Source organism: Hoplias malabaricus, chromosome 15 (genome assembly GCF_029633855.1).
Source record: "Hoplias malabaricus isolate fHopMal1 chromosome 15, fHopMal1.hap1, whole genome shotgun sequence".
NCBI classification, from domain to species: Eukaryota; Metazoa; Chordata; class Actinopteri; order Characiformes; family Erythrinidae; genus Hoplias; species Hoplias malabaricus.
In genome coordinates this window covers 23,927,635-24,051,875 of record NC_089814.1, presented here as the reverse complement: position 1 = coordinate 24,051,875, position 124,241 = coordinate 23,927,635, and the positions used below count along the sequence as shown (strand labels likewise).

At 41.0% G+C, this 124,241-nt stretch overlaps 5 protein-coding genes and 1 long non-coding RNA gene across 8 annotated transcripts in view; 5 read left to right on the top strand and 1 right to left on the bottom strand.

Annotated features, from left to right (window-relative positions):
* st8sia5 (ST8 alpha-N-acetyl-neuraminide alpha-2,8-sialyltransferase 5) overlaps positions 1–14,508 on the top strand; it is a 25,634-nt gene extending 11,126 nt beyond the window's left edge. The window contains exons 3-9 of one of the 2 annotated variants that reach the window (XM_066646067.1): positions 1–69; positions 4,600–4,692; positions 5,021–5,107; positions 5,323–5,467; positions 6,814–6,926; positions 7,037–7,129; positions 7,748–14,508. The exon at positions 1–69 is cut by the window's left edge and continues 24 nt beyond it. In XM_066646067.1, coding sequence (XP_066502164.1) covers positions 1–69; positions 4,600–4,692; positions 5,021–5,107; positions 5,323–5,467; positions 6,814–6,926; positions 7,037–7,129; positions 7,748–8,210 — 1,063 coding nt within the window. In that variant the 3' untranslated portion in view covers positions 8,211–14,508. The remainder of the gene's footprint in view (positions 70–4,599; positions 4,693–5,020; positions 5,108–5,322; positions 5,468–6,813; positions 6,927–7,036; positions 7,130–7,747) is intronic. The other variant, XM_066646068.1, reaches the window with a different exon arrangement.
* A 30,570-nt stretch (positions 14,509–45,078) lies between these two features.
* On the top strand, positions 45,079–81,234 carry LOC136668843 (lipoxygenase homology domain-containing protein 1-like). The gene is made up of 38 exons (XM_066646571.1): positions 45,079–45,241; positions 48,830–48,928; positions 49,067–49,218; positions 50,564–50,687; positions 50,926–51,176; positions 51,287–51,422; positions 53,952–54,112; positions 54,238–54,324; positions 55,093–55,228; positions 55,391–55,545; positions 55,787–55,947; positions 56,788–56,864; positions 57,055–57,251; positions 58,422–58,614; positions 61,079–61,239; positions 66,130–66,306; positions 66,494–66,632; positions 66,767–66,918; positions 67,093–67,226; positions 67,762–67,922; positions 68,028–68,132; positions 68,561–68,689; positions 70,779–70,960; positions 71,184–71,300; positions 71,934–72,096; positions 73,627–73,781; positions 73,875–74,084; positions 74,173–74,296; positions 74,742–74,947; positions 75,261–75,446; positions 75,560–75,687; positions 75,862–75,979; positions 77,049–77,226; positions 77,357–77,542; positions 79,110–79,280; positions 79,481–79,619; positions 80,452–80,607; positions 80,754–81,234. The coding sequence occupies exons 1-38, from the start codon at positions 45,079–45,081 to the stop codon at positions 81,232–81,234; spliced, it is 6,150 nt and encodes a 2,049-aa protein (XP_066502668.1).
* Positions 81,235–85,044: 3,810 nt separating this feature from the next.
* Positions 85,045–90,528, bottom strand: psmd5 (proteasome 26S subunit, non-ATPase 5). Its single transcript, XM_066646274.1, has 10 exons — positions 90,325–90,528; positions 89,631–89,775; positions 89,437–89,550; positions 88,983–89,111; positions 88,490–88,599; positions 88,242–88,384; positions 87,495–87,686; positions 87,138–87,247; positions 86,859–86,999; positions 85,045–85,514 (listed from the first exon to the last, which is right to left on the bottom strand). Exons 1-10 carry the CDS (start codon positions 90,495–90,497, stop codon positions 85,257–85,259), a joined length of 1,515 nt encoding a protein of 504 aa, XP_066502371.1. The 5' UTR covers positions 90,498–90,528; the 3' UTR covers positions 85,045–85,256.
* Positions 90,529–91,591: 1,063 nt separating this feature from the next.
* On the top strand, positions 91,592–96,117 carry LOC136668482 (uncharacterized). 2 transcript variants are annotated; one of them, XR_010795504.1, is made up of 5 exons: positions 91,592–91,741; positions 92,289–92,753; positions 92,844–92,894; positions 95,515–95,668; positions 95,990–96,117. It is a non-coding gene; the product is annotated as an uncharacterized lncRNA (long non-coding RNA). The 2 variants fall into 2 exon arrangements; XR_010795503.1 differs by having other exon boundaries at positions 91,598–92,753.
* Positions 96,118–97,507: 1,390 nt separating this feature from the next.
* Positions 97,508–100,681, top strand: LOC136668481 (zinc finger protein 484-like). Its single transcript, XM_066646019.1, has 2 exons — positions 97,508–97,615; positions 98,669–100,681. The coding sequence occupies exon 2, from the start codon at positions 98,750–98,752 to the stop codon at positions 100,049–100,051; it is 1,302 nt and encodes a 433-aa protein (XP_066502116.1). The 5' UTR covers positions 97,508–97,615; positions 98,669–98,749; the 3' UTR covers positions 100,052–100,681.
* A 1,304-nt stretch (positions 100,682–101,985) lies between these two features.
* On the top strand, positions 101,986–107,165 carry LOC136668480 (zinc finger protein 420-like). Its single transcript, XM_066646017.1, has 2 exons — positions 101,986–102,125; positions 103,422–107,165. Exon 2 carries the CDS (start codon positions 103,663–103,665, stop codon positions 105,016–105,018), a length of 1,356 nt encoding a protein of 451 aa, XP_066502114.1. The 5' UTR covers positions 101,986–102,125; positions 103,422–103,662; the 3' UTR covers positions 105,019–107,165.
* Positions 107,166–124,241: the final 17,076 nt, after the last annotated feature.

Sequence of the window (124,241 nt, the reverse complement as noted above, 5' to 3'; positions counted from 1 at the left end):
CTCAGAGAGCTCCATAGTTATGGTGCCCTGCCTAGCCGATTTTAAGAAGAAAAAAAAAGAAAAGAGAAGGTAGGCCATTGACGATGATGGCATCTCCAATCAGTTTCTCTTTCTTGCCACCCACCCCTTTTCCCCCTCTTCTCCCCATTGGGGAATGATGTCTGTTCCTTTTCCATCCGGTCTGAGAGGGTGCATTCGTTCACTGCCCTCAGAGCTTGGAGCACTCCTGGTCTGCTTGTGCATGTTGTCTGAACCCCTCCCTCCAAACGCCACCACCCACCCTTTGGAAATCAGACTCCATTAGTCACCCCAGCATCACCTTCACCCAAGCCTGGTGATGACACTGCAAGTCCTCGCTCTGTTCTCGTGCTTTCGCTTTGTGTTTCTCTCTGTTCTGTCTCCCATCAGCCCTTGCTGCTCATCTCCAAGCCCCACCCCCTCAACCTTCCTGGCAATGTGCACCTGTGTGAGTGTGTCACGAACACAGCACACTTGTTTGTGAGCGTGTATATGTGTTGTCACCACTCCTGCCTATCTTCAGTCTCCTGTCCTGCATTGTCATGTGGTATTCGACTGGGATCTCACTGTTGCTATGTTTTTGGTATTTTTTTTTTACTTTACTGACATCAAATGCGGGTGACGCCTCTGATCAAGGGTCACGACCATGTATGCTGAATGCTCCTTGTTACCAAGTATGCACCACTCTAGGCTAAAGCACAGTCATATGTTCATGAGCTCACTCCAGTCTTGAGATGTATGAATTTGGTGTTTGTGTTTTTTGCTTCCAGTTTTTTCTGCTTCTATTTCCGTTCTCACCATTTATCGTTATGCATTTCTGATGCCTTCGCTTCTCTCTCATGTTTGCCGTAATGTGTTTGGTTTCATAGTGTCATCTGTTCAGAAACATGCTGGCTCAGATTCACAGGCAATATTCGTTCAAGAGAGATCCACCGACCCACCATAACATTATGACCACCTCCTTGTTTCTTTACTAATTTTCCATTCTCCCAACTCCACTGACCATACGGAAGTATTTTAGGTCCACCTGTTCCTCTACATACTTGTTTACCCCTTTCACCCTGTTCTTCAATGGTCAAGAACTCCAGAGGACCACCACAAAGCAGGTATGATTTTCATGGTGGATCATTCTCAGCTCTGCGTTGATTGATGTGTTGACAATGTTAGTGTGTGTTGTACTGGTAGGAATGGATCAGACACAGCAGGGCTACTGGAGATTTTAAAGCCCTCATTGTCACTGCTGGACTTAGAATAGTCTACCAATAAATAATATCTAGCCAACAGTGTCCTGTGTCCACTGATGAAGGACTTAGAGGACGACCAACATAAGATGTTTGGCAACATGTGAGCTACTGTTCTAGAGGTCTAGAAGTTGGACTAATGAGGTAGGTGTGTCTTCTAGAGCGAACAGTAAGATTAATAGCACAACATACAATAACACACCACTACCACATCAGTGTCACTGCAGCACTGAGAATAATCCAGCACAAATCATACATGCTCTGTGGTGGTCCTGTGGGATTCTTGACAATGGAAGAACAGGGTGAAAGGCGGCAAACAAGTATGCAGAGCAAAATATGGACTTCATTTCGTAATTTTAGAACTACAAAGTGCTCCTGTGTGGTCAATGGAGCTGAGAGAATGGACAATGAATGTAGAAACAAGGAGGTGGTCATAATTGTTAATGTTATGGGAAAACCATCACTCTGCTTGCGGTAACACAGAACACTGATACACCAGGCCACAAGTAACTCTGAAATTCAAAAAGCCTTGTTGAGGGAAACCCAAAATGGGAAGAATTTAGAACTTTTAGAACTCAAGTGTGTAATCTCCAGGGAGTCCCCAATTATGTCTTGAATTTCAGAGTTCCTCGTAGTACAAGGGCTGGATTTGTTGTAGCGCAAACAGACCAGTGGTTCCCCTTTTAACAGTGAGAGATATATGTGCTCCCACAAGGTGCTTAAACACAGCCAAACTGCAACCATACATAGTTATGGTAAGTGCTACCAAACAAGACCATTTCATATCTGCTCATATAAAAATTTGATTTCATAGCTTTTAAGCTGATAACATCTTGGCTCCAGAGCTGTGTAAAAACAGCTGCCATTTTGGCTTTGGACTAATGCGATTAGCAGCCATTTTGGCTATATACTAATGTACAGTGAATGGCCAAAAGCACTACAGCGAAGCAGAGCCAGTGTCCATTAGTGTCCATTTTAAGCTTATTAAACCTGAATCACTTGGTACTTAAAATGTTATATATTTGAAAGCAAGAGAAGACAAAAGAGATTTAGGCCTCAATAAATTATGACGTCCATATGTCCTGACATAACACCACGTTGTGGTTCTCTTAATCACACACTAAATGCTGCTTATATCTACAAGCAGGCCCGTTTCCGGATATTCTGGGACACAAAATGGCATCCTCTTTGGGGGACGCCCACAGATTTCAATCATTCACATGATGAGCCATAACATTATAATGACCTTCTTGTTTCTGTAGTCATTGTCCATTGGATTCACAGCACATTGCTGATAGCTAAATGTCCAAAATGTACCACATTTTTTAGGGGACCATGGTATTTGCATGAGAAACAGGACAATTAAATAGTTGTAGTAATAAAATATAATATTCTTAAACTATAATATAAAAAGTTATTTTAACAAAGTGAACAATGACGTAAACAACACTTGAGAGACCCCCATGTAGGCCTGGGGGCGCTAAGAGACCGCTCCGTCGCTTCCAGCAAGAAACGGCCCTGCCGAAAAACATCCTTGTGGTTTTTTGTTCTGCAGTGGAAGTGGACACATTCCCATAAACAACACACGCATCTCTGTGTCTCTGTGCTTTGTGTCTCTGTCATCATTGATGTAATGGGACCCCTCTGAACCCTGCCTCTCCTGAAATACAATCAAATTCTGAAGCCATTTGAACGTATGTAGTCAGCTGTAGGTGTGTGACAATGTGTGTGTTTCTGTGTGTGTGTGTCTTGCTGAAGGAAGAAGAAGAAGACATCTAGGAACCTAGCGGGCAGTAAGAACGCTAAAATTAGCCGTGTCTCAAAGCTGAGGGTGCAGCCAAGGAAGGTTTTGCCAATGCAGCACTGAAGGCTCCCCCATGATTTAAGCGCATATAACTTCGGCAAACTGAACTTTTGCAAAATGGAGTAAACTGGCTTCTTTTTTTGTTGCTATGTCTGTCTAGTTTTCAGTAGCTGTTAGCATTAGTAATACTATTAGATAGAATACCTTTAATGTTACTGTATACAGGACACAATGAAATTACAACTGCCCACACCAGTGGTATGCTAACCTTTATTCCTAGGGCACTTTGTTACCAAGGTCCTATGATTCCAAAGTTTTTAGTTGTGCGTGTAATATATCATATTTTAATATGTTCAACTAAATAAATGCTAAGAGTTCTTAAGGCTATGATTAGCGTCAATAATATCATACAGGGGGACAGCGTGTTTAAGGCCTGGCTGGGTTAGCCTCAGGGAGATTATTAGTTGGTTAAGATTATTTTTGAGATACTATTCCATGGAGTTATCTTAGAGGACCACATCTGTTCAGTTTCCTGTGACGAACAAGTTATTTTCCCACCACTAGCACATCACTGCTTTCTCCTGCTGAGCAACAGCCTGGCTTCCGTGCCCACGGCAGAGCTGCCCAGAACTCTTCCCCACCATCCTCCAAGTCCAGTTCCTGTGTCTCAGACGTCACAGTAAGAGTGTGAAAATTGGACTTTCTACAGAAGGACACACTTGGCGGAAGAGGAAATCAAGCAAGAACACAAGGGCATAAAAACACAAGAACACATGCTAAGAGCCTCTAGCTCCAATTTGGTCGTGGTCCCTACGCACAAACTGAATGTGTAAAATCTGAATATGCACATTTGTTAATTATATCTATTTTTCATTTTGACAAAACAACAAAGGGCTGAAATATGAGGCAGATTTATTCTCTTAAACCAGAGGTATTCAAACGTTTTCCTCCAGAACCCCCCTTGGCACTTTTTAAAGAACTTGGGGGCTCCTCTCAACTAAAATATGTGTGTCAGTATGCTGACTACTATAGTGTATGTATTAAAATAATAAGTCATCCCATTTGTCTAGAACTTTTATATATAAAAATAATGAATTAAATAAGAAGCAGTACATATATTCTACTCTATTTAGCACAGATTTTATTTCACCACAATCTCTCTCTCTCTCTCTCTCTCTCTCTCTCTCTCTCTCTCTCTCTCTCTCTCTCTCTCTATCTTTCTCTCACCCTCACTCACACTCACTGAATTGGATTGTGGAAAAATATTCAAACATTAAAAAATAAAAACTGTTTTGTAACAGAGTCGTCCCCCCACAGTTTGAAGATCTCTGTCTTAAACATTTAATGAGGATCCTGGGATTTTAGGCCTGAGCTCTGCCAGTGTTTACAAGGCTACTCTTACCTTGACTGCAGCCCTCACTTTGAGACACATCTAATATCTCAGTTACTCTCAAAGAGAAGCAGCCTTTTTTTTTGTGAGTGTGTGTGAGATCAGGGATTAGGTTAGCTGCTGTGTGACTATGTGTATCCTGGCAGGTATCTGGAAAATGCTGATGGACACCTACCATACAATTCCAGCACCTGCAAAGAACTGCGGCAAGAAATCACAGACGTCAAAGTGCTCTCCATGTGAGTCTCTCCCTCCCTCTCTCTCTCTCTCTCTCTCTCTCTCTCTCTCTCTCTCTCTCTCTCTCTCTCTTTCTGTCTCTCTCTCCCTCTGTCTCTCTCTCTGTGCTGAATCTCAGATGTCTGCAGAGTGGGCTCTCCTGAGGGAATCATATTTCTCATGAATGTTTCAACTCAAAGGAGAAAGTCAGTGAAGGACATTTATTCAGGGACAAGCTATTTCTGTTCTCTCTCTCACATCCTTTTGCCTGTCTGTCCTGTACATCTCCATCTCCCCGCTCCTTTCTGTATTTACTGTGATTATGCTCATTCTGCCGGCCATGTGTTTCAGGGTGAAAACTTCAGAGTTGTTTGAGAGATGGAGAAACCTACAGGCCTGTTCATGGGAGCAAAACAAGGAGGAGACAGCCAACTTCAAGTGAGCATGCAAACACACACACACACACACACACACACACACACACTTTAAGCAGGCCTTACAGTGAAATACAAGAACTAAAACAAAAATTGAGCATGTATAAATAAATGAATGAATAAATATAAGGAAATAGAAGAGGCTCAGTAAATCTTCCTCAAATAAAACAACATATTATTGCACCGGTTTAACGCCACACATTTCTCTCTTTCCGACAGGATGTCTCTGTCGCGGTGCTGCAATGCGCCATCCTTCCTGTTTACCACACGGAGAAACACACCTTCTGGCACCAAGCTTCGCTATGAGGTGGACACAAGTGGCATCTTACACATCAGCCCTGAGATATTCAAAATGTTCCCTGAAGTAAGTGTATGTGTACACAAAGCCTACACAACACACATCACATACGTCACACAGACAGTGGATATAAGCTTTTAGACTGTTTCTAGCATTCCTCTCTGTTCCTTCCTTTGTCTCCTGCTTTTGTGTTGTAGCATGTGACGGTATGTGGAACAATATCCTCATCCTTTGTTTGTTTTGACCACAGTCAAACACAGCTGGACAAACCCAGTTTATTTAATTGTGGTCAGAAATGGACGTTTTGAACAACAGCACACATGAATAGGAATATTATGACCATACTGACTGCGTTTATCTTTCCTCTGTTTAAACAAAACTCTGACTGTTCCAAGTCTGCTCTGAATAAACTCTAACAATCACAGTGCACCCAACAGGAGACATGGAGCACATAGAGAGCTCAGACCATATTCTGATTTATTTCACTCTGTTCACTGTGAATGTCGGGACTCCTCCATCATCAGATTTACTCCAGGAGAAAAAGATAACTGTGCTGCTAGCTGTATGGCCACTAGAGGGCCTGCAGGAAGAGACTAAAGCAGTTGTTCCCAAATTTTTCTGCTGTATCCCCCTTTTGTAGATGAGAATATTTTCGTGTCCCCCTTTCACACACCCCCGCCCTGCCCCCCCCCACACACACATGCCTCCCCGTTGTCTGTTACTCCAAAGCTTCACTAGAATTTATTTATACATTCTTAAAAAACACACATAGCTTGTTTGCCTTGCTACGCTCCCCTGCCCCCCACTTTGGGAACCACTGGGCTAAAGAGGGGCTACTGAAACAAGCCGAAGAAATTGCTGTTTTTTCTGAATTCCAGTGAAGCACAAGTTGATAAGTACTTGTTGATAATTGGGTATGACTGAATGACATCGGCAGAGCCTTTGATATTGAAAATTACAACTAAGAGAATGATGTCTCGTTGTGTTGATTCCTCGGTACTCACCCCTAGTGAGTAACATGGCCCCTATCCCCTTGAATGCTCTGCTTAATGTGTTTACCTTTGTTGATGTCTTTTCACTTCAATACATGTAAAGGCAATCACTGTTTTAGGAAGCAGCCTTGCTGTGTCCCTATCTGTTGACTGCCCTGTGTCTATGTTACCATTATGCAAGGTCCTCAAGCCTTGTACATCCCTCCCTCACTGCCACACTGCTATGAGATCACAGGTTTAGCTGCAGCAGCGTCTGTGTGGCCATGCCCAGCTGATCTGGCTTTCTCCACTGCCTAGGAACTGTTTCAGGGGAGCAGCCTCATCCTGGCAATGGTTGCTTAGCAACAGCTGCACACTGGGATCATAGTTTGACAGCATCTATCCCTAAAAATAATACATGTGTCTGATCTCCCCCTGTAGGATATGCCCTACTCAAAATCCCAGTTCAAGAAGTGTGCCGTGATCGGTAATGGAGGGATTATTAAAAACAGCAAATGTGGGAAAGAGATAGACTCGGCCGACTTTGTTTTTCGGTAAGAAGAGTCCCTGAAAATTTAGATTAACGAGTTAGTTCCTTTATTCCTATATGAGTTAGATTCCTTTATTGTCATGTATGCCACATTTTTCTCTCTCTTTCTCTCAGATGTAATATTCCTCCCATCTCTGACAAATATGCAGCTGATGTGGGAACCAAGACTGATGTGGTGACCATCAACCCAAGCATTATCACAGAGAGGTAAACACACACACAAAGATATATACACAGATTGGCCTAAAAAATCACACACTCTAATATTCTACACTCATTGTCCTGTTGTATCAGCTCCACTGATCATACAGGAGCACTTTGTAGTTCTACAATTGCAGACTATACTCCATCTGTTGCTTTGCATACATTCTTATCCCAATTTCACACTGTTCTTCAGTGTTCAGGACACCCACAAAACCTCTACAGAGCACATATTATTTGCGTGGTGGATAATTCTCAGTGCTGCAGTGACACTGGGGTGCCGGTATGAATGGATCAGACACAGCAGTGCTGCTGGAGTTTTTAATCCCCTTACAGTACACCAACCAAAAATATCCAGATGAACTACTGTGTTTGATTTTGCATCCACAAGGTGAAGCAACGTGGTAGGTGTGTCTAATAAAGTGAACAATGAAAATCAGCAGCTCTGCTGTGTCTGATCCACCTATACCAGCATAGCACACACTAACACACCACCAATATGTCAGTGTCACAACAGCACTGAGAATGTTCCACAACCCACTGGCTGGAAACCCACTGAGATATCTTTCTTTTACACTCTTAACGTTTACTTACAGTCTTTCTGTGTGTGTGTTTCTGTTTCAGATTCCAGAAGCTGGAAAAATGGCGCAAGCCATTTTACGATGTGCTTCAGAACTATGAAAACTCCTCTGTGGTCTTGCCAGCATTTTACAACACGCGCAACACAGATGTGTCTTTCCGGGTGAAGTACATGCTAGATGATTTTGAGTCGATGCGAGGCGTTTTCTTCTTCCACCCGCAATACCTGCTAAATGTGCAGAGGTTCTGGGCTGTGCAGGGCGTCCGAGCCAAACGCCTGAGCAGCGGGCTAATGCTGGCCACTGCCGCCATGGAGTTGTGTGAGGAAGTGCATCTCTATGGCTTCTGGGCATTTCCCATGAACCCTGCCGGGATCTTCATCACGCACCATTACTATGACAACGTCAAGCCCCGCCCAGGCTTCCATGCGATGCCGCACGAGATCTTCAATTTCCTACACATGCATTCTCGTGGGATACTACATGTGCACACGGGCGTATGCAGGTGATCCCAGCCCTCATGGTGCTGCTACAGTTGCCATGGAGACCACCTCTGACCCACCTCCCAATTGGTCAGGTTTTGTGTGTGTCCTTAGAGGAACTTCCGGTCATGAGTTCCGTGAGCCAGAAGATTGTGTATTTGTGTGTGTGAATGTGAGCGTGCAAGAATGCTGTATGCTAAAACATCTGCGGTCTTGGTCAAATGACATGTTTTGCTGGTTGCCTTTAACGGACGGTCATTTTGCTGCATAAACACCATCAAAACAAATATAGGCCTAGTCTGTGTTGAGGCCTACGAATTGAGGCAGCTGCCTAGGCATTGCCAATAAGATCAGGGGTTAAAGAGTTGGATCTCCAAGAACGCCACAGCCATCCAGGGTTCTAGATCAAAAAAATCAGATGGCCTCACTGTCTCTGGTGTTTTTCAGAACAAAGTAGCACTAATCAACATAAACATGAAAATATGTTAATTGAAATGACAGGAACGGGCAGTTAATATTCTCCACCAAGTGTGCTGCACAGCATGTGCAGAGACAGAATATTTAGATGTGTAGCTATTCTTCATCTTTTCAAGCTTTGGTTTGGAAGTTTGAATGGAGACCTCCTAGGAACATTTTGGTGGCTGCTGGAAGTGATGTAACTGGGACAACAAGGGGCGCTTTTCAACCAATGAGGAACCAGAATGGTTCCCATTTGTGAATCTGGTTTGGGACAGTTTGGTATGTTTCCACCAACATAAATTGCTGTGCAAACCAGAAAATTCGGTTCCTAGTCTGAGACAAAGAAGAGTTCGTTTCTCATCGCAAACCAGAAACTCAAGAAAGAGCTCGGAGTGTCAAATAAAGTGTTATCACGCAGTGGAGCTGGACGGGTCATTTACAATATGTTAGTAAATAAATAATAGGATATAAAAGAAGAAGATGATCCGTTTGTGTGTTCTGTTCACAAGCTTAGCAGGACAGCTCTGAAATCTGCAACAGTAATACATGTGTAAAATACATCACTATGATCTGATCTCACTGTAAACAAAAAATAAACAGTGACCCTGAACATGACTCTGTCTGTTCATCTCCGGTGCTGGTGCTGTATTTGGCCACAGTGATACTGGAACCAAGCACCCCCACAACAACCCCCACTGATGACGCGTACTTCCCATCTAAACGGGTGGAAATGCAGGGGGGGAAATTTGCTGGAGAGCACCAGGTTCCAAGAATCAGGAACGGAACCAGTTCAAGAACCAAGAGTTCCTTTGGTGGAAAAGAGCCATGTGTGGACCCCAGTTCTTGAGTGCAGTGATGAGGTAACTACTGCATGCATAAATGGTGCCAAGATCCTGACTCTCTGAGGTCATTAAAGACCCTTTGGTATTTCCTGGAACGTCTGAATGTTACCCTGAGTTCTGAAATCATTTCTGTGCTCCTGATCATCCCCATCTTTATATAAACTGTCACTCCCACTCATTTCCTCTCTACCTAATAGCTGATGTGTGGAGAGAGTAGTGGCACGGATCATGTGCTGGTATGTCCAGGTGGATACTGTGCATTTGCAGGTGAAGGCAACTCCCTTATGTCCCAAAGCAAGTAAAGCGCTGTTTGAAGGGGTTGGTGGGTGTCAAAAAGTGATGTAGAAGTGAAGCCAACATTCATTTATTGATATGTAGACAAAGTGCTGACTTACTTTCACTTACACTATTTAACCAAAAAGTATTCACTCACCCATCCAAATAATTGAATACAGGTGCGTCAACTCAATGACAGAATGGGATCAGTAGATTGAGTGCATAGTGCATAGAGGTTGGCAACTTTCTGCAGAGTCAACCGCTGCAGCCCTCCAAACCATGTGGCCCTCAGATTAGTTCGAGAACAGTGCTTAAAGGGCTTCAAAGAATGGGTTTCCTTGGCTGAGCCACTGCATCCAAGCCTTATATCACCAAGTGCAATGCAAACCATCTGATGCAGTGGTCTAAAGCACACTATCACTGGAGTCTAGAGCAGTGGAGACGTGTTCTCTGGAGTGATGAATCACACTTCTCCGTCTGGCAATCTGATGGACTTGTCTGTCTGCGTTGTGCCAAGTGTAAAGTGGGGATTATGGTGTGGAGTTGTTTTTCAGCAGCTCTGCCCCTTACTTCCAGTGAAAGGAATCCCTAATGCTTCAGCGTTTTGGACAATTTCATCCCCCCAACTTTGTGGTAGCAGTTTGGGGATGGCCCCTTCTTGTTCTAACATGACTGCACACCAGTGCACAAAGCAAGATCAGTAAAGACGTGGATGAGCGAGTTGTGGAAAAATTTGACTGGCCCGCAGTCTTTGACTTAAACCTTGTAAAACACCTTTAGGATGAATTTGATGTGAGACAAGAAGCCTGACTCACAGTCCTCACAAATGCGCTTCTGGAAGAATGCTCAAAAATTCTCATAAACAGACTCCTAAAACTTGTGGAAAGCCTTCACAGAAGAGCTTACATCATATTAAATCCTATGGATTAAGAATGGGATGTCACTCAAGTTCTTGGACAGGCGAAGGCATACGAGCGAATACTTTTGGCAATATGGTGTATAAAATCACCAAGGCATGTCATGTGACCAGGGGTATGAGAGCTTGTGTGTTTTGCTGCCTTAAAGGCCAACAATTTATTATTTCTCTGCTGATTTTGATATAGTGCAATTTTGTCAGTGGTGTCGCTACATGGTGCTTGTTTTTTTCTGTGCGAGGTGAGTTCTTTTGTGGCGTTGTTTTTTGTGATACAATAGCTTTACAAGTCACTCCGCGACAGGTCTATCAGGAAACCCTTCTGAGGCCTATGTAAAAATCTTATAGACATTGTATAAGTATTTATCTTTTAGTTATAAAAGACCTATCACTATCATAGATTTGATTATTAATCTGATCCAAACTAGACAAGGTTCTTTCACCTATAGATACAATTATATTTGTGAATAGAAGTGTCACAATTGCTGCTGTATCATTTATTCACAAATGCACTGCTTGCAACAGTTCATGCAGTTCATCCCATGGAGGCAGTGCAAGAACAGATTCTCACTTTATAGTTGTCAGAGTAAATACTTTATAAATATTTATAAGCATTTTATAAATATTGATATGTGCAGTTTATGAAGACTTTATGAAAATTGTCTGTGGCCCTTTCACACTGAAGGACTGTCCATATGTAGAGATTAGTCTCAAAATATGTAAAAAAAATGCGTAAATGTTAATCCATCAATTAAACACTAGTCACAAATATGTTTCACCATCAACAAATAAATATATCACAAACTCAGCATCTCGGCCTGCCGTTTATACAAATACAGTTATATATAATTTACACTACATATACTTGTAAAGTCACAGTCTCCAAATTAAAATGTATAAATTGTTGAATCTGCATTAGTGGATCAAGCCACACGTTTTGTTCCGTATTTTTGAGATTAGACTGTTAAGATTGATGATTTGTTTGAGACAGTGATAAGCTCTGCTGCGCTTCCTTAGCAGATAACCCCATGTCTCCTAAACAGAAAATGCGTTTCTCATTGGTCATTACTTTTATTAAGCCAATCAGCAGCCAGATTTAGCTGTACATCATTTACTTCGGTAGCCAATGGAGTCGCAGTCCCGCCTACAAGGGTTTTTGCGGCGGACCTGCAATAAATCGGTGCTGAAAAACTGGGGAAAACGAGTGCCGCCTAGCGGTAGCTCATTCGCCTGCTGGCCACCTCTGGGGTTGAGGCTGCATATGTTTGTGGATCCAGTGAAATGCGAAAGGAATCAAAATCCAAAAAGTCCGCAAGAGGAAATGAACAAAAAAAAAGGTCACAGAAAATATGCAAGAAACTTGATCCACAAATGCAGATTTAACACTTTATAAATACATTTTAAACTAGAGACTGTGACTTTACAAATATATGCAATGTATATTTCAACAATTGCATTCATTTTCACATAAAATGATATTTATGAAAACCAAAAACACACGTATTTATGAATTTAACTGTGTTTGTACAAATTTCAGACCGTGAGACACAGATTGGGATGTATTTATTTGTGAATGGTGAAACATTTTTGACGTGTGTTTAATTGGTGGATTAACATTGACACATTTGTCAAGTATTTTGAGATTAATCTCCCGGACCAACACAGGCCATTTTAAATTGATACACGCAATGTTTCTCAAGCTTTATACACAAACCAAGGCTTTTCTGTCTGTCTTCTTCTCCGCGGCGCTTGTGTATTACCATAACAGCAGACTCCCGGGACTTCAAGTGATCAGAGGATTAGGAGGTGCTGTTGTCTTAGGCTTTGTTAACAGCGGTTAAAGGACACTCTGAAAAGCAATACAGCACATTGTCAAGCTTCAGCCTAACTCACTACCTGCCTTCCCTTCCACATAAAACACCACGTAAGGTCAGCTCATGAAGACCAGGTCAGCATTTGAACAGCTGGTTCATACTGTGTTTGTGTTTGACTCAATAATATGCATATATTCATATGACTCTCACGCAATTAGGAGCAACATTCTTTTACAAATATATGATGTGGCTTGACTTTTGCACTTTTACTGATTTAATTCAAGATCAGTGAGAGGGGCTTAAAGCTATTCCAGGGTTCTTCAAAAGTTTACAATCAATAACCAAATTGTGGTGTTACAAATAAGCCTATTGTAGTTAGTACATATGTTATTAGCTTTCATAAACATAAACAATGTAAACATGTGTTTTGTCTGTTGGGCTGAGGCACTCATGTAAATATTGGTGCTTTTCTACTGCATGTTGCTGCTCTCCTTGACTCTTCATGGCTCTTCTCGGCTCTACTCGCTTGGTCCCTGTTTTCCCACTATAAAGCCCCCTCACCCTGAAAGCTGATGACATCACAAAACACAGTCTCTAATGGGAACCTACAAAACTACAAAAATGGCAGCAGTAACAGTAATCATTTTCTACTCACTGTATATTCATGTTTTGTAGTTTTTGTTGCTAACGAATCACGGCTCCTTACACAAGTTTAGACAGATCTCTGGATTCATTCGTCAGCCACCAATCCAAAAAGCATCTGAACCTCTTCCAAACACATAGGTGCACTTTAATGTGCTACCACTGTGAGTCGGATAAAGCAATGTGATCACTACTTAAACTTGTTGCAAGATGCTAGTTTGTGTTGGAGGTCTGCATTTTGCCATGTAGACAATCAGCGCTCTGTAATATTTACATGTCACATTTAGTTCCTACTCTGTTCACTTGGAACCAGGCCAAGTAGGAATGAGAAAAGTACAGAGCCAAGCCATGTAGGTAACATGTAGTAGAAAAGTGCCATAAATTTACCATCACATGGGTACTAGTTTTAGTGACAAGCAACAAATCAAACACATTTTCTCTTCTACAAGCAAATGAGTTATGACTTGGAGATGGGACTAAACAAAATGACTGGTTCTAACAGATCCTCAAAGCAATTACAGAGCTACAACGTCCAATGTGAAGCAGCCCTGAACTTGACAACAAGAGACAAACGTGGAGTGCCATCAACAACATTTCACCATCTAGTGTGAATGAAGCACAAAAACAGCTTGAGTGCCAATGCAACCACCTTGAGGAAGATTTTCAACCTGCTAACATGACTGAGTGGGTTACAAGCCAAGTTTATGAAATGTTTTCAAAACAGTCTAAACAAATTAACTGGGCTTTTATACTGAACTTTTGCCACTCACTTTGAGGAGATTTGAATTTCCAGCTGATCCTGAGCTAAAAATAATGAATCACATTGGAAATTTTATTTAGTCAAAGCTTAGACTGGGACATTATTCTTTTGTCTTTCAACTGTGTCTTATGCCACATGGCCTTTTATGAAAAGTCACTCTGAAAGTCATACATCATGGACACTATTGGGAATGTTTATGGAGAAGTAGGACTAGTGAACATACTCTAGAACTGCAGGGTGCACTGTGTGTATTCATGCTCACTCACTTTCAGATAATTATATACACTGTGATGCAGAGGGAACATTTTCAAACACAGGTTCAGTGTCATATATAACTGTAATGGAGAACACTGGATTGGTGGATTTCACTGGTGTTCATCAGACCCCAATTTAATTTTCCTCCTGGTTCACAGATATATCAGATTTACCACTTCTCAGTTAACCATTTACCTTATTTTTTCACAACATATTTAACCAACTCACTACATGAAGAATTTACTCCCCTAAGAGTGTAATTTAGAATTTAATGGGGCAGGATAAAAAGGATTTGAGTTGGTTTGGAGGACATACTGGAACGTCAGCTTAACTGTACATATGTGTAATGCTTGTGTCTTTTTATCAAACCTGTAAATAAAATAATTTTGAATTATTAAAGTTTGCATTCTTTTTGTCTTTCTTTATCCATGTCCACATTCACAGGCCTCCCCTCTGACTTTCAGAGACGATGTGTTCGATCAGATCAGTGTTTTTGCTGGAGGTAGTGACAGAAGCTGGGATTCAGAAACATGGACCCCTGAAGGTTCTACATATCGAACGCCCTGCAAGGCCAATCAAATCTGTAATCCTAAAAACCCTGAATGCTTGGCACTGCAGGTGGGATTACTACCACGCAGCTTGATGGCCTAGGGTTTCTCAGTTGGATAGAGAGCTGCAACTAAGGAAGCATTGTGTAACTGAAGTTCACCGGCGGCAGTTTGAGCCGCGACGCCAGCCGTGTTTTTGCCCCCCCCTTAGCACTCATGACTGCAATGCGGACATTCTTCTGGGAGCAGCCGTGTATCTAAGAAGACAGCTCAGAGATCTTATCCGCAAGCTTCTGAATCTTTTAGCCACCCATCCACTGTTACCAAAACATAGTGCTCTTCGCACTGACAGGCAAGGGTCGCCAGCTGGGCTGTTCTCTGAGCCCCAGATAACTGCTTGGGCCACAGTGTCTGCAGATCTGTGGTTTCTTTCAACATTAACATCAGGGTATAGATGCCAGCTCTGAAAATCAACCCCCTCATTCATTCATTCACTCATTATCTGTAACCGCTTATCCAGTTCAGGGTCAAGATGGGTCCAGAGCCTACCTGGAATCATTGGGCGCAAGCCGGGAATACACCCTTGAGGGGGTGCCAGTCCTTCACAGGGCAACACAGACACACACACACATTCACTCACACACTCCTACACACTCCTACGAACACTTTTGAGTGTAGAATCTAAAGGATGCATATTTCCACATTCCTGTTGCGAACGCACACCTCTGTTTTCTCCGGTTTGAGTTTCTGAATCGCACGTACCAATTCCGAGTCTTCCCGTTTGGCCTATCTCTGGCCCCCACGGGTGTTCACCAGGTGCATGCAGGCAGCTTTGTCGGGAATGAAAATCTTACCTTACCTGGATGATTGATTGATATGTTCTCCCTCGCAGGAGCTGCACCCATTTTTACGCATCTCAGTGGCCATCATGTTCTTGTTCATTCAGACAATGTGACAGTGGTTTAAAATATCAACCACCAGGGCAGCACTTGGTTCCTGTCTGCCCTGCGTCTGACTTGCTGCATTCTCACTTGGGCATTTCGGAGGCTGGCATCACTGCAGGCAGTTCATCTGCCTGGGACTCTCAACCCGGTGGCAGATTCTTTGTCAAGGAAGTGGTTCAACCTGGGACAGTGGCAGCTGCATGCAGAGATGGGGCATCCAATCTGGGACAGCTTTGCTGTGGCTGAAGTGGACATCTTTGCCAGTGTAACAACCACTCAGTGGTTTTCTTGCACAGACCAATGCCCTAGCGCACGATTGGCCGCGCTGCCTTCTTTATGCTTTTCTTCCGATTCCTTTCCTTTTGAATGTTCTCCTCCGGATCTGCCAGTGTGGACACAGAGCTCTGCTAGTATCTCCATGGTGGCCTGGCAGACTGTGGTTTGCTCTCCTTCACTTTCTCCTAATCGGCGATCCTTTCTCACGCAGATTGGGGGGGTCTGATGCGGGGAGATCTTCATGTACACTGAAAGTCTATGTAGCTGCCACCTCTGCCCACCATGTGGAGATAAATGGGTCATCTCTGGGTGCCCATAGACTGATCCAAAGGTGTTTGTCGCATCAGACCTTTCAGGGACTTTCTGTTTGTGCCACCTGTTTGCATTGGTGGCCCGACTTTTCCGGTGTTACTCTGTGGCCAAATCCTGTGATCCTGTCTAAAGTGCTGATGCCCTCTATTGTTAACTAGTCTTTAGATTTGTACACGCTTATGGACAACTCCTCTAATCAACCTTTTGTTCTGTGCCCCTACTCCGTTTGGTTCGCTTGAGTGAGAAGGGAGAGTGGTGAAGTAGCGGTCTGACTGCAGAGCTACCGTTATTGGTCGATAACCTTCTCTGTAGACATTTCATTGGTCAGTCTGCACGTCAGTAGGCCTTGTTTTACGTCAGGCAAAGCTCATGTACCTACCCTCATCCCACCCCCCACCCCCAAGACATGTCCTCTTTTTCACCATCTCAGATCTGGTCTCCCTACCTTATAGTGGCTGGGTCACGTGATTCTGTTGAGAGTTTTACTCTCTTGTAGTCTTGTAGGCATGCCCATGAGAATATCCACAAGGTTAAACTGCCCTCTGGCGGTCATTCAGCATTCAGTTTTAATGCCCTGAATCAAATAACTGACATCATGAGTTGCTATTTTGTTAAGGAGAATTTACATAGAGAAAAGTATTGAATAGTGGCAATGTGTGTACATTTTTGTGTTTAAAGACATTTAAAATGCGTAAGATTCGTTGCTCGTTTTAGTTGTTAGCATTTATGTAGGCGGATCTCTGAGTGTCTTGGCACTAGTTCAAATAAGCATTTTGGCAAAGAGTGGTAATACACGTTTAAGATTTAAATGTTGTCATGTATTGGTTAAGTGTGTATATCAAGCTGAATATGCCTGGAGTAGAGCATTATTAAATTAAATGCTTCTGATTTTTTCTTTTTGATAATTGAAATAATCATTTACAGGCTCCTCGGATCCAAGATGCAGAGCCGAGAACTTCAACTCCCAGTGTGCTGTGCGAGTGACATCAGCCACGCAGGAGTCCAACCAGCGTAGAAGAGGGCGAGACGCGTAAAAGAGAAACCCACACGCACATGAAGGTTAGGTCTACCGGGGTGGTGATTATTTGAACAACAATAATAATAATACAACCATTATTTCTCTCACAAAATCGCAGGAATGAATTCTGCAATAGTTTCACTGAACTTTATTAAATATCCTTATTTATTCTGTAAAAACTGGAACATCTCTGCACGTTCTCCTCTGTTAAGAAATTTAGCATTTCTATAATGCGCACATCTTTACAATACATTTAAAAATACATAAATAAATGGGCAGTGACTGTAGAAAAGGGAAAGGCTCACTGTAGGACCCTCAGTTGCATTCAGATGTGAACAGGAGCTCATAGCACACAACAGAGTTTTACAAATAAACAGAAATAAGCGCTAATGTATTATATTCTGTATAACGTAGTCCCCCCAGTAAACAAGGAACCTCCCTGGACGTTCAAAATAGGTCTAAAAGTAGTCACGGAACGTCAACGGACGTCCAAAATCTATCTTAAAAATGGAGACCAATTGATAACGTCAGTGGACGTCCAAAATGCGTTTCAAACAAATAATTTATTTCACGACCAATTAATAACGTCAATGGACGTCCAAAATACGTCTAAAAGTCGTCTTTTCATTGTCTGTGTTGGGACGTCTTTTCAACTTTCATTTTCAACCTTAATAATACGTTGATTAGACGGCAGTCATTACGTTATTTCAACGTTGAATCAACGGCAAAATGTTTACTGGGCCAGCTGTTGTGTGTTTAAAGGTGCACTATATGAGATTTTACCAGCAGAGTTCGCCCTAGTATCTCAGAGCCAAACATAATCAGTTCTTCAGCGACGCCCTTCCTCTAAGGCACACATTTTTCCTGCCTCAACCACACCTCCCGTCTTAATTTCTCTTTACCGCGAGCAAAAGCTGAAACATCACACTGACTCACTAAATCCAAGCTTATAGCATTCAAAACAAATTCATAATATCAATAACAGCAAACATTATGATGTATATTTCACTCAAGAAAACAGACATGGAACTTTATCACAGTTTAAAAAATCACTTGGTGTTTTTCCATCACCCAAACTGCTTCCAGAGGTCCACAAACACCAACAAAAAGGGTTGCAAACCAACACCAATCCAGGGAGAACAGGAGTAGTTAATGCGCTCAGGACACACAGTGTGCAGTCATTCTCTGTTACTGTGAAATCAGTGTAGCGACAGCGTGAGAGAGCATGGTACAATATGTGAGCCTGGTTCACCAGAGTGACTGAGCTGTCCTTCCTGGTGCATAGGTGATAAAAACAAACATTCTCTTGAGGGCAGGAGGGCAAAAAAGAAAAGAACGGACTCCTACGGGTCCAGAGCACAGGAAAAATTGTGACAGAATGAGTCATGGCAAACCAAGCACCTGTGAATTCAGGCTCTCCCTCTTTGCACTAGTTAGAATCTCACGAGAATTTCCCGCTCCACCTTGTCGATGAACATTGTGTTATAACACTGAGAAAAGTAAATAAAGTGCTGTGTAAATGCCCTGAATAAAAAAGAAACAACACAGTGTAACTGTAACTTTAGAAGTTTAATTTGGTTAATAATGAACAGATGCTTTTTTCAGGCTTGTGGGTTACGCAAAGTGTAACTGCAGCAGCATTTAAGGTGGAATCAATCCTCCCAATGAACCAGATCCCACACAGCAGTAATTTGTTCATTGTCTGTAAGCACTTATCCAGTTCAGGGTCGCGGTGGGTCCGAAGCCTAACCAGAATCATTGGGAGCAAGGCAGGAACACACCCTGGAGGGGGCACCAGTTCTTCACAGGACAACACACTCACAACTATAGACACATTTGAGTCGCCAATCCACCCACCAACGTGTGTTTTTGGACCGTAGGAGGAAACTGGAGCACCCGGAGGAAACCCACGTGGACACGGGGAGAACACACCAAACTCCTCCCAGTCACCCGGATTGGGAATCGAACCCACAACCTCCAAGTCCCTGGAGTCTATTCAAATTATTTATTCACACTGATCCAGATCAGTGTCCAATAGGTTTCAGCAACATCTTCAGCGAGCACAATCTACATCTCTGCTTTCACAGGAAAAAACAGCTTCAGTTTTTATTAAAGAATATTATTTTAATATCTTAAAGTACTTTGACTACATATTCTCTTGTGATGAGGTCAGTGAGTCACCAAGACTGTGGGATGGATATTAATGAATGTATGCTTTTATTATTAATTACCTTGTATCTCTGGTCCTGTTCCTGGTGGAATGGCTGCGAATTTGTCCCTCTATGTACTAGCTGAAGGGCTCTCGGTAAAGTATAAAGAGGGGGGAGAGAGCTTGATCTGGGAAACTTTAAAAAAGAAAAAGTAAAGAAGTAAAAAACTATGTTCATATGTAAATATTCACTGGTGAAGTAGGAGTAAGTGTATTTAATATCTACAGTAGAGGGAGCTGAATACACAGAAAGTTGTAAACCCACAGCTGGAGGAAGAGTCTGGGTAAATGGCTGCCATTAGTTAGTGAAAGTGGATGGGAATGTAATACTGAAACTGGTCTCTTTAGTCCTAAGTCTTTTTGCTTTTCTTTCCTACTGTAAAATAACATTTGGGAATAATCTGACAAAAATATATGACAAGTGCCTTTATTTGGTGGGGGAAAAAAATCACACATTAAGAAATAAATCTTTTGAATGAAATCATGTGTGCCACAATTATTGGCACCCCTTGTACTTTATCCAACCTCCTTTTGCCAACAAGACAGCACTTAATCTTCTCCTATAACTCTTCACAAGATGGGAGAATACAGAAAGAGGGATCTTCGACCATTCCTCTTTACACAACCTCTCTAAATTTTACAGAGTCTTGGGTCTTCTCCTATGCGCTCTCCTCTTCAGCTCACTCTACAGGTTTTCTGTTGGTTGAGGTCTGGGGACTGGGATGTCCATGAGAGGAGATTGATTTTGTGCCTTGTGAACCATTTTTGAGTAGATTTGGCCACATGTTTAGGGTCATTATCTTGCTGAAAGACCCAGTGACGACCCAGATTCTGATTCAAAATGTCCTGATATTTCAAAGAGTTTCTGATCCATGTATCCTTACAAGGTTCCCAGGTCCTTTGGAGAAGAAACAGGCCCAAAGCATCACCGATCCTGCCCAATACTTAACAGTGGGCATGAGGTGTTTATCTGCGTACTCATCCTAGGTGTTACGCCAGAGCCACGTAGAGTGTTTGTTGTCAAAAAGCTCTATCTTTCATGAGCTTTGGAGAACTTTTTACTTCTCTTACCATCCTTCTCACTGTGCGTAGTGGCAAGATACACTTGCATCCTCTTCCAGGCTTTGTCACAGTTCATCACAGTTCCAGATGTTTTGAACTTTTTGATGATTGCTCTGACTGTAGATAAGGGCATCTGCAGGTGAGTGGCTATTTTCTTGTAGCCATTGCCTGATTTATGAAGGTCGACACATATCTGCTTTACTTGAATAGTGTGTTCTCTTGTCTTTCCCATGTTTAAGAGTGAGTAAGAGAAATAGGCCTCTGTGTAACAACATATTTATAGCTCAGGGAAACAGGAAGTGATGAATTACTAATTAAAGGTTCCTAGATACTTTGATCCACTTTGTACACTATAGTAATCAAATCAAATCAAATCAAATTTATTTATATAGCGCTTTTCACAACTGATGTTGTCACAAAGCAGCTTCACAGAATTCCAGTAAGACAAAGATTTGACATGAAATGTAAAAACAAATGTAAAACCCTCAAGTGAGCAAGCCAGGGGCGACAGTGGCAAGGAAAAACTCCCCCAGCTGAGGAAGAAACCTTGGGAGGAACCAAGGCTCACAAGGGGTGACCCATCCTCCTCTGGTCAATCTACTGGTGATAATAGTTAGTAGTCCGTGAGAACTTCAGTGTAGGACAGCTTCAAGGCACTTGGTGGTTGCTGGAGCATGGGCAGCTGGTCTGAAGCGTGGAGGAGGATCTCGACAGTCATCCATCAGTGTCCAGACAGACAGGTGGGCAGTTATTTATTCGGAAAGATGTAAAGGGATGGAATTAGTTTTGAACTGTTTTGTGTTTGTAAAGTAGAAAATATGAAAATTTCCAGAGTGTGGCTAATGACTCCGGCAGATCTGACTAAAACAGCTTAAACTAAAAGGAGAGAACCAGGAGGACACACAGACACAGGAGCATCCTGAAACACTGGCATCCCTCCGCTCCACCGTCAACAAACCTGAGTGATCGTGAGAAGCGGTGGGACGACAGCACCAGCGTCTCAGTTTACTATAATTCCCTGTGTCCATGGACCCCCCGAATCTGCCGCCTTTATCTATGGGGGAGCATTAGCTACCAAAAGATAAACTAAACAAATGAGTTTTTAGCCTAGATTTGAAGATTCCGACTGTGTCTGAGTCCCGAACATTTTCTGGAAGATCATTCCAGAGTTTGGGGGCTTTATAAGAAAAGGCTCTTCCCCCAGCTGAGGCCTTCTGAATTCTGGGAACAATTAAAAATCCAGTATTCTGTGATCTGAGTGAACGTGGAGGCTCATAATAGGAAATTGTATCTTGAAGATATTCAGGAGCAAGCCCATGTAGAGCTTTATATGTTAATAACAAAATTTTGTAGTCAATGCGGAATTTAACAGGCAGCCAATGAAGTGATGATAAAACTGGGCTGATATGTTCAAATTTTCTAGTTTTAGTGAGGACCCTAGCTGCAGCATTTTGAACTAGTTGAAGTTTTCTTAAATTGCTGCTGATGCATCCTGACAGTAGTGCGTTACAGTAGTCAAGCCTTGAAGTAATAAAGGCATGTACTAATGTTTCTGCGTCCTGAAGGGATAAGGCATTTCTAATCTTAGCAATATTGCGAAGATGTAAAAAAGCTGTCCTAGTGATACTACCTATGTGTTGATCAAATGATAAATCCGGGTCAATTATGACACCAAGACTTTTTGCTGCTGAACCAGGTTTAACTGGAAAGTCAGCGAGATTTAAAATTAAATCTGATAATTTATTTCTTGCCACTTTTGGACCCAAAAGCAGGACCTCTGTTTTGTTGCTGTTTAGAAGGAGGAAGTTACACAACATCCAGCCTTTCACGTCTTTTACACAGTCCTCTATTTTCTTTAATCTGTGTTTGTCATCGGGCTTGGCTGAAATATACAATTGTGTGTCGTCTGCGTAACAGTGAAAGTTAATGTCATGGTTTCTTATAACTGTGCCTAGCGGTAACATGTATAATGTAAATAATAATGGTCCTAAAATAGAGCCTTGTGGAATTCCAAATCTTACTTTAGAATAATTTGAATTTAGATTGTTTACTTTTACGAATTGATAACATTCCGTTAAGTAAAATTTGAACCATAATAGGGCTGTCCCTGTGATTCCAACCATGTTTTCTAACCTTTCTATGAGAATATTGTGGTCTATTGTATCGAAGGCTGCGCATAGGTCAAGAAGCACCAACAGGGATACGTGGCCTTGATCAGAGGCAAGAAGAAGATCATTTGTTATCTTGACTAGAGCTGTCTCTGTACTATGATGTTGCCTGAATGCAGATTGGAATTTTTCATATATATGATTCTTATGTAGATATGAACTAAGTTGTTGGGCCACAGCTCTTTCTAAGATCTTGGACAGAAATGGCAAATTAGAAATAGGCCTGTAATTAGACAGTGTACTAGCATCAAGATTTGGTTTCTTGATCATAGGTTTAATAACTGCTAGTTTCAAAGCTTTGGGTACATGGCCCAGACTAAGGGATGAGTTTACTATAGTTAAAAGAGGATCAATAATAGCTAGTAGTACTTCTTTGAGCAACTTTGTGGGAATTGCATCAAGTGTGCAAGTTGTACAGTTTGCAGAGGTGATAATCTTCTCTAGTTCTAATTGTGGGAGTGGGTAAAAGGTTTCGAGTCTTTCTTTTACAGTTACATTATGTTTTATATCATTCACATCGGGTGGCAGCCAGGATGGATTTGATCCTGTGGCTTGAGTTTGTTGTCTAATATTCTCAATTTTATTATTAAAAAAGTCCATAAAATCTTTACTGGTGAGAGTTGCTGGAATTAGTTGTTCAGAACCTGCTTGATTTGTTGTAATTCTAGAAAAAACACTTAACAGTGCTCTCGGATTATTTTTATTATTGGAGATCAGCGAGGCCAGATATGCTGAGCGAGCTTTAGTGAGGGCATTTCTATACTCTATAAGGCTGTCCTTCCAGGCAGAATGGAACACTTAAAGTTGGTTGATCGCCATTTCCGCTCTAGTTTTCGTAATGTTTGTTTTAAAGTACGGGTCTTATCATTATACCATGGTGCGAGCTTTTTCTGTCTTATAATTTTATGTTTAAGTGGTGCTACCTTTTCTAAGGTAGATCGACAGGTATTTTCTAGGTAATCAGTTAGTACATCTAGGTCCATTGGGTCTGATGGAGTTGGAACTGGGGTCGATAGTTCTGGTAGGTTTTCTATAAATTGTAGGGCGGTAGATGGTTTTATTATACGCTTTGTAGAATAGCGAGGGTTCTTACATATATTATGGCTAAAACGTAGCTCATATGAAATTAAGTAATGATCGGAGATTGCTGAGGATTGCGGTAAGATATTAATTTTGTCAATGTTAAGACCTAGTGTCAGAACTAAGTCTAAAGTGTGGCTGCAGTAGTGTGTAGGCCCTGTTACATTTTGAGTAATACCAATAGAGTCTAAGATTGAGGTAAATGCCTTTTTTAGTGGGTCACTTTCCTTCTCAAAATGGATATTGAAATCTCCTACAATTATAACTTTATGATTGCACACCGCTAGGTTTGTAGCAAAATCGCTGAATTCTTTCAGAAATTCTAAGTAAGGCCCTGGTGGTCTGTAAATGTTGCATAATAAAAATGTGTCCTTTTTTGTGACCGGATTTGTAATAATAGTGGAGAGAACCTCAAAAGAAGAGAAGGTGTCACATTGTTTAAGAATAATTTCTAGGGTATTTTGGTAAATTACACATACTCCACCTCCTTTGCCTGATATTCTTGGGCTATGTGCATAATTATAGCCTAAGGGGGTGGCTTCATTTAGTGATTTAGTGCTAAATATTCATTTGGTCTAACCCACGTTTCCGTGAGACAGAAAACATTGAATTTATGATCACTTATAATATCATTTACGATGAGTGCTTTTGAGTTTAGTGATCTTATGTTGAGTAACCCAAATTTTAGTTCTGAGGTGTTGCTGCTAGGTGTTGTGTATGATTTAATATTGATTAGGTTGCTGAAACAGGCTGATTTTGTTTTTCTACTTTTACATTTAGTTCGGGGGAAAGACACAGTCTCAATACAGTTGAACCTGGGTGACGCCTCAAGACAGTTCGCAGACGGTCGGTTTAGCCTGTCTGTCTGCGGCCTGGTCTCGGCTCTGGATTGTCAGCAGCTATCTACACTACTCTGCTGACTAACTAAAAGACTAGGCAAACCTGTTTGACACGCGAATCGGAGGAGCGTGGTGTCCCGGTGGGCTAGCTTTGGCCTCAGCATTAGCATCAGCCTTAGCTTTCCGACTATGACGCCGAGACGTCACCCATTCACCCCGCTGTGAGGGCTCTAACGCCGGAGTCGTGGGGGTGCTAACTCTCCCTAAGGCACCCGGAGTTGCTAACACTGAATCTCGCTGTTTATCCCTTAACAATAATAAGCTCCGGATGCGCACTTCTAACTGGTCCACTTTATCCACTAGAGAGCTAACTAGCTGACACTTAGTACAAACACAACCACTATCTTTATCGCTAGAGGTGGAAAAGGGGGTTAAACTAAACATGCCACACTCTGAGCAGAAAACAGCCAGTAGTAGCCATAGAATTGCAGGTACTTACCGCTTTTAGTTGATTTTAATAACTTACACCAAAAACTCCAGGGTCCGCTAGTAGAAATGACAAATGGTTTAAATACATTTATTTCCAAGAAATTGTTAAGGGTGTGAATAATTGTGGAACAGGTCATTTTATGAGAAATAATTATTTCTTAGTCAGGATTTTTTCTTTTTTTTTTTTCACTTGAGTTGAAGGTTGCTTTTTTCTAATTTTTTTCAGAGTGTGATTATGCTTTTGCAATAGAAAATAAATGTATTTTAAGGCTTTTAACACATTTTAACTAGGGATGCCAATAATTAATGAGGGCGCTGTATGTTGGGTGATCCCCAATGTCAGCAATGTTTAAGCTTCTTTCAGCTTGTTCACTATAATGTCCGACATTGAGGCTTGTATGCTGTTTCAGACACAGTCTTTCTGCTGTTGTACCCTTACTTTTTAGTGCTTCATTCAGGGCGGTCATAATTTTGTATCATTTCTACTGTAATGCTATCATCTAAAAACTTCTTAGTACCCACTATGGATACCTTAGCACCATAGCAACTTATAAATGCAATTAATTTAAATTAATTAAAATAAAATAAAACAATCAACAACAAGTTTACACAGGTTGTCATTTTCCAGTTGATATTAGACATCCTGATGTCCTGTGAAGGACTGGCGCCCCCTCCAGGGTGTATTCCCGCCTTGCGCCCAATGATTCCAGGAAGGCTCTGGACCCACCGCGACCCTGAATTGGATAAGCGGTTACAGATAATGAATGAATGAATGTCCAGAGCTTTGCAGACAGTGTCCTCCAGCTCCAGGTCATTGGCCCTGAGCCCATTAAGGACCTTGTCACTGTGTTTCAATTTCTTCATTTCCAGCATGTGTAATTGTGCTGCATACACTTTCTCCCACTTCTCCACCAGATCTAATCTCTTTCTTCCACCATATTGTCCTCTCCTTCTTCTTCCCTCTTTTTTTGTACTCTCCATCTTTTTTCATTGTCTCTTAAAGAAACAACTTAACCCTTAACCCTTTCCCACAGTGTCCCAAGTGAAGCTGCTTCATTTCCTGTCCACTGTGAGTAGTTGTGTGTGCAGTTTGATGTGTGTTTGATGTGTTATGACCGTGGTCAAATAAACCTGGGCAATCTTAGATATTTATGTTGTTTAGGTCAGAAATTGTTATTCTTTACAACAGAACACACAAACTATATTGAACATATTTACTGCATTTATCATTCTGATTAAACAAAACAGGGGTCAGCTCTGAGTGCTCCAAACTCTGAATAAGGCCTTGTGCTCACAGTGAAACAATCACAGCACCCCCAACAGGATAGAAATCTGTGTGCGTTATTTCTTCAGTGGTTGGAGGCATAGAGCACACAGAGTGTGCTGATTCTGATTTATTTCACTCTGTTCAGATTAAATGTGCACATCCTGGAGTGATACCAGGAAAAAGAGCTAACTGCCAGTTGGCTTCGATGGACACTTCCCTGTAGATGCTCTATTTCCTAGTGTAGTACAGGTTATGTGTCGTAAGAGAGCTTATGTGCGTGTGTATGCTGCTGCGTTTATCAGATGAGCGGGGTATCGGGTGGAGTTAATAAGTCTGATGGACGGATCTGGCATCACCTCAGAGTCTGGAGTGAATTTCATATGATTTTACATATCTCACCTCTCTCACTCCTTTGTAGACCCTTATAGACATATTACTGACACACACATGCACAATAACATCCAATTACTTGTGCAACCTCGGTTCTCTGGTAACATGAGTGAGGCATCTCACACGTGTTGAAAGAGTACAACATGCGTAAATGACCACTCCTAACAACATAGTGGCCAAATTCAAAGAGGGCTGGGAGTATAAGTAATTACAGAGGTTGCTGAGATGCATGGAAAAGAAGGGTTCTTGTGTCTTTCTATTAATCCTCAGCTGGCAGCGTGCCTATGACAATTTATGCATGTGCCATGGGTCCACGTGTGTGTGTGTGTGTGTGTGTGTGTGTGTGTGTGTGTGTGTGTGTGTGTGTGATTATGTCGTTCTCTTGCTTTACATCTATATGTATCCACTTTCTGTCATTCTCCAGTGGACAATTTGCTTAAGTGCAGAGTTGAGAGTGTTATGTAATTGTATTTTCTTCCTATTTATCAGCACCCAACCACCTGGAGAGACAGTGGATCCTCATAATAGTTGCTTTAGCCTTGTAAATAATAACTAAAATAATCATCATATTACTTGATATATATAAAGAGCTTTACATGAAACCAAATATGCTTAAAAAATCAGTAAAACACAGAAAGCACTCCAAGAAAATGTGCTGAGCAGTGGTGGCAAAAACAGGCACCGCTAGTTGGAATGGAAGGCCAATAACAATGGCAAGGCCGAGCAACAAGTCTGAGAGTGGGGTCTGCAGAGGTTGAATGCCTCCCCCAAGCTGACAGTCACAGCAGATACCAACAGCGAGAGCAGAGGTGGTGAAACCAGGCATTTTCAGTCAACATGCATGGCAAAGTAGCCATGGTGGAGCAATGCTATGTCACTCCAAAGCCTGTAATTTGTAAAATTAGGTACTTACTTTTTAGCTGAAAGTGTTTTTCTGTAATATATAACTGAAATTTGAACATCCTCCCACTCTTGTCATTTTATGATTCTGTTGCGTACTATTAAAAATGACAGTTATAAATTTATTTTTAAAAAGGAATTAAGTATATATGCTAAGTATGCTAAGTTGACGATCGTTTACATAAAAATCATCATATTTAAAATCGTCTAAACTAAACCTTACATGTACTTTTGCAATAAATATTACCTTGAAGAAAAGAACATGTACATTCCTCCACTTTTTCCTTAATGGAACTCATAACAAATGCAGTGACAACAATAATAATGCACTGGCTTGCCATTATTAAACTACCTGATTTTAGTTGAATAAAGTGACAGTGGCCATTCTTAATACCTATAATAATAGTAATCATAATGCATTTTTTGTTAATGCACTTTACATTTGAAACAAATTGCAAAGTGCGACAAAGTAAAAACATCACTAATATAAAACATTAAAAATCGACAAATTAATTAAGAATCATAAGCTCTAGTAAATAATAAATGTTTTAAGTTTCTTTTGAAAACTCTCAATCGTCTGTGGTGCCCTGAGATGGTCGGGGAGGGCATTCCATAAGCGAGGCACAATAGAACAGAAAGTCATATCATCCATAGTGTTGAGTTTAGTTCTGGGAAAGAGATGCTACAAAAGTTACAGTTACCATAAAGTGACAAATGAGTGTTAGAATGTTTGGATTTTTAATTACAATTATTATTAAGTTACAAAATATGCTTTAAAACTGTGCATTAATAAATAATTGCAGTATTCATGTTTGCCCACAGTACATTGCACTGCACTTCTCTGCAGCTGTGCTTCTGCATTCATGCTTTATGCTTTTGACCTCTGATTTAAACACATCTAACATTTCAGCTGCAGCATTAGCTCCTGTTTTTGTGTGTGGCGTGTTAATGGTGTGGTGTCTCTGTGTTAAATAGTTTGACCACGTTAATGTAATCACACTAACTTATTTATCCACCTTAATGAAATCTGAGTTAATTATTCATTGGTGTTAGTTAAGCACCTTTAATTATCGCTTCTCTGCTTATCCCTCCCTCACTCTCCTCAGGTATCCTCTTTCTGTCTGTCTGCTCTTCCCTTTACATCTCTCTGTCTCTCTTCTCTCACACCTTGTCTTGCTTTCTCTGTCTGATGAAATATAAACTGGCTTGCAATTTTCTATGGAGTTGTATACTATCCAGAGTTTTTTTTATGCTCTCTTGTATATTTTGTTTACATGTTTATTAATTCTTTGTAGGTGCTGATAATTTTGCAGCTGAACATCGACAGACATGGCCCATGTGTAGGGCCTGAGTAAAGCGATCTGTGCATTATGAATAATAAAGGTCCTGAAGTCCCCCCTACCTCCCCAGCTCCTCCCCATCCCTCTCTCTGTCTCTCTCCTCTCCATTTTCACTTGCTTTCCCCCCTTTGGCATCACGTGATCCTGCTCTCCACCCCAGAAATTATTCATCAGCCGTAGCTGGAGCTGTGCGACCAGCACCAGTAAGCTCCTTTCTGAGGCCCAGCTCCAGCTGCGCCGGGGAGCCCTGTGGTCACCCTACACCTGTGGACACACGAGAAAAAGTGCTCCCCATGAACTCAGCCACGCTCTCGGATGAATAAAAGATGCCGGCAAAAGCGAGAAAAGGCTCGGAAACTGAAGAAAGGGGTAACGAAGTGGTGGAGAGGGAGCCAAAAACGAAAGGAGAGAGCAGGAGCATTGCCAACGGAGAGAAGAGGAGGAAGAAACACAAGAGCGCAGAGAAGAACCAGAGGGAGAATGACGGAGAGAAGCTGCTGCAGCCCACTGAGAGTGAGAAGAGAAAGAAAGGAGGTGTGGAAGAAAGAGTAAAGAAGAAAAAGAAAAAGAAAGAAGAGGTAGAATGGCAAGAGGATGGAGAGGTGAGAGTGGATGAAGGGAACAGGGGGGAGCAGAACAACAATGAGCCGGTCAAGGAGGAAAAGCAAAAAACAGAGAAACCCCCAGCTGCTGAGGAGGGGGAGGAGGTGAAGAAGGAGCGAGAGAAAAAGAAGAAGAAGACTGCATCAGGAGGTGGAGAGGACGGGGGGCAGGAAGAAGACATGGGCTCCAAAGATAAGAAGAAAGATGGGAAGAAGAAGAAGAAGTCGGCAGAGGAGGCTGAGGATGATGAGCTCGTCCAGGAGGAAGAGGCAGAGGAAGAAGAGGACAAGAAGAAGAAGAAAAAGGATAAGAAGAAGAAGAAGGGCTCAGACAGTGATGAGGAGAAGAAAGGAAAGAAAGGGAAAAAGTCCAAAGCCAAACAAGTGGACTATGCCGAGATATACCAGGAAGAGCTTCTGAATTATCACACGGAGGACTCGGATGGGTATGAGGATGAATACTACAATAAAAAAGGTACATAAACTTTCTTTTATTCTCTCTCCCTCCCTCCCTCCCTCTCTCTCTGTCTCTGTTGCTCAGTGACTAAAAGTACAGACACGGTCCCTTCTCAGGAAAGGCCCTTGGTAGAACCAGGGATGATAGAGACTTCATTCATTCATTCATTCATTCATTGTCTGTAATCCAGTTGAGGGTTGCCATGGGTCCAGAGCCTACCAGGATTCACTGGGTGTAAGGTATGAACCAGGGGATGCCAGACCTTTGCAGGGCAACATGCACTCACACCTACAGACACTTTTGCTACCTGCCAACGTGTGTTTTTGGACAGTGGGAGGAAACCAGAGCACCTGGAGGAAACCCAAGAGAACACAGGGAGAACACAATAAACTTGATGGAGACTTGTGCTGTTGTAAAATATTCTGTAGTACAGTACTTCATCCCTCAGCCTTGGATCGAAGGAGTTCAGGCATCTATATCATTGTCATGTTTCCACTTATCACTGTCCTCTCACAACAGTGCATCATACATTACAAACTTAGGTCATACTCACTGTGGGAATCCCTGTTGTCTCAAACAAACTCCTCACCACAGGATTTTAGCAATCCTGACGGATGTGCAAAACTGATGTCCTTTGTTGTTGTTAGTTCCCACACTGTGGGAACCATCTCTAAATGAACGCACCACACATTCAGATTACACACATGAGCAAGGGTCCGGCTGACTGGAGACAGACTGCAACATGAGCATGAAGTACATACGCACATGATGTGTACATCACGTTTCACACCAGAGACTCTGCATCCATGCCACACTCAAGGACACTAAGTCATAAATAATTAACACGTTTAAAATTTACGAGTCACAACTGGAACGGCCTTGAATGGACAGAAAGTAGACGATCTTCCCAGATTGGATTAGAGACACCCCACATGACAGGTTAATCGTGGAATATCACCTTTGGAGACATTTTGTGATTGATAACCTCATAATTGGCTTGATTTAGTGATTATATTGAAGTGCCCGCCAGGCTTAAGGGCAAAGTTGATGATTCTGGAACTGTCCCTCGTGTTTGTTTTCAATCAGAAGCTCTGCATCTTTTAAGGTGGAAGGGTATTTTTGAGGAAGAACCTGAATGTAGCTAGTACGTGGCTGAAATTTAACTTAGTTGTTAGTATTTATTCACTTCTTGAATTACCACAGAACCTCAAAAGTAACTTGAGCTGTATAGTTTTGTAACACTTTCATCTCTTTTCACACTTTTTAACGTTCAGAGATCTCTCCAAAATCCAAAATTTCAAGATGGCAATTCTCTTGCCTTGGGAGTATCCTGTCAGTGAGGCCAGGTTAGTGCACTGAAAATATCACACTCTCCATCTACTTGTAGGCAGAGCATCTGTGGCTGAGACTCCCATTTACCAAACTAGGGCTTTGTTCAGTCTATTCTTCATGGTATATTTTGGAACTCTGAGTTCATCTTCAGCTACACAGCATAGTTTTATTGTTATCTTAGTAACCAATGTTTGGTTGGCAACTACATACTAGAGGCCTGTTCCATTTGGACGACAGTCTCCCTTAAGGATCTCTGATTGGTGGTAGTGCCCATGGCAGGTTATCAGGGTGGCACGGGAGCAGTGGCAGCTGATACCTTGCCAGCAGGGGATTTGAAGCAGACTGCCACCTCTCTATGGTCTGAAACACAATGCCCTAATCGCTCTATTCATGTGGCCTTCTTATATTCATGCATTCTGGGAGGAGTACGGGCCAGGTCAGTCAGCCATAGCATTTCTGGGAGCCTCGATTTCCAGGAGACAATGTCACCTGGAAAAAAAAACACAATTACAGGTATGAAACCAGCCTTGACATTTAGAAAAGATGGTCATGTTTCGGATACAGTTTTTCTTTCACCAATGAGTCAAATAATTGCACAGACATGACAAGTTGAGACCAGATATTACTTTGCTTTGTTAAAATTTTGATGACTGCATCTAAGCCCAAATGGGGACTGCTCTATAATGGTAATCTATGACCAAAATTATGTCCAAACTGTAGCGAACACTGGACAAATGATCCCTAATTTCCCAGCACTATTTTGAATCCAAAATCTAGTTTCCTGGCTTAGACAAACCTCCCAAAGACTAATGCCTTATGTCAGACTGCTCAGAGCACTTTATCCTTTGTTTTATTTTTCAAGTAACATTCCAGCTGAACTGCAAAATGTAACTACTGTCATGTCTATTGTAAACAGATCTTCTCACTTTCTACACTGGTCCCCACAATAGTTTCGCGAAATAAGATTTCCCTTCTTAGAGATTCGGACAAAGCCCTTCAGATGAGGTACTTAGAATATATGAGGAACTTTGTAAAACTGCACAATGTTACTACCACTGGGGATTTGAGTTGGTTTTTTGATGTATTTGTATAATGCATGTGATATTGTAGTGAGAGAACCAAAACTTCAAATTGTACACTAAAGGATTCTTGGACTTCCATCACTGCAATTTCAGATATTAACAGCCAAAAAACCTGAGCCTAGATCATCACTTTTACTCAGTGAAACCTGATACCACGACCCCAGGGGCTGTGAGACAGGGAGAGCAGTAACACGAGGATGGCCCTGTCTTGCTTTCACCTGGTTGACTTGGTTAAGTTACGGCCATATTGCTTACACCTATTCTGCCCTTACAGATTAACATGGAAGGGCTGTAAGGTTCGTCTTAGTGCTGGGTTCTGGATTACATCCAACAGGGCAAGCATTGGTCAGATCAGCAACAACACTGCACAAGTTTCTTGGAATCTGCATATGTTTTTAGTGGTAACCTCATTTTCCAAAAGATTTGTTAAGGGACTTCAGAATATTTCATATAAAAATGTTACATGTTGTAAGTTTTACAAGTTTGAGAAATTGGCATCCTCTCTGGTGGAAATGTGCAATTGCACAGAACATGTGGAAGAACATTGTGTAACGTGTGTTGCGATGCATTCCAGTTCCAATTCCAACATAGGATTTTTCCTATGAATCTGACCTGGTTTGTGTGGAAGGATGGTTCAAAGAGAACAAAATCATATCACTTCATATTCAGTGATATCTCTCTCCTCCATTTCTTAACTTTCAGCAATGTACAGATCAGCATTGTGAACCACACCCAACTAACACTACTCAGGTAACCAGCATATGGAGCTGGACATTTTTTCTAAAGGCTGTGTTTGTGATGTTAATATGTACAGAGGCACACAGTCTAAAAAGCTCCCCCTGAATCCAACCTGATAGCTTTGACAATGAATGTTTATGAATAACTATTTCAGGCTTTACAGAATGACTGCAGAATTACACTGTATTTTAACAGAGATTTGTTTTTCATCTGAACTTATTTACAACACATTTTTCAGTGTAAAAAAATGTAGAGCTGTTTTAATATTTTTTATGATATTTACATATATCAACCAATTAATTAATGATGTTATATGGGAAAAATATAGGAAAAATGTGTTATTAAAAAAAAGTTTATCCAAGTGTTTTATTTGTATATTTCTTTGTATGTTTCAATTTACTGTTTATGTACTAATCTGTGATATGCCAAACAAAATTCTTGAGTGTACTTGGCCTGTACTGACAGTAAACAGATGTCTAATTTGCCTTATATGTAAAGTTTATGCATATTTGGCTTGTAGTTTGGAGCGGAATAGTGGAAGAGAATCTGATGTACACGTTGTTATTGACCAACACAGAAAAAGATAAATATTTTATTGACAGTATCCTTTCAATGTATGAGCAAGATGATTTTATGTCTAAAATATAAATGAACTACTCAAATACCATACCTACTAAAATGTTGAGGATACTACTTTATCATAACTTGCAGCTGTTCTATGTTCATGAAGTGAGCCTCCATCCACTGGTGGCACTGTTTTACTACACTACTATGTTCCAAAAAGTAGCCATGAAAACAGCAGTTTATCAGTGATAGTATTAAACAAACACATAAAGCTGATTTTCTATCTTTCGCAGTTAAATCCTCAGGTTAAGATTAGATTTAGGTTTGAGGTTATGGATATTCATTGTACACAATTTAGGAATACTGACAATGATCTTTTACTAAAATATGTCCATTTTCACCATCATACCTGGTTGAGTTGGAATATAATTCAGAAGTATATAGCGATGTAGAAGCTTAGTAAATAATTTTCTTATCTTTGTCTTTGTCTCTCTCTTAGTATATGAGGTAGTGACAGTAACAGGTGATGTGAAAGGGGCTGGAACAGACGCTAATGTTTTCGTCACCTTATATGGAGAATATGGCGTCACACCCAAAGTTCATCTGGCCAGCAAGTGAGTTCACCCATTTTTCATTATCCCCTGTCCTGAAATATCTGAACACTACACAAACTGCTATATATGAGATAATATTTAATTGGAAAATAACTATATTTTGTCTAAGACTTTGGGTTAAACAGATCTTAAATCTTAGTCAAGATATGGATGGCAACGTAGCTTTTTTTTTGCAGTAGGCCTGATGTGTGATTTGGGCGTTGGCTAATTTAAGATATGATCTCTTCATCTTTTTTTATTTTATATTCACTGTCACTGTCCAATGAAAAACATGTACATATATATAATTTGAACACAGCAGCTGTCCTTCATGTAGTGTAAACATGTGATAATGAATAGATCAAGAGAAATGTGCAAAAGTTTTTTTGGAATAAAATTTTTTTACTTTGACTTTAATTGAAAGTAAATAATGTTTTATCCCTCTCCTATAAAGTTGTTGTATTGGAGATACAACGTTTTGTTGGGCAGGGACAATATGCTGGTTTCTTCTAAACATATATTCAGAAGTTATCTTTAGTTTGACCTAGGATTTACTTTACTGTGCCAAACTCCGCCCATTATTCATTTAAAGCTGGAGAAGGTAATATTATAGAAAGCAGAGAGGGTAAGCTAGTCTTTCAAAATATCTAACTGTCTTAGTTTAGTCTTTCTAAATATCTAACCCCATTCCTTCCTTCCAAGGCTACTCCAATACACATGACCATGCACTGTCTGACTATAGCTGGAGGCGCTGGATGACCGCAGCTTTGTTATATACTTCTGTTCTGACTGCACAGCCCATGCAGGCAGGGTGTGATATGGTGGTTGAAGTGGTGAGGCAGAAGCGCATGCTAAAATTTAAGAATTTCGCAGGGTGTTCATTTAAACATCCATCCATCCATCCATTATCCACCGCTTATCTGGGTCCGGGTCGCGGAGGAAGCAGTCACAGCAAAGAAACCCAGACCTCCCTCTCCCCAGCCACCGCCTCCAGCTCCTCCGGGGGTATACAGAGGCGTTCCCAGGCCAGTCGAGACTCTCTGCAGCGCGTTCTTGGTCTGCCCCGGAGCCTCCTCCCGGTTGGACATGCCCAGAACACCTCACCAGGAAGGTGTGCAGGAGGCATCCAAACCAGATGCCCGAACCACTTCAACTGGCTCCTCTCGACGTGGAGGAGCAGCGTCTTCACTCAGAGTCTCTCCCGGATGACCAAGCTCCTAAACCTATCTCTTAGGCAAATTCCAGACACCCTGCTGATAAAACCCATTTCAGCTGCTTGTACCCGCAATCTCGTTCTTCCGGTCACTACCCAAAGGTCGTGACCATAGGTGAGGATTGGGACCTAGATTGAACGGTAAATTGAGAGCTTTGCTTTTCTGCTCAGCTCACTCATCACCACAACGGACTGGTACAGAGCCCACATTACTGCTGACGCTGCACCGATCCACCTGTCAATCTCCCGCTTCATCTTTCCCTCACTCGTGAACAAGACCCCGAGGTATTTAAACTCCTCCACTTGAGGCAGGATCTCACTTCCAACTTGGAGAGAGCACTCCACCCTTTTCCGACTGAATACCATGGACTCGGACTTGGAGGTGCTGATCCTCATCCCTACCGTTTCACACGCGGCTGCAAACTGGTCCAGCAAGAGGAGACTGGAGGTCTCGGTTCGATGAAGCCAACAAACCACATCATCCGCAAAAAGCAGACATGGAATCCTGAGACCACCAAACCAATCACCTTCTGCCACTTGGCTACACCGAGAAATTCTGTCCATAAAAGTTATGAACAGAACCGGTGACAACGGGTCCAGTCGGACTTACTGCCAGCCATACGAACCAGACTCCTGCTCTGTTTATACAGGGACTGGATAGCTCGTAGCAAAAAGCCCAGTACCGCATACTCCCCGAGCACCCCCCACAGAATAGGAGGCACGGTTGAATGCCTTCTCCAGATCCACAAAACACATGTAGACTGGTTGAGCAAACTCCCACGCACCCTCCAGGATCCTAGCGAGGGTAAAGAGCTGGTCTTGAGTTCCACGACCGGGGCGGAATCCGCATTGTTCCTTCTGGATCCAAGGTTGAACTATCAGTCAGATTCTCTTCTCCGGTACCCCTGCATAGACCTTACCGGGGACCTTACCTATAGTTGGAACACACCCTCCAATCCCCCTTTTTAAAAAGGGGAACCACCACCCCAGTCTGCCAGGTCCAGAGGCACTGCCCCCGATGTCCATGCGATGTTGCAAAGATGTGTCAGCCAGGACAGCCCCACAACATCCAGAGCCTTGAGGAACCCGAGGCGAACTTCATCTATCCCGACAACCTTGCAGCCACAGCTCCTTTCAGCCGCCTTAACAATGGAGGCAGAACATGGCCCACTCGGACTCAATGTCACCAGCCTCCCCCGGGATGCAGTCGAAACTCTGCCAGATGTGGGAGTTGAAGATCTTTCTGACAGATTCCTCTGCCAAACTGTTCCCAGCAAACCCTCAGCACACGTTTGGGCCTGCCAGGTCCGACATCCCCCCCACCATCTGATCCAACTCACCACCAGGTTGTGATCAGTTGACAGCTCAGCACCTCTCTTCACCCGAGTGTCCAGAACATATGGCCGCAAGTCCTAGTTACTAATTGCGGCCTAGGGTATCCTGATGCCAGGTGTACTTGTGGACACCCTTATGCTTGAACATGGTGTTCGTAATGGACAAACTGTGACGGGCACAGAAATCCAATAACTGAACACCACCACAGATCAGCAGGGCTGTTCCTCCCAATCACGCCCCTCCAGGTCTCACTGTCATTACCCATGTAAGCGTTGAAGTCCCCCAGCAGAACAATGGAGTCCCCAGAATGAGTGTTCTCCATCTCCCCCCTAGGGTCCCCAAGAAGGCATGGTACTCTGCATAAGCACAAACAACAGTCAAAGCCCTTTCCCCAATGTGAAGGTGCAGGGAAATTACCCTCTTGTCCACTGGGGTAAACCCCAACGTACAGGCGCTAAGCCGGGGGGCTATGAGTAAGCCCACTCCTGCCTTACGCCTCTCACCCTGGCCAACCCCAGAGTGAAAGAGCATCTAGCCCTTCTCAAGGAGATTGGTTCGAGAGCCCATACTGTGTGTCGAGGTAAGCCCAACTATATCTAGCCGGTACCTATCAACCTCGCACACCAGCTCAGGCTCTTTTCCCACCAGAGAGGTTACGTTCCATGTTCCAAAAGCCAGTTTCAGTAACCGAGGATCAGAATGCCTGGGCCCCCGACCCCGGCTGCCACCCGATCCACAATGCAGCAGACCCGGATTACTATTTCTCCCACAGGTGGTGGGCCCATGGGAGAGTGGACCCAAGTTATTCCTTCGGGCTGAGCCTGGCCGGACCCCATGAGTGAAAGTCCGGCCACCAGGTGCTCGCCAATGAGCCCCTCCCCCAGGCCTGGCTCCAGGGTGAGGCCCCGGTAACCCTACTCCGGGCAAGGGAGGCTGTGTCCCTGTTCTTAACCTATTCATGTTGGTCTTTATGGATCTTTGTCTGGCCCATCACCTAGGACCAATTTGCCTTGGGAGACCCTACCAGGGGCTATTGCCCCCGACAACATAGCTCCTAGGCTCACGCAGGCATGCAAACCCCTCCACCACGTTAAGGTGGTGATCCAGGGAGGGGATTCATTTAAACACTAACATAAAATTAAACATACACACACACACACACTAGGACTGTCCCATATATCTTTTTTAAGGGGTTCAGAGCTTTGGCTTTTATATTTTGTGAATATACCAATATTCAGCAGGGGTTTGGGGGGTAGTTTCTTTCAGAAAATCTGCGACTGACACCCACTTTGAAATCCAAAAACAAATATCAGAATCTTAAAATATAAAATGGAATATATATCCAACGCATGAATAGCTGAATATTCAGGGCCAGCCGTAATTGACACAATCACAAAGTGGCACCATGAATAAGTGAACAACAATCTGGGAAAACGTAAGGCACAATATATAGTGCACTAATATAGGCCACTTGATTGAGGTGGATAGTGAATGATTTAGGACACTACCTCATGCGGTGAATTTTGGGTATCCAATATACACTCGTGTCAGCTAGTGTACATGCTACATCTACATCTAGTGTACATGTACATCTTTTGTGATGCATCATGAGATTGTTTTGAGAGCATTGAAATTTGTCCACAGACACTACTACAAAATGGTAGAACCAGGAAACTCATGACCAAAACACAAAAATAAGTGTTAACATGTACAGACAAGTAGGTAAGAGTGTGAATGAATTGGATGGGTGGTGAATATTTGATGAACTGATTGCTGTCTGGATGTAATGAGTATTTAGAAAAATAGTACAATAAATATTTTTGAAGTTAATGACCTGCTCCAGCTTTAATTTTCTTAGCTATATTAATAAAGAGTGTTGAGAAATTATTAATTCAGAGTTTCCTAGTGCAGTATTTGACAATATTTAAGCTGAGCTCAAATGCCAATAGTGACACAGAAGCCAATAAGGGAACAAATAAGGAGGGGATGCTAATGTTTGTCATTGTGCTTTTTTCTTCTTTCCTCAGCACTGAAAAGAGGTATTGCACAAAGAAAAGGCCACTCAGTGACTGCTTTGTGGCGTTGCACTGCGTTTTGGTTAAGATGTTGTACAAGAGAGCATTCTGGGTGCTTCAGCCATGGATTCAAGACTTAAGCAGTGAAACTAAATGCCATGGTGAAGCACAGGACTGACTCTCCTCTATACAGCATCATCACGTATACTCATCTGTAGGAAGAGGAAGTAGGTCACGTGACTTCCAGTTTCTCATTCACAGCCAATGAGAACAGACAGTTAGTGACATTACTTTCAGATCTGTCTCTGAATGACTAGGTCACATACACTCAGATGGGAAGGTCGCTGAAAATACTTACTACTGTTATTACTGTAATGAATATTTCAATGAATACACTAATATATTAATAAAGGAAATGGCATATATTAATATATTGTTTTCATATAATGTTTACATATCTATGATCACATTTGTGAGTGTGATTTATATTTATATCATTGGAAAAATGCTAAGTGGTCTTTAAAAAGATGTCTGTTGTGGAATAAAATTTGACAAAATTAGTCAAACCAAATACAGCCCAAAATTCAATATAGATTTTTGGGCTAAATAAAGGCTATGAACAACTGACAGGGTTTAGCCAACAAAACAACGTCTCTAGATGTGGATGCCTGGTGTTTTGTGGGTACCATTTTACAATAAAACACGGCGTCTAAAGTGTTTATGCCTGGTTTTTAAATTATTTAATGATGTTTATTCATTAAAATGTGCCCAAAAATGTTAAAATTGACCTGTTGCTTTTCAGCCTATCATCAGATTTCTAAAACCTAAGATCATTCTGGTTGATTAGCTCGATGTATTTAGCTTAGTAGCTAACATGCACCTGCACTAAAAAGTATGCAGCATCTTTGAAGTTTAATGGATGGATGTTGCAATTGTAATTTCAAAATGAGCAAAAATATTAAAAAGCACAGAGATTGTTCAGCATAGCACAACTGTGAATTAGCTAAACTTGGTTAATCTATAACCATTTTCTATATTCCACATCTACATAGAAACACAGAGGCACACACACAGCAGTGTCAGCATGTACAATAAATCTAAGATTTGCTCTCCCCAGTCAGCACACCTTATTGATTCTCACTTGAGTTAACATGTGTTAGGGCTCTAAATATGTACAGGCCTTGGTAGAGGTTGGTACGTGGACTATTATACAAATTCAAGTATGAGATGAACGTGGATGAACCAGTAACTCTTTATACAAGTCCCACATGAGCTCATACTGGGTTTTTGTAGCTGACCATGAGTGTTGGGCCAATATTTATTCCATGGACAGATTTTGCTTTTAGCAGCTATGCTCCTATGGGTGTGCTGGCTGGGACATATGTGTTGAATTTATATGCACATGCTGGATATGTTCTTCTATTCAGAGACATGTAAAACTCTGCCTAAAATATCAATCCGGCAATATTGATTACTCTGGGAGAGTTTTGCCTTGCTCAGATGAGTATGCGTGGACGGTTCATGTTGCATAATGACTAACAAAACTTTACTCAAATATTTTACACCGAATCAAGCTTTCGGTCCAAGAGCTTAAAGATCCGAGGAACATGAGTAACAGAATGTTTCATTTCCTGGGCCTATTTTTGTGGTTAGCAACAGTGTCTATGGATTCTGATTGGTCAAGTTGATGGTCAGAATGCAACATTTTGGAATTGAGATGAAATTTAACAGAACTGCTTCATCTGTTTAAATTGCATCATTTCCAAAGTTTGCTCATGAGATTTGTCAGTGATAAATTTGTGTGTAAGTATGTGTGTGTATGTAAGATCCTAGAACAGGGTTCACCATTAATATCCACAAAGGGCTGGTGTGGCTGCAGGCTTTCATTCCAACCAAACAGAGCACAACCTGTGTAACTGTCTAGAGAAGGAGACTAGTTGATCAGACAAGTAGAATTAGGTGTGCTCCTGCTTAATTGGAATGAAAACCAATTAAATGGGGCGGCACGGTGGCTTGGTGGTTAGCACGTTCGCCTCCCAGCGCTGGGATCTTGGGTTCAAGTCCCATCTGGGTGGAGTTTCCATGTTCTCCCCGTGTCTGCGTGGGTTTCCTCCGGGGGCTCCGGTTTCCTCCCACAGTCCAAAAACATGGAGGGTAGGTGAATTGGCTTCTCTAATAACTGTCCTGGTGTGTGAATGAATGTCTGTATGTGTGAGCCCAGATATGGATTGGCGCTCTGTCCTGGGTTAAACCCTAGTGCCCGATGCAGTCCTCCAGGTGGACGGTCGTTTCTGGTTGAGAGTACGCTGTGCGCGTTTGGCTGCCGCTTCTCGCCAGTGTGTGTGAATTGAGCGTTCTGAGCAGTGTAGATTGTAAAGCGTCCTTGGGTGTCTAGAAAGGCGCTATATAAGTGTAACAATAATAAAATAAAAAAAAAAAAAAAACCTGCAGCCACACCGGCCTTTTGCAGATAAGATTGGTGACCCATGTCCTAGAGTGTGTTATCATGAAGGAATTTGACCCTGAATGGCTGTGTGTGTGTGTGTGTGTGTGTGCGTGTGTGTGTGTGTGTGTGTGTGAGTGTGTGTGTTTGTTTCATTAATTTGTCCTGAGCTTGAGTGTATGTGTAATTCATACTGGGTGATTTTTAATTCATGCACTTTGCCTTTCGATCAGAGAGACGCTTTCATAGGAGCCAGCGCAAGGAAGCATAAAGTGATATGTCTGCAGATGACTAGTCTTGCAAGCCAGAGTCCTGGCTAACATGGCCATGAACCACAGGGAATTGCTGTTTGACTGACAGGCAAAATAGCCAATCACAAACAGTTACTCTTCTGTGTTATATAATAGGGTGACCATATTTTGGTTTACAAAAAAGAGGACATTTGGGGCAGGATGGTGGGACAGACAGACACCAGCACTGGGTGGAAGGTCTGGTTGGCAAGGGGTGGGTGTAGGCTGGGTGTGATGTAATTAGGATTTACAGCACAACAATCAAATGCTATTATAGATAGATAATATTATCCTTTTCCATTCAATATTTAGCCCTAAGAAAAAAAAAGCAAATGAACTATGAAAATGAGTTTAGTTTGTATGTTCAGTTTACAATCATGGAATGCAAATTATTTTCTGCTCATACCAAAATACAAAACTAAATCATTGTGTGGAAATGTCCAGTCAACACGTTTACACTAAAAACTGTCTGATCATGACAGCCTCTGGACAAGATTGCATTTAAACAGTGATGTGTTTTAATGTCTAAAACAGACATCACATTTTATCAATATGGTTTAATAAGGAATAAAGGAATAGGACATCGTTAGGAACCTGAGCTTTATCTCTAAAGACTGTCGCTGTCCAAAGATAAACTCATGTCAAAAATGTCATGATGAATCGACCAATAGAAAGGCTTCAAAATTACTTTGAAGTATATCTTTTTACATTGACTGGGTGTAGGAAAACATTAACTAAACTTTGGTTAGTTCTTTAGAAAAGTCCTTGTATATTCCTCTTCTCATTAGTGTTTACAGAATTTAACTCCCAGAATGTAACTCTTGCTGGCTGGGTTTTCCACTATCATACAATCCTGGGAAAGCAAATTTAATACAAGTGCCCCAGGGTTGCATTAAATGCTACTGCATATTTTCAAACGGCTGCCAAGTCAACACGATTGGAGCTCAGCATACTTTAAAGAGAACACTACTGGGTTGGATTTGGTTAGATTGCTTATGCTGAGAGTACTTTACAGTGAAACAAGTGTAGAAAGTATTAGCTTCATTGTTTTAGTACAGGTGTGTGTGTGTGGGGGGGTGTCTGTGTGTGTGTGTCTGTTTGTTTGTCTCACTCTCTACCTTTTTAGTGCTATTTTGTCCCACATTTCCCTCCCCATGTTCATCACAGGAGCAGGACAGCTTTCGAAAAGAACAAAACTGATGTTTTCCGAATTAAAACTCACAATGTTGGGCCAATAAAAAAACTCAGGTATACACACACACACACACACATACACACACACACACACACACACACACACACACACACACACACACACACACGCGCACGCACAAAAGGCCTTTTAGGCCAGAATTTAAATTTACCTTTAACACACACCATCAAACCTCTCATACTTGTTTTTAAACCCTGTTACCCTCTCACACTCACTATCATTCCTCTCATACATACTATCAATCCTTCCCTACACACCATCAAACCTCTCATACACGCTATGAAAACATTAATTCCAGTATGGGTTTGACAGTGAATGTGAGAGACTTGATACTAAGTGCGAGTTTGAGATGCCCCTCCCCCAATTTGTGTGGTTAGTTTCCAAACTAGTGGAAATCCCAGTCTGACTCCTTAAATGGAACCCAGAGCTCAGGCCCAGTTTAACAAGGCTATGGACTTCTTAACAAACATAATTAAAAATATAGCCGCAAGTGGCAATTCCCGGGTTCCAAGCTGAAATTCGCTAGTAGAAGAAGAATGCACTGACAGCCAGTGCAACTGTTGATGATTAGCAGATATATTGTTTATTTAACCTTGCAGGAGGAATTAATTACAATGCCGGAACAAACCAGATGCTGGGATAATCAGCCAGAGGCAAGCACCAAGATACCAAAACCAAAATGGCTGTCATGCCATGTACATTAGGATTTACCTGTGAGAGTCTGCATTGCTGTTTATGGTAGAATGTGTAAGAGCATGCAAATAAATTTCCCCCCTCTGATTGCATGAAATAGTTCAATCCACCCTCTCATTGTGTGCGCTGCTTCAAGTTGAAAGGAAGGGATAATGTATTTGTTTAAAGAAAAATCTGGTTACCAACATGAAAAGAATGAAAAAAGAGGAGAGAGAAAATAGTTTTTCCGGGAGGAAAAGTAGGTGTAGCCTGTGAGTGGTGGTGGAAATTAGCCTGCTTAGTCCAGAGTTTAACATTTGTTTTTTAATATCTTTACCGTTTTTTCATTTCACTTTTTTTAGCCAATATTTTATCAAGGCAGGCATTGCAGCCATCATGTCTGCTAATGTATGTTTGTTTTTTGCTAGTCTGGTGCTGGTTTAGCTGGTCACCAACAGGATGCCATGTGCTGGTTGTCCAGCATAACAGTCTCCATAACATAAACATAGCATATTTTGCTAATGGCAAGTCATGTTGGCCTGTGCTGTTATTGGTTAAAATAGCCAACTGGTTATTTGTTTATCCATGTCTATATATGATGTTATTTAATGTTCAATTGAATTCATATTTAAGTTTAAATTAAAGTTTAATTATGGCTTAACGTTTATTTTACATTCAATAATTGTACCATTAACATTAAATATCCTGGGTTGGTGGTGCCCAGAGTGATATCTTTGCATGGGGTCAAACATCTCTAGAGGCACCCCTGTCTGCATGCTCTTACACATTGTACCATAAACCGCAATGCAGACTCTCTCAGGAAGTTTAGAAGGTGTGACCACCTAAAAGAGTATCATGGCTTTGGTATCGTGGCACTTGCCTCTGGCTGTTTTTTCCTAGTGTCTGGGTCATTCCAGCATGGCCATTAATTCCTCCTGCAGGGTTAAATAAATCCTCAACTGTTGCATTGGCTGTTGGTTTTTGCAGATGTTGCAACCCATTTTTCTGTAATGTTGAGTGAATTTGTATATTAAGAGGTACTTCTTAATCTGGGTCTGAGCTTTGGGTTCCATTTAATGATTTCCATTTGTTAAGAAAGTAACTGCACACAGGACACAGAAAAATGTAATGACACCTCTCTAGGCCAATCAAGTCTCACATATTCACATACTCACTTTCACTATCAAACAAATAGGTTTAATAGTGTGTATGAGAGGAGAGATGGTGTGTGAGAGGTGACAGTGTTTATGAGAGAATTGATGGTGAGCATGACAGTCTTGATAGTGTGTATGAGAGGATTAATAGTGAGTGTGAGAGGTAAGTTTGAATTTTGGCCTAAACTGGCTCTCACACACACACATACACAAACACACACACACACACACACACACACATACACAAACGCACACACACACACACACACACACACACACACACACACACACATATACCTAAGGTATTCATGGCAAATATATGTTGCCTGAAACATCACACCTCTTCCAATGCCTTTTTTCCTTTCAGGATCGAACATGATAACACAGGAATGAGTGCCAGTTGGTTTCTGGATCGTGTCATTGTGACGGACATGAACCGGCCACACCTCAGGTTCTTCTATGCCTGTAATAGCTGGCTGAGCAGAGAGGAGGGAGATGGGCTCACAGTCAGACACCTGCTGGGCAGCCTCAATCCTATGGACATCCCCAAACGTATGACCATCCCACATGCACTTTACTGTGACAAATACACTGATCAGCCATAACATTTAAATGACCCCCTGGTTTAAGAATCACTGTCATTAGCTTTTAAACACTGTGTCCACTCACTGTCCACTCTGTTAGATACACCTACCTCATAAGTCCTCGTTGTAGATGTAAAGTCAGAGACAGTAGGTGAATCCAACTGCACATAGTTTTTTGAGTGTTAAATTGCCACTTGGAACAGGGTGTAGTTTTAAATCTTCCCCTACAAAGAATGTCCTTTCAACAGTTTGATATCATCATCTGAAAAAAAAAAAAAAAAACAGCACTTCAGTGGTGCTCTGATCCTGGCCAACAGTGATATCAAAGTTTCTAGACTTTAATGTAGTTAAATTTATGACATCATGCCTTTAAAATATTTCATAATTATATATTATTACCCACTCATAACTCTGTGTTATGAAGCATTATTCAGCGTGTTTTTGTTCAAAAGATCTACCTTAAATTTAACAATAGTCAGAGGCACTAGAATATAATTGCATCAACATTTAAGGTGGAACTGGAACTTCAGAAATATCTGCAAACTACTATTGATGTTTAATGCCTGTTTTGAAGTAAAGGGACCGTAACCCTAACAGTAACTACATTAAACTAAGATAATACAATGGTTATCATAGCTTTGTAAAGGAGAAAACAGTGTTATTTGTGGCTTTCTTTGGTCACTTATGCCACCATCTTGCCGGTTATACCTCTTTGTCTGAAGTGTGCCCCTGAAAAATCTCTGTCTCAAGGGGTATATAGCCCTACACGTAGGCCCTACCATTCTTTCCCAACAAGAAACACCCAAGTGGTGAAATAGCATTCACCAGTATCAAATCTGTTTCTGTACACTTTTTGTTGGTTGTTTTCTAGTCCTTCATCAGTGGTAACAGGATGCTGTTGCCTGGATGTCTTTGATTATTCTCAGTCCAGCAGTGAGCCACAAGACCTCAACACACCACCACTGCTTCAGTGTCATTGCAGTGCCAAAAATGATACACCACCCAAATCATAGCTGTCGATAGAGTGAAAGGAGTGAAACAATGTGTGCAGAGCAAATGGTGGACTACAGTCAGTAATTGTAGAACTACAAAGTGCAGCTGTGTGGTCTGTTGAGCTGATCAAATGAACGATGAGTACAAAAACAAGGTGGTCATTGTAATGTTCTGGCTGAACCTTGTATATGGATAGTGCTCCATGAATAAAGATGTTGTTAAGGTGCTGTGAGGTGTGGTGCTGTGTTAAGAGGTTGCGTAAAAAGGTTGCCAGAGTTTTCAGAGACTTTTACTGTACTGCAGACTAAAGTTACTCTCTGCAGATATGTTTATCATATGTTTATTACTCAACACCCTCACCTTCAGCACCTAAACACACTAGCCTGATAACGTTACACTTTCTTACACACACACACACACACACACACACACACAAACATACAGTGAACAGTGTTCATATTCCTATGACCACCTGAAGTATTCAAATGTGGAACATTTGCCACTCTGTGTGTGTGAGTGTGTGTGTGCGTGTGTGTCTGTGTGTGTGTGTGTGTGTGTGTGTGAGAGAGAGAGAGAGAGAGAGAGAGAGAGAGAGAGAGAGAGAGAGAGAAAGACAATACCTTGACATCCTTGACATGATCAATGAAGATGGAAAAGGGCTCAGGGAAGATAAGGGGCCATCTTATGTTTCTCTCTCACTGTGTGTGTGTGTGTTCATGTGTGGACTGGCTAACCTTTACATTCTGTCTTTTACATATACATTTTTAGACACCTCATATGATCTATTTAAATCTTCACACAGTGTTGTGTACAGGTGTGTCTTAATGAATTAGAATATTATTTAAAAGTAAATTTATTTCAGTAATTCAATTCAAAAAGTGAAACTCATTTATAGATTCAGTGGTGATTATAAATTACAGCCAATGAAAAATCAAAAGTCATTATCTCAGAAAATTAGAATAATATATAAAATGTTCTACTGAAACGTATGTACAGTATATGAACTCAATGCTTGGTTAAGGCTCCTTTTGCATGAATTACTTCATCAGTGAAGCGTGGCATGGAAGCAATCAGCCTGTGGCACTGCTGAGGGTTATTAAACCAGGTACTGGTACTTTTGGCAGTGTAGACAGGTGCCAAGTCCTGCTGGAAAATGAAATCTAATTCTACATAAAGCTTGTCAGCAGAAGGAAGCATCAAGTTCTCTATAATTTCCTGGTAGACGGCTGCACTGACTTTGGACTTGATATAACACAGTGGACAAACACACTAGCAGATGACATGGCTCCCCAAACTTCACACTAGACTCAAGCAGCTTGGATTGTGTGCCTCCTTACTCTTTCTCCAGACTCTGGGACCTTGATTTACAAATGAATTGCAAAATTTACTTTCATCTGAAAGTGGACCACTGAGCAACAGTCCAGTGCTTTTTCTCCTTGAACCAGGTGAGACGCCTCTGGTATTGTCTCTGGGTCAAGAGTGGCTTGACACAAGGAATGCGACAGTTGTAGCCAATGTCCTGGATATGTCTGTGTGTGGTGGTTCTTGAAGCACTGACTCCAGCAGCAATCCACTCCTTGTGAATCCCCACCAAATTTTTTAATACTCTTTTTTTTGACAATCCTGGCTATGGTTATCGCTGTTGCTTGAGCACCATCTCTACCACACATTTTCCTTCCATTCAACTTTCCTTTAGTACAGCAGGACTGTGCCTTCTGGATATCTCTCAAGTCAGCAGTCTTCCCTGTGATTGTGTAGCCTCCTGAACCAGACCAAGGGACCATTGTAAAGGCTTAGGAAACCTTTGCAGATTTTTTTTTTTGTGTTGTTAGTTCTAATATTTTAGATTAAAGATTTGAGAATAATGACTTTTGCGTTTTCATTGGCTGTAAGCCATAATCATCAACATTAAAAGAAATAAACACTTGAAATAGACCACTCTGTTTGCAATGGATCTTTATATTATATGAATTTCACTTTTTGAACTGAATTACTGAAATATATTAACGTTTTGATGATATTTTAATTTACTCAGATGCACCTGTGGATAAACAAACCCATGTAGACAAACAAAATTGCAAACAAATTGCTCTGGAGCAGCTCTACATGATGCTAACGCACTGAGCTCCAATTTCTCTAATGGTGTTTGTGATCCAGAACTAATCATCAAATATCATCAAATATCAGCAACTGTTACTAATGTTCATGTGGATGAATGCATTCAAATCCACACAAAAGCATAGATGTTGATTAGGAGGATTCATTTCAGAAGAAACGGGGACAAGAATTTCCCTAACGTAGACACATTCTTCATGTTTGGAAAATAAAAACAGAATCCTATTTTGTGTGTGTGTGCGCATGTGTGTGTGTGTGAGGTGGGGGATTATATAATTGTGAGGAGAATCTCACATTTTTTTGTAATGTGAAAAAAATATGCTGGTCCTCACAATGTCTAATGCTTGTTAAAAAATAATAATAATCAATAATTCATTAATCAATATTTCAACGGAAGGTCCTCACAAGTATAGCTGAACCAGCATTGGTGTGTGTTTATTCCTTGTAGAAAACAAGTACATAGCCAGTGTGTTCACAATGGATGCCAAAGGCAGTGGAACGGATGCAGATGTTTACCTGACCATATTTGGAGAGCATGGAGATACTGGTATGTGTATGTGTGGTTTTCTGAGATTCTGAAATATAACTTCTACATCCACTACATTATTTTTTAAGAATGTTTTGTCATTTGTATGACATTTGTATGTCACTGATGAATGCCTCTGTACTGATGCATATACTCAAGGGGAGAGGAAGCTTATGAGTGAGGGGAAGGATAATTTTGAGAGGGGGAATGAGGACAAGTTCACCATCGAGTCCCCAAACCTGGGCAGAGTGAGAAAAATCACCATAGGACACAACAACAAGGGCTCCTCCGCTGGCTGGGGCTGTGATAAGGTAAAGAGTTGACCAAATAATATAGGGATTATAAAATATTGTGAGGATGCTTGTACTATATGGAAAATTGAACACAGCCATACTGCAAGTGAATGTCTATTATTCAATACCCTTGAAAGGACATAGGGAACAAATGAACAGATGGACCAGAATTTTGGCAGAACCATTATGGATACTGCTCTGCCCATGTCAGGTGCCATACACCAAGCACATACACAAGACACACAACCCACCACCACCTTGATATTACATATTCTACAGTTATACACAGTAGTCCATCTATTGCTTTGGATTCCTTTTTTCTTTAATGTTCAGAAATCTTCATAGGACCACATCAGAGCAGTTATGATTTGGGTGGTAGATCATTCTCAGCACTTTAGTGATACTGACGTGGTGGCGGTGAGTTACTGTGTATTGCCCTGGTATGAATGGATCAGACACAGCCATGCTGCTGGAGTTTATAATCCCCCTTTGTCACTGCTGGACTGAGAATAGTTCACCAACCACAAATATCCAGCCAGCATTGTCTTGTGGGCGGCCAACTTTAATGACTGAATAAGAATTAAAGGATAACCAACACAAGCTGTACAGCAAAAAATGAGTCTCTGACTATACATCTACAAGGTGGACCAGGTGGTGGAGGTGTGTCTAATAGAGTGGACACAATCTACAAAACCCAATCATACTAATACAAATAATGATCACACACACACACACACACACACACACACACACACACTCTTAATCAATGATTCATTTGTTCAGTGTGTGTCTGTCTGTAATTCATTGGGCTGCTGGGTGATTTTTTATTCATGCCGTTTTGATTAGATTACTAAGATAATTTCTTAAGAGCCAGAGCAATAGCGCATAACATGATAATGTATCATAGGCAGAAGCTGCCACAGACAAACACACACACATACACACACATAGTCATGCTCTGTGTCTCCTCCAGATTGCTTTGAGCCTAATTAAAAGAGTTTAAGAGATTAAAAAAGCTCTTATATAATATTGATGTTCTCACATCCTGTATTGCACTTGCAGTTCTACACATGTTCATCTGTTGTTCTGCATAATTTGTTAGCCCCCTTTCACTCTGTTCTTCAATAGTCAGGACCCACACAGGGCAGGTATGATTTAATGGTTGCTGGCTCATTCTCAGCACTGTTGTGGTGGTGTGTTGGTATGTTGCACTGGTACAAGTGGATCAATCACAGCAGTGCTACTACAATCAAGCCTGGAAGGCCATGCATTTAACCCTTGCTGTCATAATGCAAGCATTCTCTTGCTCGTTAAAGGGATTCTGAGAGTTTATGATATTTATGTGCTTCTGTGTGTGTTTCAGGTTGTAATAGATGATATGGGCAATAAGGAGGTGTATGAGTTTCCTGTTAATGCCTGGTTTGACATCTCTGAGGGTGATGGAAAGATACAAAGAGATGTGGTGGTTGGAGCCACACAACCAATGGGTAAGGTGCAAGGCTATGAGTGTTTGTGAATGTAAAAGAACAGGAGCAAAAAGTGCAAAAAGAGGTCAGCATTAAGTTCATCATTTGTCAAAATGAAATGGCTTAACATAGAGCTCTGAGGAACCCCACAAAGATATTTTGTATTATTGCATATTTTAACACTGTAAAAAATATATACTTTTAAATGTACCGTGATGATATGTAAGTGTGTTATTCCATGTTGACCCTTTGTCCACAGCAATTGTGTATAACGTCCAGGTGATGACGGGTGACATTCGGGGAGCTGGCACTAACTCAAAGATCCACCTGGTCATGCACGGCCGCAAGGGCGTTAAAAACAGCGGGAAGTTGTTTCTGGAAGGTGGGACATTTGAGCGTGCTCAGATCGACGTTTTTAACGTAGAGATACTTGACTTGCTTAGCCCGTTGAGCAGAGTGACGATCGGACATGACAATGCTGGCATTAGCTGTGGCTGGTACTGTGAAAAGGTGTGTGTTTATGCGTGTATGGTTTGTATACTGACATTCAGACTTTACTGTACTTTTTTTATTGTGCATTCATCTCTCTCTCTCTCTCTCTCTCTCTCTCTCTCTCTCAGGTGACTGTGTATTGTCCTTACACTGGGCTTGAGCAGGTGTTTCCATGCAGCCGCTGGCTAGATGAAGATGAAGGAGACTGCTTAGTGGAGAGGGAGTTATATGAAATGGTCTCACTGCGCCAGCGCAAACAGAAGAGTGAGAGTCCTTTTTCTGTTCTCTTATTTAGTTACTGTTTACTTTACAATTTTGCCAAAACACTTAAATAACTCCATGAGGTTTTATTCTAGAAATACAAACCGGATTCCAAAAAAGTTGGGACACAACTTTGCAATGATGTGGAGGTGCCAACATCTAATATTTTATTCAGAATAGAACACAAATCACAGATCAAAAGTTTAAACTGAGAGAATGTATCATTTTAAGGGAAAAATATGTTTCAAAATTTCACGGTGTCAACAAATCCCCCAAAATTTGGGACAAGGCCATTTTTTACCACTGTGTGGCATCCCCCTTCTTCTTACAACACTCAACAGACGTCTGGGGACAGAGGAGACCAGTTTCACAAGTTTAGAAATAGGAATGCTCTCCCATTCATGTCTAATATAGGCCCCTAACTGTTCAATCGTCTTGGGCCTTCTTTGTCGCACCTTCCTCGTTGATAACAACTTGGGTTATCCTTGTCCTCTCTGGTCCGGATGATATTGTGTCCAAGTGTTCCATAAAGAACTTCAAATCATGACTCATTTGACCACAGAACAGTCTTCCATTTTGCCACACTCCATTTTAAAAGACCCCTGGCCCAGTGCAAACATCTGAGCTTGTGGAGCTTGCTTAGAAATGGCTTCCTCTTTGCACTGTAGCTGGCATTGCAGCTGGCAAGGCGGATGGCACGGAGTATTGTGTTCACTGACAATGCTTTCTGGAAGTATTCCTGAGCACATTCTGTTATTTCCTTGACAGTGGCATTCCTGTTTGAGGTGCAGTGACGTTTAAGGGCCCGGAGATCACAAGCATCCAGTAGAGTTTTATGGCCTTGACCCTTATGCACAGCAATTGTTCCAGATTCTCTGAATCTTTAGATGATGTTATGCAGGGTTGATGATGATAACTTAAAAGTCTTTGCTATTTTACGCTGGGTAACACCATTCTGGTATTGCTGCACTATCTTTCTGCGCAACAATGTTGGAATTAGTGATCCTCTTACCATCTTGGTTTCAGAGAGAAACTGATACTCTGAGAAGCTCTTTTTATACCCAATCATGTTGTCAATGGACCTAATTAGTGTTAATTGGTCTTCCAGCTGTTCGTTATATACTCAATTTCCTTTTTCCAGCCACTCATTGCTACTTTTTTGGGATTTGTTGACACTGTGAAATTTTGAATCATATTTTTCCTTTAAAATGTTACATTTACTCAGATTAAACTTTTGATCTATCATCTATGTTCTATTACAAATAAAATATTGACATTTGCCATCTCCACATCATTGCATTCAGTTTTTATTCACAATTTGTTTAGTGTCCCAACTTTATGGAATCCGGTTTGTATAATAAACACACCTTCAGAAACCCTGAATGAACTAATTTAAGTATATATAGGTTAAACATAAATATACTTTTAGATTGTTGTGAGAGAAATATAATAAAGCGTTAACACTCCCATAATGCCATACAGGAGCGAGAGTAGCCCTGTTTAGCCGGAGGGTTAGCTGTATTTGGTAGGGTGAACAGACGTCCTTTTTTACCTGGACATGTCCTCTTTTTTAGACTTAAAAAAATGTCCGGGCGGAATTTCACAAACGTCCTGGATTTTGTTTTTCTAGAGCTTACATAGAATTTCGAGAAGTGTTTCGTTCATAAACTAGTCCCGCCCTCCCCTACTCCATTTGGTTCGCTTGAGTGAGAAGGGGGCATGGTGAAGTAGCCTAAAATCTTCGGATTGGACGGTCTGACTGTAGAGCTACCGTTATTGGTCGATAACCTTCTCTGTAAACATTTAATTGGTTGATGTGTCCTCTTTTTCACCATCTCAGATCTGGTCACCCTATATTTGGTTAACAAATTTATTTTAACGTTAATTTCTTAAGTTCTTTGGGATGTGTTCCTAGGGCCAGGCTGTCGTTTTGGGGGGATTTTAGGCGCACAGTGTAATGCTGAAAGCTGGGCTGATCAGTGAGGTTGGGGCTGTTGGGGGCAGGGATTAGAAACTGTATTTTAAAATGCATTTTCTCTGTAATGACTGCTGGACCCAGGTGTTTAATAAAAGTGGGTTGTGTGCATTTTCTTCACTGGTAGTTACAAGAGCCAAATCTCTCTCTCTCACACACTACTTATTGCTTGAAACTTCATTGTTCTTTGGAAAAATCTTGGCTTTTTCAGTGAAGCAGTCGATGTGGGCAGTGCTTATTGCTGTCAGAGACACATTTGAAAGGCTTTGCCGTTCACACTACAAGAACAACATGGTCATGTGTCTCTGAAACCTCAGAATGTGGTTTGAATGATCGTATCACAATGCGTCCTTGAGATAACACAGGATACATGTTAATGCCATGTGTGTACGGTGTCACTGTGTCACATCTTCAGATGCAGGAATTGAGCAACAACTTACCAATATCACACCTTGATTTATTGTTGGTAAAGCTGTATGCAGTTTATCAGAAATGTTAATCTTATGATACTAAGACATTAATATTATTTTTTTCCATTAAAAAAATCCCACATTTAGAGTTCCCGTGGTCTTTGTGGATCTTCACGTCTGACATCAAAGGAGCAGGTACAGACGCGCAGGTGTTCCTGCAGGTTTATGGAGAGAAAGGCAAGAGTGACGTGATGAAGCTGGAGAGCAAATCAGACAGCTTTGAACAGGCCCAGTGCGACAAGTTCATGGTAAGGTAGTTTAAGCCTGTGGGTCTGTGTGTGTGTGAGACACTCACCACGTCTATAGTCAGCTCAGATTAATGCTTGATCTACTGAGATTTTTCAACTCTATTTTGTCTGTGGTGGGCTGACAGATCGAGATGCCTGATATTGGGAAGATAAGAAAATTGAGGATCTGGCATGAGAAAAGAAATCCGTTCTCTGGCTGGCATCTAGGCAGGGTGAGAATGTTGATCCATCTAACTCCCTCAAACATCACTTTATTCACAAATTAAATCATGCCCCCTTCTGTCCAGTCAGTCGCTTACTCATTCATTCACCCGTCAATCATAGGCCAACTGATTAACCTCTTTCTGCAAGCCCCATAGTGACCATGTATTTATTGAACATAATCAAATTGTCTGCCTGTAACCACTTTTACAACAACAGAGTGCCAGTGCTCGGAACAGGAGAAGGCACTTGTTAACATTAACTAGTTTTAATGATGGACACCCATTTACACTGGTTTGAGAGCTCCAAGAAAATGACGATGTGGGTGTTCCCTACATAATGTGTGTTTGGATAATGTGTAAAAATGAGATTTAAAGCATTTTTTGTGTAACATAAAATTTGAATTCAACATTTAAACATTCTACTGATCTCATTTTATGGTAACCGTTATAAATACTATTAAAAATTACAGTTAACAACAATTAATTAAAATCTAAGTTAATTTTAAGATTCCGTTTGCGACCATCAAAATCACCATTTTTAAATAATCTAATCCAAAACTCCAAACATTGATCCAGGACCGTGTTCTGTTAATCATAAATGGTAGAAAAGCACTTGCATCACAGCTTTGCTGGTTCCAAACCAGTGAGATCATGGATTCGAGAAATATGTTCTTGCAACAGACAACATGGAACTGTTTGAGAATGTGGCATGAGCACCACGCTAGTTGAAAGAGGTCTATGTAGACTTTTTTGATGTGTGTGTTTGCTCTTGTACAGGTCACATTAATGAAGACCTTGACCAGGGAAAAGTACAATTTTACATGCAATCGCTGGCTGGACATCAATGAAGACGACAATGAAATCATCAGAGAACTGCCGGCAACCGGCGTTCACGTTCCAGAGCCATTGCCACGTAAGAGAACTAAAAAGAGTCAGCCATAAAACAACATGTCCCTGAAACTACAGCTACATGTTTCAGAATTATTTTCTAGTGTGAACGATGTGACACATACGTAGAACAGTTTTGTTTTGTATATTGCCATTTATATCTTGTTGTATTTCATGTGCTGTATAGTGTTGAAGTATCGAGTAACCATCTGCACTGGGAATGTCAGTGGCAGTGGGACAGATGCTAGCGTGTACTTAAACTTGATTGGAGACCTGGGGGATACGGGAGAGAGGCTCATGTTCATGAGCAAAAACAACGTCAACAAGTTTGAAAAAGGCAATGTAAGTAACAGGTGACAAATGCATGTCTTGTCCTTTTTTTTTTTTTTGCCTGATTTTATCCTCAGGTTTGGTATCTTTTCACACTGTTGCTAACGCAGCATATTTGGACAGATCTAAACACTTAGAGGAGAATACTAACTTCCTAGATCTGTTATGTTAGCTAACAGATAACTGCACTGTCGTCTCGGGGAAGAGGAATATTATTCCTAACAAACCATGATGAGAGTTCTCTCTCTCTCAGGCAGATGAGTTTTTGATTGAAGCTGTGACTCTGGGTACAATCAGGAGGGTTCGGATTGGTCATGATGGACGAGGTGGAGGCTGTGGTTGGTTCCTGGACAAAGTGATGGTCCGAGAGGAGGGTCAGCCAGAGTCGACCTCTGTGGAGTTCCCCTGTTACAGGCAAGTCTAAGAGCACATCCCTGGATTCGACTGTTGATTGTCCTCATTTGTCTCCCATTATTAGCTCTAGCTAGCTGTTTATTTGTCCAGTGGACCAGATGTGTCTCTGTGATTGTGTCTGAGCAATTTCTGCTCTGCATCCCACAGATAAATTACAGCTACAAATCACCTGCTCTTCTTAAAAGCGACTGGTCAACAGTTACTCTTTTGCCTTATAGTGTGAACAAGATGTTAGTAAGTTCTCTCCACCGCCATAATCAAGTATGTTCTTGAAGGATGGGGTTTCTCTCTCTCCAAGACAATGTCAGAGACTTGTCCACTGTAATCTGGCCCTTCCTTTTGTTTGCGAAGCAGTGCTAAGCCGCCCTTTAACAGTAATGAATGAAGACACAGCATCTCGACAGCATTACTGAGAGTTGTCCTGGTTTCACTTCTGTGACAGCAGGCCTTTGCACGTGCACACACACAAGCACACTCCCTCATAGCAGGGTCCTGTGATTATGTGACTAAAGCTGTTATGGTGTTGTGTTGCATAGGTTGTGTGACAAAGGTGTGTACAGACAGTGACTGCAGGGGAGGGAACGTGTCGGTGTGTGTGTGTGAGTTGTGTTAAGATCTTTATATAGATGAGGAAACAGTGTCCAGTTACTAATCGACACTAAACAGTGTGATGGGAACATGAGCTAAAGCACAGGATACCAAACACACACTCACACATACACATGTTTTGTGTGACACATTCGTTTAGAATTGTATTCACAGAAACAGACAATGATACATGCACTCTAACAAAGATAAACAAAGATCTCTCTGCTAAACCTCACCCCCCTCTCTCTGCAGGTGGCTGGATCGAAATGAAGATGATGGTCTGATTGTGAGAGAACTAGTGCCCACTGCAGATGGGCAGCGTTTGTTTAGTGAGTTTTCTCTCTCTCTCTCTCTCTCAAAATTGACTTGGCACATTTTATTTACTTTGATATCTTAGCCACTTAATTTTTACAGCAATAGTGGAAAATCCCCCCATTAATCTGAATCTGCTGAAGTGCTTTAAGAATAAAATGTGTGTGTCTTGTGTGTGCTGTTTGTGTTCTTTGCATTATGTTTCAGATGTGAGTTATCACATCGCAATAAAGACAGGCAGCATTAACGGGGCCAGCACAGACTCGAATGTGTTTGTAAAGCTGTATGGAGAGAAAGGAGACACTGATAAGATAATGCTGGTTGTCTCCGATAACGACCTGGGCAACTATTTTGAAACTGGACAGACTGACATCTTCACTGTAGAAACGTTTGACATTGGCAAGGTATTTTAAGATATTTCCAGTCATTGCTTTTCGACCACTTGGACTCTAAGGACACATCAGTAGATGTAGATCTCAGTTCCTTACTCCCAAAAATGCTCAACAATAAATAAGTTTCCAGACAAAAATGAGTCACCTTGACTGTTTAAGGTGGTGATAACGTCAGGCTATAAATTCTTGCAGGTATGTGATGGGATTCATAGATTGAGAAGAGGTGGTACAGTGCAGTTAAGGTCTTCTGTGATGTTAATGATTTGCAAAAAGCAGTGATTGCATTTGGGTATCCCAAAGGCCATAGTGTGGCGGAAGCAGCCGAAGTTAGAGGTGTACTTAAGTGTCTAATCATATGGGTCAACCAGCAGTGGAAAAATCCGGGTATACAGGAAATTCTTATCAGAATATAAGGACAGAGACTGCCACTTGCGGCTTGTGAATTAAAATTGCTTAACTTCTAGGCAAGAATTGCTTCTAGAAATCAGTGCAGGTCATTTACAACCAATTTCTGATAGACACTCTGCAGGAGTCTGCATTCAATGAACATATGGAACAAAGCTGTATGCAAGAGAGGGCATTCATGCATCTGGACTATATTTTATATACGAAAGCATGTGAGGAAATAGGATGATTTGGAGCAGCTGAACATGACCCTAAGGCCCTGTCCACATGTATCTGGATATTTTCAAAAACTGGGATTTTCCTTCATCTGTTTTTTAATAGCCCATCCAGACGAATACGAAAACAGTCCAGTAGAGGGCCATAATAGCGCTTAAAGACAGACATCAAAACACCATGAAGCATGAGTGAAACACAGGGGTATAATACCAAATCACTCCATACTCCCTAAATATATCCATATCCATGTAGACAGGGTCTAAAGACACTATTTTCAAGTATAGGCTAGAGGGCTATGGCCTTAAGGGCCAGCACTGGAGCAGTATAACTGGCTTATCTGGAGTGATGGACATCACTGATACTCTCGTAATTGCCATCAATCTTTTACATATAATGTATATTTGATTTTATATGTATATTTAATTGAACATATTTTTCAGATATTTACAAATTTCACAGTAAATTAATTAAAGCTACTATATTATTCTTGATTTTCTTGCTGGCCTGATTTAATTTGTATCCTTTCCTGTTTATTCTCCTCTTTATGGGTGTGGCTTGCAGATCAACCGCTTGCTCATAGGCCACACTAATGAGGGGCTGCGTGCGGGTTGGTTTCTAGACAGCGTGCAGATCTGGATTCCGGTGCATGGGCTGCAGTACATGTTCCCCAGTCACCGCTGGCTCTGCAAAGACACGGCAGATGGCAAGGTGGAGATCGAGATTTACCCCAGCGAGACACTGGAGATTGAGAAATGTAAGGCAATACACGGCCAACACACAAACACACACATGCAATGAAATATGAGCTCCATGCATACATGCAGTTACACACTCCAACACATGGGTAAAGAATCGAGACACTCGAGAACCAGCAGAGCAACAGAGCCATATGCACTCTTCCACGTTTTCTCAAAGAAACTGATCCTGAAAGTAGAGATTGAGATATGTACACATAGGCACACACACACACTCATACAAAATACTCCATTTACTCAAATAGATACACAATGTAAATCTGAAGATAGTGAGACACGGGCCTCATCTACAGGGGTTAGACAATGAAACTGAAACACATCATTTTAGTGTGGGAGGTTTCATGGCTAAATTGGACCAGCCTGGTGGCCAATCCTCATTAACTGCACATTGCACAAGTAAGACCATGTGCATCCAATGGTTCAAACATTGTATCCTGAAGGCGGTGCCGTGTATCAGGATGACAATGCACCAATTCACACAGCAAGACTGGTGAAAGATGAACATGAGTCTGATGAACATGAAAGTGAAGTTGAACATCTCCCATGGCCTGCACAGTCACCGGATCTATATATTATTGAGCCACCACTTTGGAGTGTTTTGGAGGAGCGAGTCAGGAAACGTTTTCCTCCACCAGCATCACGTAGTGACCTGGCCACTATCCTGCAAGAAGGATGGCTTAAAATCCCTCTGACCACTGTGCAGGCATGTATATCTATCGTTACACTTATATAGCGCCTTTCTAGATACCCAAGGACGCTTTACAATCCACACTGCTCAGAACGCTCAGAACACTCAATCTACACACACACTGGTGAGAAGCGGCATCCAAATGCGCACAGCGTACTCTCGACCAGGAACGACCGTCCACCTGGAGGACTGCATCGGGCACTAGGGTTTCACCCAGGACAGAGCGCCAATCCATATCTGGGCGCACACACATTCACTCAAACATACACACTCATTCACACCAGGACAGTTATTAGAGAAGCCAATTCACCTACCCTCCATGTTTTTTTGGACTGTATATGTCATTCCCAAGACGAATTGACGCTGTATTGGCCGAAAAAGGAGGCCCTACACCATACCAATAAATTATTTTTGTCTAAAATGACAGGTGTTTCAGTTTCATTGTCCAACTCCTGTACATCAGTGCATTCATTCATTCATATTCTTTAACCACTTCATACTGATCAATGTTGTGGTCGTAACACCTTGGACAGGGTGCCAGTCCATCACAAGGTATCACACTCACCCAGTCCTTCAAACACTACTCACCTGTGGACAGTATAACACACTCACAGACTGGACAATTTCACACAGCCACTCCATCTATTAACATATGTGTTTGGACTGTGGAACGAAGCCAGAACACCTGGAGGAAACCCACCCAGACACTTGGTGAACACACCAACTACAGAAACCTCAGATTTTGCTGGGGCTTGGTAGCATCACTATCGGTCAAATTTCTCACAGGGAAAAAGGAAGAATCCATGAGATGAGATCTTGTCAGAAGCGAAAGCATTCATGCCACCAGCATCTTGCAGAAACATCATTTGCTGAAAGCAGCTGACAGGTTTCAATATTCTGAGAGCTGTTGGTCCAGGTGTGGTGGCTGGACTGAGAGGGGTGGATTCAGATGTGCCGTGTCTCAATCAGATGATTGCACAAGATATTTGGCCATAATGGCAATGTAGACCGTTCTGGAGAATTACTCCAAAGGTTATGTTCATTTAGAAGCTCAGGATCAATATGTTTGAGTAAGAAGCCAACTGTAGCTTGTTTGTGGGATTGAACTTTAACATGCATTTAAGCTTTTATTCATTGTTTGAATAACCACAGAAACTTATTTGTATCTTTAGCTGTTTATTTCTGTAGCACACTCAGTATGCATTTACTTTTATGCATTTAGTGGTCTTCTGAATTTGGTGTCAGTCCCACCAATTGTGGGGAAATGCTGTTCCTTCTGGTTTGTTTACATTCAGAAGCTCTTTTAAGATGGAACGGTATGTTTGTAAGTGGCTGAAGTTTAACTTGTTAAGTTTTTAATTAACTGAATTACCACCGTAACTCAAGTGTAGCTTTAGTTTTGTAGCGCTCCCGAATGTGGTGTTAGTTTTTAATCCTTAAAATTGTGAATATTGTCTTTAAGTTTCAGGTGCCAACAGGTGTGTGTCTGTATGGTTAATTTTCCTCTGCTCTAAATATTGTACACACAAGCAGAGCAGACAAAATCACTCCCACCCACACAGAGCAGCAGGCAGGCACCTCAACAAGCAGGCAGTTGTTAGGTGCCTTGCTCAAAAGTGCTTCAGCTGTGGTTTTTGAAGGTGAAGACACGGCTGATTCTTTACTCACCCACCCCCATTTTTATCATACATGAAGCTGAAAGCAAAAGTGACATAGATTAAAATATGCCGGTGAGAGTGTCCAGTGTGTTAACTAACCTCATGTTGTGATTGCAGTGATTAACTACGAGGTGACAGTTGTGACGGGCGATGTGTTTGCGGGAGGAACCAATGCTAACGTGTTCCTGCAGATATATGGTGAAGAGGGCAAAACTGAGGTCATCCAGCTCAAGAGTCGCTCTAACAACTTTGAGAGGGGAACCACTGAGATATTTAAGGTCTGTGATTTTGTGTGTGGAACAGTTTTTTTTTTTTTAAGTTCTATCAATTTTAAGATCTATCAATGGGTTGCAGTCCTAGGGACTAGGCATAAGCCATGAAATACTTCACAAAGATATATTACTGCAACTGGAGAATTATTAATATATTTTGTAAAACATGAATCTTTAAATAATTGTGACAATGCCATTCAGCACAGTAAAAGTTGATTCAATCAAACACTTTATTACATTACAGCATTAAATGTGTAACATAACAACCTAGATCATTTGTTGGGTGGTCTTGACATCTTTTCACATATTCAGGCATGACATGGCTTCAGCAAAAATACCTAAGAAACCCAAACAAACAAAAAAATAATTAGTCACTTAATGTTAACTTAAATGTAACTCACACAAAATCTAAAACATATCCAAAATAATCATTATTTGTATGAAAAAAAAATTACCCCAAAAATCATTATCCCCATGAAAATCAAAATTCTTAAATCTTTCATAGCACCAGAAACACCACGGCAACACCCTAAGAAATAATTGTATTTCTTAATAGAGAAAACACAAGCGCAAGAGAAAGCAAGCACAAATGAGAGCAAGAGAGGGTTTGGGGTTGACATGGAGTGGGAGGGAGAGAGATCGCAACAACATCAAAATGAGAGTGCAACAGGGCAAGCACAAGAGAAAGCAAGCGCAAGGGAAAGCAACAGAGGTTTGGGGGGGGGGCATGGAGTGCGAGAGAGCGTGAGCAAGTGCAAGGGATTTACTTTAGACGTGTCATAGGCCTAATATTTATGCAATTGTACCAATGTTTAATATGTTATTCCACAAAAACAGGAATTACTACAGAGGAGATTTTAAATATTGAATGTTTAAAATGTCAATACTTGGTCCTCCCATATACTCAGATTGCACAATGGTCCAACAGATATTGAAATGGGGTTCCATCTCTTATTTAATATCATCAGAATTACGCACTAAGCTTCATGTAAACCTTCTCTAACTTCACCTTTCACTGCAACTATTTTCTCTTTCTACTACACTGAGAAAACTGTACTGAAGAAATTACTTCCAACTGTTACTCACCATAAGTGTCAGAAAACCGAAATGGCTGCAGGAGCAGCGCTGGTATTTTCACCATTAAATCAGTTGAGTGCGGTTTTGATCACCGTAGTGACCGTACTACGGACCAGGTGCGGTAGCAAATCATTGACACGTCAGCAATTAGAATCACAAATAAAACCCGGACTGGATCAGGATTCAATCCGCTAATTGGTGACCACTTTAAGTGGTGAATGCATGATGAGAGGGTGTTCTCTGAATGCAGGTCCAGGAGACTCACCATACACAGGCACTGGGCCAAAGAAAAAACCCCAAAAGAAACAACATCTAAACCAACACAAAACTCAATCAACAAAACAATTATCCAAAATGAACAAAAATAATAACAGAAATATGATAATGCAAAAACACCAAATAAAATAGTTATAATAATAATAATAATAATAATTATTATTATTATTATTATTATTATTATTTTAAAAAGTGCATTAACCAAAAAAAAAAAATCACAGACTGAAAGCTGAAAGCAATCAAACAATCCAAAGGATAAATAAATACAAAAAGTAATAATGCACATCAATAGAAGAAAGTAAATAGTAAAGGACAAAATAAACAAATTAACTGACGAAACTCCAGGGCCACTATTGTAAAAAATTTGAGGTGGCCTCAACAAAAAAATTTAAGTCAACAAACTGCACTTAACATTTTGAGTAAGCAGAACTCATGCAAAAAGTTACATTAACTCAAAAAATATACATTATATTATATAATATTATAATATAATAATATATATATAATTATAAGCCTCAGTGCCGCGAGACTGCAGTACCTCCAATGCGGCTGCACAGTGAGACCACTAGCAGCACACTGTCAGGCAGTGCAACGTGTTATGGCAATTCTAAAATTAATCTCTAAGTATCACCAGGAAGGAAGATCGATGCTCAAAGAATTCTTTGGAGAAACCAGAGGAATAAAGACCCGTAGTCAAGAATTCTCTCTTATCTCTCGTCTTTATTAAATGACTGATGCAATATATAGGACCCCAGTCATGTACACCATCATGTGTGCCATTTGGGCGTTATTACATCATGTCTCGTTCCATCAGCCCAAACATTTCCTTACTAGTGCCTCATTATCTCCAATTTTATTACTGTCAGGAAAAATGGTGAGAGATGTCCTTCAGTTGTTGACTGCCTTCCTTCTAATCTGTTCAGCGCCTTCCTCCCACAGGTCACAGTAACACAACACAATGCAATAAGTCCCTTCAGGTCAAGCTCACAAGCACACTAAGGCCACTAAGGCCTACATAATTTAGTAAGCATTAATCAAGATTTATCAATACCATTACTCCCTGAATATATTGTGTCATTAATATAAATCATTAGTTATCATTAACCATTACTCATTGGTGTTAATCTGCATTTTCCCATCACACAACGTGGCACGCTTGATAACCTGAGTACAGCAAAACCACGTGGACCACGCTGAAACAGCACGGGGCACTCACAAGCAGCAGAAAGATATACAACAGCCACTATATGGCAAGCCATTTTAATATTTAACAATAGCTTTCGTCTGATTATCTTTAATTAAATACTGGATATCTACAACAGAGTTTTGACTAGTGACAGTATTGTGACTAGTCAGAATCACAATTTATGATATCTGCATTTACAATCTATAAGAACAGTAATTTAAGATATCTACAGTTATATTTTGACTAATCAAAATGTCTTTTAAGATATCTCTAATGACGTCAGCAAATTCGTCATGTGATGAGTCATAAATCCTGAAATTATGGCAAGAATTCCTGAAAGAAATATTAAGAATGAAATTGTTACTAGTAAAATTAAAATTTTGGATATCAAGAATTGATTCTTTACTAGTAAAAAATGTTTCCCCCATTAAAATAAATGAATTAAATTTTCACCAGTAAAAATGTACTTTTTACTAGTGAAAGTTTTATTTCTGATATCAAGAATTCAATTTTTACTAGTACATATTACATTTCTGATATCTGAAATTTTAGTTTAACTAGTGACAATTGAAATTGAATTGAATATTTAAATTCTTACTACTAAAAATAGCTTTTTTACTAGTAACAGTTGAATTTTCTCATGTGCAAATTGAATTCTTGATATCAAGAAAAAATGATTAAAAGCTAAAATGGCTCAAATGACTACAAATTACTTGATATCTCAAATTTAAATCCGACTAGTCAAAAATACATTTTCAGATATCTGAATTGTAGTCATTGCATGTATCAGTCCCTCGTTACAGGTTTATTTTCGTGGGCATTATCTCTATGAAGCAAGCCCAAAAAGCCAATAACATTTTAGAAAACAAGCTCAAAAATACAACCCACAACTACAAATATTTGTGTTAAGTGACTTTACTGAAAATGTGAAACCAAAGTCCACTATAATATGCATACCTGGCAACTTTTACATGGCTCTAAAATGGGCTATGTACATCAGCTACATCTTGACTAGTCAGAATAATAATTTAAGATATCTATAATCACATTCTGTCTAGCCAAAATGATCATCTAAGATATCAGAAGTACAAAAGGCGAATAAGTTCAAGATATCTGTAATATATTTGAATATATCTTAAAAGAAACTCTGACTAGTCAAAAATACAATTTTGGATTTAGTTAGTTTTGACTAGTCATTACTTTCATTCAGGGTATCTAGAATTTAATTTGAGATATCTACAATTTAGTTTCAGATATCTTCAAATATATTTAAGATATCTTTAATAAGGAGGAAATTATGACTAGTCAGAACAAAAGGCAAGACATCTCTAATTTACTTTTTCACTAGTCATAAATTAATTTTAGATATCTGAAATGAATGTTTAAGATAGTCAATAATTAATTTAAGATATCTTGAATTGGAGCTTCCATTGAAATCATTGGTAAATTTGACGTCATTTACACTAGTCAAAATGTAATTAAAGATATCTCAAATGTTATTTCTCCTACTCAAAATATTATTAGAGATATCTTAATTTAAAATTGGTGGCAGGGTGGCGCAGCAGGTAGTGTTGCAGTCACACAGCTCCAGGGACCTGGGGGTTGTGGGTTTGATTCCCGCTTCGGGTGACTGTCTGTGAGGAGTTGGTGTGTTCTCCCCGTGTCCGTGTGGGTTTCCTCCGGGTGCTCCGGTTTCCTCCCACAGTCCAAAAACACACGTTGGTAGGTGGATCGGCGACTCAAAAGTGTGAGTGAACGTGTGTGTGTGTCTGGCGCCCCCTCCAGGGTGTATTCCTGCCTTGCGCTCAATGATTCCAGGTAGGCTCTGGACCCACCGCGACCCTGAACTGGATAAGCGGTTACAGATAATGAATGAATGAATGAATGAATAATTTAAAATTGTATCTATTCATAAATAAATTGCAGATATCTATAATGTAAATCCAGTCGCACGATTTAATGTTAAAACGGCTTGCCATAAACCATACACCTGTGGCTTTATACACGTAATGCACCTTCCACTCATCCTGTTACATTCACTAATGAGTCACAACCCCATGCCATGTTCACTCATGATCACACTATCCACTACCATTCAAAAACGAAAGTGCTTTGTATGAAACAGAGGACCTTTTCTTCTGGTTGACTGTGAACAGCAGAAAACAAAAAAAAAAATCCGATTTGGACCACTTTAACCTGCTGTGTGAACGTAGCCTTAGATGTCCGGGTCATTTGGGAACCAGTAGCTGATGGGTTTTATGCATACACAACATTAAATAGATCTGCTGATCTGTCTGGAATCATGTTTTCTGAGACACTGAGAAGCCACTGCTCTTTTTACCCGTTTGCTGTGTCAGATTGAGGCTCTGGATGTGGGGCGGGTCTACAAGATCCGGATCGGTCATGACGGATCAGGTATTGGCTCTGGCTGGTTCCTGGACACGGTAGACGTGAAACGGCTCATCATGGCGATGGTGAAACCTGAGAAAAAAGAAGAGGATAAAAAAGATAAGAAGAAGAAGAAGAAGAAGAAGGTCTGTAGGTTCAGGAAGAGAGTAGTCCTTTGACTGTAGATCCTCAAAAAATAAAAAATTACAAACATGAATATGTTCTGCTCATACATATGTTCAACATCCATGAAGTCATCCCTTTACCAATCCATCTAATCATCAATCTATCTATCCACCATCCAACTACCCCTCTACCTCCCTCTCTGAATAGGAGGAAGAGGATGAGCCAGGAGAGCTGAAGGAGGTGGTACAAACTTTTCATTTTCCCTGTAACCGCTGGCTTGCCCGGGATGAGGAGGATGGAGAGATAGTAGTGGAGCTGAAGGCCGAAGACTTTGAAGACTTGGAGGGTAGGAGAGGGAGAGAGAGAGAGAGAGAGAGAGAGAGAGAGAGAGAGAGAGAGAGAGAGAGAGAGAGACAAAGAGAGTGTTTTAGTTTTTACTTTGGTGTTTATGCAGATTATTTTTGTGTGGTTCTGTCTTAGAAAACACATATGAAGTCCATGTGTTTACTGGCACTATGTGGGGGGCTGGCACAGATGCAAGCGTCTACATCAACATCTATGGGGAGATGGGGGACACAGGAGAGAGAAAACTCCGCAAGTCCAACCACCTCAACAAGTTTGAACGGGGAAAGGTGCTACAAATACACACACAGACATACACACATACAATGCATGAAATCTGTAACCTTCACAGCACTGCAAGGAAAGTTATGATTACATGATTACATACATATTTAAACACACACACACACACCTATATACTAAAGTGAACACAGTCTCACTTTGCCTCTTTGAACTTGTCTTAGGAGGACATGTTCTCCATCACCGCGATGGACCTGGGGTCACTGAAAAAGTTGAGGATTCGGCACGACAACAAACAAGCCAATGCTGCCTGGTACCTGGAACGGGTGGAGATTGTGGACACAAAAGATGAAACTACGTGAGCATTCCTCTCACACACACACAAACTCTTTGACATTATAAATGATAGATGAAAAGAGAATGAAAAAGGGTTCAGGGGAGATTAGCGGCCATCTTATGTTTCTCTCTCTCTCTCTCTCTCTCTCTCTCTCTCTCTCTCTCTCTCTCTCTCTCTCTCTCGGTGTCACTCTGTGTGTGTGCTTCCAGGGCAGGCCTGGGTACAGCTTATTGAGGGACAACTTGGGAGCATTTTTCCAGAAACAATTCTATAGTGACATTAATGACCACTTACTTGTCCATAACGACAGGGCTGGTTTAAACTGGGACAGTACCTGTTAATTTGTGTCATACAGCTATGTAAATGTTACCCCCTTAAAGAGGCTAGAACAAGTTCCCTGGGGCTCATCTTGCCTTTCAACAGCTTAACCACTGCCATAACCCTACTGTTGTTTAACTGAGTTGTCAGTGTTATGGAAGTTTAAATGAGATTTTTTTTTGACTCACAGTAGCCCCTTGTCCTCTCTGCTTCTCTAATCCTGGTGTATGTGTTTCAGGTACTTTTTTCCCTGCCAGCGATGGCTAGCGGTGGATGAAGACGACGGGCAGTTGGCGCGTGAACTGGTTCCAGTGGATGAGGCTTTCATGAAAGAAGAAGAGGAGGATGAAGATGGAGAAGAGTCTTCATCTCCAGCGCAGCTTGGACTTGAGCAGAAAGGTAAGTACAGATGAGTGCAGTGGAGTACAATTTCATTAAAAAATTTGAAGTATTTTACACTGTTTTTTACACTATTTTTGTGTATGTTTTTTTTTGTGTGTGTAGCCATGTCAACAACATACACCATGAGAATCAAGACAGGGGAGAAGAAATATGCTGGAACTGATGCTAATATTTATGCTGTACTATACGGGACCAGAGATGACACAGGTAACCACCAGCAGTATGAGTGTTTGTTTGTGTACAGGAATATATCATATTTTCAGGACCAAAACTTGTTTACACACTCATATTGTGGTGATTTGTTTTCCTTCTCGGGACCACCAGCAGGTCCCCACAATGTAAAACAGTACATTATTAGGGGAAACATGTTTTAAGTTAGGGTTAAAGTTAGTGTTGGATTTTAGGTTAGCATTAAGCTAGTAATACTTATGGAACAGTTAAGGGTAAGTCTCCACATAATTAATGGAAGTCTATGCAATGTCCCTATAATTCATGATTACAAGATTGTATGTGTGTCAGTTAAATAAATAAGTCTATAAGAGTGACTGAAAATTGAACAATGTTTTGTTTGTAATAACCAGCTCTACTGATGGATTTTTACGTTTGTGTGTGTGTGTGTGTGTGTGTGTGATTAGGTATTATAAATCTGAAAGCCTCTAAGAATCATAAGAATAAATTTGAGTTGGGAATGATTGATGAGTTTACGATAGAGGCTGTGGACCTTGGGAGACTCAAAAGAATCCGCATAGGACACGACAACTCCGGTATGCACACACACACAAACAATCACTCTGCCTGTACTCACACTATGTTCATATACACCTATAATCATTGGTAGTTATTCTGTACTGTTTGTTCACTCACATTTCTTTGATGGGTGGGCGTGTGTATATGTGGGTGTGTTTGTGTGTTAACACTGTAACGAATCGCTGTTCTTTTTTACAGCAAAAAACAAAAGTAATATTTTAGTTCTTCCATATCCTAATAATTAGGGTCAAGAGTTTCCTTAAGGCAAGACACTGCAGGGAAGATGAATTTGGTGATGGACTTGTGTATGGATAGGGTCTGGACACAGTGATCCTGATTAGGGAGCACAGGAGCCAAAAATATATAATCTTACCTAAGTGCTCCTTTAAAAATTACGTTCTCCTGTAGTGTCTTACATTAATGAAATAGTTTTTAACTTATATTAGACAATTTCATTCTTTGTTACTTATCAGAGAGTAGCAGTTGTGTCTAAACTGTGTCTAGATTGTTAGATTAATGCCATCAGTCATATTGATTAAAGACAGTACATCACTATACATATTAAATGTATGGCAGAAAAGGCTCTTTCCCAGTAATAGTTCATTTAAATGAAGTTCACTGTGGACTTGAAGCTCATGAATGTCAAGTTGTGGGCATGTACTGACCCATCAATGCAATCCTTGTATGCGTCACTGATGATGTAATGTACAGCTTCATGCAAAAGTTTGGACATCCCTAGTCAAAAGACATGTTCTGTTATAAGCATTTCTAAGTACATCTTGACAGGGAACACACTTCTGAAGCTCAGTTGTAGTTTACATGCTGCTCAAGACAAAATCATAAAATAAGTTTTAGATTTTTATATATGTTTTATTGATGTTGAACTCAGCAATTAAATCGAAACAGTGCCAAAATAAACCCTATTTAAGTGTGTTCCATGTAGAGGACATGTTCCCTTATGTTCTCGTAGAAAGGCAGCAGAACATGTGATTGAATAGGGGTCTTCAGATTCAGACAAGAAGCCTGTCAAGTTAAGATTTACTGTTTGTGCAGCCTTGGTGTAAAACACTACAGACAATTATTTACAGTGTTTGTGTGCATGCATATGTGTGCGTGTGTGTGTGTGTGTGTGTGTGTGTGTGTGTGTGTGTGTGTGTGTGTGTGTGTGGTATTTTTGTGTTTTGTGTTTGTATCAGGTGGTTCTCCAGGCTGGTTTCTGGACTGGGTAGAGATCGATGCTCCGTCTCTGGGACAGCGTCTGCGGTTCCCTTGTGGTCGCTGGCTAGACAAAGGAGAGGACGATGGAGCCACTGTTAGAGACCTGTACCCAAATGAGCTGCAGACAGAACTATACACACCCTGTATGCCACACACACAAGATTTAACTCTTAAATTCCATATATTTATTACCATATACTGCCACCTGTACATTTTACTGACAACTAAATGAGTTCTACCTGCCTGGTATACAACTCATCCATTTGCTACACCGTTTGTTATCAACTATCTCTGTTGTGAGGACCCAAACCGGTTTACACACTCGTGTTATGGGAAACCTTCTTTCTTCTGGGGACCACAAACCTATGCCCAATATATAAACCATTACACTTTAAGGTGAAAACATGTTAGGGATAGGGGAGGCTAGTATTAGTAAGGAATAAGATTAGGGTAAGATTACACAAAATTAACGAAAGGCTATATAATATCCCCACAATTCACAGAAACTAACTTGTGTGTGTGTGGTGCTGGTTGTAGTGTATCAGACACATTGGTGTTGATGAGAATTTTGCATTGTCTAAACCCCATCAGCATTGGAGAAGTGCAGTTCTGTTGTCAGAAACCAACTACTGATGAAAAGGTAGAAGGTGGACAACACAAATTGTAGGCTAGAAAAGGCAGGTGTGTGTAATATACGAGTGTGTATGCAGACTTGTACGGTGCAAGAGGTATTTTTGCAGAGAATGTCATAAATGAAGGGTCACTTTACAGACTGTACAGCACTGTGCATAAACAGAGATGTAGCACTTTCCTTAATGCTGAACAGTGAACTGCAAAATGGATTGGGGATGTTGCAGTATCTAACCTGCCCCTGTTCTCCTGTTCCAGATGTTCCATATGAGATAAAGGTCTTCACCACTGACATCTTTGCAGCGGGGACAGACGCTGATGTTTTCATTGTACTCTATGGTCAGAACGGAGTGTGCACATCTCAGAAATCTCTGTGCGTCAACAAGAGAGAAAGACGCATGTACTTCGAACGAGGAGCTGAGGACATGTTCATCGTAGAGGTAAAATGATTACAGTTTTCCTGAAAAAAAAAAAAAATATTCTCATTCCAGCAGTGACACTGAGGGTTTAAATAACATCTGCGGGGGTCGTGACCATTGAAGAACAGAGTGAAAGAGGGCTAACAAAGTATGCAGCCCAACAGATAGACTACAGTTTGTGTTAGCAGGGTAGATCATGTCTGTCACAGCCATGGTGACTGATCCATTTGATGTGTATCTGCAGCTGGAGGATATTGGTGATATCATTGAGAAGATCCGGATTGGTCATGATAATCGCGGGATGAACGGGGGCTGGCACTTGGACAGAGTAGAGATCAGGAGACTTCTGAGAAAAGGAAAGGTATGGAAAATTTCAGTAGTTGGTCTAGAATTGTGATGACAAGAAGTCAAGTTCAGATGACCCGGAGCTTCGGAGTAGCAGTAAAAAAGACAGTGTAGGATTGCCAGGACTGGCATTTGGAGGGCATTCTTTATTCTGTCTGGTGACTGTGATCCACCCATTCCATTGACCCACATGCGCTCTGTGCCCAGTCCATCTCCCAGCCAGTCTGTCTGTCCGTACATAATTAGTTCCACTGTCTGCTGCCCTGTGACCCATACGCCTGTGCCACTGTTTATCTCCTGGACAGCAGACAGGGCCCGAAGCCTGAGACCAAGCACTACACTTACGGGTGAAAAAAAAAACACTAAAGCAACATTCCACAGTCATCTACTCCCAAGCACAGGGACTGTTTAACTGCTCATCTTCTCTAATGATTCTCAGAAAACAATAATCACAGCTAGGAAAAAATTAGGCAAAAATAAATTATAATAAGTGATAAAAATGGAGATACAAAGTTGTGACACTATTCTATTCACAAAAATATGTTTGTTTATGGTTAGGAACTCTAGCATGTCCCATTTTGCTTGCTGACATGTACTGCATTTGTGTATTTTGAAGTGTGTAGATGTGTTTGTGTGTGTTTGTGTGTAGGGTTCAGAAACTGCCATTTTTCCATGTGATCGTTGGTTAGCGCGTTCAGAGGATGATGGAGAGACGATTCGAGAACTAGTTCCCTCTGACATCATCATCAAGAAGCTGTCTCGCGACGGGACCCTCAAACTCATAGAGACTGAAGTCGATGATGCACTGGAGAGTATGTGGTCATTGTGCCTGTGTGTGTGTGTTTGTGTGTATGTGTGCTAGACAGTGCAGTAAGAGACTAAGGCCATAAAGCATAAACTAACACATAGTAAATATCATCGATATGGCAGCTCTGGATAATTAAGCAGAATCAAACTGTAAGTGGTGCTGTTTGACGCAATGCTGTGTTTGTATATTTAATCATTTGTTTGATACCACCCAGACGAGTAACGTCGCATTATCCTGTATACCAGCATGCTGCTAGGCGAAGGTCTATGTTAGTGCAGGCAGCTGCTCTGTGTATATCTGCATTAAGACGTGGTCAAACTGGGTTTGTGCCTGCAAATTTTTATATGCAAAATTCAATTCCATTCACAGGGACATCAAAACACCATGAAGTATGACAGAAACACAAAGGTTTAATCCCAAATCACCCCCTACTCCCTACATAGTGCACTACGCAAGTCATGAAATTACTGAATCTTAAATAATTAAATCATTTATTGTCTGCAACTGCTTATCCAGTTCAGGGTCACAGTGGGTCTGGAGCATACCTGCAATCACTGGGCGCAGGGCAGGAACAAAATCTGGAGGGGGCGCCCGTCCTTTGCAGGAAACCCACTCACATATTCACTTACACCTGTGGACACTTGAGTAGACGATCCACCTACTAACTGTTTTTGGACAGTGGGAGGAACCCGGAGCTCCTGGAGGAAACCCATGCAGACATGGGGAGAACACATAAATCGCCTCACATTAGATATTAATAACTGTTACATATTCATAACACAGGGCTGCACGGTGACACAGTAGGTAGTGTCGCAGTCACACAGCTCCAGGGACCTGGAGGTTGTGGGTTTAATTCCCGCTCTGGGTGACTGTCTGTGAGAAGTATGGTGTGTTCTCCCCGTGTCTGCGTGGGTTTCCTCCGGGTGCTCCGGTTTCCTCCCACAGTCCAAAAACACACGTTGGTAGGTGGATTAGCGACTCAAAAGTGTACGTAGGTGTGAGTGTGAGAGTGAATGTGTGTCTGTGTTGCCCTGTGAAGGACTGGCGCCCCCTCCAGGGTGTATTCCCGCCTTTGCGCCCAATGATTCCAGGTAGGCTCTGAACCCATCGTGACCCTGAACTGGATAAGCGGTTACAGATAATGAATGAATATGTGAGATTTTGAAATCTAGTTGTACCTGAATGTATATATTGTAGTTTTATGACTTATGTAGTTCATTATATAAGGAGTGAGAAGCTATTTTAGACAGAGACAGGTACGCCATGTTTTCTTCATCCACACGAGAGCAGTGACAACTGTGTTTTCCTTGGAGAGCATTTTGGAAAACATCCATTTTCAGTGACCTTAAACTCCATTTTCGTGTGGATTGGAGGCCAAAACACAGACGGAAATAAAAAAAAAATACCCCTATTCGTGTGGACCGGGTCTAATTGTTTGGTAAAAATAGAACAAATCCTATTTCACTGTTAAAGTGCTGACATAGTGAGAGGTACTGAGCTCACACTTTGTGTATCTGTGCGTTTTTGTGTTTAGCTCATACATACTCAGTGGCTGTAACTACTGGAGACGTGTATGGGGCGGGCACCGATGCAAACGTCTTCATCACCATATACGGAGACATGGGAGACACAGGGGAGCGCAAACTCAGCAAATCCGAGAACAACAGAAACAAGTTTGAGAGAGCAGCGGTGGGTCACTCGCACACTCCACACCTTCGTCCTTCTCCATTATGTTGCTTTTATGTCACATAAAATCTCACATCTGATTTGTTGATTGGTCAGGTGGACACATTCAGCATTGAAGCAGTGGACTTGGGTCAGGTGTTTAAGATCCACATTCGCCACGACAACAGCATGCTGAACGCTGACTGGTACCTGGACCAGGTGGAGATCACTGACACAGATACAGACGAAGTGTTCCTGTTCCAGTGCGAGCGCTGGCTTTCCCGCAAAAGAGAGGACAAGCGCATCGACAGAGTCTTCTACGTCAATGTGAGTGCGTGAGCATGTGATAGAGCCCCTTCGTCAAAATAGGGAGTAGACCTGATAACATACGTGATCGTGTGTCGTGTTTGTGTAGGGTTTTGAAGGAGAGCGGGAGACTGCGTTCTGCCCAATACAGAAAATGACAAACTTGGACAGCAACATGAACAAGAAGAACAAGAAACAAGATGCAGAGGAAGATGAGGAGGAAGAGTCTTCAGGTGAATATTCATTCTCAGACACATCCTGTGTCTGAAATGTTTCGCTATTCAACATTTCCTTTATTACTCACTATATAGTGCACTATTATTGGGAACTGAACACTATCTCATGGGGGTTTTAAGCAAACAGTGCAGTGCATTATTATATCCTGCTATCTACCAATATCAGCTGGTATACATGGGTTCCGCACTACCTTTTGAAGTGCATTGTGGGATTATTTGAGTACATTGAAATTTGTCTACTAGCTTTAAGGATGTTACTACAAAATGGCAAAACTCAGGCACAGACACACACACACACACACAAACACACACACACACACACACACACACACACAAATGCCATTACATTCATGCATAGAACCATGACTCATACAATCAGCAGTGATCACAGTTACACTGATTCTTTTATGGTGTATGTGCATATGCCTGTGTTGGTGTGCAGTGATTCCATATCACCTAGCATTGATGACGGGGTCAGAGCGGGATGCAGGGACCAGCAGTCATGCTTACGTCATTATTAAAGGACCCAAGCAGAAGCAGACCCAACGGCTGTGGCTGGACCTGGCAGAGAAGAGCAGCTTCATGCCCGGAGCACTGGATTACTTCACATGTTATGGCACAGATGTTGGGGAGATCAAAAAAGTTGAGGTGAGGACATGTGATGCGGAGCAAAGTCAAGGGCAGCAGAGGTACTGGCAGATAGAGCCAGGTTTACACATGTCCCTGGTACACGCACACATACATACACTGATCAACCATGAGACTGGGCATATTAGTATTTTGATGCAGATAACAGGATGCCTTGGGATATCCTTACCATGAAGGGTCAGAAGTTCCTTACACGAGGGGGACCTACATAATATTAGATACGTGGTTTTAATGTTATGGCTGGTCAGTGTACACAGGTTTGCATTTGGCTCTTTATGTGTGTGTGTGTGTGTGTGTGTGTCTTTGTGCGTAGCTGGGTCATGATGGTGCAACCCCAGAAAGCTGCTGGTTGGTAAATGAAATCTCAGTTGCGGTGCCAACGAAAGGCTTGATGTACAATATCCCATGCAAGTGCTGGCTGGCCAAAGACAGGGGGGACGGACTCACAGCCAGAATGTTCAATGTGCTGGACGCAGAGATTGTTAGCATATCACGCAAGGTACTCAAAACATATCCCAGAGTCCTTAAACTGAGCTTAATATAGTTCTGTCTGAAACTTACCCAAACTGCAAATACTCTGTGTTCCCATATGTCCCTTGTTTTGTCTCCTAGGTGATCTATGAGGTAACTGTTTTAACGGGGGATGTCCAGCATGCTGGGACGGACACTCAAATCTACATCACAGTGTTTGGAACGTATGGTACATCAGAGGAAATTCCACTGCCTAAACTAGAGGACAGGTGCGTGCACACACACACACACACACACACAAAAGAGATCTCAGTCATCTGATACTTTAAGGCAAATGACCACTGAAAGTTATGTTACGTGTGCTCTCACTGTGATTCATGAATTTGGGAGATGATCATTAGGAATGTGTGTGTGTTTGTGTGTGTGGGTGTGTTTGCGGTTAGGTTTGAGCGTGGTCAGAGTGACACGTTTAATCTGGAGATAGAGGATATTGCTCCACTGAAGAAAATGAGGGTGCGCATCGATGGCACGGGCAGCAGACCTGACTGGTTCCTGGACAAGGTGTGTGTGTGTGTGTGTGTGTGTGAGAGAGAGAGAGAGAGAGAGAGAGAGAGAGAGAGAGAGAGAGAGAGAGATGACTGGTCTCTTTTTATCCATGTTTATTATTTTTATATTAATTTTTATTCCAGTTGTGCTCACAAGTACACTGCTTTAACTCTTATGTCATATTTATGTACTACTGAACAATAAATATGTCTGTGCATAATTATGCATTTAATATTAATAAATTACATAAATATCTAATATTTTGTCTTTCTTCTGTGCCAAACGATTCAAAACACGATCGCAACAATAGTAACCTTAAATTCAAAACATGATAAAACATATCCTCCATAAAAGGATTGATTTCAATGAGCCAATACCCACACAACTGCTGCAGCTCCAGATGGACATGACTAAAAGATCATTCTATGATTCCCGGGCTGGTTTGTGCAGCGCAGTGAGTAACACTGTGGCTCTCAACACGCCAGTTTGGGGTTTGGTTGCCAACCTGAGCAAGTTCAAAATACACCCATGAGATTTCTCAGGCCAAGATTTAAGCTTGTTGTGAACATTTATATTTGGGCTTTGGTGTCTACGTCACTCTGTATTTACAGCGTCAAACCACAAAGACTGAATCTCAAACTTCTTTCTCTAAACTATATAGTACACAATGTAGTGGTGTAGCATTCGTTTTATTTGTCTTTAAAGTGCACTATTTAAGGAATAGGGTGCTGTTTGGGACAGAGCATAGTTTTCCATGTGGTCCCGCTCCTCATAACGTGTTGTAGTTTTTGGACACGTTTCCTTTGACATCCACACTATGTCTGAGGATATATCTGGCGGTGAATATGCTGCTGTCTACAGTCTCTGTAGTGTGTAAAAAAGGGGTTCCTTTCAACTTAAACCATGTCCGTCTGACTGTGGATCAATCACAGTCACAGAGTGTGCTAAACTGAAGGTGTGAAGGTAAGATTCGAACTGCGTTGGAGGGGAGAAGGAACTCACAGTTCCATCCAACTCAGTGTAGCTGGAAAAAAGCTTTATAATTGTCCTAATGTATTTCATGTGGTTGTGTGTGTGCTTGCAGATTATTCTGCACAACCTTGAAACGGACGAAGAAGCTGTGTTCACATACGAGGAGTGGCTCTCGCGGATATATGGACCCAAACCCACACTTGTATGTGAGATGCCTGCAGTAATAGATGAGGAGGAAATGGTGGAGCTCACTGTTTACACTGTCTCAGTCAAAACCAGCGATGTTGCAGGTAAACACACACACACACACACACACACACACACACAAATTGTTTACATATTATGGCTGTATGAAATAAATAAATAAATAACCACATTAATAACTAAAGGAGATGCCAATTTGTGATGGCTGTGTTTTAGGGGCAGGAACTGACGCTAACATGTGGATAATTATTTTCGGGGAGAACGGAGACACAGGAACGCTGACTCTGAAGGAAAGCAACAACACCAACAAGTTTGAGCGCAAACAGACCGATGTGTTCCGATTCACTGATATCCTCAGCCTCGGAGAACTCTCCAAAATACGAGTGTGGCATGACAACACAGGTGAGCCAATCGGGCGGGCTGCAAGTACAAAGGTGAGGTTTTGGTAAACAAGGAAACAAGACCAGGCAAGCCTGGTTTTGCTGGACCACCATCAGCTGCATAGCAAATGTGTCATACAGGTGTCTTCTGGCATTACAGCTATGAAAAGGCAGCATTAAAAATACATATGCATACAAAAGGGTGGCGTGATCTCTCCAGATTAAAAGTGAGATCCTGCCTCAAGTCGAGGAGATCAAGTATCTAGGGGTCTTGTTCACGAGTGAGAGAAAGATGGAGCGGGAGGTTGAAAGTAGGATCGGTGCAGCATCTGCAGTAATGCGGACTCTGTACAGGTCCGTGTGGTGACGAGAGAGCTGAGCGGAAAAGCAAAGCTCTCGATTTACCGTTCAATCTATGTCCCAACCCTCACCTATGGTCATGAGCTTAGAGCAATGACTGAAAGAATGAGATTACGGGTACAAGCGGCTGAGATGAGTTTCCTCCGCAGGGTGTTTGGACTCTCCCTTAGAGACAGGGTGAGGAGTTTGGACATCTGGGAGAGACTTGGAGTGAAGCCGCTGCTCCTCCATATTGAGTGGAGCCAGTTGAGGTGGTTTGGGCATCTGGACCGGATACCTCCAGGACGCCTTTCTGGTGAGATGTTTCGGGTATGTCCAACAGGATGGGAAACCCAGGGAACACCCAGAACAGCGGAGAGGTTATATGTCTCGACTGGCCTGGGAATGCCTCAATATCCCCCCGGAAGGGCTGAAAGGAGTGGCTAAGAAGTAGCAGGTTTGGGTTAATTTTACTCGGACTGCTTCTCCTGCGTCGGAAGGTGGAGGTGCTGGTTCTCATCCCTGCCACTTCACACTCGGCTGCAAACTGGAGGTCCTGGCTCGATGGAGCCAACAAGACCACATCACCCGCAGAAAGCAGACAAGGGATCCTGAGACCACCGAACTGGACACCTTCCGACACTTGGCTATGGCGAGAAATTCTGTTCATAAAAATTATGAACAGAACCGGTGACAACTGGCAACCCTGAAAGAGTCCAACACCGACTGGAAACCAGTCGGACTTACTGCCAGCCATACGAACCAGAATAAGCTATAATCACTCAAAACAATAAAAAAAATTAAATTCATCTTGAAATAGATCACTCTATTTATAATGAATCTATAATCATTTTCACTTTTTGAATTGAATTACTCAAATGACTTAGTCACTCGGTTCCACCACAGCCCCAAAAAACAACAACAAAATGCAACTACGTAAGACGAGTTGGCAGTGTAATTTTCAAAGCCTGCAATTCCTGTTAGAAACAGTGTTTTGCAATGTCACCATCTACATTTCAGGGGGAGCTGTGGCAGTGGAAAATGACCCTGGTCCTCTGGAAGTGGAAGGATGGAGACAGCTGTGAATGTGTTCAGAACTGAAGTGAGAGAGTAGAGAGTAGAGCTGGACAAATGCTTTAACATCGGTTATTCCTCTATTAATCTCTGTTTTGAACGATGGTCTGACCTTGATACAGTTCTGTAAAAGTGTAAAAGGTGTGTGTGTGTGTGTGTGTGTTTGTTTTGACCAGGTCCTGCTCCCGGTTGGCATCTGGAGTATGTGGATGTGCATGATGACATCATTGGGAAAAAGTTCCGGTTCCAGTGTGACCGCTGGCTTGCCAAAAATGAGGATGATGGTCAGATTATGAGGGAAGTGGCCTGTGCTAACAACGATGTGCTGGACTTTGACGAGAAAACCAGTGAGAAAGTCACTTAAAATTGTGTGTGTATGTGTGTGAATAAATAGCTGCTACTGCAGTGTTTCTTCAGAGCTGTTCTTTACGAAAGTCATAGTATGGAGTTAGGTTTTAGTCAGCATCTTGTGCCTGTGAGAAGAGATAGAGATATCAGAGTGAAAAGTCTGGTCTTAGTTCTGAGTCTCTGCTGTCTTCTCTGTCAGAGTATGAGGTTATCACAATCACCGCAGACACGGATGATGCAGAAACTAAAGAGAACGCCTGGGTCATTCTGGAGGGAAAGAAAGGAAGGTCCAAAGAATTCATGATGGAGAACTCTAGTAAGAAGAAACGTTTCCTACGGTAAGAAAAACTATGATTTCACAGCTCCTGGACGAACCCAAATGGCACAAGCTCTCAAAGTCAGGCAGTGATTCCTCAGTGTTAAGATATATTGCTTTAGACCTGGGATCTCCATCTGGTCCTTGGGGACCACAACTTTAATTATGTTCCATATCTGAACACACCAGGTCACACGCTAGTTTCTCCACTCCTTGTCCATTTGATCAGCTCCAATGATCATATCAATGTCTTTGTAGTTCTACATTTACAGGATCATCTGTTGCTCTGCATAAATCTTAGCCCCTTAACCCTGTTCTGCAATGGTAATGGGACCTCAAAAGGACTACCATAGAGTAGGCATGATTCAGATGGTGGATGTTTCTTGGCGCTGCTGTGACACGGACGTGGTGTTTGTGTGTTTCACAGGTATGACTGGTCAGACACAGCAGTGCTGCTGGTGTTCTTAAACACTGTGTCCACTCACTGTCCACTCTATGAAATATCAGAGACAGTAGCTCATTTGCTGCTGCAAAGTTTGTATTGGTCATCCTCTAGTCCTTCATCTGTGGACACAGGATACTGCCCACAGGACGCTTTTGGCTGGATAATTTTGGTTGATGGACTATTTTCAGTCCAACAGTGACACTGAGAGGTTTAAAAATTCCAGTAGCACTGCTGTGTCTGATCCACTCACACCAGCCTAACACACACTAATATGCAACCCCAGAGCAACAGATGGCCAAAGTGGACCTCTGTGATCAGTGGAGCTGAGTGTAGAAGCAAGGGGAAGGTTTTGGCTGGCCAGTGTATATACGGTGTATGGTGAAGTCCAGATTCTTTTGTGTATTTGTAGAGGTGCCTCAGACAGGTTTGAGTTTTCCTCTAAGAATGTGGGAGACATCGCCAGCATCTGCCTGGGCCACAGTCCCAAAGATGGCAAGAAGACTAAAATAGAAGCCTTTTGGAGAGCGCAGCAGGTCATCATCACAGAGAAGGAGCTTGGAAACAAGTGAGAGACCAGTGATCCCAGCAATGGGAGATTCGAATATTTGTCACTAATTTCCTCCATTATAGTCATGATGCCTTTGCTGCCGTATCTTCACTGTTTTCATCCTTTCATTTCTCTCTCTCTCCCTCTCTCTCTGTCTCCATCAGGTACATTTTCAACTGCGATTCCCTCATCCCTCTGTCCTCCAAGCGAGATGACTTCCAGACGTTCGAGTGCACTAAGTTCATTGAGAGTTTTGCCAGTAAGGCGGCCAACCTGGTCCCTGTCAAATACGAGATCATTGTGATCACCGGTGATGAAAAGGGCGCTGGCACAGACGCCAACGTCTTTATCACCATTTTCGGCTCCAACGGCGACTCAGGCCGCCGCCAGCTGAGAAAGAAGTTCCGCAACCTGTTTGAGCGTGGCCGGACCGACCGCTTCATCATGGAGCTGCTGGACATGGGAGACCTGCTCCGCATCTGCGTGGAGCATGACAACTCCGGTATCAGCCCAGGATGGCTGCTCAGCCGAATTGAAGTGACCAACACGGCCAATGGTGTGACCACCATCTTCCTCTGTGGAAAGTGGCTGGATAAGAACAAAGCGGACGGGAGGATCAAGAGAGTCATTTACCCCAAATACTGAAGAAGGAAGGGGGAACAAGACTCCTCAGGGTCAATTTGTTTACAATGTGTAAACCCTCTATCTGAGGGGGCCCACCCTGTCTAAGTGTTTGAAAAATGCACACTAATGGGTGGAGCGCAAAGTCGTGTCGTGGCAGGGCAATGAGAGTGACGCAGGAGGGGCTGTCAATATTAGCCATCAAACTTATTAGCGTTATTCTGGTTGATAAAATGCAGCAATATCAAGTCAAAAAAGTTATTTGTATAGCGCTTTTTACAACCTGATGGTGTCACAAAGCAGATTTACAGACATTCAAAATTTAAAAAAAGGAAATGAATAACCTCATGTGAGCAGCCAAACTCCCTGGAAGCTGGAGGAAGAAACCTTGGGAGGAACCAAGACTCACAATGAGAACATCTTTCTTTGGTCCATTAAATTTGAAAATTGAAGGACCTTTAATTTAAAAATTTGTAGATAGAAGCAACTTTGCACTGTTTCTAAATACCAAGAACACAAAGAAAGGACTTGTGTTGACTACAAGAATGGTCTTATAAAGAATGTCACCTCACAAGCAAATATGTGATGCCATTTTCAGGTCATTTGGGACGGATTGAGAACAACATCCAGGTAATTTAATAATTCTTGCCGTATGTGCTCTTTAGTACTGGAATGTAACTTCGGCAGTAGATTACGACACGGGAATCAGCAAATGAGAAACAGCCATGTAGTGTGTGTATAGGCGGTGGAGGTCTTTAGTATAGGTCTGTGCTGAACTAGTACCATCACGTCCATGTGCTGGTGGATCAAGATAATGGGTGCCACAGATATTAAGCTGAAAGTAGAGTGGAAAATATGCCGGAAATGGAGAGCTGGTAACTGGTCTTAATGCAGGTGAGCAGGAGACCCTGAGTGTCAGTCTTGCCTCAGAGTCGCACAGGACTCTAGTGTGGTCATTAACTCATTGTGCTTGGATTTATGAACTACGGAGAATATTAATATTTTCAGGGTGTGGCTATCACAATTTTGAGCTTTTGGGAAATACACATACACATCTTTGAGTCAGTGCTTTCCTCATGTTATCTGACAGCCAGGAGCATCTGTACTCTAGGGGCCAGTGGGGTTTGTCTTCATGTCTTTATAGAGAAAAGCATGACATAATTAATAAATAAGTATATATTGACTTCATGTAAGATGTTTGACATGTGTAAATATTCATACTGATCAAAACAATCGTAATATCTTCCTGTATCTTTCATTTCCTTCTTAAAGCCATATCAGTTCTCCACAAATAACACTTAAACACTATCAGAAACTACTTTAACAAAAGGAGGGTATTCACTGGGTGCATTTTGTTCTATATACACAAATATTACAGTTACATTTATTTACATTTTTATTAATATTTAGTGATTTAAAACATGTCACTGTAGCATGAGGTGAATCCTATACCTTGTGATTTGAAACTGCCCATACAGAGTTTACTCTGTCCACCAGTCATTTCATACAATACCGACGGTATCAACAACTAATCATCAATCATCAATCAATCATCTTTGTGTACTCAAATAGTTTCTGGAAAATGAGGATAATTTCACCTAATTTTAAATTGGCTAAGACAACAAATCTACCGAAGCTAGAGAAATTTCCTTTTCCTGTCCTCTCCCTCTGGACATTGGGAATGAGTGTCCATAAAAAGGTCAGTAAATCTATGACAGGGAAAATGATTTTCTTATTAGCTTTAGCTAAAGTAGGACAGCTATTATGGAATTAGCTTAGCAGAACTAATTAAATTAGCCTACATCCATTTGCCACCTATGTATATATGAGTGACATAACACAAGGAAAGCACTGCTACACTGACTTACGTTTGCATTAAGTGTAAAAAATTGTAATACAAAATTTAAATATTCTCCCGAACTTTTGTCATTTATGGAAAATCAAAAGTTTCATTTCTTTAAAAAAAATCTAAAGTAACTAAGAATTAAATATTAACATGATACTTTCATTATTACTAACACCAAAATCACCATTTTTAAAGGAGCACTATGTAAAATTTGGATTTTTTGTTCTGGAGCTCCCCCTAGTGTAATTCATCTTTAAGGCACTGTACTGAAACCAATAGGGAAGTGGAGGGGGGTTAGTTTCCTACCCTCCTCCAAAAGACACATAGTGCAGTTTCTGCAGAGTAGCAACAACAGAAGCACTTTTCTTCCAGTTACAGGTGAGTGAAGCATCACAATGAATTTTAAGCTGTAACTTTAAGGTAAAAATATTATGTGGTGTTCAATAAAATTGAATAAAAAAAATAATTTTGGTGAATGAAATGACAATTGAAACTTATAATGCAACAGTTACCATAAAATTACAAATGAGTGGGAGAATGTTTGACGTCTGAATTACAATTAAACTTTACACATAGTAAAAAGTTATATCTTACTTGTACAACTAATATTTCCCATAAGTGAGAAATCCTGATACTATAACAAATGAAATGCACTCCCCCACTAGTGTGACTATGTCCCAAATAGAAATGAAAAATGACCAATGATAGCAGCCTTTAACCTGTGAAACCCTGACACAGTAATCAGACGTGCTCTTATTTGCATAATCTAATCATGGCAACCCAATATCAGAGGTCCATTTTCTTCAGTGTTACACAAAATGAAACTGGGATAAATACTGTTCGCTGTCTTTGAGAGTGAACTTGTGGTCCTGAGGGGTCTTTAATGTCTTCCCTGCCAGATCTACTTAAGTTTTACACACAGTGGATGAGTCCATGTGTTGGACCCTTGGTAAGACTAAACTAAAGTGAACTGGATTCTGAGAATTCTTTGGTATGCATACTCAGGCACCGCACTAAAGAACAGTGACTGATTCATTCATCAACTCCTTAAGACAGCTGCTTTATACAGTGAATCCTCAGGGATGGACTGTTCAAATGTGTGTGAGTGAAACTAACTGAAAATGCCTGAGAAAAATAACGTGCCTTCAATGTTTTTTTTTTTTTACTTTATCATCCATGTTTCTACTACCTCAATGTCCTCCTACCCCTGTAAAAACTCCATTACTTCTCCAGACCACCTGAACAAATCGTTCATTACATGCTTTGTAAAACTGCTACGTGTGGTTTTTCTCTTCACTTTCACACACCTTAACATGTAGGAGAATGAATCCAAAAGTTTAAGCGGTTGTTTGCAATCCTGAGTTGTGCAAAAGACGAAGTACAGGCTCTATCATCAGGGGCAGATTTTTCAAAGCTTATAATCTTGATCCACGTTTCCCTGAATAATCAAACCCTACTTTTATTCCCTTCAAGGATCAAAATGATCTTTCTGATTTTGTCCCATTTCTTTTTTTTTTAAACAGTTCACAGGTTAAGTATTTCTAGATCTAGCATTCTGTGCTTTTAAAACCACTCTATGTGGCCCTCTGCAGGACAAATTATATTTTAACATGAACTGAGGGTGAGGTTTTTAATTAATTCTTTACCAAACACAGATTTCTGTACTTACTGTGTCCTTTCAATTTGTCAATCCATCTTTAATTAATCCTGGTACTGTATTTGTTATCAAACTATCCAAGATCTCTGCTTAACATTTTGAAAAAAACTAACTCGAGTGTTAGACTGGGTTACAGAATACAGATCCAAACCTGTTTTTCTGTCTGCAGGTATTTAAATATTTTTTAATTTAATTTTAATTTATTTTTACTGAGCCCTTCATGAGATGAAGCATGAAAACTAAGGAAAGCTGCTGAGCTTCGGTGGCTCTTCTGTTGCTTTTGCTCAGTAATGACCATGAAAAAACACTCTTGACAAAAACACCAACCTTTAATAACAAAAAGGTAGAATTACAGCCAAATGCAGTTTAGTGTAGCAACCCAGGGGATCTGAACTTCGGTAAAGTGAGTATTTGTGTGTGAGAGAGATTGAGAAACTGTAGATAATTCATCCCAACAGGATATATTCAAAACCAGCTCCAGTATCAACTTCAAGAACAAATGGAGCAGAACTGCTTGGTCATCACCATTTCTTCATGCCTTCCTCAGTCTGCGCCCTCGGTGGTGACAGAGGACACGGCGCTGACGTAGTATGGTCCCTCCTGAAGGTAGGTTTTCAGCTTCAGGTAATTCTGAGCTCCGAAAATCTCTCGTGTGCTAGGTGAGCTCAGCAGTGCCCCCACCAGCTCAAACTTACAGTCCTTGGCCTCCTTCCCCTTACCCACAGAGCGGTCCACAACCCATTCTGTGAAACCCGGTGTCGACATCATCAAACGCTGAGCCCACTCCTGACATGCTATGGCCTGCAATTCAGAAGAAATATTTTTAGCTTGTTAAACAGAAAATAAAATATAGCACGTAGTAATCAGTATATGATCATAAATACAATGATACAATATACATTGTATACACTGTACACTCACTGAATTAACGGCTACTTTGTATCTAAACTCATGGTCTATTTTACCAGCTCCAATAACCACAAGACCATAGTGGTGGTGTGATAGTGTGTGATTCGCTTGTATGAGTGGATCTGACACAGTAGTGCTGTTGCAATTTTTAAAACCACATTTTTCCAGCCAGCAACATCCTGTGATGATCAACAGATGAAGGAAGACGAACAAAAGCTGTGCAGCAATAGATGAGCTACTGCCACTGACTTTACATCTACAAGGTGGACCAAGGTAGGAGTGTCTAACAGTGTTTATAACCTCAAGCAACCCTGCTGTGTCTGATCCACTTGTACCAGCGCAAGACACACTAACATCAACGACGTCAGTGTCACTGCAGCGCTGAGAATGTTCCACCACCCAACTCACACCTGCTCTGTGGTGGTCTTGTGTGGGGTCCTGAACATTGAAGAGCAAGGTGAAATGGGCATAAAGTATGTAGAGAAACAGGTGGAGTATAGTCTGTAATTGTAATTGTAGTGGAGCTGTTAAAATGGACAGTGAATGTAGACACAAGGTAGGTGTTCCTAATCCAGTGATTGTTCAGTATATATAAATAATAAATAAAATTGAGATTAATATACTGTGATGTAAATTTTTCCATATACTCCTGCAATGATGATCATGCTGGACTATTGAACATCCGTGTCCACAAATGGGGAATCATGAAAAAAGGCTGCTATCACTCTTTAGAAGGGGACATCAAGCTTTGGACAATGGACATGTCTCAGCTAAATAACTACATCTGAGGTGAGTGGAACATTTTGGTGAAGTACTCCTTTAACATCCTCATGGTTAGATGAGTAGAAATAACCTAAGGTCTTAAATTAATTAGCTCATTGAGGCTGGCCGTGCTGCTTGTACAAAGTCTTTACATGGTCATTAAAAACCAAATTACGGGCCAAAGTCACGGCGGCAGGAAAGAATAGGTCATGCTGACATAACCCCACCTCAGGGCTTCTCATGTTAAGTAGGATTAAGTAGGAACCCGTGTAACAGCCACATTATTTTAAAGGCAATAATGAATAAAAAAGAGTTAATCTATATGAGGCATATTAGAAATCTCTCTTCAAGATGAGTATCTAGAGGAGCCTCTTAAATAAGGAATTAGAACAAAATCAAAATAAATAAAGAAATTCTGTTAGTAAATGTATTTGTATTTTCATTCAAGAGGGATTTTGTTTGAGTGAATCTTACAGTGTAAATGCGGAGAGCGCAGCAGTGCAACTCTGGGAAAGGCTGTGTGCTGATGTGTTTTATCATTTCCATAGGCTGAGAGCTCAGAGAAGCAAACCAGGACTCTGTCAGCAACAGCAGATCGTCTGTCTGCTGCTCCACCTGTTAATAACGCATAACACACAAAAAACACACAGTTTTTAAAGTCACCAGAGTTTTAATATTACGCCCACTCCTTGTACCTTCTCATTTTATAATTTTCAAGTTCCCACAGAGCTACACTCACTCTCTCACACTTACAGGAAGAACCAGGAGCTGGGTGATGGCCTCCAGGCTCCTCACTCTCAGGTCAGTTGCTCCATCTCTCGCCAGCTGACTCATCCTCTTCAGTACAGACTTGAACTGATCACCTGTATACAAACAGTAAGAGAAACACACACAATTTTATATACACCCATAGGGCAAGGTTCACAAGACCCAACACAAACTGGCTTCAAATCAAGGGCTATTTTTAATTAAATGTCCTGATGACATGAATAAGACAAGAGCGTGGGGCTAATCAACTGACCACACAGATAAATACCAATGGGTATTTAACTGGCCTTTCGAATTACAGAAAGGAAGATATGGACACATACACAAAACAAATACACACACCTGTTTTGTGCAGGACTTGTTTGCCCTCCACAGTCCCTCCCAGTAATCCGAGGGTATCCAATGCAACAGGGGTCAGTGATGGGTCAGGGTTCAGCGCCATGTTGAACACAGTGTTAAGGAATGCTGGGTAACTCTCACACACCTGCTGAGGGCTGTCCATGATCGCAAGATTGCCAAAGAACTTCACAAGACCTGCACACATACAAATACATACACACCTATTATTCACCCAGCATATTTTAACCATACATTGTGTGGTAGGTCCTTCTCAGCACTCCAGTGACAGACATAGCGAGTACTGTTCTGGCTTGAGTGGATCAGACACAGCAGTGCTACTGGAGTTTTTAATCAATGTCCATTCACTGTCCACTCTGTTAAACACTCCCAACTCCTTGGTCCACCTTGTAGAAGTCAGTTGATGCTGGAGGCTGAATATTTTTGGGTGGTGGACTAATCTCAGCCCAGCAGTGACTCTGAGGTTCTTAACAACCCCAGCAGCACTGCTGTGTCTGATCCACTCGTACCAGCATGACACAATAAAACACAGGCTCCATGTCAATGTCCATACAGCTCTAAGAATGGTCTACCACTCAAATCATCCCTGGTGTGTGATGTTTTTTGGGGTTCTGACCATTGAGGAACAAGGTGAAAGGGGTGAAAACAAACTGTGCAGGTATAAGAGAGTCCTAAATGAGCTTGCACCCCCACCTTGCTAACACACTACTATAAACATGTACCCACACACACCGGGCAGGTAGAAGCTGGAGAAGGAGTCGGAGTCTGCTGCGATGATCATGTTGGATATCTTGTCCATGATGCCCTGCTGGGCCAGGTATTGCCGGCCATGCTGGCTCTGAGCCAAGTTGGTGACCATCTCTATCGCAGTTGCTCTGAAAGTGTGAGAAGAGACATCTGCAACTTAGAATTATGCACAATACAAATGTAATGATTAGGTTTTCACCATGAAGTGTCAGGCATCACTGTGTAAATGGTACCTGATGAGTACGTCATCTCCGGTCAGTTCCTCCAGGAGCTGAGAGATGAATCTGCTATTGGCACAGTATTCCAGACAGACAGGAGACACCAAGGACAACTCCACCACTAGCTACACAAAAATGTCACGTTATACACACACACATATCTACACTGACCATTCATAACATTAAAATGTCCTTACTGTTCCCACTCATTATTCATTCTATCAGGTCCACTGACAATAGAGGAGCACCTGGTAGTTTTACAATTACACACTATAGTCCACTTGTTGCTCTGCATGCTTTAATAGCCCATTTTCAGCTTGTTTTTCAATGGTCAGGACCCTCATAGGACCACCACAATGCAGGTATTATTTGGATGGATCATTCTCAGTGCTGTAGTGATGCTGATATAATTGTGTTATATTTTGTGTTGTGCTGGTACCAAATAATAACTGCTTTAACTTTTATAATAACTTTTTTGTTATTGGTCAATAGAACGGCAGGCATGCACCTCATACACCCTGTATCTGATGACATCACTGATGGCCATAACATCCTTGAGATCTTTCAGCAAATCAGAGTGGAATAGACCATCAAGTCCCGCCTTTGTGTTGCTCAGTTTGAGCAGAGTAGCGATAGCCTAAGTGGAAAAAAGAAGAGAGTTGATATTATTAAATATTTTAAAACACATTTTTAAATAAAGCAGGATCATTTAAGCTCAAAATAAGGCCGATTCAACAGGAATGACTCCTAGCTCTGCTGCTGGTGGACATAGACTGCTTCTTACTTCAATGATTAGGATGTTTACAAAGTAAAAGTGAGTGGTTTGATATGAAATATTCCCAGCTTACTAAGTCAGAACTGTCCACCCATTTGTTAAAATGAATAATTCCAACACGTTTATTACACTTAATAACAATTCTAACAAAATCACTGCTGAGATCTGGTTCTTCATCCTACCGTACCTCTTTAGAAACGCTTATACGTTCTGCCCCTATAGATTGGATGACATCCTGCAGAATTTCTGGATTATTCAGGACCTCTATGGTCCCCTCAGCATGGCTGACCACTCGGCCGATCTGCAAACACCAGAGAGTGAGCCAGCAGCAACAAGGTTAAACTTAATTTCTCAGAATGGAGCTCGGGCCATAGCACTGACCTGAGAGAGAGCTAGCACTTTAACAGAATCATCAGGATGGTTCAGTCCACTCTGTAGCTCTGACTTGCAGTTTTGAACCAAGTGGGTGGGGTCTAACACCTGCAGGACACGCTCTAAGACATCCACACACACCTCAACCTGCTCCCTACAAAAAGAAACACACACACAAAGAAAGGATAAACAAAGAAGGACAGGAAACTAAACAGACACCCAGCTACATCTTTGTGAGACCACCTGGCTAACACTCAAACAGCTAGTATCTCCGCAACATCCACCTACAGCTCCATAGGACCCCCAGCAACATCTGAAGACCTGGCTGAAGGATCAAGAGCTGCACTTTTTCTAACTTAACGTTTCTGATTTTTTAAGTTATACGTTACAGTTAACTTTAAGAAAAAGTATTTTTCTTCAGTATAAAAATCACACTTTAGATTCAGAAGATGTCTTAATACAGTGTTACAGGGAACGGAGCTGATTCATATCTGTTCAAGTGAAAATGTTTTATAACGCAACCGGAGGTCTATTTAAGGTGGAATGGGGAAAACCCGAATTTGTGGTGTGAGGGCTGTAACGTAACCGGTGTTCTATTTAAGGTGGGAAAGAGAACATGCAAAACTATGTTGTGTAGTAGTGAAGGGAGCTGACTCATGTTTGTTAGCAAGTGTGTCTGTGAGAGATGTTCGTAATATGTTACTTGTCGTTTGTGTTGAGCAGAGAGAAGATGACCCTAAGCTGCGGTGCGGAGAAGCTTTCTCTCAGGCCGCTCAGAGGCGTCTCGCTCACGGCTGTGCGGAGACTTCTCAACTCCTCCAGTGGGTCTTCGCTCTCGGAGATCTCACTTAACAGCCGCTCTATGGCCGCCGCCATGTCTGTCTTGGTGACGTGGAGTCGACTCCGTATGAGTAGACTAGTGATGGGAATTTCGGCTCTTTTTGGGGAGCCGGCTCTTTTGGCTCCTAAATGGCCCTTTGTTTTACCACTTATTTCCACTGGTACAGAACAATATTACCTACATGTTACATGACTATATGGACAAAATATTATTGTTCAATATTAAAAATAATAAATAGTGTTGCAGTGGCCAATTGTTTTTATGGCTGTCATGTAATAACTCACTGATTGCACTCACACATTCACTTGTATAAATAACTGGATTTTTATTTAAATACCTTAATAAAAAATCACTTGTAAACTCTGAAGTATAGCCAATGGAACCCACAAGGTAGGTATTACAAAATAGCTTATTAAATTAAATAATCATCCATTTCTGGGTAATAAAATTAACAAATACTCTGCAAATTGTAAAACAGCAGCATTCAACGGTAGTGATTAAAACAACCACAACTGTCAACAAACATTTAACTGATTTAACATTTTCTTCAACTATTTTTTGGAAGGCAGATCGGCATTCAGGAAAACCAAGTGTCTCAGCTCGGAGGGTTGGAGTGTTGGAGCTTGCTTGTTGTTCTCGGATTGATTGAATGACAAGCCTTAGAAAAAAATGGCTCGGTCTTAGACGGGAACCGGCTCTCATCGTTCACTTACAAGAGCCGGCTCTTTGAACCGGTTCGTTCGCGACCGACACATCACTAGAGTAGACTCTTCAACTCCAACGAATCTGAGAGTCAAAGTCGACCCTTGACCAATGCTTCCGAGCGTCGAAACGGTGGGAATCGAGTTCACATTTTGAGGGTTTTTTTTAATGGCACTATGAACTGAAACAGAGCTGTGGTATATCTTTATATCTGCCTCAGAAGCTGTCCTGGTTCTTTCTTTCTTTCTTTCTCACTCTCTCTGTGTCTCAGTCTCTGTTCAGTTCATTCATTCATCTGTCACTGCTAATCCAGTTCAGGGTCACGGTGGGTCGAGAATCCTCTCGCTGCAGCCTCTAGGAAGGCGGAGTTGGATGTCCTTACGTCATACGCTACGCCCGGGTTCAGTATTATGTCCAAAACTGTGCCCTATTCACTATGTAATGCACTATTTTGAGGTAGTGTTCCAAAATCATTCACTACCCTCCTAAATTCGAATACGGCTCACATTCACCCCATGAGACGAACATTTCAAAGGGAAGCTGAAGTTAACTGAAGAAGTACATCACCCTTATGTCGGTAAGTAAAAATAATTAGTTTGTAAGTCAGTTACAAAACTCTTTGTTATATCGTTGTCTGTGTTTTTGCTCGATACACAAATGGCATATAAGTGTGGCACGCGTTGTATGTGATTGCATAGTCATATGCTGTTTTGTAGACCTGGTTGTACGTTCAGTTATGTGTACCTTTCATTATTTTCATTAATGGTTTCACTTGAATGTCAGGGGATTCACCAGTGTGCAGCGATGATTGTTGTTACAGATAGTTTTGTGTGTTTTTTGCTTGCTGCAGAGTCAATTCTCTTTTTTTATTGAAAAGTATTAATTTTTAAATGATATTTTTCATCTTGCTGGTGGGATCTAAGTATTCTTTAAAAGTAATAACTATTCTGTAAGCAGAAGAATGAAAGTTTCTGTGAACACATTTTAAATCATGCTTTTTTTCTGCTAGTGATACACTTCTAGGTAAACATTTATTGAACTAATTCTATAAGTTGATGGCTTGAATTTGTGAAACAAAAGTAAATATTGACATACATTTCCATCACAAGTTCTGTACTTCACAGGTCCTGGATTTATTAGCTGGACACAACTAACCCTAGTGGTTTTGGAGACAGAAAATGACCATTTTCAGGTTTGATGTTAGCGCTTATCGGAACTGTTCAGTGTTCCTAATGAAATGTTGCTGTGAAAAACATGTTTTGTGTTCCTCATAACTTTCAGAGTTCTGCAGGTCATGATTTTTTTTTAAATATACAAGATGTTCTTACTTACTGCATATTCTGAAAGTCTTAGTCGGGTTTGTAATGTCAGTGCAATTAATGTTGGCAAATTAGGTCATTTTTGTTTAATATATATCTTTGGCTGTTGTCTGTAGCGTCAGGGAATGGTGATGTTTGTGTGTCGTCCTGATGTTCAGTCCCAGCTCTGTGCTGACAGGAATGTCCTCCATTATGATACAAAAGAGCTGAATATTTTTGTCTTTTGCAGCACGACTGGATCCTGGCCACTAGAAGTTTATCAAAAACAAGGTATATGAGTACAATCCCTATCAAGATTTTTTTCATTCCTCACACAGTCATTGTATATTAACCAATCTTTATAAATGTCGTATCTGACAGAACATTCCAGTCCAGATGAAGGTTGATGTCTGCTCTGTTCTCAAGCTGTTGGTAAGTTGTAAATAAACAGAAAATAGTTCTACTGGCACAAGATTTTTATGTAATTCAAACATTTGTGGAATACAATCTAGTCTTTGCGGCACGGTGGTGCAGCAGGTAGTGTCGCAGTCACACAGCTCCAGGGACCTTGAGGTTCTGGGTTCGATTTCCGCTCCGGGTGACTGTCTGTGAGGAGTTGGTGGGTTCTCCCCGTGTCCGCTTGGGTTTCCTCCCACAGTCCAAAAACACACATTGGTAGGTGGATTGGCGACTCAAAAGTATCTGTAGGTGAGAGTGAATGTGTGTTTGTGTCTGTGTTGCCCTGTGAAGGACTGGTGCCCCTTCCAGGGTGTATTCCTTGCACCCAATGATTCCAGGTAGGCTCTGGACCCACTGTGACCCTGAATTGGATAAGCGCTTACAGATAATGAATGAATGAGTCTAGTGATCATGAACACAACAGTCCATGGTGATTACATTCAGGTTGTTTAATGTTATCAGCTGAATATGGTGTATGTTTCTACAAACCGGATTCCAAAAAAGTTGGGACACTAAACAAATTGTGAATAAAAGCTGAATGCAATGATGTGGAGATGGCAACACCTAATGTTTTATTCAGAATAGAACACAAATCATAGATCAAAAGTTTAAACTGAGAGAATGTATCATTTTAAGGGGAAAATATGTGGTTTCCAAAATTTCATGGCGTCAACAAATCCCAAAAAAGTTGGGACAAGGCCATTTTTTACCACTGTGTGGCATCCCACCTTCTTACAACACTCAGACGTCAGGGGACAGAGGAGACCAGTTTCACAAGTTTAGAAATAGGAATGCTCTCCCATTCATGTCTAATACAGGCCTCTAACTGTTCAATCGTCTTGGGCCTCCTTTGTCGCACCTTCCTCTTTATGATGTGCCAAATGTTCTCTATAGGTGAAAGATCTGGACTGCAGGCTGGCCATTTCAGTACCTGGATCCTTCACCTACGTAGCCATGATGTTGTGATTGCTGCAGAATGTGGTCTGGCATTATCTTGTTGAAAAATGCAGGGTCTTCCCTGAAAGAGATGACGTCTAGATGGGATCATATGTTGTTCTAGAACCTGAACATAGTTCTCTGCATTAATGGTGCCTTTCCAGACATGCAAGCTGCCCATGCCACAAGCACTCATGCAACCCCATACCATCAGTGATGCAGGCTTCTGAACGGAGCGTTGATAACAACTTGGGTTATCCTTGTCCTCTCTGGTCCGGATGACATGGCGTCCCAGTGTTCCATAAAGAACTTCAAATCATGACTCATTTGACCACAGAACAGTCTTCCATTTTGCCACACTCTATTTTAAAAGACACCTGGCCCAGTGCAAACGTCTGAGCTTGTGGAGCTTGCTTAGAAATGGCTTCCTCTTTGCACTGTAGAGTTTCAGCTGGCAACGGCGGATGGCACGGTGGATTGTGTTCACTGACAATGCTTTCTGGAAGTATTCCTGAGCCCATTCTTTTATTTCCTTGACAGTGGCATTCCTGTTTGAGGTGCAGTGACGTTTAAGGGCCCGGAGATCACAAGCATCCAGTAGAGTTTTACGGCCTTGACCCTTACGCACAGCAATTGTTCCAGATTCTCTGAATCTTTAGATGATGTTATGCACAGTTGATGATGATGAAAGTCTTTGCTATTTTACGCTGGGTAACACCATTCTGGTATTGCTGCACTGTCTTTCTGCGCAACAATGGTGGAATTGGTGATCCTCTTACCATCTTGGCTTCAGAGAGACACTGACACTCTGAGAAGCTCTTTTTATACCCAATCATGTTGTCAATTGACCTAATTAGTGTTAATTGGTCTTCCAGCTGTTCATATATGCTCAATTTCCTTTTTCCAGCCACTTATTGCTACTTGTCCCAACTTTTTTGGGATTTGTTGACACTGTGAAATTTTGAATCAACGTATTTTTCCTTTAAAATGTTACATTTACTCAGATTAAACTTTTGATCTGTCATCTATGTTCTATTACGAAAAAAACATTGACATTTGCCATCTCCACATCATTGCATTCAGTTTTTATTCACAATGTGTTTAGTGTCCCAACTTTTTTGGAATCCGGTTTATATACACACTACACATGGCACTCAGATGCACATTTGATTTTTTACCTGAGTGATAACCACAGTTTATGACTTTGTTAAGGTTATATCAGTAAGGCTTAGAAATGCATTCTAGTTGCGTTTAGAGAATGTCACCTGCAAGGTACACAGACATATCAGTCAAATTAAATGTCATGTACATGTAGTTTGCTCCTCAGACACATTGTACTCTATAATATCTGAACAGCATTGTGTTAGTTTATACTAATGTCTTTCAGAAGAAATCAGTTTGTTGAATCTGAAAGGTAAAGGAGAGTTACTGGATACCACCAAGCATTCAAAAGGTAGTTGTGTGACTGTTCTTACAGCTGAACTGGGAATTTTACTTTTCACTTTGCTTACTGTGCTGTAGCCTTCACAATGAATAAAACTGGGGTTTGTTTTAATAATGTTGAATTGGAATGTAGGTTATTTGGTTATTTTATAACTACCTAGTTTGTTTCACTAAAATTGTAAAACAATATCTACGTTTCTGTGATGTCTTTCAGGGACGCCCCTTATTGTCCTGGAGGGCATACTATTAAATGTAGTCCTGAATGTGGACAGCCAAGCTATTTTAATGCTGGCACTAGTGTGCTGCCTCTTAAGACATCGTTGGAAAACAATCATTCCAGGCCTGAGCACAATCTCAGTGGCTTGACAGTAAGTAGCATTATGATATTTCAATACACTAAGACACAGAGTTGTATTCTAATGAATGATTCTCAAATTTGAAATGTACAGGTGTAGTGATTGGAAACTCAGTGCAGAATACCAAGAGTTTTGTACAATGTGTTGACTGGATTGCTGCATGAACTGCTGAAAGAACTGCTGCAAAAAATATATGCGCACTGTGTATGGTTTTGAGGATTATTCTTCAGACGAATGGATGCAAAAAAAAGTCAACACAAAAATGTGTCAAGAACGGAAAACTTTGTTGAAAATATGCAATTAAAAACTGTTATTATTATTTGTTGTCTACAGACTACTTTGGGCACTGGAGACAGGGGAACTTTTGGTGTTCTACTCTGATGCTCCTGGGTTCTGCAGCCCATTCTTCAGACAAGTTTGTGAAGATCTGTTTGTGTTAATGAGTTAATAAGTGCATGCATATACATTAGTAAGACTTGAAAATAAAAAAAAATAAAACTACTTTATCTGTGTTTTCTTGTCTTTGGTACAAACTCTACAACTGTGACCAAACCACATTTACAGTTTGATGTACTACATGACTATAAGGTAATTTTATTAGATTTATTTGACGCAACCATGGGGCGGCACGGTGGTGCAGCAGGTAGTGTCGCAGTCACACAGCTCCAGGGGCCTGGAGGTTGTGGGTTCGATTCCTGCTACGGGTGACTGTCTGTGAGGAGTTGGTGTGTTCGCCCCGTGTCCGCGTGGGTTTCCTCCGGGTGCTCCGGTTTCCTCCCACAGTCCAAAAACACACATTGGTAGGTCTGTGAATGTGTGTGTGTTGCCCTGTTGCCCCCTCCAGGGTGTATACCTGCCTTGTGCCAAATGATTCCAGGTAGGCTCTGGACCCACCATGACCCTGAATTGGATAAGCGGTTACAGATAATGAATGAATGAAGCAACCATATTTGTAGGGCTTTGCAAATGGAGTTGAAGGTGTGTAATGCATTTCTCACTTTCTTTTTATCAATCCAGTCCTGCTCAGTTGGAAATCTGCACATGTATTCTACATTTTATTTCATATTCCTTACTTAGGCATTTAAAATACTGTAATTGACACTGTCGCTACAGTCTTCTATTTTATTTAACAATCTGGCTAATTACCCTTTGACAAAGATATTAGGAGTTATAATGATCAGGTATGAAATTAGTGGCACCACTATCCTTTGTGAATAATTGTCATCTGTATTTGGAATCTTTTTGGAAGAGGTTTAAATACATATGCAAGTAGTATTAGTCAGTTTATATTTTATTATGATAGTTAATAATTAATTGCTCATTAGCCTATACTTAATAACACTGGATTTTAAAACTTTTTGCTGTTTTAATACACCACCTTACTAACCATCCAATACATCATAAATGACAAAACACTAGCTAAATCTTTAAATGCAGGACTGATGAGACCAGCCTTTGTGGCTGTGACTAACACTGTAGCACCATGGATTATTGGGTGAACAACATTTAAATGAAAGGTGAAACCTTCTAGCTGTATACAGTCTAACAATTGTTGACAATAAAAAAATTGAGATCATAAATGAAATGAAAAAAAAATCCCCCATTGTACAGCCTAATAATGAATAAGAGACGTGGAATAAAGGTTAAGAAGTAGGATGTCCAACTCCGCCTTCCTACAGGCTGCAGCGAGAAGTACTTGGTGCCTACCTGGAATCATTGGGCGCAAGGCGGGAATACACCCTGGAGGGGGCGCCAGTCCTTCACAGGGCAACTCTCACATTCACTCACACCTACAGACACTTTTGAGCCGCCAATCCACCTTCCGATGTGTGTTTTTTGGACTGTGGGAGGAAACTCACGGACACGGGGAAAACACACCACACAGACAGTCACCCGGAGTGGGTATCGAACCCACAACCTCCAGGTCCCTGGAGCTGTGTGACTGCGACACTACCTAAGGTAAATATCCGTGTGAGACATTTACACACCGTTTGCACCGTGTTTTACTGAAGGGAAATATCCGTGTGAGACTTTTACACACCGTTTACATAGTGTTTTACTGAATAAATGTCCGTAGGGGGGTTTCTACACTTTTTACATGTTTTAAACAACAACAAAAACTCACTCTCACAGAAACTGGAGCAGACTAATTAATAAGTGCTGTAGGTACAGTGACATATTTTTATGATACAATATATTGTACCAAACAAATCATAATTTGCAGACAAAATAAATTTGTGTTAAACATTTACAGTTATTAGTGTTTTACATTATTGCTAAATATAGCTTCTTTAGTAACTGCTGCTTTTAATTACCAGCAAGTCAATAATAAACCTCATCCATTTACGTTTTCATTATAGCAATCACAATATGGTCAGTGCTAGCTATAGGAAAAGCAAACTAGCTCCAGAGTAAAGGGCACTGCTGCAGTTTGGATTAATTTCAAATCTTATTTATGTGACACATTTAACAAAACTATACCACCCAAACCAAGTCAAGGTGTTGTTGAAGCAGACACGAGAATGTGAAAGACCGGCTCATCAGGATTTAGCCTGGCCTGCTATATTCTCTCCCAGTGTTAACACCCTCCATACAGCTGTAGACATTTGCTAGGGATGGTAGATTAAATGTGTCAGATCTTGCCAGTTTTGAAAAAAAAAAACCTACTAAAAAATCATGAAATGCAGGTGGTTAATAGCTTTGTGGTTTTTGTCTAATTTAGGACATATGTTTGTAATTTTCTCTGAGAGGTTATGATCTACACTGAAAAAAAAAAGCGAGTGGATACATCCCACTTCAAACGGCCAATAGCATTCTACTGCCTGACATAACATAGACTTATTTACTCTGGAGAAATTGTTTCTGAAAAAATCAATGTTGACAAGTGAGCTCGGATTGTGCAAGTGTAGATTCAAACTCATATTTACAATCAATTAATATACCTTCGCCACTGTTCAAGTTAAACTGAACTTAGCTGTGAATTTTATTTTCCTATTCCGTTTTCTCTTTCAGAAACATAAATCATGCAAATCTTCTCCTGCTCCTAGAGTCCAAGACAATTCTACTGTACTCCCACAAACACAAGAAGCATCAATGGATTATACCACCATGCTGAAATCAGTAGAGTTTAAATGTGATGATATGCTGTGCAGAAGACCCAGTTCTCAGGAAACATCCTCAGCTACTCCCCAGACTAACACATCTAGCAGAAGTACACAGAAACGTACAGACAAAAGGAAAACTTTTTACTGTTCAGAGTGTGGGAAGAGATTTACTCAACAGAGAAAGCGCCAACAACACCAGCGCATTCACACAGGAGAGAAACCGTATTGGTGTTCAGAGTGTGAGGAGAGATTTACTCATCAGAGTAGTCTCAAAATACACCAGCGCATTCACACAGGAGAGAAACCATATCAGTGTTCAGAGTGTGGGAAGAGTTTTACTCGACAGAGAAAGCTCCAAGAACACCAGCACTTAAACAAAAGACAGGAACCGTATTCCTGTTCAGAGTGTGGGAAAAATTTTACTCGAAAGAGTACTCTCAAAAGACACCAGCGCATTCACACAGGAGAGAAACCATATCACTGTTCAGAGTGTGGGAAGAGATTTACTCAACAGTGTCATCTCAAAATACACCAGCACATTCACACAGGAGAGAAACCGTATCAGTGTTCAGAGTGTGGGAAGAGATTTACTCGACAGAGTGATCTCAAAATACACCAGCGTATTCACACAGGAGAGAAACTGTATCAGTGTTCAGAGTGTGGAAAGAGATTTACTCAACAGAGTGATCTAAAAAGACACCAGTTCATTCACACTGGAGACAAACCGTATTGGTGTTCAGAATGTGGGAAGAGATTTACAGAATTAGGTGCTGTCAAAATACACCAGCGCATTCACGCAGGAGAGAAACCATATCAGTGTTCAGAGTGTGGGAAGAGATTTACTCAACAGTGTAATCTCAAAATACACCAGCGCATTCACACAGGAGAGAAACCGTATCAGTGTTCAGAGTGTGGGAAGAGATTTACTCAACAGTGTAATCTCAAAAGACACCAGTGCATTCACACAGGAGAGAAACCGTATCAGTGTTCAGAGTGTGGAAAGAGATTTACTCAACAGTGTCATCTCAAAATACACCAGCGCATTCACACAGGAGAGAAACCGTATCAGTGTTCAGAGTGTGGGAAGAGATTTACTCGACAGAGTGATCTCAAAATGCACCAGCGCATTCATACAGGAGAGAAACCGTATCATTGTTCAGAGTGTGGGAAGAGTTTTACTCGACAGAGAAAGCTCCAAAAACACCAGCACTTACACAAAAGACAGGAACCATTTTCCTATTCAGAGTGTGGGAAAAAGTTTACTGAACTGAGAAAGCTCCAAGAACATTAGTGCATTCACACAGGAGAGAAACAATACCATTAGAGGGAACATCTATGATTGTGGGGAAATGCAGTTCTCTCTTGCAAATTTTAAGGTAGAATGGTGTATTTGAGGGGACTAAAACAGCTTGTTTGTATGTTTCTGAAGTGTAAATTGTAAGGTTTTATTCACTGTTTAATTTCCCACAGAAAATCATTTGTAACTCAAGTTGTTTAGTTTTGTAGCACTGCCGTTAATACAGTTAACCGTCTCCTGAATTTGGACACATTTCCACATTAAGTGATCAGAAACAGCAATAATATGTCAATATTACCCCTCTATGGAACAGAAATAGGGCAATTTCCTCATCTTGGTTTATGTTTTTCATCATTCTGACTCTTCTTTGTCTAAAAAAAAAAAAAAAAAGAAACACTCAGGGAGAGAGAGGGAGCCTAGCATACCGGACTGACTCATTTACAGACACTATTGCTTCGTGAACACATTATCAGGAAACATCATCAGAATTTGATAAAAATGTGTTTTTTTGACTACAGTTGCCTTTAAATCCCAGTTGGGGAGTGTTTTTCGAAATCTACACTTAAAGATTAACAGATTCATTGAGAAAAAGTTAAAGACATTGTTTTGATTTCTTGCGGCTGTCTGGGAATTTTAGTGTCAGCTTGAGTTTTTGTTGTTAATGAAAGAAGTGTTTTTGTTTGTAATGATCAATAAATAACATTATAGTTCTATAAAATATTTGGGTGTGGCACATCATTGAATCAACTCTTCCTTTAAAATGACTTGTGTAACATTTAGGGATTTGGAGACTTCTGTGGTGAAAATGTGTTATTGTAATCAACGTGACGATAATGTGGGTGCTTGTTCTGAACCTTCACTGAGAGGATGACTCTGAAGATGATGGTTGTAAGTGTTGGATGAAGATTAAAGTGAACTCTGTAAAGGACATGACTTCAAAGGACGGAAATAATTGATCTACTATTGTCATTGTATCTTATTTATTACAAAGTTATATAGCATTTCTCAAAGTTTGGCTGTAACTTCCTCCAGTAATTCTTTTTTTTTTTTTTTTAACAAAGCCCAGTGCCAAATTAGAGGTTTCATAGAGCAATGTAAACGCAGCTTCGCTAGTATTGAGTTTTAATGTTTTAATGACTTAGCCCAGCCTCTCTCTCTCTCTCTCTCTCTCTCTCTCTCTCTTCAGCAAATGAAGTGATTCTAATGATTAAAATGATCAAAACTACAAGTAAAATTAATGTAAAAAGAATGATCTCACCAGTTCGTCATGCAAATCACACTACACATTGTGTTGTCTCTCTCCCAAAAACACAAGTGTCAACTTTTTAAATAAATATACAGACACTTAATATAAATATAAATCCCTTGAGGTCATCAGATAAGAAAACTTGGGGAAATGGAGCAGAACATACCCATGTTGCAAAAATGTTCTTCCACCCGTTTCTTGCCATTACAAATTTCTAGCCGAGAGAACACAAATTATGTAGTTAATTTAATGTCAAAAATGTGTAAATAAACTCCCACCTCCTCCACAAATTAGCATACATAGTGCATTTTCTGCCATGCTGAGCCTGGAGTTGTCACGACAGAGGCTCTCTTCTCCCCATTTAAGTTCAGTGCAGCATAACAATGATTCTGAAGCTCAAATTTTAAGATAAAAAATACACTTGATATGCAGATTTGTGCATCTCTTTTACCACGCAAAAAATGTGTGTATACTTATAAATGAATCCAAACAAAAAAGTATTCTTACAAATACTTCGCCCTCCAACAGTGTGTGGCACTGTGGATACATCTTAGGAGATGTTGTGCAGACTGCTGCTCTCTGCCAAAATCCACCCCCGCCCCCTTTGCGTGAACGAGTTGTGGGGAAAGAGTACTCTCGCGATATCTGTTGTTTCTGTTTATAAACAAGTGAGACACTCGAATTTTACTTCACTTCAGACACTAGATCAAGATTTCCAGAGATGGAGAATTAATTCTAAGACAGTTTTTACACCTGAAAATCTGGACCTAACTCCGAATCAAAGTTCGTGTTTTTGTTACATTGTAGGCTACGTTTGATCCGGTAAGTGTTGGTTTCACACTGCAGTTTAGAGAACGGACTAAAGAATCTTGTTTTGAATCGTATTTGCATTTTCGAGTCCACCATTAATGTATGAACCCGTTGTATTGGTTCCACATTAAATGGACGAATGTGTCCCTTCCAACAACAATGAAGCATTTTAAACAGAAGTAACGTAGCGAGAATCGCAGCTGTGTTACTTTTAGTTGTTATTTATGTTTAATACAGTAACGCGATATAAACCCCGGCCAGTGTCTGTGTGAGACTGGGGACAGGTGTGATATTATTCTTCCTCCTGTGAACAACTCTGGACCTTAAATCACACAGAACCCCTGAGAAAAGTCTTATATCTGATGATGTCCATTGTTCACTGAATAGACGTTAAATCAATGTTCAAGTGGCTGCATTCATTCCTTGAATCAATGTTGTAGTCAAATCAAATCAGGCTTAGTGTCACATCTCATTAGAGCACAAATATGTGTGTGAAAAACTTAAATGCAGTCCCTCACGGTAATAAATGCACAAAAATACAACATAATCTAAATAAAATTACAGTTTACAGCTTGACTTACCCTTTACATACACACATTAGCTACACACTAGGCACAGAATGTTGCAGTGTTACATTATTGATTCATCATCCCCTTTGCACCTTAAATTAATATTGAAACATGTCAATTTTAAGAAATAAATAGAAATCCAATTCTTTTAAAAATCCTTTTATTCTGGTAAAATCGGCGAGGATCCATTTAAACAGAGAGAAAGGTGAAGAGAGACTTTGTAAAATGTGGCAGGTAGATATCAGAAGTATAATGTCAGTAGATATCAGAAGTATAATGTAAATATACATTGCTATAAATAAACATGTGCAGACACGCCTGTCCAAAAACTATTTTAATTTGAAATGGGAAGGTATAAAATTCTGAGGCTTGCATGCAATTGTGGAGACGTTATATCACAAGAAGTGACAGAAGCACCTTCCCATAATGCAGTCAGTATGTCTCGCTTCAAAAGGCCAGGTTCACCTTGAACTTTATTGTATGTAAAGCTCACTTATATTTCCTGAGCACCACTCGGAAACCAGTGACCACAACATGCAGTAGATTTCAGCACTGAACTGAACTGAACTGGGATGGAGGCAAGAGCGCAGTACTGCCTTACATCATATACGCTTATTTTCTCTTCAGAAATCATGTCTGAGATAAAGCATGTTGGGTAATTAGCTCAGATTGTGCAAGAGTAGTGTCAATTTCATATTTGTAAGTTTATCTAATATTTGTAATACTTTAATACTTTCAGAACAGAAAAACATCCCTTTGCAAGTATTTCCTGCTCCTTGTGTTCCAAAGAGCTCTACTGTTTTTCCAAAAGCACATCCAGAATCATCACTCAAGTGGATTATATCACAATGCAGAAAGCAGGAACGATTAAATCTGAGGATACACTGTGCAGAAGATCCAGATTTCAGGAAACATCCTCAGCTGCTCCTCATTGAAATACATCTGGAGGAGAAACACAAAAACATACAGACAAAACTAAAATGGATGACTTATCAAAGTGTGGGAAAAGTTTTACTAAACAGAGTTCTGTCAAATGCCAACGTTTCAGGACTGGAGCGAAACCGTATCAATGCTCAGAGTGTGGAAGGAGTTTCACTAAACAGAGTTCTGTCAAACAGCACCAGCGCATTCACACAGGAGAGAAACCGTATCAGTGTTCAGAGTGTGGGAAGAGATTTACTCAACACAGTTCTCTCAAAAAACACAGACATGTTCACACAGGTGAGAAACCATATTCCTGTTCAGAGTGTGGAAAGAGTTTTGCCCAACATGGTTCTCTCCAAATACACCAGCGCATTCACACAGGAGAGAAACCGTATCAGTGTTCAGAGTGTGGGAAGAGATTTACTACACAGAGTCAACTCCAACAACACCAACCTATTCACACAGGAGAGAAACCTTATATCTGTTTAGAATGTGGGAAGAGATTTACTACACAGAGTCATTTCCATATACACCAGCTCATTCACACAGGAGAGAAACCATATCAATGTTCAGACTGTGGGAAAAGTTTTGCTAGACAGATTTCTCTCCAAGTACACCAGCATGTTCACACAGGAGAGAAACCATATTGCTGTTCAGAGTGTGGAAAATGTTTTACAGAGAAAGGTGCAGTAAAAAAACACCAGCGCATTCACACAGGAGAGAAACCGTATTACTGTTCAGAGTGTGGAAAGTGTTTTACAGAAGAAGGTGCTGTCAAAAAACACCAGCGCATTCACACAGGAGAAAAACCGTATAGGTGTTTAGAATGTGGAAAGAGTTTCGCTCAACAAAGTGCTCTCAAAATGCACCAGAACATTCACACAGAAGAGAAACAGTATTCCTGCTCAGAGTGCGGGAAGAGTTTCATTCAACAAATACATCTCTGGAGACATTGTCGTATTCACACAGGAGAGAAACCTTATTCCTGTTCAGACTGTGGAATGAGTTTTACTCAACGGAGTCATCTCCAAAGACACCAGCGCATTCACACCGGAGAGAAACCGTATCAGTGTTCAGAGTGTGGGAAGAGATTTACTACACAGAGTACTCTCAAAATCCACCAGCGCGTTCACACTGGAGAGAAACCGTATCAGTGCTTAAAGTGTGGGAAGAGTTTTACTAAACAGAATAATCTCAAAATTCACCAACGCAGTCACACAGGAGAGAAACCGTATCAGTGTTCAGAGTGTGGCAAGAGATTTACAACAAATAATACTCTAAAAATCCACCATCGCATTCACACTGGAGAGAAACCCTATTCCTGTTCAGAGTGTGGGAAAAGATTCACCACACAGAGTGATCTCCAAAGACACCAGCGTGTTCACAAAGGACAGAAACTGTATTCCTGTTGAGAGGGCGGAAAAAGGTTTATTAGTATTTTGCAGATACGTGTTTTTCAGTGTATAGTGTATATCACTTTAAAAACAACCCAAATACAAACTCCACCACAACCAAAATGAGACCACATTCTTTGCAATGAAAAATCATGTGTAATTATTTGCCAGAATAATTTACCCCATGATATTTTCTGACCTCCCTTATTTAAATGTTTATTTGCATTTTGCCAGTCTTTGCTTTCATTGTTTTTTTGTATTTTGTGGGAAAGTGCCATGTTTGGAGATGCCTGAAAATTAATGCTAGTAATGCTGCTATTAATGAAGGGGCCAGTGTGTCTACTGCAATTGTTGCTGCTCCTACAACCTCTGCAGCATCATCCAGTCCTCCACCACATTTTTGTAGCAATCTGTTTCATGTGTGTCATATAAATAATAAACATTTGATATAATTAATTTTAAGCATAATGTAGTAATAAATTAAGCCACAAAAGATCTGAGGAGCCACTTGGGAGCTGGTGTTCTGATGAGTTGTGCTACGTATCGATATGTTCTTGTTTGCAGGTCTGCACATGTTCAGACCCAAAAACTTTAATGTTTTTATGTGATTTACCTGATATATTAGTTTTTTCCTCTGGTGCAATTTTAGCTTACTGTTATTATTTAACAGGTGTGTTCAGTGCTGAGTGGGATAAAAGCTTGGAAAGCCACTGGCCCAGGTGGCATTCCAAGACGTGCTCTCAGAGCATGTGCTGGACAGCTAGCCCAGGTCTTCACAGATATTTTCAACTTGTCACTGGCCCAGGCTGCTGTTCCCACATGCTGGAAGACATCCACCATTGTACCAGTGCCTAAACGACCTGCTGCTTCACAAACAACCCATTGTGATTAAGTGTTTTGAGAAACTGGTTCTCAGTCATCTGAAGGTGATGCTTCCACCATCACAGGACCCCCACCAGTTTGTATACTGCACAAACAGATCAACTGAGGATGCCATTTCTACTGCCCTTCACTTAGCCCCCATCCATCTGGACAATAAGAACACTTATGTGCTTATGCTGTTCCTGGACTTCAGCTCTGCTTTCAACACAGTTGTCCGCACCAGACTAGTCACCAAGTTCAGTGACCTGGGTATTAGTACCCCACTGTGTAATTGGGTCTTGGACGTCCTAACACACGGACCCCAGTCTCTGAGGTTGGACAGTCACATGTCCTCCATCCTCACTCTGAACACTGGTGTGCCACAGGGCTGTGTGTTGAGCCTGCTGCTGTTCTCCTTGTTTGCACATGATTGTGTCCCAGCAGAGTGTGTTTCTTTCATGGATACACAACACATCCCATCTGGTTAAAAAGGTGTATCAGCGTCTTTACTTCCTGAGGAGAATCTCAAGAAGTAGGACAATGGAGGACAATGTCTCTCCGCACATCCTCACAATTTTTTACCGCTGCAGCATCAAGTGTGGAACAGTGGCTGACAGGAAGGCCCTGCAGAAGGTGGTGAAGAATGCCAAGTGCCTTAATGGCGCACAACTCCCTGCCATTGAAGATGTTCACCACCAGCGCTGCCTGCGCAGGGTCCACAACATCATCAGGGACTTCTCCTTTCTGCTGGAGCTCAATTGTTTTCTTCATTCATCAATATTTAAAAATAAAAATGACCCTCTCTGCCATCAATTTCCCCCAAAAGTGTTTTGATATCTGATGAGCATTTATTTGAGTTCTTGTGAGAATTCTGCCCCAATCTGATCTGCCCACAAGCTCCCGCCTTGCTCCTCCCCCCCTCCTCCAGTTAGCAGCATTCATACAGGTACTCACACTTGCCTTTTCATACAAAGAGCATCCAGCATAACATTTATTGATGTTATTGTGTTAACAAAAATAAATACATAAGTTATATATTCTATTCTTGCCCTGTGAAGGACTGGCGCCCCCTCCAGTGTGTATTCCTGCCTTGCGCCCAATGATTCCAGGTAGGCTCTGGACCCACCGCGACCCTGAACTGGATAAGCGGTTACAGATAATGAATGAATGAATATATTCTATTCTACCTTTTTTTTTTTTTTTTTTTTTTTTTTTGCTTGAGCACCTGCCCCTAAAATGTCTGTGCACATGCCTGTTCATATTTATTGTACCTTTTTCCTCTTTGCTTTTGCACTTATCTGTCTTTGCACTATTTGTCTTTGAATCTATCTATCTATTATCTGTTTGAATGTTCCAAAACCATACCTGGCGAATTAAATGTAAAAAATTATAAAACCATTTCTCATCACTGTAATTACTTTATAATATCTTTAATAAGGGGATTTGGGCTGTGCAAATCTCCTGCTTATACTTCTGTAGGCAGCATTTTCTGATACACTACATTTAGCTTCAGAGTATCTTATCTACTGTTTAATTTAAGCAATTCTATGTATAAAAGTACACTACGGCCACATTCCTGTCCCTTTCTCCTTGAAGCCTATTGCCATGGCAACGAGAACTGAGAAGAGATTCCTACTGGCCAATCAGCGAGCTGTGTTCGTGAGTTCCAGCCAATCGTAGCGGGGGCTTGTAGGAGCCCGAGCTACAGGGGTTGGACAATGAAAGTGAAACACGTGGTTTTAGAGCACAATAATTTATTAGTGTGGTGTAGGGCCTCCTTTTGCAGCCAATACAGCGTCAGTTCATCTTGGGAATGACATATACAAGTCCTGCACAGTGGTCAGAGGGATTTTAAGCCATTCTTCTTGCAGGATAGTGGCCGGGTCACTACGTGATGCTGGTGGAGGAAAACGTTTCCTGACTCGCTCCTCCAAAACACCCCAAAGTGGCTTAATAATATTTAGATCTGGTGACTGTGCAGGCCATGGGAGATGTTCAACTTCACTTTTCATGTTCATCAAGCCAATCTTTCACCAGTCTTGCTGTGTGTATTGGTGCATTGTCGTCCTGATACACGGCACCGCCTTCAGGATACAATGTTTGAACCATTGGATGCACATGGTCCTCCAGAATGGTTCAGTAGTCCTTGGCAGTGACGCGCCCATCTAGCACAAGTATTGGGCTAAGGGAATGCCATGACCCCTGTGCTTCACTCTGGGCATGCAACAGTCTGGGTGGTACGCTTCTTTGGGGCTTCTCCACACCGTAACTCTCCCGGATGTGGGGAAAAGAGTAAAGGTGGACTCATCAGAGAACAATACATGTTTCACATTGTCCATAGCCCAAGATTTGCGCTCCTTGCACCATTGAAACCCACGTTTGGCATTGGCATGAGTGACCATAGGTTTGGCTATAGCAGCCCGGCCGTGTATATTGACCCTGTGGAGCTCCCGACGGACAGTTCTGGTGGAAACAGGAGAGTTGAGGTGCACATTTAATTCTGCCGTGATTTGGGCAGCCGTGGTTTTATGTTTCTTGGATACAATCCGGGTCAGCACCCGAACATCCCTTTCAGACAGCTTCCTCTTGCGTCCACCGTTAATCCTGTTGGATGTGTTTCATCCTTCATGGTGGTATGCTGACATTACCCTGGATACCATGGCTCTGGACTGAAGGGAAATATGTATGGAGAGAGATTAGTCTCAAAATACTTTACAAATGCGTAAATGTTAATCCACAAATAAAACACAAGTCACAAATATGTTTCTCTGTTCACAAATGAACACATCCCAATCTGTGTCTCACAGTCTGCAATTTGTATAAATACAATTACATTCATGTAATTCATTTTAAATACATGTTTTTGGTTTTCATAGATATATCACAAATGTATGCGAAAATAAATACATTTGTTTAAATTTACATTGCAAATATTTGTAAAGTCGAAGTTTCGAATATAAAATTTATCTGTAAAATGTAGAATCTCCGTTTGTGGATCAAGTCACTGACGTGTTTTCCGTGATGTGCATTTGTTCATTTCCTCTCGCGGGTTTTTGGATATTGAGACTTTCCTCTCGCATTTCACCGGATCAAAATACAAATGCAGCCTGATCCACAAATGTGGCCAGAAGGCGAACAAGCCCCCGCTAAGTGGCACTGTTGTTTTAGGACGTGGGGGCAAACTTAAATGGAGACGCATTTGCGCAACATTTAATGTGGACGTTCGAACAAAAAGCCCCCAAACCGCTGAATTCAGCTCCATATCACAGACCGTTAGGAGGGGGATCACTGTGGAATTTAACGACGTTAAAATCCAGCGGAACTTCCCTAATGTCGCTGCAGACTAGGGTTGTCATATAAAATACGTTCAAATCATCCCCTATTTGCTTATTGGACTGTACAGGACTGATATGTTTCGTAATTTTGAGACTGGATTGTTAAAACGGGTGATTTGTTTCAGACATGCTCTCCCTCAACCGCAGGGAGGGGCAGATACCCCACGGCTCCGATACAGAATATGCGCTTCTCATTGGTCATCACTTTAATTTAGCCAATCAGCAGCCAGAGTTAGCTGTATATCATTTATCGTTTATCATTTCCCGCCTACAGGTCATCCCTGAGACACTGGGGGAAACAACAGTGCCACCTAGCGGTGGCTTCTTCGCCTGCTGGCCACATTTGTGGATCAGGCTGCATTTGTATTTGGACCGGGTGAAATGCGAGAGGAAATGAACAAATGCACGTCACCGAAAACACGTGAGTGACTTGATCCAAAAATGCAGATTCTACATTTTACAAATACATTTTAAATTCGAGACTTCGACTTTACATATATTTGCAATTTAAATTTAAAGAATTGTATTTTTTTTTCGCATAAAATTGTGATATATGAAAACCAAACCTAAAACATGTATTTATGAATGTAACTGTATTTGTACAAATTGCAGACTGTGAGACACAGATTGGGATGTATTCATTTGTGAACAGAGAAACATATTTGTGACTTGTGTTTTATTTGTGGATTAACATTTGTAAAGTATTTTGAGACTAATCTCTCTCCATAAAAAAGGGGCAAACAATATGCAGCGAAGGACTGAGGATTTTACGTTTTTTATTCCTAATAATCAAGTTTTCAAACCAGGTAATGTATGTTAAAGTCAAGACTGATTAAATAAAACACTTATAAAATATAATCATGAGCTTTGAACACACCTGAAACCTACTCAGTTTTCTCAAGAAAAACAGCCTTTGTTGAAATTTCTTAAGAATCCTGTTTGTATTTTGATGAAAACACAACTTAATCAATCACCGTACCAAGATTTCTATAACTGCTAACCCTTTCAACGGTGGTACCATCAATAGTTATAAGGTGGATATCCTTATTCACTTGTCTAAAATCGATAACCCTTTCCTTGTTTTTTGTTTTTTTACACCACAACACAAACTCTACTACTGGTCCGTAACTATTCTCACAGTCATGGAGTAGACTGACTGTGACAGAGTCGTCAGCATATTTAAAAATGTATCTGTCTTCATACTGACTTTGACATTCGTTTGTATACAGGATAAGCAAAAGTGGAAATAAAACACAACCTTGTGCTTTCCTGATAGACGTTTGCTGCCAGTAGAGGGCGCCAAAATCCAGATTCCTCGTCCCCCTCTTAGAGGATACTGGGAGTCTTTTTGGGGTTAAGTTCATACACTGACGTTCAACTCTTGTTCTGTAAATTGGTAGAATGTTCACACACATACACTGAAAGTATAACATACATGCCCAAAGGTTTGTAGGCACAACTTCAAAGTGGTGATCTCAGTTATTTGAACTCTGGAGCAACATCTCATAAGTCATCATGCCAAAGGACAATGGTTAAAAAAATTGATTAGGCTCTGGGGTACTGGAGCTGATTCCAGTAACCTGAGTTCAGAATGGGTTGGGGTTGTCTTCACAGGTTTGCTTGGAACTGAGGACTGTTCATTCAGTTTATGTGAGAACACGCTATGCGTGCATGGGTAGCTTTTTCTAACTGATATTAATATATCACACACATACAAACACACCTGTGGACGGTTTCACAACGTTAATCCACCTACCAACACATGTTTTTAGGAGGAAACCAAAGCACTCTGAGGAAACCAATGCAGAAACACGGTGAGGATCAAACCCAGGACCTTGAGGCCCTGGAGAAGTGTGGCAGTGATGAACTGGCGCCCTGTCCAGGGTGTGTTCCTGCCTCAGCCAGTACACAAGAATGGGGGTAAAACAGACTGTGTCTGATTGCTAGTTGTGGTGCAGATGGTGCCTTTAATAACCCACATCGTTCACCCATTATTACACCATATTCCACAGAACCAAATCAGCCATCAGTGCACTTCCCGGTCTTCTGTAGATCTTTCCTGATCATGAAAGAATCAAAAGAGGTCACTATTAAAAAAGCAGCTGCTCTAATGGGCAGGTTTCATACGCATTGGAGTTAGGGTGTTTTTCCAAGCAGCCAAAGCACAATTATGTTCTCCAGGTTGGTTTTAGGGTCCTGTGGTTAAAAAACGTTTCATACATAATGTCTGGGAGGGGTTTTAACAGCGTTTAGAGCTTCAGGGTTTAGTGCTGAGTGTAGCTGCAGGGTTTATTGCTTGTAAGGGTTAGTATAGGGTTTACCACAAGGTTTTGTGCTTATATGGTTTACTGCTGCAGGGTTTACTGCTGAGTTTAGTGCTTGTAGGGCTGTTTTCCCAGACAAGGACTAATATTAGTCCTGGATTATATTGTTTTTTAATGGCAAAAATCACATTTCAATTGCTACATAGTCCAGGACTATAGGCTTAATCCTTGTTTGGGAAACCATCCCATAATATTAAGGGCTGCCACGATTAGTGCTTGGTTTAGTGTAAAATTTAGTTCTTTAGGGTTTAGTACAATATATTGCAGCGTTTATTGCTGCAAGGTTTACCATGGGTTTTTGTTCTTGTATGGTTTAGTGCTGCATGGTTTACTGCTTTTAGGGCTGGTCTCTCAGACAGGGATTAACCTTAGTCTTGGACTACATCCTTATTTTGATAGAAAATTCAAAGCCTGTTTGGGAAACCATCACTTTGGGTTTAGTGCAGGGTTCAACGCTTGTAATGTTTAGTACAGGGTTTAGTGCTTTATTTTAGAGCAGTGTTTTACTAGCTAGAGTAGTTGATTTTTCTTAAAACACGTTGGTATATTTCCTAAAATAGTCTTTACACACTGAGAGTGATCAGTAAAATACATGCTCTGACTACATTATAATAATAACAAAAAAGATTCCTTTGTGATATAGGCAACAAAACTGTAAAAAACCCAATAATTTCTTTCGGGCCTAACAAAATGAGTAGTTGGCTTACCTGCCTGCCTAGAGCCGCCCATTTTTTAACTATTCTTACACTATTCTTTTTCAGACATGATACTGTTTGAACATGGCGCCTGGGGCTCCTTACAGCTCACTCACTCTCTATCACAAATGTCAGTTTGGACATCACAGAGTGTATAAAGTGGTCAAAGAACGTGAGAGACAAATACGTTCACCTCCAGAAAGAAATCTCCCTTTGAGGCGCAGAGAATCAGTCAGTAAATAAGTCCCAGTGCTGTTTTTGTTTCTTCCTGTTGTTGCATTGTTTCATGCAACTACATTCTGTCCCCAATAATGCCCTAGTTCCGACCTAGTTCCTTCCTATCTTCTCAGATCATAAAAGTAATGCAGCTACACCCAGGCAGCACACTAAATGTTGGACAGGGGTAAAATTTATTTTATTATCTGACATACAGTGAACAAGTTGAGTGCAAAAACCCTTATTTTATGACTTGAATTGTACACTACATAGGGTGGAGAAGGGTACTGGATTTGCAGAGCAACACAAACACACTGTGCGTTCCTGTTGTTTAGAGGATTGACTTCAGAAGGAGGATGTAAAAATGGGGAGGCACTTTCTAAAGTCTTAAAAATGACTTTCTAGGTTGTATAAAATTACCTACTCCAGCTTATTACTTATTGTGTGTACACTTTAAGCTTTCAGGTGTAAGTGAAGGTCTGCCAGGGTCTTGTGACCTGTTGTGTGCAGTGACAGCAAGTTTGGTTGAAACAGGGCTGAATGTGTTCTGGATATTTTAATCATTTTTCTCTGAGAAGATTTTGATGTGAAATATGTTGCTGTAGAGAAACTCCCTGACTCTTAAGATTTCATCACAGTGGTGGTGATTGAACCAGGGCTTGTAGAAATGTAATTAATGTATATTTACAACTCAGTAGTGAACCTACCTGTAATTTTGTGTGTGTGTGTGTGTTTTAGATGCAAGGTACCTCATGGAATTGGCTTGTAACTCACTTGGTGACTCACACACTTACTCACATATGTAAAATCACTAGGCTTGTTACAGTAGCGATTTTTTTTGTGGTTGGTATATTGTCACAGAAATAATTGCAATAAATTCTCTTATTGTCATCGTAAGACCATTTCATTTTACTGATATAATGATAATTTTATAAAATAATAAAGCAATTACACATTTGAAGAACAATACACTATGTAGATATTAATACAAAATGTAGATATTAAGAACATTCAAACTTTGTAATCAGAATATAAAAATGTTTAAATACCCTAAATTATAAGTTAAATAAAACCACTGTTAACAAACAAATTGACATTACCGCCAGAGATCAGAGAACAAAACAGAGCAAGTGGTTAAATTATTCGTGATGTTCATTCTTATGTAAACAAAATGGGCGATATTGAGGCCAGCAGAAGTGATTGTGGAAATGTCTATTTATTGTACAATAAGTCAACAATGTAATTATCGTTACAAACCTACCACTTAGCATTAGCATTAATACTGCACCTTTGTATCTCCAGACAATCTTACGGACTAACTGGGTTTAAGATGCGCATGAGCTGTGGGCGGGTTGGTACAGGGGCTATTAGTTAGCGAGGGGACAGAACTCACTGGTATGCAGCTGGGCAGTGCACATGGGCTCCACATGGCTGTGTGGCTGGGATTATGTCTTTAGCTTTTGTTTATTTGCTCCTGTGTAAAGCGCTATGGCCAAAGGCGGTTGTTTTTATGTGTTCTATAAATAATCTTACTTACAAATATTTACTTACATATATATACTTTGCATCAGTGACACCATATGTCTTCGTACGTGTAAAATATATAAAAGCAAAACAGTGATACATTAAAAAAACACATCACCTCATGAACCCCTTCACCTTGATTGTCTAGAACTGTGTATTTTACATCCAACCATTTTGATTTTTTTTAAACTTTGTTTTATAAGTATCATTTTCTTTTAAATTGTCATGATCTTAAATTTTAAGATCTGTTCCATCTTCATAAAAAGGAACTGTGTTTAACACAGTCCATGAATGAAGCGTATCAGCGGCATATGCACTTACAGACAGGTTTGTGTGTGTGTGAGCATGTGTTTGAGTGTGTGTGTGAGTGTGTGTGTTTGAGGGCTGTGTGATATATGCTAGTTTTAGAGCCATGGACGTCAATGCTGCTTTTAGTTCTCTTTAATTTCAGCCTGACACACCCTAACCCTAAACACACACACACACACACACATTTAGGAGTATATTACCTCCTTATATTCTTGCTTTTAGCCCTCTACAGAGTCTATAATCCTGAGAGGGAGCAAAATGAGATCAATGAAAGCACAGATGCGAGACAGTGAGACATGGAGTGAGAGAATAAGAATGAGAAAAATAAAGCAGGGAGAGAAAAAGAGAATAAAAGAAAAGTCAGAAGAACCAGGGAAATAGAAAGATATAGAAAGTATGGCAGAGAAGGGATCATAAATAGACAAAGCAAGAGAAAAAGAAACTGGGAGGTAGGAAGTAAGAGCACAGAATCAAAAGAAGAAAAAATGCTGAAAGAGAGAAAGAAAGTTTAAGTACAGTGCAGAAACAAAGTGAGGGGATGGAAAAAAGTGTGTGTGATCAATCGATCAAAAATGAAAGCCTCAGTCAGGAACAGACCCCCCCAAATACACACACACACACAGAGTCTAAGATCAAACCAAAATACATATTCATCCTTGTGTGTGTGTGTGTGTTTATGTTTGTGTATGGGTGTGTTACAGATCCTCTAACTGAACCACTGAAATATTAGTCATGTAAAAAAAAAATTAAACCAAATCTGAACATTGAACACACACACACATGGGTGCATAGAGCATCTTAAGGCTCAACTTGTATATGTTTGTTTTTGTATGGTGTGTGTCCTTGAGTCATCAATAGCTGCCCTGTTCCTCCTGGGTAAGCTGAAGTTTAACACACATACCACACACACACACACATTCATACTTGCTACAACTAAAAGCTTAAAATAAACCTTTTCTTCATGAACTTGCATTTTCAGCTTGTTCAGTGCTAACAACCGCAAATGTAATCTCTCTCACACACACACACTGAAGATTATAAAGATAGGCAAGTGAAACAATAAACACTGTGTACTGTGAGTGTAATTTAATGTGTGTGTTCACCTGTAATTTGCAGCTGTTACGTGTGTAACTGAATATATCTTTGAACCCAGTAGCAGTGCACAGGAAGAGCGTGCTTCTTACTTGAGAAACACACACACACATCTTCAAGTTCCACTGCATTCTTTATTATAAAATTCAACATCTAAGTCCACCTCTCATTTATTACATTTCCTTATTAATAGACAATAGGTAAAACTTATTAATTTTCAGAAGGAATATTTCTGATGATATATAAAGAATAGAGAGCTGGGACGACTGACAACCATGAAACTGTTAGCTACCATGTAAGTTTTACCATGTAACTGTGTGTGTGTAAGTTTCTGAGCTTAACTCAAACCCTATCCCTATCCACATCCTTCTTTAGGAAACCTGTGACCTAAATGTGACCTCTCCCCTTCAAGCACAGACATACTCTGTCTGTCTGTGTCTCTCAGACACACACACACACACACCACCTTTTCATGAGGAATTCTGGGAATGTGAGTTTGCTCTTTTACTCTCTGGCCCCTCCCCACACAAATGTAACATTGCCAATGTGTTCAGAACTCAGGAAGTTTCAAAGTGTAGTCTGTCATCAATGTGACTTCAAGTGGGTTTGGATTTGATGATGTCTGTGGTCTGCACTTTATTTACACATCCTATTTTGTATGGGTCATCCTCACATTTTAACTGTCCAGCTACTGCATACACTAGCACATCTAGTGTAATCTCAAAGAAGAGTTTGGCTGCATCCCATTTGTGTACTACACACTAATACGGTACATATATACCATGCACTTAAACTTTAAAAGTGTGAGTTCGGCAGGCTAGTAGACACAATATATTCATGCTACGCTGTTTTTTACTAACTAGATGTGATAAAACTTTGCTATAGCAATGCACATTACACCCAGTTATGTCTGCAACACTGTCTGCCAATTTTTGTCAAAGGCTGAAACTTAAATATCTCCATGCACACTATGTAGTGCACAGTGTAGGTAAAAAAAAAAAAAATCTGCTATCAAATAGTGCATTGTATCAGATATCAAAGCCAATTTTATTCAAAATAAAGTTCATGTCCCTCTCTCTAACATTTAGTGCTCTGTAGGGCAATTTTTTGGGACAGAGCAAAAATCTTCTAGATGTGACAAGCTCCTCACTTTCCGTTTCCCACTGTATTGTGGGACATTGCTCTCCATATTTAACATACTCAAAAATTGACTGGTTTTAAGTATGCACTCTTTTGACACTTGTAACTGTACTACATACTAAAACACTAGTTAGAATTAGTATTAACACAGTTGTAATTCACTGATGGAGGAGTTAATGCTGCTCTGAGAGAAAGGGGTCGTAACACACAGCTCAGCACAGCTTGCTGTGGCTACAAGCCCATGCTAACCCCTTCACTCTACTCATGCATCAGTGAGACTAGAGTGCCCCTGGACCTGTCTCAGGTTCATCAGTTGTCCTTCCTTGGATATCTTTTGCTAGGTGCTAGCCCCTGCTCACTGGGAACACCCCACAAGGGCTGCCATTTTGGAAATGACCAATATATTATGACCATCATGACTCCATTTGACGCTACATCATGTGACTTTTTTTTACTTTCACCCGTTTCTCTTGCTTCCAACATCAACTTTAGGAACTGATCATTCTCTTGTTCACTTGCTGCCTGAACAAATCCCACCCACCCCACCTGCATCAAAAGGGATCACTGTAAACCCAGTCTACAGTGGTGCTACCTTCGTCTGGCAGTTGTTTTAAACTTGTGGCTGATCGTGTATGAATATTAATTTTTAATGCAGCTGCTTGACACTGAATGAACTGAGTGTCCGAAAGTTCAGGAGCGTCCTTCATTTCCTTTTGGTAGAGAAAGGGCCTTATGTGAACCCTGAATAGTGTGTGTGTGTGTTGGCTGCTTAGTTGGGTGGTTATTTTAGGTAAATGAACTGAATCACACATTGTACTGTTGTTGGTAAGCTGTGTTTGCTCTTGGGCTATTGGCTGATGTTGTTGCTTGCTTGGTGTGATTGTTTGTTTTGGTTGTGGGTTGTTCCCATTGGTCTAGTTTGTTTTGTTGTGCTGTAGGGGGCTGCATAACTTGGTTTTGTGTTTCCCAGTGCACAGGAGGACTGGTTATGGGGGTGATTCCACTCGACCTATTTAAGATGCAGAGTGGAATATTTTCTGAGTCACTGGTTATGGGGAGCACCGCCTTCAGGATGAGAAATCTGAACTTTAAAAATGACACATGGTCACAAACAGAACTGTACAGTAGTTCATTCAGCCATTGTCAGGGATCACATGTTCATCTCTCTCTCTCTCTCTCTCTCTCTCTCTCACATACACACACACACACAAAATATATATAAGCAGAAATTCTCATAGCGTAACTGTAGCTTATACTTTAGCGCATGTAACACTCACACCTGACCCACTGGACTGTCTCACACACTTACCCTGCTTTGCTGCAGTCTCCACACTTCTACCATATATATGTAGTGCTGTCTTCTCATTGCTGTGAAGATTTAATGGCCCTGGAATACTAGAGCCTCAGTGAGATCAAATACTGGTTTTGAATGATTTGTTAGAGAAATAGAAATTCCATATTTCCATAATACATCAGCTGTGGTTCTTTTTAAAGATATGTTACAGAAAGAAATACTGTGCTACAGACACTTTTACGTTTGAGTTTATCAGGAGTTTGGGGTGGAGAATTTCCACTGTATAAATTTCTGTGTGTGTGTGGGTGGGCTAGGTTGGGTGTTTTCTCTGTGATGGTGTCAGGTAAAGATGTTTGGTTTCCTGTGCCGTCACTCTACACACCGCAGTCGCCATAAAGCTGTCCCACGGTTACAAAGCCCACTTCTCTAAAAAGGACATTGATTTTAGACACATCTGCCATCTGTCTTCTAGAGAGAGCAGTGATGAACTGGGGGACAGGGAAGAGAAGGAGAAAGAGAGGTTAGTGATAGATAGATAAATAGATGTGCTAAAGAATAAGCAAATATTAAGACGCATGTATGTGTGTGAGTGTTTATTTCCTTTTACCTATGCAGTCGCATAAACAACTCTGAGTGATTAATCAAAATCCTGATCAAATTGTAATTATGTGTCAAAATCAATGTGACGTTTCACTGATCTGTAATGGAGAGAACAGACAATCTGTCATTGCTACTCTGTGCTTGGAACTGCAGAAACTATACTATTGGTGTTTTTTCACTGCATGGCATCATCTTGACTTGGCTCAGCTCAGCACAACTCCACTACAATAGCTGGTGATGTCACAAACCCTGTTTCTAATTGCGACTGCTGGTTTTGAAAACTACAACAACTGTGGTGTTAATGTTCGGTGCTATTTACTAGTTGTGCATTAATGTGTTGTTTTTGTTTGTTTTTACTGTACACGGTTCAGTAACCTAGTTCTCACAGATCAGCAGTTTAGCTTGTTGCACTTTGTCAGACACCAATCCGATGAGCATTTTATCCTTCAAAACACCATGGCGTAATGTTTCAAGCTGCCATTGTGAGTCGGATAAAAACAGATATGATCACTGCTGTAGTCTCACATTGCCAGACTAGGAGACTAGGGAGAGTCTGGTGCCTTTCACCACTGCACAGCCTTCTACTGCAGGAAAATATATTTGTCTGACATGCAAAAGGACCAATCACTAGTCTGCTATTTTGGCTTGACTTTTAGAAGGAGGCAGTCTTTATGATTCATGTCGGATCAGTAAGAGGCAGTACAAAACGGTACAAAGAAGTGCGTATACGAGAATGTACAGATAACCAATCAGAATGCAACTGGCAAAACCCTAACAGTGAGATCAGATTAGTGCATTGGAAATAAGACTCTCTGTCAACTTGTAGGTAGAGCATCTGTGGTTAAGACTATCACTGCTGTAATTTGAAGACTTTACATGTTGCTACTTTGTGCTGGATGTCTGCATTTCCCAGTGTAAACAAGTCTCTCTGGCCAATCATGGCCATGCTCTGCATGGTTTACACAGCACATTTACTACCTACACGACTCATTTCATGACTCGAGCAGGGACTAAAAGTGTACCTGATTCCAATGGTACAAATGGAAGAGCACAAGAGCTAAGAGTCGAGTAGGGTCCATGCAGTAGAAAAGCACCATAAGTAACTTTGGAGAAAGGTAGGAACCCCCCACCTGTGATTTCAGGACAGTGTTGTAAAAGTGAATTACACTCTGCAACAGTAGAGGGAGCCCAGGAGCAATAATTTCAAAGCTTACCTACAATCAGATCAAATCAAAAATTGAATTCAAATCTTACCTACTGTTCCTTAACCACTATTAACCTAACTTTACCTAAACCTAACCTAAAAACTTCTTTTAAATATAATGATAATATGGCAGCCATTTTGTGACAAAGATGTCACAACAAACTTAGTGCCTAAGGAGATTTTGGTCTCCACAAACCTGCCACACACACAAATACACACACATTAACATTATATTACATACATTTCATACGTTTGTGTATCTCTAAGAGGCTGAAAATTGATCTCAATTTTCAAAGGAATCATCACATTTTTACTCAGATGTTCTTCTACAGCTACAATTTGAGGAGACACCTGAACATCCATACACTTCTTTACTCTCTCTCTCTTTCTCACTCTCTCTCTCTCTCTCTCTCTCTCTCTCTCTCTCTCTCTCTCTCTTATGTAAGTCCACACAGTGCTACTTTTCTCTACTATAGAGGAATTTCCAGTAGGTTAACCACTCAGACACCCACACGTACACACGGGCATGTGTGCCTTCGGTGAAAGGCCATTCAGTATGAAGAACACTTTCTGTATTCATCAGTAGAGTGTGTGTGTGCGTGTGTGTTTGCGTGTGTGTGTGTGTGAGAGAGAGAGAGAGAGAGAGAGACATGGCATAAGAGTGAGACGAGAGAGAAAATAAATACTATAGACATTTTAAAGCTCTGTCAGTTCTTTAATAAACCTGTAATTTACTTATATTTTAAAATATAATGCAACACTCATACCCAATTTTGTCGATTTTGTAAATAGTCTTCTCTCCAGCTCCACACCCTGTCAGACCCACAGTGTGGAGATGCTTCCTCCCAGTGGAAGGCTAGTTAAATATTGTTTTCAGATCTGAAGTTTTTTTTTCAGCGAGGACGGTAAGTACACGCACAGAATGGTTACGAACCATTGACTTTTTTCTAACTCATGATCTCCGCTTACGAGGAGCACTTATGAGCATGATTTAAGATCCTTTTGCCCGGAAATGGACTGTGCCCTGTCCAGAGTTCCTGCATTTCGTCCAGTGATTCCGGGTAGGCCCTAGACCCACTGTGACCCTGATCAGGAGGAATCACTTAAAGCAGATAAATGAAAGAATGAATGAACTGGTGAGTAATAAAAATGCTTTCCTATTATATATAACAATGTAAAAGCAGGCTTTTCCTTGACCCACAGATGTATCTCTGGCTCCTGGCGTCTCGCTCTTTGGTCAGAGCGTCCTGCCTGGGTCCCTGGTGCATTTCAAAACAGCAATTTCTGAAAAACACACATTCAGTGGATCTCAGGTAAACAGGGAAGAGAGCTTGGAGGATTACAGTCTCACCTGGAAGGCACTCTCTCTCTGTGTCTCTTTCTCTCTCTCAAATCTTTCTCGTACTCTCACTCTTGTTTCTTTTTTCTCATTTCCCTTTTACACTCATTCTCTATTTCTTTTTCTCATGCTCCCTGTCTATTGCTCTCTTTATGCTGAATTTTCTCTCTCTCGCACCCTCTCCTCTCTCTTGCTCTTTTTTCTCATTTCTCTTATTTGCTCTCTCATTCTCCCTGTCATTTGCCCTCATTATTTATTCTGTATTCCTCCCATTCTCTCTCTCTCTCGTTTCTTTTTCTCATTTCCGTTTTACATTCATTCTCAATTTCTTTCACTCATACTCCCTGTCTCTTGCCCTCTTCTTCATTTATTCTGCATTTCTCTCATTCCCTCCTTCTATCTCTCTCTCTCTTTCTCTCTACTCTGTTATTACGGTTTTAAAGGGAAACGTGTGGTTGTTTCCGTGGCCATCAGGGGGAGTGGGCAGGGTCAGTGGTCAGTTACGTTGTAAAAGTAGAGAGCAGACATGCATATATATATAAACATAATTGCCGTACGCTCACCCAGCAAAATATACATCTCCTAACCTACAATTATCCATCGTTTCTCTGTTTTTCTCGCTCTCTCACTCCTTCTCTCTCTCTCTCTCTCTCATATTTCTCCTGGTCAGTAACCGCCACAGTGCATAAGCGGGACTATTTTCATCATTCGATTTGTTTAGTTTTAAAAGTCCCTTCGTCTGAGCTTGCGGATTTCTGCAGGAGGCCTCAGGAATTTTCTCAGAACCATTTCAAAAGGAACACCTGCAGATTGGCAGAGAAGGGACTGCAGAGACAGAAATACCCTTCAGGATCATGATGATGAAGATGATGATGATGTTGAGGATGATGATTACAGCAGTAAAAGGAGGGAACGTTTCATACCACCTTCATCTATCTTCTGAGGAACACACAATTCATCTCTCATCTCTAATGAACTCGGTAACCCTTAAGGCTCCTTAAGGCCAGTGGGGGCAGCAGAGAACCAGCCTCTCAGTGTGGTGGGCTATCTGTGTGTACTGAGCAGCGAGGGAAGTTATATTAAGGACTTGGAATTACTACACTTTTCTGGTCTGGATGCTTTGAGTTCACATTGGTCATCTAAGATATGTCTGCTGTTACATAATCATGTTTGTATCTGAGTGGTGCTAGGTTCAACTAGGTTCACATCACAGGAACACACACTGGACACACTTAGTCCATCGCAAGGCTTCACATGCTCACACAGTCACTCACACACTCACACCTGTGGACAATTCCATAAATTCACTCAGACACATACACACACCTGAATGTCCTTGTATCTGCACGTCCTATTTGAGACTGACTTTTTTAAAATCTGAATGAATAGCGCCTCGTTTTGATATTCAGCCACAAACACTAACATCCATGTCTCTATAGTAAAGCTGCAGGTACAGGCTTCAGTATCATTTACATTGCACACAGAGAGAGAGAGAGCACAGCTGACTGATAGGAAAACCATGTTCATGAAACAGAGCTCACACCTCTCTCTCTCTGTGTGTCTCAACCTCAGACACCAGCGCTCACAACACAGTAAGTCAGGGCCAGACACCGAAGGGCTTCATCAGTGAAAGATGTGGAAGAAAACATCCGCTGCCATAAGTCTCTCTCTCTCTCTCTCTCTCTCTCTCTCTCTCTCTCTCTCTCTCTCTCTCCCTCTCTCTCTCTTACCGATTAATCATGGCAGACGGCAGCAAACATATAATTAAATCCTGTAACTTTTCTAAACCCAAAGAGCTTGATTTAAGGAAATATAATGAATCGTTTCAATAAAACCACTCAGAAACCTTTAAAATACTTTGTTACTCCCACGAGTCATACTTTAACTTTCAATTAACTTCACCATCCTCCTGATTTCAGAACCCAGGCTGGTAAAGACAACAGGCTCAAAGCCCAAGCCCATATTCAGCCCGAAGCTACTCAAACATCATAGTTGAACGTTTAATCTGGAGCTGCATCTAAAGATATACACACTGCTACTCTAAACCATCTGCAAGTGTAGTGCAACCCCACATTCCCACTTTTTGGAACCTCTTCATCCTAATGAGGGTTGCAGTGGGATTCACTGGATGCAATTTCACACACTCAACCCGTCTCACACACACACACACACACCTGTGGACACACAGGTCCACTCCACTTGCCATATACAGTATATATATGTTTGGACTGTGGGAGGAAACTGGGGCACCCAGAGGAAACCCACACAGACACAGGGAGAACACACCACACTCCTCACAGAGAGTGACACAAGGAGAGGATCGCATCTCTTTTTTTTTTTTTTTTTTTTTTTGATAAGTACAGTCCACACATATTTAAATCTGGATTTTCCTCCCTCTGGTTTTAAAAATATCACAATCCAAGTGAATATGAAAATGGTTGCATTATCATGCCAGTCCAATAGAGGGCCATAGTACCTCTTAATGGAAAACTATGTAGTATTTTTACCTTTGATTGTAACTGTCAATAGCACCTCTCACACTGCTGTGCCGGGCTGGTCCCAAAAAACCTGGCTATGCAACTTGAAAGTAACAGGATAGAGATCTCTCATGAGAACTGAGTAAAGAGGTATGACTCATGAGTGTTTATCTCTCTACTAGAAGAATATAGCTTGGTGCTTCCATTACAGACATTATGGCAGAGCCTGGAGCAAAGAGGAGAAAGAGCGAGAAAGAAAGAAAGACAGACTTTACTCAGTTGAGGGAGCTGAGAGAGACATGACATAAGACAGACGCTTCTGTGGTCGATTAGTAAGTAATAATGTTTCCTTTCCTCGATGTGTTCCAGTGTTAAATAGTGTTACATTTCGTTGAGGAAAGTATTACAATTAGGTTTGTGAGAGTTACAAAGCAGTGAGCCAGGGTTTGTGGCTGCTAAATGTATTCTGATTAGCCCACTTTTTAGCATTAGACATCCATTCTGGTAATAAATGCTTTTCTGTTGTTGCTGCGTGGTTCTAATTACCAGAGTTACACTTTGTGTCCCTAGAATCCAAGCATTATTGATGTGTTATAATCAGGTTTTGAGTGTTACTGATGAACCAGAGCCAATGGAAGCGCATGCTCACTTTAGCCAGATTAGCTCAATTTTAGCATTGGACATCAACCAAGTGTGTTTATTACTAAAAGCCCAAGAGCCTATCATGACCGATGTGAATATCCCTCAGCTCTTGGAGTGGGAGACTGGTGCGAGCATGTTTGTGTAAGAAAGTGCGTGTGTGTTTACCAGTAGAACATCCCCTGCCTATGT

What these genes read in the sequence shown, in the direction of transcription:
- psmd5 (XM_066646274.1), bottom strand. Translation starts at nt 90,497, where the DNA reads ATGGCGGCGGCCATAGAGCGGCTGTTAAGTGAGATCTCCGAGAGCGAA. An exon ending in GTATAAGCGTTTCTAAAGAG is followed by an intron (nt 89,112 to 89,436) that starts GTACGGTAGGAT and finishes TTTTCCACTTAG; the next exon opens with GCTATCGCTACTCTGCTCAA. An exon ending in CCCAGCTCCTGGTTCTTCCT is followed by an intron (nt 87,000 to 87,137) that starts GTAAGTGTGAGA and finishes CGTTATTAACAG; the next exon opens with GTGGAGCAGCAGACAGACGA.
- LOC136668480 (XM_066646017.1), top strand. Translation starts at nt 103,663, where the DNA reads ATGGATGACTTATCAAAGTGTGGGAAAAGTTTTACTAAACAGAGTTCT.
- LOC136668481 (XM_066646019.1), top strand. Translation starts at nt 98,750, where the DNA reads ATGGATTATACCACCATGCTGAAATCAGTAGAGTTTAAATGTGATGAT.
- LOC136668843 (XM_066646571.1), top strand. Translation starts at nt 45,079, where the DNA reads ATGAGTGCCAGTTGGTTTCTGGATCGTGTCATTGTGACGGACATGAAC. An exon ending in CTGGCTGGGGCTGTGATAAG is followed by an intron (nt 49,219 to 50,563) that starts GTAAAGAGTTGA and finishes TGTGTGTTTCAG; the next exon opens with GTTGTAATAGATGATATGGG. An exon ending in GACACTGGAGATTGAGAAAT is followed by an intron (nt 58,615 to 61,078) that starts GTAAGGCAATAC and finishes TTGTGATTGCAG; the next exon opens with TGATTAACTACGAGGTGACA.